The sequence below is a fragment of the Lutra lutra genome, chromosome 13 (assembly GCF_902655055.1).
Source record: "Lutra lutra chromosome 13, mLutLut1.2, whole genome shotgun sequence".
NCBI classification, from domain to species: Eukaryota; Metazoa; Chordata; class Mammalia; order Carnivora; family Mustelidae; genus Lutra; species Lutra lutra.
This window is the reverse complement of record NC_062290.1, coordinates 73,223,086-73,367,264: the sequence shown is the minus strand read 5'-3', so window position 1 is coordinate 73,367,264 and position 144,179 is coordinate 73,223,086. Positions and strand designations below refer to the sequence as shown.

At 39.3% G+C, this 144,179-nt stretch overlaps 1 protein-coding gene across 5 annotated transcripts; it reads right to left on the bottom strand.

Moving 5' to 3' along the window:
- Positions 1-36,418: 36,418 nt before the first annotated feature.
- On the bottom strand, positions 36,419-128,546 carry MUSK (muscle associated receptor tyrosine kinase). 5 transcript variants are annotated; one of them, XM_047701157.1, is made up of 17 exons: positions 128,149-128,546; positions 118,381-118,507; positions 113,529-113,680; positions 108,530-108,657; positions 107,505-107,646; positions 98,789-98,818; positions 88,211-88,240; positions 80,690-80,814; positions 70,635-70,794; positions 60,074-60,080; positions 52,919-53,182; positions 47,678-47,853; positions 46,995-47,018; positions 41,128-41,329; positions 40,424-40,615; positions 38,920-39,068; positions 36,419-37,760 (listed from the first exon to the last, which is right to left on the bottom strand). In XM_047701157.1, exons 1-17 carry the CDS (start codon positions 128,225-128,227, stop codon positions 37,078-37,080), a joined length of 2,670 nt encoding a protein of 889 aa, XP_047557113.1. In that variant the 5' UTR covers positions 128,228-128,546; the 3' UTR covers positions 36,419-37,077. The 5 variants fall into 5 exon arrangements, with proteins under 5 accessions (XP_047557113.1, XP_047557115.1, XP_047557116.1 ...); XM_047701159.1 differs by lacking the exon at positions 98,789-98,818; XM_047701160.1 differs by lacking the exons at positions 46,995-47,018; positions 98,789-98,818.
- Positions 128,547-144,179: the final 15,633 nt, after the last annotated feature.

The window sequence follows — 144,179 nt, the reverse complement described above, 5'->3', positions numbered from 1 at the left end:
TGATGCATGATACTCCACTGTGTGCTTGTCCTGTAATTAAAATAATGCTGGGTGAACATTGAAGTTTTTATAATTTTTCTTCAGAAAAAAAAATGCTGAGATAAGAATCATGTATCTTTGTGTACTTGTCTAATTACTTCCCTAAGATAAATTTCTAGAAGTGAAATTGCTGATACAACAACTGTATATTTGTGTTCCATTTTTGATACTGCTTCCTGGGTGTCCTTCAAGATTTCCAGTTACTAATCCATTTCCTTATGTCTTCATCAATATTCCTACTGAACAATCTCTTGATTCTTAGCCAACTGGTATGTCTTTATTTCTCTCTTTCAATTTTGATTTCTTTGGGTTTTTTTGGTGCAATTGAGAATTTTTTCATAAGCTTATTATTTTTCTTTAGGTACCTTTTTTCTATTTTTTGTGAGTTATTGGTCATTTTAATTTGGAAGTTCTTTATTTGTTATAATGGCCCTCTGTTTTTCTTATATATGATGAATGTTTTTCCTAGCTTTGAATACAATATATTTGGCTACAGAAGTGTTCTTCATTTTCCCTTAATTCTATATTATTATCATATGTGTTTCCTGAATTTTATGACAAAATTAGAAATGCTTTGTCGTCTTCCATTTTATAAATGATTATCTTTTATTCCATTTATTTTGTACTTCTAATTTTTTAGTGGTTAAGTACTCAACCTCATTGCAATTTGTTTTAAATCTGTGATAAGAAGTGGAGATGTACTTTTGTTTTTTCAAAGAAGAGAGCCAATTTTTTAAACACCAATTATGGAATTGTTTGTATATATATATATGTGTGTGTGTGTGTGTGTGTGTGTGTGTGTGTGTGTACACACACACATATGTATATGTATATATAGGATATATATAATCTGGGTGTTACAAATGTTTATGCATTTGGGGAAGGAGAAAAGATAAGAAAGAGAAAACAAGGACTATTGATCTTAACTCAGTTTAACAATTTATGTTTGATAATTTAACATTAATTTTAATAATTTAATGTCTATGTTAATTATTACAATGCTAAATGTGTTTAAATACAACGTGGAAACTTACCCATACTATTTCTTTGCATCAGTATTCTTGTAGGTATTCTTACACATTTATTCTATTTACAATTTAGAATTAATGTGTCAGATTAAAAAAAACTTGAAAAAGATGTGAACTTCTTGCTAGATGCACATCTGTATTTTCTTCCTAATAGAGTTTGTGATTGATATATTTAATTTAAAATAACTTACGCTCTGTGTAGGATTCGATTTCAGATGGTCTTTTCATAGTCTCTCATTATGATTATTTTGGCCAAAGTACGTACAGTTTCAACTGATATGGTTGAACATTTTTTTATTCACTTGGTAAAATAGAATTTTGTTTGTTTTTAAGATTTTTATTTACTTGACAGAGAGAAAGACAGCAAAGAGGGAATACAAGCAGAGGGAGTGGGAGAGGGAGAAGCAGTCTTACCACTGAGCAGGGAGCCTGATGCGGGGCTCCATACTGACCTGAGCCCAAGGCAGACACTTAGAGACTGAGCCACTCAGGCGCCCCTTTTTGTTTGTTTAAATTGAGACTTCTCAGAATGTTAGTGTTCCTAAACCTGCTGTTTTCTTCTTTGTGTTTTCAATCTTCCAATTCTCTATTATTTTGTTTTGGGCACAGAGCTTATCAACAGCAAAAAGCTTGATTTTGCTCTGCTATTTATTCCATGGGGCCTTGTATGGTTGGGTTACTAAGTTTATTCTCTTTTTTCTCTTCATTAGGTTTTTGTGTATCCTTGTATTCTTTGTCCTAATTTTCCACCTTAAGATTATCTTTCAGTTTCTTCCAAGTTATACATTTAAAAATGTTGTCATGTCAGTGTCTGTGTCCTGTGCAGCACCTGGTTCTTGCAGAGTCTACATCCTGGGCCACTGAGCTGCCCACCGCAGATCTGAAGTTTTTTTGTAAATCTGAAATTTGTAAATCTGGGATTTACAAAAAAGTATGCTTGGAAAAATAGGAGTGTTTGCTACTGGAGAGAGCAATCGGTGGAATTAAGTGAAATGAAACCAACGGAATAGGATTTGAAACCAGGTGAGAAATCGTGATGATCCCAACCTCGGTGTAGGTGTGAGAGTCTGTTACTGTACCAGCATCACAAGATATATCACTCTGGTATTGCCTTTAAAGATAAATTAATTGGGTGCCTGGGTGGCTCAGTGGGTTAAGCCTCTGCCTTTGGCTCAGGTCGTAATCTCAGGGTCCTGGAATCGAGTCCCGTGTCGGGTTCTCTGCTTGGCAGGGAGCCTGCTTCCCCCCCCTCTCTCTGCCTGCCTCTCTGCCTACTTGTGCTCTCTCTTTGTCAAATAAATAAATAGAATCTTAATTAATTAATTAAGTCAAAATGTTTTTCAAGGATATTTTAACCTCTACCAATAAAAGAATGTCCATGTGTATTTCCATTTTTCAAGTTCAGAAATTTACCAGTTTTACTTCCTTCCTACCCTTTCCTCTAAAAACTCTTCATATATCTTTAAAAATCTGCATACTTGTTTTCAGATCCTTTCCTCATAATGCAATTTCTCTTTGAGGCCTCTTTTGTAACATATGACAATAAGTCCTTAGATTGCTCTGCTATTATTTTGTTCATCAGAATTTTTTATACCCTATCTTCCTCTTTCTTTACCTCTTTATGCTGAGTCATTTTCCATTTGGTCTCTGTTGATGTTTTTTTTTTCTTCTAGAAAGCATACTTTGTGACTGTTTGTATGTGGAAACATGTTTCAGATTTCCTCTCACATGAACATTTTTTGGCTCAGTTTATAGCTCTTGGGTAATAATCTTTTTCTTAAGAAATTTTTAACATTGCTCAATTGTCTGTAGTGTTGAATGCTGCAGAAGTGATGAATGGTGCCAGTCTGGCCCATCATCGGAGTGTAGCATTTCATCTTGGAATTCAGAAATCACAAGTCTCTGTCTTGGTATCTTTCCCCTAAACATCTCTTGCACGCTTGAGAAGATCTAATGTTTTCTAATGGTTGGAGGCAAAATTGGATATGTTTCCATTAGATCGAGCTCATTGATTATGTTTTAACATCCACTGTTATTTTGTTGTTTTCTGTTTTTCCTGTCAACCAGTGAGACCGACATCTTGAGATCTGCTTTGATGACGTATTTGTCAACTTTTCCTTGGAGGATCTATGACTTTCTACTTCCTATATTTTGAGGCTATTTTATTAGGAGTTCTTATGTTTAAAATTATTTTCCTAGTGAATTAAATCTTCCACCATAATGGAGTGGTCCTTGTTACCTCCAATAATTCTTTTTAACTTAAATGCCTTAACATTTGAATCAATATAATTGAACGCTTCTTTAACTTTTCTCATTGGGACTCAGTGAGTCCTTGTGATGTAAACCTCAGTCAGCCCACAGAACACTTTTTCTATTACTTTTTTTTTTTTCATTTGCTCTTTAGTCTCCTTCTGGAAGACCTTATTATGAAGACGTAGGCTCATCTTCCTCTATTATTCATATTACGGACCATTCCTCTTATCATTTATATCAATGTCTTGTTTTGCTCCAAATGTTGGAATAAGTCTCACTAAAATGAAAGGTCTATGAGAGCAGTGACTGGTTTGCCTCTTGTATCCCCAGTGTCTGGACATGAGTGAGAACAGTGGACAGAAGAGGCGCTTAGGTCAAATGTATTGAACAGGCAAGTAAATTCTTGGGGTGTTGTTCTAACTTGTTTTTAGCAGTCCAGTGTTCATTCTGCTACTTTTGGCTTCTATCATTTATTTTTAAATTACATAAATCATCTTTTTTCCCCATAAGAACTCATTTTTGTTTTCTGACTGTAACTTTTCCCATAGCACCTTATATAAGTTTTATGCATCCTTATAGTCTATTAAATTGCACTGAAAATACACACTGATTTTTAAAAATATTTTTTAAAAATATATTTTTAAAAATATTTTTTCTGTGTTTGTTAACTCTGTTTTTCTAAGAAGGGGAGCTCAGTACTAAGCTAGTGATCCTCTCCATTGCAAGTACCTCTCCATTGCAAGGTACTTTTGATCTCTTTTTTAAAATTTTAAATTTATTTTATCAGTGAAGAGTAAGCTTGGTCAGTATTGGAGCTCATCTGATCCTTTTAGCAATTACATATGTCACTTTTTGGTGTCCCCAGTATGGCTCGACCTGACCAGTTACTGACTGGAGGAGACTGCAAACAAGCTTTTCTCTGGGTATGTGTAATGGTCGAAGATTCTAGAATTCATCCAGTGTGGATTTACAATCAGGTATCATTGAACATTAACTTCACTGCTACTCTGAAGACCTATGAATCTCATTACTGGTGAAGAAGAGGGTTAAGGAGGGAAAGAAGTCAACATTTAAAGCTTTGGAGGCACAGGATTTCTTTCTTTCTTTCTTTTTTTTTTTTAAGATTTTATTTACTTATTTGACAGAGAGAGATCACAAGCAGGCAGAGAGGCAGGCAGAGAGAGAGGAGGAAGCAGGCTCCCCGCTGAGCAGAGAGCCCGACGTGGGGCTCGATCCTAGGACTCTGAGATCATGACCTGAGCCGAAGGCAGCGGCTTAACCCACTGAGCCACCCAGGCGCCCCTGGAGGCACAGGATTTCTTAATGAAGCTTAGGACTTCGGCAGCGATGGAGTGAGCCGACACCACCGCTCCTAAAGACAGAGCACCTGGTGGAGGGGCGCCAGTGGGACTCACAGAGGCGGCCAAATTCTGACTCCGACTTGCATTTCTAATTCCTCACCGAGAGGCTCTGCCCACACGAATACTCACTCCCCACTCCGGTCACAGACCCCCCTGGGGTGTAGACTCCTGTTTAGCTTGAGGGGAAGAGGGCCATCTACTGGTGGTCCGCAACCAGAACTATTGTTACCAGAGCTATGACTTCTATGCGGAACAGCTGGGACAGAGCTCCAGGTGTGACATCTGATTAAATACTCAATTGGTTGTGTTTGCTTCTCAGAATTTTCCCCAGCCAGGGGTGCCTGGGTGGCTCTGTCGGTTAAAGCATCTGACTTTGACTCAGGTCATGATCTCAGGATCCTGGGCTCCAGCCCCATGTGGGGCTCCCTGCTCAGTGGGGAGTCTGTGTCTCCCTCTGTCCCTCCCCCTCCCCCTCAAATAAATAATAAAATCTTTAAAAGAAGACCTTTGTCCATCTGTCAGAGTGAAGTTTAGTGAGAGGGTGGGCGTCTATGGTTGATGACTGGAAAGACATCCAAGGGTCCAAAGGTCCCTTCAAAAGGTCCCTTGGATGACAAGGTCCATCGAAGACACCCAGTAGAAGAGAGGGGGAAGTCTAGGCTGTAAATAAAAAGAGCTTCTGGGATCCCCACTTAATATAGCTCTGTGTGTGTGTGTGTGTGTGTGTGTGTGTGTGTGTTTGTGTTAGGGGGCTAATTTTGACCAGAGGGGAAGGGAGACGTGGTAAAAAATGATTAATTTATGGAAGTCATGTAGCATCCCACCTTCCCCATGAGAAAGCCCTTTTACCACTGCGGCTCTTGCTCGCTGAGGAGCACTGTTCTCTGCCTCACTTGCTCCTAGAAACAGTGGAAGGATACAGAAAGTCCTCACTGGGGACAGGAGCATGAAGAGGGTAGAAGAGATCGGGGGAAGAGATATAAACCTGATCTTCATGGTAAGTCTGAGGGAAGACAAGGGTTTCAAATTAGGTACCATTTACTGTTTTTTGAATTGCATGCTTAAGATGGATTTTTTTTAAATGATGATTTTTGGCTGTTCTGTGTGTCTTTGAATGCGACATCATGCAGAAACATGGGAGCCCGAGACTGGTAAGGGTCACAGAGTTTCATCCTGCTGCCATACCCCTCTGAGGGCTGATTCTTACTTCAAAGTTCAGAATTCTGGCTCTTTCTTGAAATGGCTCTTCAGGCTTTAGCACATGAGCATCTGACTCCGATCTCTTTGCCTCTGTGGCAGGAAGAAACTGTATTAGCCTTTACTGCCTAATATCATATGTTTTTGTGATATCTTATTTTTTTTAATTTTTATTATTTATTTTTTGAGAGCAAGAGCGTATGAGTGGGGGGAGGGAAGCACAGAGGGAGAGGCAGACTCTGCCCTGAGTTAGGACCCCCATGCAAGACTCGATTCCAAGACCCTGAGATCAAGACCTGAGCCAAAGCCAGACGCTTAACCTATTAAGCCACCCAGGTGCCCCTGTGCCATCTTATAAAAGAAATTGATTATGACAGAAAAACATATCTTCACTTGCTTCCTCCTCCCACCCCCTACCCTACATTCTGCTTTATGCTTACAGGCAATGATGGGGATATTTGCACCAATATAGAAAATTCTTTTCAGAAATCTTCAACTTAATTCCAGCGGGGAGGGAGTCAAGGAAGGAGATAGTCACAAGTATCCAGAAAAAAATTCACCTCTTTCCTGGGAAACACAACCTCAGAGGTTAAGGTCAAGCAGAGCAGGTGAGTTCATATGAATGAAAGCTGACAGCAGCTTTAACATCAAGCCCGTGAAGGGTTACTCTGAATGAGATTGGAACCAGCTGCTTTCACTCACACTCATTTAAAGCTAGAACAGTCTGGACAGTATGGGGCTACCAATCAGAGGAGGTCTTGGCTTTGCAGAGGTCTCCAAACTTATCCTCTGAAGAAGAAATGAAAATGAGCCTTCTATTCTATGTATAGAAACACTCAATAAAAAAGCGGAATACCTCCGCTGATGAACTATTTCAAAGCCTTCCCCAAAAGATGAAGGTAATGTACCATGTTTAATCCAGAAAAGCAAGCATGAATATATGACTGCATAGAATTGAAGTAAACAGTAATTTTCTCAATTGTAATGTATTAGAAGGACGGTAGTCTGTGTGGAGTCTAGAAACCTAGAGCCAAAGAGTGGGTTATTTATCTCCAGCCCAGTTTGGAGAAGGGGTTATGGAGACTGGAATGAGCCTTCTAGTCCTAGAGAGGCTTATCTCTCTGGGGAGACCCTGGGAAGGGTGGGGAGGCAGGGGTGGGGAGGTTGTTCATATACTCCCTTGTTCTGGTGCAGGGTTCACTGAGAAACCTTTCTTTTTCAATTTCCAGTTTTAATTTGTAGATATTATTTTATACGAGATAATTATTATCTTCATCATGAAGTTATATTTTTACACCAAGTACTTTAAAAAATGGAAACATTTCAAAAAAAAAATCGCTCCATTTCACTTAACCTACCCACCATTTTCGGCATGTCTTTCCTTCCAGTCTTTTCTAGGAATGTGTATTATGAGACCAGTGTGCAAACAATTGTGTTTTCTGTTTTTCATTTAACATCCTATCAGAAGCATTTCCCACACACCTAAATCCCATCCCATTGTTTGTAATATCTCCGTGCAAGTATTACAAGGCTTGTCTATATTTATGACGCGAGAAAATTCAATACAAACTTTCTGGGTGACCACGTGAAAAGTTTCCCAATAGATGGTGTTCATGCCAGCAGGAGTCTCAGTCAGTGCCTGGGGCTGCATTGACTCTTAAAACAGGTCAGTGGTACCATTTTGTGACTGTGGGAACGGGGCACCCAACTTGCCTGTCTCCAGATTCACACAGGGATTTTCTGCTTGCCTTGTCTGTTTGCCAGTTTCAATGGTGAATTTGGACCATGGACCAGTCTTTTTGATTTTGGACCATGGCCTAAGACAGTGCCTTCAGATTTCTGCTCTCACAGCCCCATGTTTTAGCAAATCTTTTGGAATACGAAACCCTCAACATGGCCCAATGCCCAGCATCCTTGTTGGTGATGAAGAAAAACTCAGCTAAAAGCACTGGAAAAAAAAAAAGTATTTTTACTCAAAGTTTTTAAAGTGATTCCAGACTTCAAGAAAGCTGGACTCCTCAGATAACTTAGGTTAAAGTCAACTTGTTCATGGCAGAAAAACTTGTCTCTTCACATGGCGGTTATCTGTACATAAAGGTTCACATATATGCGTAGGCATCAGTCTTGTAAAAGTCAAGGGTAAACTTGTTTTGGTTAGAGGATAACCTAAAGGAAAGAGCTCGGGTTTTATTTATTGGGGGGAATAGTGGTAGGTGGAGGTATTCTCGCTACTGGGAAAGAAGCCATGGGAATGCAGTTTTTCCCCTCTGACTGAAGTTTGTGATATGCTTAGTATTGTTAGTGGCAGGAACACATACCAGTCTTTGCTTTCTCATGTGGGAGAGAAACTGGCTGGAAACATGTAAGGATGCAACAGGGGGAGGGTGGGTAGCAGAGAAGGGACAAATGAACCATATTGGCTATATGACTGAGCGACAGCCTCCTGCCTGAGAGGCAACCACAAAATCTCAGTGGTACAGAGCAAAATTGTGCTTGCGAGTCCTCTGAGGGTGAGCTGATCAAAGCTGGACTTGATCAGGTCAGCTCCCTAGAGAAGTTCTGCTCCGTGAATTTCTTATGTTCCTTCTGGGGCAGGCTTATGTGTTCTTCTCATGGTAATGTCAGACGTTTGCTTAAAGGGACTCAGAACTGACACATTATCATTGGTGCATCTGTGTTATGGGCCAAAGCGAGGTACAAGGCCAACCTCATTGTTAAAGTGTGGGTAAGTGTACTCTGCTCATGATACGGCCGTGGCAAAAACCTAAATTCAGACAATGGTGAAAAACTGTGGCCACCAATGCCACCTGTTAAACTGGGGATAAAGGAAGACTTCCTGTGAAAGGGACAGGTGAACTGATCCTTGGAGGATGGAAGAAGAGTAAGCCTAGGGGTTTGGAATGACACGCCAACAGAAAGAAGGGAGGGTAGGAAGGCAAGGATACCAGGAGCAGCATGATGTGTTTGGGGAAAAATAGAAGTAATTAATTGACAAATGGGAGAAGGTGATCGAAGATCAGGGTCTGCAGATAGCATGAGGTCAGACCATGATGGGTCTTGTGTACAAAGCAAAGGAGCTTTAATAATTTGGGGCCATGGAAAGCCATTTTAGAGGCTCAAATTTGCCTTTGACAAAGGTCATTCAGAGAGAAGTGTGTAGGAAATATTGGCATGGTCTGGAACGATGTTGGGGAGATCAGTAGAGACAGTAAAGAGGCTGTTGAAGGGGTTGTCATAAGATTTTGAGTTAAAGCGATGGAGGTGGGCATAATGAGGGGGCAAAAGGTAGAATCCACAAAACTTGGTGATCTAGCTGTTGGAGCTCTGGAAGACGTCTTGCTCCTCAAAGGGTGATGCATGGACTGGTCGTGTCAAATTCACAGAAGGAGCTCATTTTCTGACTCGGGTGGGGACAGCATAGACATTTAGCTCGGGTTAGAGTCTGTTGCTCTTTGGTCTGTATGGTCTGTTCCAGGGGAGATGACTCGTCTGGACTTCTGGGTCTCAGGATCGAGGTCTGGGACTTGATTCTAGATTTGGATGAGTCTACACAGGGAAAAGGATTTAAGCCCAAATAAATGAAGTACCCAATAACTGAGTACTGAAGTCAGATCCTAGAGGCAAGGAGTGAGCTCAAGAATAAGGAGAAGAATCATCTGCCTGCCAGGTAGGAGGAAACCCAGAAAGGTTGTGTTCTGAAAGACCAAGGAGGAAAGGTGATCAGCAGGGGCCAAAGCCATAGAGAGGTTAAGTGAGATTTTAATTAAAAAAGGGAACCAGCAGGTTGAAGGTGATATCGATGTGGTTAATTTTCGGTGAATGATGGTTTGGTGCCTCAGCCAGGGTCACGCATAGTACTTAAGTGGGTCATCTGGGATTCAGACCAGGGTTCTGCTCCAAGTCTGTTTTTCTCTGGGATCTCTCAGCTACTGATTGATTTCTAAAGATAAATTAATGTATTGGGGTGCTTGGGTGGCTCAGTCATTAAGCATCTGCCTTTGGCTCAGGTCATGATCCCAGGGTCCTGGAATCGAGCCCCACTTCGGGCTCTCTGCTCAGCAGGAAGCCTGATTTCCCTCTCCATTCCCCTTGCTCACGTTCCTGCTCTCGCTGTCTCTCTCTGTCAAATAAATAAATAAAATCTTTAAAAAAAGATAAATTAATATATTGATTTCTTAACCACCAGAGTCTTTGGGGGTGGGGAGTAAAGAAGCATAAGTGAATGGTGAATCAAAAGTATCTGGTAAATTTGTTAAGCTATAGCTCTTGGATATCCTGATGGCCCCTGGTTGAACAGATACACTGGGCTCCTGGATATGCAAAACTGAGGATTCCCTTCAGCCTGGATCTCTGGTGACTCCAGTCTGTGAGATGCTCCTTGACATCCCCACTATGTAATTTCCTCACGACCACAAGGACATGAAAGGACTCTGGGGTTCTTTCTTTTTATTCCATACAACTTGAGTTTTTGACTACCTGGTTGGGGAAGGAGGGGATCCATAATGTTGGTCTTTAGCTTGTCCATTCTCCCTTTGCCTGAGTTCTTCCTTTTTCCATGTGGGCAATAAATCCTGTAAGTAATAAAATGTCAGATCACCGTAACCTAAAGATCCATGAAAAATCCTCTCCTTTTCCTTCCAGTTAAAATACTGACCCACAAAAATAAACGATCTGTCCAACATTGTGGTTTCAAGTATTTTTCCAGGCGAAATAGGCGAGGGAAAAGAATGTAAAGAATCTTAACGGGTATGCTTTCTTGGAAGGTGAAGCGAGACTTAATGATTTCCAGTTTATGGGAGCTGTGCAGCCTCAAAGATGGATTTGAGCTCTCCCCCACACCCCCGGCTCCTCCCCCGCACCTTTATCTTGTTGTTTTATTTTTCACAGTCTTCATTCAATTTCTTAGATTACTGGAATGTTGTATTGCTGAAAATGATTTGAAGCTGATAGTATTTCCTTATTTATATAATCTATTATAGAGAAATAAATACTTTGCATTTTCTTTTTCAAGAGAAACCTTTGTTTTTCCTTTTACTGACTTACTGCATTGGTTGAAAGATCCAGAATAAATTTAAGTTAGAATAGCAACAATGGACATGTTTTATTGTCATTTATGTATGTCCTCATTGAGTCACTATAACGTGTTACAAATATTGGAAATAGGTGCATCCTTCTATACTTGTCTAGGGCTTTTTACGTCTGTCTTTTTGTTACTTTTTTCCCCCAAGAAATAGATATTGAATGTTATTGAGTGCTTTTTGACACATGATTTTTTTTAACCATAATTATTGACATGATATAACAAGTTATTATATTTAAATTGATCCATTCTTATACTCCTGGAATAATTCTCATTTGTCCATAAGTTTTCACTGTTTTTTTTTTTTTAGATTTATTTATTTATTTGACAGACAGAGATCACAGGTAGGCAGAGAGGCAGGCAGAGAGAGAAGAGGAAGCAGGCTCCCCGCTGAGCAGAGAGCCCAAAGCGGGGCTTGATCCCAGGACCCTGGGATCACAACCTGAGATGAAGACAGAGGCTTTAACCCACTGAACCACCCAGGTGCCCCAAGTTTTCACTTTTTTAAAGAGTTTACTTATTTGAGAGAGAAAGCATGAGAGCACAAAAGGCGGGGGAGGGGAGAAGCAGACTCCCCGCTGAGGACATAACCTGAGCCATAATCAAGAGTCAGACTCTTAACCGACTGAGCCATCAAGGTGCCCCGTAAGTATTCATTTTTGTAATAGCATATGTAGACGGTGGAATATCACAGTAGTTAAGAGAAATGCTTTGGAGGCAGACTGCCTGAATTTAAGTCCCAGTTCCCCTATTGACTAGTTGTGCAAACTTACACACATTTCTTAACCTCTCTATGTCTCCATTTCCTCCTCTCTATGGTGGGGATATAAATCCCTGCCTTGCAGGGCTGTTATCAGGATAAATAAATTATGTGAGTCAAGTATTTGTAGGATGCCTATGATCCCTGGGGAGGGGTGGGTGGTGACAGCTAAGAGGAGTGGGATTTCTTTTTGGGGTGATGAAAATGTTCCAAAATTTGTTGTGATGGATACATACCTCTGCGAATATATGATAAGCCATTGGATAATATTCTTTATTTTTTTTAAAGATTTATTTTTAGAGCGAGACAGAGAGAGAACACATGGGGAGAGAGGCAGAAGGAGAGGGAGAGAGAGATTCCTAAGTTGATTCCCCTGAGTGGGGAGCCTGATGCTACCACCCCAGGATTATGACCTGAGTTGAAATCAAGAGTCGGATGCTTAACTGACTGAGCCTCCCAGGAGCCCCCAAATAATACACTTTTAATGGCTGAATTGTATTGTATGTCGATCACCAGCTTATGTTATTTAACAATATTAATATTGATAACCGTATTGAGTGTTGCAAGTGAGAGCTTGGGTTTTCTAACACGGCTGCTTCCGCAGCTCAACCACCTCCCTGATGTGCCACCTCGGGCAGCTCGCTTAACCTTTTATGTGTCTTACGTTCCCTGTGTAAAATGAGAATAATAATGGTATTTACCTCTCGGGGTGTTATAAAGAGTATCTTAATACCCTTAAAGCACTGAAAGCAGTGTCTGTGAGAGAGTAAGTTTGCTGTAAGCATTAACTTTTCTTTAAAATATTTGCTAGTAAATATTTTACTTAGAATTTAAAAAATCTTTCTTCTAAATTGTATTTGTTCATTGTTGTTTTTTTTTTTAAATAATCTTATAGGAAAGGAGATACTATGTTATTATTTATCCACTTAAGAAATGATAAGCAAGGGGTGCATGGGTGGCTCAGTGGGTTAAAGCCTCTGCCTTCAGCTCAGGTCATGATCCCAGGGTCCTGGGATCGAGCCCCGTGTCAGGCTCTCTGCTCACCAGGGAACATGCTTCCCCCTATCTCTCTGCTTGCCTCTCTGCCTACTTGTGATCTCTGTCTGTCAAGTAAATAAATAAAATCTTAAAAAAAAAAAGAAATGATAAGCAAGAAAAAAGAAATAAGATGAACCCACAATCCCATTGTTCTGAAATAGTCATTGATATCACTTTGGCATACTGTCTTTTGTTTCTCATTCATTCTTTCTCTGTCCCAGATGAATATGTGTACATAGGTATTTTGTTATATTTTATAAATTAAATATGTATATTACATGTAATAGATCTATTAATGCATATGACAATTTATAAGGATAATTCAAAAAATGATTATAATTTTAAATTAGTTTAAATACATAAATATATCTATATTGTGTTCTACTCTATAATTTGGTTCTTTATATACAATTGATCTGAGGGTTATTTTGGTTTGTGCGAATTGATCTAAAGCACCTCCTTGCCTTGCATGTGCAGGAAAGCTGAAACCTGACGAAATAGTTTTTCTGATGTGATTTAGATTTTGTGACTTGAATGGAATTATGTGAGACTTGACTTTGCCAGTAAGTTGAATGGGAAGAAAGGTGGGGCATATGACATTCATTTCAGTGATACAGAAATTAGCAGAAGCAATATGTTTTTGGATCCGGCAACCATGGAAACGACTCAGCAATTTGGACCGCCAATTTGGAGTCATTCCTGGAAATATAGCTGATAGCCTATCCTTTCCAGTCCTCTTAGTGATTCTGTAAACAATTTAGTACCGTGCAATAAATTCCTTTCTGCTTGAACTAGCTGGAGAAGATACTGTTTTTTTTGCAACTGAATGTGATAGATGCATAACGGTTCTAACTTAATTTTTTCCCAAATATAATTCAATAATTAATCCATTCTCTTCCCACTGATTTGAAATGTAACATTTATCATACGCCAAATACTCACATGTTTTAGTCTGTTTTTGTTTTTTGTTTTTTTCCCCTCTACTCTCCCTTCTCTACTGATCCGTGGATCAGCAGGATTCTGGGAGACCGAGGGCAGTAGGCAAGTCACATGTGACTCTGCCCCACATTGTTCTTTTTATTTAATTTAATTTTTTCTATTTATTCTACTGCAGTGCCACACTTTTTTGATTATTGCTTTAGTGTAATCTTTAATATGTGTTTGGATAAGTGCCCCCTATTAATCCAACATTTTATAAACCTCATAGACTTTTTTTCCCAGATGAATATTTTTGTCAAGTTCTAAATAAATCATCATTGAATTTTAATTGATTCAGGACATAACTTACATCATATGATATTAAATAGTCCCTTCTCAAAACATGTCTCTCCACTTAAACAGTCCTTATTTCCAGTTTTTTGTTGTTGCTGCTGCTTACATAGATCTTACAGATTTATTTTCATGACCATTCCCAGGTATTTTCTATTGCTTATTATTGAGAGTGTCACAGTCTGCATTGTATATTTTAACTAGCTTTACCTGGAATGTATTGATTTGTACATGTTTATTTTTAACTACTTCCCTGAACACTTTCATGAACATATATATATATATATAATTATGAATATATATGTAATTATGAATATATATATAACATTATATATATATAATTTTCAGTGACTCATAGGCTATCAATCTTCTCTGTAAAATGATAGTGTTTCCTTCTTCCTAATATTTACACCACATCTTCTCTTATTGTGTCAGGTTATAATTAATACAGTATGGTGGGTGAGATATCCTTTTGAAGGCTCATCTCCCTTATGGGTTGGGCAGTTTTCCTGAGACTCAGGGGTGGAACACACCCTTCTGTGTTCCATTCCCCCTAGACGATGATGTGGCATACACTCACCCACCCTTCTACTCTTCCTTCCAAGATTCCTTTGCTTAGCATGATCTTACTATCTCATAATTAGCCACAAATGATCTCATCATTTTCCAAATGGAAGATAGCACAAATTTATATCAATAGGAGCACTTGTTCTCTGCATCCAGAATCTTTTTCTGCCATCCATTCCTCCTATATTTCTGTGGCGAAGCCATCTTGTACAAAAGATGTTTCTGACTATGCCAGCCATTAGAATATAAAAGAGAATTTGTAAAGATTTGAAAGCATGGAAATTCCAGAGTTAATAGGAGTGGAGAAAAACAGGACCCTGTTATTGTGTAAATGAATCCTTAGGAACTTGCTGGAGAGTATCTTGGCAATATACTTCAAGATCTTTACAATGCACATATGCTAAGTTAACTAGAATTCTTTGGTTGCAAGCAACAGGAAGCAACTTGAATTGACTTACAAGAAACTGCCCCCCCCTTTTAAGACTACTGAATTATCACAGGCAATTCAAAGGCAGAGTTATCTTTGGACCTTAAAACTGGGTAAGGACCACACTACACAAGGTGTTAGGGACTCACATGTTGAGTCTCAGGTCTCCCCGCTCTGTGCTTCTCCACCTCTTATCCACGCTTGCTTGTTATTCATGTTTGTTCTTGGTGTGGGGTTTGGTTCTTGGAGGAACTGTGCATGGTTTCTGACACCTGCTATGCACTCCTCCAAATTCTGTGTCCTTGACCTTGAATGTGCCTCTTTGCCCTGGGTGTTTAAGTTTCCTTCTATGGCCACTAGGTCTTTTGCGCTCTTAATGTTAGACGTGTGTCTGTCCTCCACGTTCGCTCAACGTTTACCTATTGCCACCATGTCCATCTCCTTCTTGGTCTGACCTTGGTCTCAAGCTTTGTTCCAACTGACGTGGTAATAAGCTATATCTGACATTGTATCACTAGGTAAAGTGCCTGAGCTACTGATTCAACATGGGGATAAGTGATTCTTACAACCTTTTTTTCCCGATTACACATTGATTCTCAAAGTGTATTTCTGGCCTTCTCTGTAATTAGAGCAAGTGTGTAAGTGTGACAACAGAGATTTTGCACCAGTTTTGGTGTGGAGCTTACTTGAAAGAGAAATAGGACCTGTTCAGGCATCATTCTGGTTTGAGGCTGCCAGTTTCTGCCTGAAGATAGTAAGGACACAAGCCAGCTGACGCTCTCATTGCATCTTTTTTGGCTTCTGATAATGAAGTGACTCAGCTTGGGAGTTTATAAAACAGTGAGTCACCCAAACTATAGAATGAAGTGTGATACTCTTTTGAAATAATCTTAGTCATCACTGACTATTCCCTTCCCCTTTCTCTCCATATGCTTATCTATCATACATCTCCATCTTCGTTACCAGTTCTAATTACTAAGTCATTGCTTAAACCCTGAACGTGGAATGATCACTACTACACTGGTCTTTTCTGGACACACCATGTCACATGGGATATATCATGTCAGTTACCTCTTGATTTTAGATGAATATGAAAATAATTTCACAAGCCAGAGTTTATAATAGACCAAAGTCCAAAGTTGAGTGTTTAAGGTAATTCCTGCTGTGGCTACATAGTTTGGTCAACTTTTTTTTTTTTTTTAATTACTTTGATTCTTCTTGGGTCCTTTTCACTATTATAAGACATAGGGATGCTGGAATTTTGTTGGCTCTGTAATGTTAATGGTTCTGGGGGAAAAAAAAAGCTATTTAAAAAATTCCTGAAGCTATAGTGGATGAGGGTTTGGAGACTTTCTTGGCTTTAGGCAGGGAAAATAATATCTTTCAAGTTGGATGTTTCCTGAGACTTGCCCCCATTAATCAGAAAGCCTCTCTTCTATGATTGCTTTTCTATTTACAAATATTTAATAGGTTCTTAGCAGCAGGAGCTTTTAGGGTTAAGAGCTGTGTACTTGCAGCTCTTTTATCCCTTTCTGGGATAATGCTTCTGTTTTTCTAAAAATGGAAACATTTATTAATTAATGTTCAACTTCTTTGTGGTTTTAATCCTCATATCATTGCATGGTCTGATGTCTTAAATGTTAACATGTATGGGGAAAACTATTTCTAAGAAACAAGACAGGATACTTAATACAATGATGGTCTACTTTTACGTATGCTAGAAACAACTGGGTATAACCATTTGAAGCCATTAAAACTGTTCTCATTCATTCTTGATAGGTTTTCCAAAGGACTGTTAGCAGTTACTCTCATTTGTTCACGGAAAGGCTATTTAGAGAAATAAACCATTCCTTTCTTAAAAAATTGGCTCTGATTAACAGGCTTTCTTCTTTTTTCAACCAAACGAGTGAAGTTTTATAACGCCAATTAGTTTGGTTGGTAGTTAGCTTGCCGTCTGTGGTGAACAGATTACTTTGTATAGAAATTTAATTACTTCATTCTTTCAACTAGTATTCTTCTCCATAGCCTGAAAATTAAAAAAAAAATTTTTTTTTGTTTTGTTTTTTTTGTTGGTTTTTGTTTTGGTGAACTACCCAGTACATATTCTCTCCTGATCTTCACATATGTGTTTCAATTGCTGGTTCCTATCCAAACGTGGAGTTCATTTAACTAAGCTCTGCCAGGGCCTTTTCTGTGGGATTCCTCCCTCCCTCCCATTTCTGGAGACTTCTATTTCTTCTGAATGTCCCTGTCTGGGAAAGATTATCTTGGCAAAGGAGGGGGACATTGGGAAATAAGAGAGGGCAGCACTTAGTTGCCAAACAGAAGTAGTGCCTCACTGACTTCAGAGAAATGTGAGTGGGGCTGGTGGGAAGCTCAGAAGTCCCGCAGTTTTTCAGAAGTGTAAGTGATCTCATTCTTTTTCCTTAAATGACTTCAATCCCATGAAGCCAGAGGGAGGCAAGCACTTTTCACAGAGCCACGGATGCACAGAGAGGAGGTCCAACAATAGCAATGTATGATTTGGGGGCACTTAAGTGCTACTACTGAGCACTCAAAAATGAGTCGCTTGCTGGATTTGTCCAGTTTACAGGACCTTACTGTTGCACATCACGTGGTTGTTCTAACCAGCAGAGGGCTTTTCAAATGGTATGCACTGGGGGCCAGCCCAGTTGTTAAAAAATCAAAATGCTTCAAGGATCCTCTGGATCTTCCCCAGATCCCCTAACTAAAGTGTTATTCATCTAGCAAGAGGGGAGGCCTTCTTTGGATGGTGACCTCCATAATCTATCAGTGCCTGGGCCATATCATTTGGTAAATATTTTAACGATCACTTCAAATAACCAATCTTCTTTCTAATTTTTCATTCTACCAACCCACTCATTCTTCTTTTCTTTGTTCATTTACTCAACAAAAACTTACTGCTGTCCTGCTAAATGCAAGGCATTGTAGATACCAGAGAAACACCAGCGAATATGACAGACGAGGTCCCTGATCTGGTAGCAGTTACTTCCAAGTAGAGAGAATAAATAATCACCATGAACACGAAGATGTAGATGAGATCCTTTAGTAATGTTGGGTGCCATGAAGCCAGTATAATTCCAGGAGATGCAGGAGTCCCACCCCTATCTGTGGTTTCCCTTTCAGTTTCAGTGACCATGTCAACCAAGGCTGGGAAGCAGAGGTACCTTCTTGTGATGAATTGTCAGATGGTCAACAGCAGCCTAACTCTATGTCACAACGCCAGGGTCACTCACCTCTCTTGGTCTCCACTCCTGGGCATGTTCTCTCCCATCACCTAAGAAGGGTGAGTATAGCACAATAAGATATTTTGAGTGAGAGAGAGACCACATTTGCATAACTTTTATTATAAGCTTATTGTTATAATTGATCTATTTTATTAGTAGCTATTGTTGTTCATCTCTTCTGTGCCTAATTTATAAATTCAACTTTGTCATAGGCGTGTTTATGTAGGAAAAAACAGTATTGGTAGGACTTGGCACCATCCCCAGTTCAGCCATCCACTGGGGGTCTTGGAAGGTGTCCCCTGTGGATAAGGGGGACTTGGCTATAACCGCCAGGGAGGGGTTCCTTAGATGGAAGTGTTAGAGAAAGCCTTCCTGAGGGGGAGTCTTATCTGAGACTCAACTAGGCAATTTTGCTGATGTCTGCTGGGCTCCGTAGTGTGACTAAGAGCTGGCAGGCTGCCAGCTGGGGCTCTACTCCTTGTACATCTAGAATCCTGCCTTAGGCATTTCCACGGCAATGGCAGAAGTAGAAGAAAGGGAGCAAATTTTCCAGATTCTGCCACACTGCCTAGCATCACTGGCTAAAGGAATTTGTGTGGACAAACCCAGAGACAAATAGGGGAGATACCACGATGTCAAATAGCAAGCGATGTGGATAAAGTCACAGGTGAAAAAATGGGGTCATTATGTGATCAACCATATATTCTTTTGTTAACTTTTCTCTTTAAGCCAAAATATTTATGTTTTTAAAAACTTGCTGTTTTTCAGGGCGCCTGGGTGGTTCAGTGGGTTGGGCTCTGTCTTCGGCTCTGGTTGTGGTCTCAGGGTCCTGGGATTGAGCCCCATGTCAGGCTCTCTGCTTGGCGGAGTGCCTGCTTCCCCCTCTCTCTCTGCCTACTTCACTGCCTGCTTGTGATCTGTCTGTCAAATGAATGAATGAAATCTTAAAAAGAAAAACAAAAAATCTTGCCGTTTTTCTGTCCATGGCTATGGCAACCTATTCTTATATGTTGGTTTCAGTCTCTTAGTATCTTCTTAAACCTCTTGGAGAATACTAATTGGAATTTTTTTTCTTAAGTTTTCTTAGTTTTGTGAAACATGGCTTTTTTTTCCCCCTCAGGGGTCATTATTTTTTCATAATATGTTCCTCTCGGTCCCTCTCATTGGTGCCGTGGTTCGTCTCAGATGTCTGCTGATGCTGAGATCTCTGTTCCCTTTTGTGAAGGATTGGGTTGATTAACAGAAGGGATAGCTGTGAGGTTTTTCCAATCAGTCTTTCTTCCAGTTGGCCTCTCCCCTGCATGGGAGAGCTGACAGCAGGTTTGGTGTACTTGGCAGACTTCAATTTAGAGAATAAAAGCTAGCAAATACCCAAATGAGGGTCATTTTACTCTGAGGTATCAGTATCCACATGGGCAGCCTTGATTCTATCCATATTTAGATGGGGCTAATTTGAGAGAATAGGGGAGTCAGGGCCGGTGCCAGCCATCTTTCTGCATGACCAGGAGCCTGGGAAAGGAGTGAATGGCCGAGAGGAGCAGCTGCTGCCTTGGCAGGAAGAGACTTCTATTTTTCTGTCCCTCTCAGCTCTTTATACCTGCCTCTTCCCAGCCAGCCTCTCAAGGGGTTAGCCAAGGAGAATGGCTTCTATCGTCACCGCAATTGTTCTCTTGTTTCTTGGGCTCTGTTATCTGTCAACATGATGCTGTCTGCTTTCCATCTTCCAGAAATTTATCAAATCTGTTGTCTACTGAGGCCCTGGATAGTGAGACAAACACATGTGTTTCCTCTCCCTTGTTGAACAAGAAGCCCATCTAAACATTTATAACCTCGCCGTAAGCCCTTTCCAGATTAAGAATTACTTAATTACTTAAATCCTCAAGTTAAACAATACCAGTCAATTGATTTATATTAACATTGTCCATTTTCTATCACTTATGTTACCTTATGGTTCAATTTTTCCTTTGTAACAAAAAAGAGGATATTAATTTTAAGGATTTCTTTTCAAAAGTTACTAGCCCTTCCAAGGGCAGATTGACCAAAGCAGTTCCAGGCTCAATCTAATTTCAATTCAACAGTCTTTCCCTTAAAACTGTTCTCTGGCTCTTAGAAACTTCTTTAATCTGTCTGGGAAAGACACATTTAGACATGAATAAGGATTGTTTTGAAATCTCTCTGCTGGAAGAAAAATTCTCAAGTAAAGTAGACCCTTTTGCCCTCACCCTCTAACTCCCACCCCCTTCCCACCCCCCCAGCAAAGAAATTTCCTGGAGACACGCTATTCTCAAGCCAAGGATTCTGCCCAAGAGATTCCGGGCTCACAATTACTTCAGGCAAATTGCCCACTGCGCACCCTGGTCAGCAGCCAGGGGTTATCCAACAGCACAGACCTCTAGTTTAGTTACCCCCATCTTTGAGGCTTAAGGCTTAGGGCAGGTGACCAATTCTTTCAAACTCTTTGCCTTGACTTTGGTGGGAGCCTTCTCATTTTTTTTCTGGCTTGGGGAAATGAGAAGAAAACCCTGACTGCTTACAGTTTACATTTACACTGTAAATGGTTGTAACCGTGATCGTAATCGTGTGCCTTTCTTTCCCCAGAACACTGGAACTTATCTCTGGCTGGAATTTTGTTTGACCCTTGAATCATGGAAGGCATAGAATTATAATTCCTAGAACTTAAATAGAAAACATTTTAGCTTGTTTTGGAATTTATTAACTTCAATGAACCAGTACATACAAATAGAAGAAAAGAACATGTATTAAACCAATTAGTCCTTTATATATGTACATTATAATTGTAACACTGCTGTGAATAATCTCACACCCTCAATATTTTCCAATATTTGAGCTATTTCCAGTTTAATTCTTTTACTTCAATTGAGGGTTTTTGTTTTGTTTTTTGGTTTATGATAGGTATAAGGTAGAAACTCCAGGATGAGGACAAATAGCTTTATGCCATGGTCTCTGGTCATATACACTAGTACGTAACCAGTCACATAAGCCTCAGTGATTCCCAGTGCAAGAGACACAGACAAGCTTGCTTCTGCAGGGACCAGCAAAGATCCAAGGGCACTGTGCATAACCTTAGGCCCCTTTTTTTAATATTCATGAGGCCAGAATCTTTTACCACTTACCCAGATCCCATCCTGAAAAAAGACAGAAGATGAATGAATCCATCTGAGAACCAGAGAATTTCATACGAAGTGATGGAGTTCCTAAAGAACTATTTAAATAATGTTAGGGAACAAGTTTACTGCAGTCAACTAAAACATAGCTTTCCTCTCTAAGCAGCAGGTGGGAATACATGAAGAAGCAGTAAGAAAGCTTGCATTTTCTCTGTACTGTGGTGTGAATAAATCTGTGACTCTGATAGTATATGTATTTAATGACCTGTTTCTCCAGACTGAGATGCAAATGTGTTTACATTTCTTATTTTTCCAATTACTAATTCAAACACCCACAAATTCTTCCTCCTGAATTCTCTCCTCCTATATTATCCAAGGAAGGACTCAGTCAGGGGGGACCAGCTCTGCCTTAGCAATCCAGAGAAGACGGGACTGGATGAATCGGTCCGTCAGACCTACTGTTGTGACTGTTGCTGTCGGACAATCTGTTTCTCCTTGTCCCCTGTTGCTGTGATGTCTGTGCTAGTCCAAACCCGTCCCTGCGCTTTGGTGAGGGTTTAGACTGACAAACCTCTGCACGGATCACCGGTCTGGAGGTGCGTTCCACTCCCCCTTCATGCTGTGTAGAACTAGCCTCCTCTCCCATACATCATACCCCTGTATTGACCTCCAGTACCGTCCCACGCCTCCTCTTTCTTCTGGTCAGTGTTTCTGTGAAGCTTTGCTGTTCTTCGTTGGCAGAACTTGGTCACAATCCATTCCGACCAGTTCTCCAACTTTGGATCTCAGCATCAGGAGCTGAGTTTCCTCCCGGAAACCGTTGGCTTCCTGAAAATTAGTCTGTTCTGCCTCCAGGCTATATTATTAAGGTGTCTCTGGAGAAAGCAAACTCCATCTAGTGGTAAGAGGTTCCCCTTTGCTCTTCAGCCATGAAATGTATGACCTAATTTTACATTTGTTTAACTAAGCCCAGCCCCTCAGGTGTTATCTCCTGTTTCTGCTGTTTGAAATTCATCTCGAGAAAAGAGGCACATATACAATGATTTTTTTTATAGTGCTGTTTAAAATATGCAAATAATCCAAAAGTTATAACTATTCAAATACTGACTACATGATGGTTTATTGGAATATTACTTCTTACTTTTTTTTTGCTTCTGGAAAACTTAGAGCTACTTAAGATAGTTTTCCCCTTTGGATTTTGTTCCCAGTTTTAAGGGTTTTGTTTCCTTTGCCACAGAGGCTTTTGGAGTACCCCTTGATTAACCCCCAGCAGAGAGCTGTGCCTACCAGAACAGTCCACTCTGGGGCAGAGGGAATTAGGACAGGGGCTGTGCCAATGCTGAAATTCTAGGGTACCTAATACCTGGAACACGGTTTACAAGGAGCTATACAGGCCTAAGTAGGCATGTCTCTGTGGCTCCTTGGGACCTCTCACTGCATGAGGAGGGTCATTGCTAGAGAAGGACCAGAGTGAGGCCCTCTTTACTATGGGGCCTATGTTAGGGCCCCCTCCTGCCCAGGTCTGTGCTGTGGATTTTTCATAATGAGCGAGACTCACTGGTGCCAGTCGATGGATTACATTGTTTAGTGCCAAGCTTGGAATTTTCCTTGCTGAGCAAGTCCTTTTGTGGTGTTTGTGAAATATTATCACATAGGCTTTTTTTTTTTAATTCCCCCAAATCAGCTTTGAGAACTTCCCCAAGTGTGAGCAAAGATGTGAAATCCTTGACAAGGGGAAGAGTTATGGTTTACCAAACTTCAACAGGGATACTTTCCCTTTCTCATTTCTGGCATGTTGGAGGCATAGACCTCCAGAAATATTTTTGCTAGAGCTACGGGAAAAACTTGATTTCTTAAGCGCTGAGAAACCAGGTTGCATCCATGATAGAAATCAGGACACACTGTGGTTTATAAATAGTAAAGAGGATAGAAAATTGTCTTCTTGCTTCTTCTCTTTCCTCTTTCCTTGTCTCAGGAATGAGAGACAAGAAAACTCAGCCTTTGTGACACTCTGAGGACTCCAAAAACCTGGGAAAATGTGCCAGCCCCCAGACTAGGAATCAGGAGTAACTTAAAAAGATTGAATGAATGAGCTAAATGTGTGCTGTTAGTGTCACATAGAAAAAAAGGTGGACCCAGGGAGTTTTCATCTCATTTTTTTGGTAGTCAGCTAAGCTTGAATTTGGAGAGTCTGTTCTTCCCCCTGAAGTTCAGCTATTGCTTCAATGAAAAAGGAAAGCAGGGTCTGAGACCAACCAATACGATTGATGTTGTTACCAGGATTTATACTCTGCCAGTAGTACTAAGGGAGGTGGTCACCATAAAAGGCTAACGTGTCATGGTCCTTTAACGACAGGATGGCATCCACAAAAATAAACCCTATAATAAGGGATATTTCCAAGTTGAAAAATTCAGAAAGCCCACAAACTCAGATGTTGAATTCAAGAGAGTGATTTCAGCACCCCATTTAACCCTTTAACGTCTTCACCCTGTTCCATATTTTAATTGAGTCAGTCAAAAAACGTCCAGTGAGAGGGAACATTGTTTTAGCAATGGAAACCAGAGAAGGGTATCATCTACAAGTTAGAGACCTTGAAGATTTTTTTTTGTAAGATAGGAGCAAATGAATCTGGATTGATGGCTCCTGATGGAAGACTGTTTAAGAAGCAGCTAGAAAAGGTCTTCATCTCTTTTAATTCAGAATGACAGAGCTGAAGAAGACAGTGGTATAACCAATGCTTTAAAGCTCCACTCAGATCCCATTTCCCAGACCCAGAAATCCGTCCTCCAGCTGCAACCCAACACCCTTCTCTAGGGGACTGTCCTCCAGTGACAGGAGCTCTCTCATATGGTGTTGCTGGAAAGGTCACCTCCTACAGTCCCTCCCTCTCTGCCCCTGTCCTAGGTTGGCTCCTAGCCAAAGGCTGACCAAAGCACAGGCTTACCAGTTCAGTCTCCTTTGCTTCTGGGTAGGACAAACCCGGTGGTATAATCTGTGCTCAAGAGCTCCCAGTGAGGTCAAGAGGAGCAACACATCAGCTGAAACCACCCCTTTGCCCAACTCCTTTGTTGCCCAATCCTGCTTCCCTCCCTCCCTAAGTATTTCCCCTGAGAACCCTCCCTCAACAAACCACCTGCACAGGATTCCTAGGCTGAGGCATGGCTTCTAGGAAACCTGACTTAGAACAGCGACCTAAGAGTGCATTCTCTAAGGAGGAGCTCCTGGGCTCAGATCACTCCCTGAGACCAACAAGGACCCCATCACTTGGGGTAGGGAGAGTATCGATAGCCCTTGGTATGGTAGCCATGGAATGACTAATACAGTTATTTATGGTGAGCAGGTGGGAAGTAAGTACACTAGTCTGTGCAATGTCCTGGCCTCGTGGCACTCATTTATATTTGGAATGCTCTTGCTTAATTCTTTATTTTCATGATTTTGTTTGTTTTCTGCTAGAATGAAAAATCTACCACATCCCAGACCTTGTCCATCTTCTTCACTCAGGTTTTCCCAGTATCTACAGCAGTGCCTAGCATTTAGTACCTATTAAGAGACTATTGGTTAAATGAATGAACGGAAGTTTCATAAATGGGTCGGAAGAAGGAATGACTGAAGAGCAGATTGGTTATTAGGTGTGAGGGTTAAAATATTTACTGACATGGCCCAGACCCCAATAAAAAAAAAAAAAATCACCATCCATAGGGTGTGGAGTCCCCCTCTTGCCAGCTGATAACATTTTAGTTAGTAGATCTAGGGAATTTGTCTCTGGTTAGCTTCTCAAGGGTTTAGCCAAGAAAAATGCTTTCTACCTCCACCATATCATTCTTCCGTTTCCTGTGTTCTATGTTCTGTCAGCATGATTCCATCTACTTTCTACCTTCCAGAAATGTATCAAAATCTACAGTCCACTGAGGCCCCAGGTGGTGAGGGGAAACACATGTGCTCCCCCTCCCATCTTGAACTGGAAGCTCATTGAAACATTTAAAATTCCACCATAATAACACTTACTGTAATTATTACCATGTTAGGGCTCAAGTCCTCCATGTTATTTGTTGCTTTCTGTTTGTTCTGGTTTTCTGTTTCTCTTGTTTTCTTTTTCCTGACCCCCCTCACTGAACAATTTCCAAAATTCCATTTTGATTTTCCTATAATGATCTTAAGTATGTCTCTCTGTATAGTTTTTTTTTTTTTTCTGGCTTCTCTAGGTATGATGTTATATGTATGCAACTTGGAGTCTGTTAACTTAGCCTCCCCTCTTTATAATAGAATTGCCTTAAATACTTCCTCGACATACGTTTAGAACCCAGTGGGGTTGAAGGTCTTAGCTCCCACCTGGACTCAGCCTTTTCTGACACCACTTGGGCAGGATGGTATTGCTTCATTATGACCTGGTGAGGATGGACATTCAGGCCCCCACTTGGCTTTTGTTGGCCTGGGTGGGGGTGAGGTCAGTTTTCCTGCAGTGTTTAAATGTTTTCTGCCTTGCTAGGGTGCCCTTTTCCTAGTCCTTTGACTAAAGAGAGCAACTTAGGGCTTTTATTTTATTTTTTTTTAAATGTCCATTGGTGTTTCTGGGTTGTCAGCTTTTTAAGCTTCAAGTCTGATATATTTGGAGCAAAAAGGAAATCTAGAGAAGTCATCATGTCCTTGGGTCTGTCTTCTTCTTACCCAATCTGCCTTTTCTTCTTTCCTTTTAATCCCTTATATTTGTTTTATACGTGACGTTCATGAGCTTTAGTTGTATTTAGTGGGAGGCGTGGGGAAAGCACATCTACTCTATCTTCCTGGAAGTGGAAGTTTGCTGTATAGATTTTTATAACCTTTCAATGTTGACTCAAATAAATGTATTACCTACTAAAGATAATTAAATAAAAATACAATAATGCAATGGAAACAGTGGAAAGTGGATTGGATTCTTGAGGTAAGAATGTAATGCATTAGCAAATCAATTAAGACATTTATCCTGTCTCAAAGGGAAATGATACAAAATTAATTCAGTGATAGTAAAGATAATGAATATGAAGGCCATCTCAGAACATGCATTCTTAGAGGGATTCCAAAAAACTAGAACTGAACAGACAAAGGACAATCAGTAGGAAAGAAATTGTGGAACACACTAGATAGTACACAAAATGACAACAACAACAAAAAAGATTTTAAAAGATATGAAAAAAATCCATGATGTTTCTAGGAATTAAAAAAGCAAAGTAAAGCAAGACCACAAATTTTCTCCCTTATCAGGCTAAATATTAAAATTTGATGGTGGTGTGCCTGGGTGGCTCAGTGGGTTAAAGCCTCTGCCTTTGGCTCAGGTCATGATCCTGGGGTCCTGGGATCGAGCCCCGCATCGGGTTCTCTGCTCAGCGGGGAGTCTGCTTCCTCCTCTCTCTCGGCCTATCTCTCTGCCTACTTGTGATCTCTGTCAAATAAATAAATAAAATCTTTAAAAAAATTTTTGATGGTATTCCCAGTTGGCTAGATTATGAGAAATGGGTAATTTCACACATTGCTATTGGTTGTATGAACTGTTGCAAGGTATCTGGAGGGTAATTTTACAACATACATTAAAATTCCTTAAAATGTTTATTGAGTCTGATCCAATTTTTTCAGTTCTATTACTGTATCCTTAGGAAATAGGGAATAGAGGTGAGCAATGATTTAGCTATAGGATGGTTCATGGCAACTTTCTATATAATAGCAAAAATTAGACACAATTCTATATCAAAACCCTTGGAAGGATTTCCTGTGCATCAGGCACTTCCTAAGCTTTGTCCACATAGTAACCCATTTAATCCTTCCAGCAACCTATGAATAAAGTGTTATTATCATTCTCTTTTTATAAATGAGGACAATTGAAGCCCAGAGGGATTTAGTCAGTTGCTGGGATTTGAGTCAGTGCCTGGGTCCATGCTTTCCACCACTCTACCTGCTGTCTGTCTAGATAAGACTTATGTCCCATGTATATAATGGCTTGTTATACAGCCATTAAAATAATGTTTCAAATGTTTGTATTTAAAATATAAAAATATGTTCCAAATTGATTAATAATGGAATACTAGCAAGTTACTAAATAACAAGGCAATCTTGGAGAAAAAATACATATGGATAGATTTTTTTTTTAAAAGACCTATTTATTTTAGAGAGAGAGGTTGAGAGAGCAGGAGGGGCAGAGGGAGAGGGAGAGAGAATCTCAAGGAGACTCCACGATGAGCACAGAGCCCAGTGTGGGGCTTGATCTCATGACCCTGAGATCAAGACTTGAGCCAAAACCAAGAATCAGTTGCTCAACTGACTGCACCACCCAGGCGCCCCTATAAAGTATAGATTTTTAAAGTGCAGCATCTAAGTGTAAAGATTCATGTCAGAGGATTAAGGATTTTTCCTTGAGGGCTTTGGACTCCTCTTGCTGATTATGCTGTAGATGCAATGATTTACCTCGTAATGAGAAGTTCTGAGCAAGTACCAGAAAAATTCACATTTGCTGCAACAAGAGGTCTTTCATAAGAAAAATGAATTTTTGGGGTGTCTGGGTGGCTCAGTTGTTAAGCGTCTGCTTTCAGCTCAGGTCATGATCCCAGGGTCCTGGGGTTGAGCCCCGCATTGGTCTCCCTGCTCAGCAGGAAGCCTGCTTCTCCCTCTCACATTCTTCCTGTTTGTGTTCCCTTTCTCAGTCTCTCTCTCTCTCTCTCTCTGTCAAATAAATAAATAAAATCTTAAAAAGAAAAAAAAAACAATTTTCTCCAAATTTCTCTAACATTGGACGAGTAGATGCATATTTCCTTCCAAAATTGTCATAAGTATTTTATTTTATTTTATTTTATTTATTTATTTGACAGAGAGAGAGAGATCACAAGCAGGCAGAGAGGCAGGCAGAGAGAGAGGAGGAAGCAGGCTCCCTGCTGAGCAGAGAGCCCAATGCGGGGCTCGATCCCAGGACCCTGAGATCATGACCTGAGCCGAAGGCAGCGGCTTAACCCACTGAGCCACCCAGGCGCCCCTGTCATAAGTATTTTAATATTTAAATTATGTTTTCATAAAGCTTTGCAAAACTGATCTCATCACTGGAAACTGGGTTTGTCAGCCATAGAAACTGAGATAAGTATGTTTTCCTTAAAATATTAGATGCTTATTATTAAAAATTATCTTAAAAATTGTGACTCCTCAAGCATTTCCTAGTCTTTGCCTTCTTAGAAACTGAGTTTACTTGTGGTTCTTTGTGCTCTCAGTGTCATTCCTCTGTAGGTCTTTCTTGCTTCTTCTGTGGTTTTATTCCTCACGGCCCATCCCTTCTGAGAGGTTTTGGGGAATAGACTGAAATTGGGGTGATTCTTTTTTTACGCTGCCATAAACAAAGTGACCTGAACAGAGTAATATGGGACAGAATGATCTTCAGTGTTCTGGGAAGGTGACTTCAACGAGTAACGATAAAATGAGTTACTTCAATGAATAAAGACAAAATGAATGAATATATGACATTTAATGGACTCTCTTTAGATCCTTAAATGTAATACAGCTCAATAATAATTAAAAAAAACACAACAGGTAGTAAAAATAGGGTTGACCTTAAATCGTAGATTTGGTCCATACTTGTGTAAAGAATCAACTGAAATAGGAAAGAGCCTCTACTAACCACCATGGTGGTACCATTGCGAAAAAAGAGAGTAATGTCATGCCGACACTCTAATTTTAATCACAGCTCTAAATAGTTAAGAGCACACCCAGCAAATGATAGTGTATATCTAAGTCCGGGGTTTTTTGTGGTTAACATTCTCTCCAACATAACCTTAGATAGTACAGGTGGTTCCCCCCTCTTCAGGGCACAATTCTAAATATGGAGTATCCTTTCCAGAGGCTGTGGTTTGAGAGAAGAGTAATGTTGGTAACTTGTGTAATTGCAGGTATGATGACGAAGCTTATAAAAAAAAAAAACAAAAAAAACTCGGTCTTTGTGAATCTCTTAGGCATTTTTATTAGGAGGGACTCACTAAGGAAGACAACTAAAGCTTTAGAAGTCATGTAATTCTTTTCTTTCACCTTTATTTTCCTTTATACTGAGATGACATGATCTTTTAGAAGGCAAGGCAAACACCTAGGTGTGTATTTTTTTGTTTATAATTATATAATATTCTGAAATAACATACTGAAAACTACTTGTTTCTATGGTGATTTGTAGTTAAAGTTCATAAGTGCATGCATCTTGGCGACAGCGCTACTTAAATAAATCTGAAACAAAGAAAAGAAGAGTCACCGGAAATACATTTGCAGTAAAGAGGTGAATGTGCAAGGACAGGCAAACCCTCCCCGCAGGAAGGTAGACTGTGGCTAAAGAGGGGAATTGAGTACGGCATCAGAGCAAAGACAGTGTTGAAAAGGAAACATGCACACCAGTGCTGCAAATCAGGGATGGGTAACAGGTACATGTAAGAAACTGGTGAATTTCTGCCAGCTGTAATGGCTAAGGATACTGGACGTTATTAAACCAGGCCAGATCTGCCCTCTTGAGAATGAGTATCTAAGTCCACAACACTGGGAGACTAAGTGTGCACTCCTCATAACATGAAAGGCAGTACCAACCTGTATAGAGGTTTTCAGCTTTGCTCCTAGATCAGGCCCAGAAATAGAGCAGAGAGGAAGAGGAGGAAACTTTAAAGCTCATTTATAACAGGTAGTTAGAAATGTGAGTATGAAGCTTGGGAGAGAGCAAAGAGTTAAAGACAAAAATTTCAGCATGTTGTGGTATTTATAACCTTGCATGAGATGGCTGGATAAGATCACTAGGGGAGAGCAGAGGTAAGAGAGAGACGCTGCTCCAGGATCAGGCTGTGGCATATTCCAATATCCAGAGGCTGGGAGAAGAGGGAGGAAAGAAAAATCCAACAAAGAAGATTAAGGAGGAGCAGGTAATTTCTTAGGTATTAAAATGATTCCAGAAAGGCTTCTTGATCAAAATGGTAGACCTGAGCCCTTTCCTTTCATCCCAAGATTTCACTGATGTGATAGTCAATGTATATGAATAAGAATAAATCTGCACGCAAGCTGAAACCAATCTAGATGCCATCACTTGGACAAATATTTGGGAGCCAGGAAGGTACCTAATATTCTTATTCATAAATAACACAGGCATAGGAAACCATAAACCACAGCCTGCAGGACACTTGAGCCAGCTGTCAGAGGAGGTGGGAAGTGATTTCACCAGAGGAGAGGCTCCAGGCTCTGAGTCAGCAGATACAGAGGGCGGGGATGGGTGCTGGGTTGTCAATCAGGGTGGTGAGCAAGAGACTTCACCACCAGCTGGAGCCCCATGAAGTGCTCTCTGAATCAGTTGGAAGATTGCCTGGAAGAGGCCCTTGGTGCGAGTTGCGAATCTAGGTAGAGAGATAGAGTAGAATACGGGAAGAATCTTAGACTCTCACAGGGGATTGAAGAGGTGAAGGAAAAAACAGCTTTTTCCAGAAGTGAAAATACACTGAAGTATCCTATCCTCAGAGTAGAGACTTTTTCATCACTTTGGCAACTGTGGGAGCTCTAAGTCAGCCTGCCTATGCCTTCCCCATGAACCATATACTCAGATCCCACAGGTAGCCAACCCATTAAAGAGAGACCTGCTGGATCAACAGACCATCAAATCTGCAGAGGAAGCCTGCTCCTGGTACCAAAATGAATCAGAACAACTCTTCATTTGTCATTTTATGTGTTAAATCAAAGATCACCAGACATTTGTGGAAAGCAAAGCCATGAGAGAGGAGAGGCAGAAGAAAGGAAGAAAAAAGTAATGTAAAGGACAGAAGTGCACATAAAAACTCTGTGACATTTTAAATGATATTTTATCCATCAAATGGAGGAAATGAGAATTAATGGATATTAAAATACATTATAAAATTGAAATAATTGAATATTACTTCTTTGGCAACACATATTTGCATCATCATATTATTGTGGATATTGTTCCTTTTTTTCATGATAAGAATCAACCTATTGTTAACACTCAAATCTTAATTTGTTGCAGAACCAAATGCAGATATTATGGACCCTGACTGCATAGAGAGAGCTGTACAGGTGACAACCTGCAGGGGAGGAGGGAAAAAGTTGTGGAAATGTGGGAGTTTTAACTGTATCTTCCATAGTCCAGAAGCAGTGGTATATCTCTAAGTGTATCATTTAAAGTATAATAATAAACAATATAACTGCTAGTAAGTTAACATATCTCAGAAACTTAAGAGAAGTTAGAGTAAAAGTGTTCTGAACTGCCCATCTTTTATGAAGGAAGATATTACATACCTGTTTTAGTTGATTGATTCAGAAAGAATATTTGTTAGAAAGTAAGTGTATTTATTAGAGTTGCAGTGATAATCATTAGAAGACTGAAACCAGAAATGGGTAAAGTGGTTTGTCTTAGGCTAGGCCTAGAGATGAATCAGAAGAGGGGCTCTTTTATTTTTTATTTGTACCCTTTTAGGAATATTAAAAAAAAATAGGTCTGTGTATTGCTATTATTGATAAGTAACCATTATTTTAAAATAAACCAACCAGGATCATAGAGGAAGAAACTCTAAGGTTTTAGAAAGTATAGTAATGCTGATAGCAAATTCTAACAAAGAAAAAAATTATAAGCTTTTAATCTTATGAGCTTATAAATGCTGATGCAAATAAATGTTAACAAAATAGGTTTGGTAGTTCATTAAAAGATTGTTGTGACACTTCCAAAGAGAGTTTATTCCCAGAACATAAGGATATTTCAACATTTGGAAATCAGTTCATACATTTCTACTTATTGACAGATTAATGAAGGAAAAAGCCACAATCATCTCAATAGATTGAAAATTCAACATTCTTTCCTGATTAATAAATTCTTATAGTAAAAGACAAATAGAAATATATATTATCGATGTGATAAAAGGTTGAATCATGTATGACAAAATTTAACTCCTTAATATATAAAGTGCTTTCACAAAGCAACAAGAAAAAGATATACCCAATAGAAAAATAATAGAAGATAAATCACAGAGTAAATCAATTGTCCCCAAAACATTAAAAAAAATTCAACCTTATCTCATTTAAAGAAATGTAAGCATAACCTGCAAAATAAAAATTTTAAGCTATTATATTTGTAACTATTATAATTCTCAATACTGGAGAATTTGAAAGAAAGAGACTCACTTTTTCATCTAGTTGAAAGATGTATATGTTGATAACATAATTCTGGAAGATAATTTGTCAATATATTAAAAAGCATTGGAAGTGTATATATATGTATCCTTTGATCTAGAAAATACATTTCTAGAAGTTATATCTAAAGATATAAAGATAGATATTCACAACATTTAGCAATATGATTAATAATCAAAATATTATATTTATAATGAAAAATAAAAATTAATGTCCAACAATGGAATAATAGTTAGATATTATAGGTCCATATGATAGAATATTGTTCAACCATCAAAAGTGAGGTTGTATATGAATACTTGTTGATATGGAAGATGTTTATGATATATTCAGTGAAAAAACAAAATGCAAAATAATTTAACAGTATAATCTTGTTTTCATTTAAAATAATTCTCTATAGCTAGCTAGCTATCGAGCTATCATTTATCTACTTATCTACCTACTTATGTATCTATCTGAAAAAAGCCGGGACAGTATTTATCATGATGTTAATGTTAGTTACCACTAGTTGGTATGTTTTCATTTTCTCTATTGTACATTGTGTATTATTGGATATTATTGTTTATTTTTTCTTTTCAAAAAATTAACAAGTATTGCTTTTGCAATATAGTAAATGCTATTGTAAGATAAAAGCATGTATATTTTTTCTCTTTTGTTTAAACTATGACAAAGTTCTAATACTCTTTTTATAAAATGACTCTTACAAATCAATTAGAAAAATGAACAACACAGCAGAAAAATGGGCTCTAGTTGATTCCCAAAATAAAAACCATAAATGACCTAGGAACAAGAAAAATTCAACCTCACTAGTAATTTAAAAAATAAAATCAAAATGAGGTAATCTTTTTCTATCACCAAATAGACAAGTCTTCTAAAAAATAGAGGGTTAATTCTCTGTGACAGCAAATGTTTAAGGCTGTGAGATCACTTGTACAACGCAAATGGGAACAATATTTCTAGAGAATATGATAATACATAACAAAAGTCTCAATGTTGTGTATGCCATTTGGCCCAGACATTCCCTTTCTCAGAATTTCCATAAAGAGATAATTATGGACATGTGCAAATAAGGATGACCATTACAATATTGTTTGTAATAGTGAACATTAGAAAAAAGACTCAAATGTTCAGATATAACTAAATTATGGTATATCCATAAATAAGAATATTATTCAGAAATTAAATTGGACTTTTAGAAAAAGTTAATGACATGGAACAGTTTATAATATAAGCAAAGTGAAAAGAAGTGTTCTTTTTCTGCTTTATCACAAACCAGGGAATGTGTTTTTTTCGGTACTACCTACAATTGCCTGGTGCTCTTGTCACATCTGATTCTCAGCCACTTAAGATGGCTTGTTGGTGCCTGTTCCAACACTTGGTAACAATGGTACTGTGCCTCTCTCTCGTCTCTCCTTATGAATTTATGCCGTGATTTCCCATTGTAAAATGGGAAAGATCTACATTTAACAAAGAAACAGTACTGGTAAGTAATGGGTCTGTGTTTCAGAGAGCACAGAGTATATAATCTTAAATAACTTGAAAATGTACTTAGAACTAATGAAAAAATAAACATGCCATTTCTTTGAACTTTTGATTAAATCAAATGCCAAAATACACTTTTTTTTTTTGTTATTCAAGACTTGGAGAGGAAATTAATAATATAAGGGGTATAGTGTGTGCTTTGAAACTGCATGTAAATTACAGATCCCCCTCCAGAATCATCAAGATTCAGTAGTTGTTCCCTCTACAATCTTTGGAAGCACCACAGTATGGTGATGGAGAGCTCAACCTCTTTTGGTCCTACACTAGGCTGTTGCTCTGTGTGCCTGGGTCATTTATGCAATCTCTCTTTGCCTGTTTCCTTACCTAAAAATGGGCATAACGATAATATTGAAATTGCAGGGATAGGATACAATTAAAGATAATATATTTAGAAGCCTTAGAATATATATGGTAACCATTCAGTAACTGCTAGCTGAGAGTATTATTTTTTATGACTACCATTATTAGGTCCTTATTAGGGGATTTCTGCTTATTTTACTTTTTAGTTACTTTAAATATTTAATAAAATTGAAAGGATTCCATAACATTTACTTGCTTACTCATCTACTCACTGTATTTCCCAATATCTTTATGATTTGTTTGCTTTGGAATCTTAAATATCAGAGCCTAAAAATACACAGACAGAGAACTCCATGAGGCTGTAAAAGCCAAGAAGAAGAGACAGGAAAGTAAGGGCAGTGATTCAGCAGTAGGGAGGGAAACAGAAAAGAGCCCAAAGTGGCAAGTGATAGAACCAGGTTATGGACACCTGGTTGTGAGGGGCAACATGACTCCTGCAGCACAAGTCACACACTGGGTACTGAGTACCTGTCCTGACCCTGATTTTCTGTGTGCTGGCTTCTTTGGTTGGCTTGACTTCCGTGTCTTTTGTAATAAAACTTTCTCAGCTGAGGAAACCGGAAGACCGCTTTGAAGTGTGGAGAGCACCTATGACACACAGGTGTGAACCAAGTCAAGGATGCCGTGGATATTTACACGAAAGGTCCACAAGGGATCCTGGGCCTCTCAAGCTTTTCTGCTTTACTGGCCTCTTGGCCTTTTGTTTAGGACACAGGCTGCAATCTTATTATTCAACTAGCCCTGTGAATGACTGTCTTAATTTTGGACTTACAATCCTGACTTTGATCCAAAGCACCTCTTTGGCTCTCTGTCCTGAATTCTGACTTCTCTATTGATGAATCAGAACTCGGAATAAGCATGTCCTCATGTTATTCTAGCCATGGAATCCAGCTGGCACTGAAATGGAAGGAAGGTTGTGATAGAGTCTGAGTAATGGGCAGTTGGATCAAAAGGCAAGGGATATGAGCAGGAGGGTTTTGGAAAGTAAAACTGATAGACTGTCAGGGGTGAGGAAGAGGGCAAAGTCCAGGGTAATTTCTATGTTTTTGTATTGGTTGCCTGGATGGGCTTTGGGCAAGAAATGGCAGGTTTTCCAGCAAAGAGGACAAGTTGTTGCATAGAGGCAGAGTTGGAGATTTCAGGTGGCTTCCTCCAGCAGATGGTTAAAAATCTACTTTAAAGAATTCAGACCATTTCTCCATTGTCCTAACTACCAATTAGTTTGAATTAGTAAGTTGGTCTGCAATAGATATGGTTATTTTCTTGTCCCCATTTATTTGCTTTTCAGGAAAATTTGGGTTCATATAATTTCCTAAATAAATTCATATTTTTCAAGTTGAGCTTAGAAAAAGATGTTATCATGTGGAAGTCTTCTGAAAAATCTGTGTACCAGGGATCTGAGTTCCAGAGGTGTTTGGTTTTGTTTTGTTTGTTTTAACAATAAAAATGTAACAGGATTGGGTTAATAGTCCTGCAGAAAGTTGATAAATAACACTACATTAATTCTACTGCCTATGGAATTGGTTTCTGTCAGGAAAAAAAAATGTCAGAATGCACAAAAACATCAAGTTTTAAATAACTCAGAGCCACAAGACCATCTTGTGACATCTCGTAAACTACGGTTTAAGAGATTTAATAGACTGTGGCAATAAATTAATGAATATCAAATTTGAAATGTGTAGCTTCACAAGCATGTTCAGAAGAAAATGCTATTACTTTGCAGAAGTTATATACATATCAGTCTACAGTGTTACTTTAAAAGTTATTATGTCAGGGTATTTGTTGCATATATGAGGTAAAAAGAAAAAAAAAAGTTAAATAACCAAAAAAGGACAGAAAGTCGTGGAAAGTGAAAGAAATAAAGTGAAGGAAAGATACCAATAAAAATTTCAAAGAAAAAGGTAAATTAGTGAGACACAAAAGTTTTTTTCGGAAAAACTGTAGGAATAAAATAAGCATATGGTATTTATGACGAGGGCCACAAAAGAAAAACTTCCACAGGAGAAGCAACACAAAGACAGAAAAGGAAATTAAAAAATCACAGTAAGAACACAGCCTTACTGATTTATCATTTTATTCCTTAGAAGCCCTCTCTCAATAAGTATACCACAACTCTGTACAATACAAACAAATATAAAATTACTCATAAATGCGAGAAAGAAATTCAATAAGGGAAAAAACCAAAAACACCAGCACCCATCTTCGGGTGGGGAGACAATGTTTTTTCCTTCTCAGTTTTCCGTACTTGACCTAAATGTCTTCCAGGAAGAGACACTACTTTCATAATGGATGGGAATTAACTCTATTCAAAATGAAGCCCTGCATCACATCTCGTATTAAAATTTAATGCAGCAGAGTCTAAGTCTGCCGCCAGCTAACTTAGGGACCGAAGAGGACGCCATGGCCTCCCCGCACACCAGGCCTCAGCGGGGTGGACTGGGCATGCGTCGGTCTCCCGCGTGAGTTCTGCGCAGGCTCGATTCTGGCCGGGACACAGACTGCGCATGCTCCCGGGGTCTGCCAGCATTCCTTCCCAACTAGGGACCCAGGCTGCGATGCCAGGGGCTCCCACAGTGTCATAGCGGGCAAGGCGGCATTGCCCTGGGCAGCCATTTGCTCTCAAATGCTCACCGCCCCCTCTGCCCTCTCGCACATTCGCTGCAGGATGCGGTGAATGCTGGGGAAGCTGGGCCTGTCGGCGGGCAGCTTGCTCCAGCACAGGCGCATCAGGTTGTACAGCTCCAGGGGGCAGTCCTCGGGGCAGGCGAGGATGTGGCCATCGCGCACGTAGTAGATGACCTCCTCGTGGGCCATGCCATAGTAGGGCTGCAGGCCGTACGAGAAGATCTCCCACAGCACCACGCCGTAGGCCCACACGTCCGACTCGGTGGTGTAGCGGTTGTAGAAGATGGACTCGGGGGGCATCCAGCGGATGGGGATGGCGTCATTTTCATTGGCTTTGTAGTAGTCCGCCGAGTAGATGTTCCTGGACAGGCCGAAGTCGGCGATTTTCACCACCATGTTCTCGCCCACCAGGCAGTTCCGGGTGGCCAGGTCCCGGTGCACAAACTTGCGCTCAGAGAGGTAAGCCATGCCAGCGGCCACCTGCCTGGCGATGCAGAGCTGCTCGGCACAGGAGAGGGGCGGTGGGGCAGGGCTGGATGCCTGGGCCCCCCCGGACAGGTCGCGGTGGCTGAGGCTGCACCGGCTGTGCGGGGACATGCTGCGGAGGAACTCATTGAGGTCACCGTAGGCCATGTATTCGAAGAGCAGGCACATGGGTTTCCCCACCGCACACACACCTGCAACCGAAATCACGCGCCTTGTTATGCGGGGTGTCTACCGTGGCCCTCCACGAGGAGCGCTCTGACAGCCAGTGACCAAGGTTGGAAAATAGGGGGCCTGGCCTTCTGTGGACAGCATCACAGCCCAACCCTGACCCCATCTGTCTGGTCACACATCCCGTATTTTCCTTTTAAGTTTCAGCTTATCTGTCACTCCCGCTAGAATGCCTGGGCTCCCAGCCCTACTGATAGATTTTTTCCTTCTCTAGGCTTAGGGCGTGCCATCCCATGACAATCATCTATTTGTTTGAGGTTTCTCTTCCATCCTGTTAGCACTTTGAAAGCAGAAATCATGTCTTACTCTTATTTAAATCCCACACACCTGCCGGGTATCTGGCACAGCAAGTGCTCGATATGCATTTGGTGAGTGAATTTAGGAATGGATGCTTGGTTTGAATGTGTGATGTTCTGTGTTTCTTCTACTTCTTTGGAGAAGGTTGGTTAGGAAGATGTATGAACTTTGGAAAGGATGACAAAAACAATGGCAAAAATCTTAGGTGAAGTACTCAGTGGAACATTTCAAAATTTAGGTTTTACAGTATTTGTTCTAGAAAGAAAAAAAATGTGCATATAGAGCCTCAGATTTAGTGCCAGGAGGACATTTGCAAATTTTAAATTCTTGCTATATTTGAGAGGGAAATGGGACACCTTGAAATATTAAATCATTTGGGTTTCACAACTTCATATCACCGTAAAAATAGATTATGAAATCTAGGATTCTTCTTTCAGGCAAAAATTAGAAGTCTCTGTTCAAAAAGAAAGAGAAGTAATGAATACCATTATCTTGGCTTTTTTATTTGGGGGCTGGTTTTTAATTCCAGGGATTTAGCAATCAGTATATTTATAGATTCTAGAGAGACAAATTAAGAAATGATAACATATTTTTATGAGCAATTTAAAAAAACAATTTTTTGAACTTTGGTTATTTAATATAATGTTCCATTCCATGGTGCAAAAAATACTATATAGGAAGGAACAGAGATGTCCCTCTGATGAAGAAGTAACGGAAAAGGCACAAGTGTAGGATGAAGGAGGAAAACTTGGAAAGACTCCGTTTTGCAATAAATGCAAATAATTTCAATAAATGCAATACATTTTTTCATTTCTATTTTCTTACCTAAGAGTTTCACAATGTTAGGGTTATCAAATTCTGCCATGAGGGCTGCCTCCCTCTGAAAGTCTGCTTGCATGTCTGCTGAGGCTTCTTCTTTGAGCATCTTCACTGCCACCATTGTGAAAGGTTCATAGGGAAGTAAGCCTGGAGCCCTGAGAGATACATTTATATAGGAAGAGATCAACTATCAGGAACATATACATATTCACATTCATCTACACACATTCACATATATTCCTTCCACTTTTGCAGCCTTTCCCAGAGCTACAGAATCAAAAAAAAAGATGGCAAGAGTAGATTGTACTTAAACCTTTTTGATGCCAATTAATAAAAATCACTGGGACTGTTTTCAACACAGGTTGTTTGAAAAATGCATTATTTGTAAATGTCAGGAAATCTGAAGTACACAGATCCAATGAGATTGTCATTACCGCCCTAAACCCTTGATCTCTGGCCAGAATCTAAATTCCTGGATGGCAGGGACCATGGCTTACTCATCTTTATATCCTTTTGAAACCTGAAGTGGTGCCTTGCATATTTTTGGTTCCCCATGAGTATATGTGTGAGATCTTCATTAATCATGTAACCTCCATAGGAGGGCTACTATGAGTGATAGTAAGGTTGTGTCCTGCCCAAGAACACCAGGAAAAAATGACAATTGGTGATTAAAACCAAGTCCACGTTCTGTGGCCCAGCTGTGTGTCTGTGAGCCACATCCATGCAGAGAGGGCATTTCCTTCCAGTTCACACAGAGGCAATAAATGGGCTAGCCTTGGCCCTACTCTTGAGCTCATTGTTTTCTGGCATTTTTACATTATTTCCCCCCTTTTCTGCTTTGCCATACTATGGACATCTATTTAATATCTACACATGTCAGGCTCTGAATTCTTTTTTTTTTTTTTAAAGATTTTATTTATTTATCTGACAGAGAGAGATCACAAGTAGGCAGAGAGGCAGGCAGAGAGAGAGAGGAGGAAGCAGGCCCCCCGCCAAGCAGAGAGCCCGATGTGGGGCTCGATTCTAGGATCCCGGGATCACGACCTGAGCTGAAGGCAGAGGCTTCAACCCACTGAGCCACCCAGGCGCCCCCAGGCTCTGAATTCTTAAATGGAAATACTAGTTCAAAGTAAATTTTAAATAAAGTGGAGAAAATAGCAATAGAAAATGGAAGAGAAATTTTACAGTCACTAAAAACAATGCAAGAAATTATGGTTAAAATGTACAATAAAATTATTTTCTGAAAAGGAAATATAATTAAATTTTGCCAATTGCTCATAATTTGAACACTACATAAATGAAGATTCTCTCCTACCCAGCCCTGTTTTTCAGCAGAGAGGAAAAATTATTGAGATTCAAAGTACAGTACTCAGTAAAATGAGGTTAACAATGTGAAGAATTATTTGATGATAATTATTATATATACAACCTAGGCATCAAGGTAGTGGTCTGGTAACTTTTTAGACACAACAAATTTCCGTGGCAAGATTTTTCACATGGGTAACTTTACCTTGCTTGAAATACCCTTCCAAATGCTCCCTCTCCAATATCTCTCACGTATTCAATGTTATTCCTTGGGTATTCCAGGCTGAGCAATTTGGGATTCAGAAGGAGGGGCATCCTCTGGTACATGGGGTTGGGATGAAGTCTGTCTAGCAGAAGCTCAGAAGGAAGAGTAGTGAGGGTTACTGCTGCTGATTCTCTGCAAGTAAGACAGGGAAGACCAGTGATAAACTCAGGATCAGGTGAGATCTTTGTACTCGGGCTTGGGTTTTAAAGAGATACGATGTTAGGAGGAAACAAAACAAATTACACTAAGGCAGCCGAAGATCCTTCAGTTTTAGAGCAAGAAATACTTTCTTTGGTCTGGGAGTCAGAAGGTAGTTTTCTTAGGAATTTTGTCACTATCCAGTCTGGTGTGGCAGTGGGCCTGGGGGCTGGGGGCAGATGGGGAGCAGGAATAGCCATATTCTTCCAAATTATTGTTTAGATCCTACCTGCTGTGAAAAATTAACCTTAGGACATGTGATCCTATGCAAAAAGTTACTGATATTTTTAAAGATCATGGCGGGGTGCTTCATCTTAAAGGAGGGCAATGGATGTCATAAAGAGACACGGTGTTATATATATTCCTCCTCCTGCCCCCAATTCCAATATTCAGTTTGTAGGTTTTAAAACATTATTACATGTGGTTAGCTTACATTAGAATCTCACCTTTTCTTGTTTTTCCATTGTTTTCGTCGTCGGCAACAATAAAAAGTAGTCACAGTAAGAAACACAAATATGGCAAAGCTGGACATGATGGAGATTATTACAGTCATGGAGTATGTAGGTGAGACAGAGAACGAGGAAGAGGAAGAGGAAGGCAAGTCTGGAATGTCCACGCTCGGCTTTGAGGACGTCATGGGTGGGAATGCTGTAAGTAAACAAAATTCTTTTCATTCATTCTTAAACTTTTAAGAAGCAGTCTTTGCATTCAAGCAATCTTCACTAAATTCAAGCAAATTTAGTAAACTAAATTTAATTTTAAGAGTGTGGTTTCGTGGATCAGGTTCTCCCTGGTTATATATTTCTAAAGGCCAAGGGTAAGAATCCAGAGATCCAGTTGTAAGTCAGTCCAGCTTACAGAATCACAGAATTTTGAAGATGAGACCCAGAGAAAGGAACCAATTTTTCCAAGACACATGCAGATCCTGGGCTAGTGCTTCTTAAATTGCATCATGTTGTTTATGACCTGACAACAATTATGGAGCTAATTAAGTTATTAAATGAAATAATTTCATGAAATTGTGGTCAGGATCGTCTACAGCTGAGCTTTTATTACATTTACTGTTTTACAAACAAAACAAAAATAATAGAAGAAGATGAAGAGTGGAAATATAGGGACACAAATGGGAAGTGAGTATATCCAGAAATTGAGCTCCTGTCAAACTTTTATTAAAAAGGTCCATGCAAATATGAAGACAAGGCAAAATCTGCATTACTCTGGAAACCAAATGATGCCATGTTTGTGTCACTCTGTAGAGTGCAAAGTCCTCTGTGTATCTATTAAAACAACCCTATTAGTTTATATTTTATATTCTTTCAGCTGAGTAAAGACAAAAACATGGGTACAGAGTATCTTAATAATATAATTGACAAGAATGTTCTAATAGCAAACAGTGTAATTCGTACCCGACATGGAGAGAATAAACCCTATTTTCAAATACTTGCGGAATACTGACAGACATGATCTTTGGTCAAGCCACAAAAGTAAATCTCAGATTTCAAAAGCAGAAATTATGTGGATTTATTCTTTGACTAAAATGCAATTAACAATAGACTAAGTAAAATCCATTAGGACATCTAAAAAAAATTTCAATAACTTTTCACTCAAAGAGTAAAAAGTAGCCATAGTGACAGGTTCAAAAACACCTTCCTGGGCGCCTGGGTGGCTCAGTGGGTTAAAGCCTCTGCCTTCAGCTCAGATCATGGTCCCAGGGTCCTGGGATTGAGGCCCGCATCCGGCTCTCTGCTCATCAGGGAGCCTGCTTCCTCCTCTCTCTGACTGCCTCTCTGCCTACTTGTGATCTCTCTCTGTCAAATAAATAAATAAAGTCTTAAAAACAAACAAACAAACAAACAAAAAAAACCCACCTTCCTGATAGGGCATATAAGCTTTGGCCAAAGGGAAGTTCAGTGGTAAACTCATAGAGTTATCTTTCTCCATTAGATCAAAAGGATGAAATTGAATGAGCTAGACATTTAACTCAAGACTTGGAAAAAGAAACAAAAACTACAGAGAACAGAGAAAAATAGCTGATAAAGTAACAACCATGTACAAGCAGAAATTAATAAGTTAGAATACACATACCACAAGTGCTAGAATTTAAAAAGAGGTCAATAGTTGGTCTTACATTTATAAAGTAGTCTATCAGTGGAATTTTAATTTTTAAAAGACAAGGCACAAACATACAAAATTAGGAATGGTAAAGGAGTTATTACAGTAGATTGAAATAAAAATGCAGTAATATGTAATTATGTAGTTACATTTTTTAAATCTTTAGAAAAATGATAGGACCATATTACCGAATTTGAAAAATCAGAAAATCTGAAGTTAGTCATAACCAGGAAATTTAAAAGTCATTATAGAATTAAGGATACATTCTTTTGGTCTTGGAAGAGATTAAATTTCCAGATTTTATAAAATGTTCCAATAAGAGAAAAATCTATCAAATTATTTTAGAAAGTTATGAATACTAACATCACAGCCTGGCAATGTTAGCACAAGGGAAAAGTGCATACATAGATTAAGGAACATAGATTTTAAAAAATCCTAAATGAGATGTTAGCAATTGGCTGCAATATAATAAAAGAATGTGTTTGATATACGGAAATATACTAATATAGCACATCCCAAAGTCAAAAGAAAGCTTTTATTACAGTAGATGCCTAAAGCCATTTGAAATAGGACACTTAATAAAAGTGATGACAAGTAGCCAGAGATTACAAGGGGTGCCCATTGGATGACTTAATGTAGGAGTGGAGACATTTTCTATGGCCTGAGCACCAATGGCTAGCAACTGGTTTTAGAGCCTGTGGAGACCCAAGTTTGGTCATTGCTGTGGCAGGAAGATCATCAGCTCAGGCACTGGAACTGGAAGACTAGCTCAGCAGTGCATTTGTGTAGGAACAGTGCCAGTATTTCTCATCAGGTATCACAGCAGTGGTAGACTTTGACTTCCTAGATTCCTTTATGATCGGCTTGAAAGCCAAATTGACTTTCTTTGAACTGAGTCATATGAAGGCTTTTTCTTTTTTTTTTTTTTAAGTTAATCCAGGATGGGTGGGGAGGGGGGCTTAAATTGGAAAGCTAAACTTCCTGCTAATAATAAGTAGGAGCAAGCATTGAAAGACAGGAAGAGGCGACTATTTTTGTATCTGGATTTTACAGAGCGGTTCAAACTATATTTAACACATGAGGGAATGTAATGTAATTTGCGAAATTGGTTGTGTAATCTCATTAGTAAATATAAGGGTAATTTTTTTATCAAAAATATCAGACATGGGGCGCCTAGATGGCTCAGAAAGTTAAGTGCCCGATTCTTGATTTCCCCTCAGGTTATGATCTCGGGGTTGTGAGATAGAGCCCCACATTGGGCTCCATGCTCAGTAGGAGGTCTGCTTCAGATTCTCTCTCCTTTTCCCTTTGCCCCCTACCAAAATAAATAAATAAATCTTTAAAAAAGTATATCAGACATAGAGATTAATCCATGAAGACTTAGTAAGCTTTATTTTCAAAATGCATAAGTTGGCATTGTTTGAATAATAATTTTGCTTCATTGATTTAATTATATCTTCCTTTCTGGATAGTTCTGTTATTCCTTGTTTATTACTTCTGATCTATTTGCTGTGGTCTTCCCTAGTGACCGATTATCTCTTTGGATCCAAATTATCAATCTGGGTCTCCTTCTTTTTGTCTTTTTCTTCTCTCACTGATTTTATCACATCAGGAGAATTTTTATCCACTCATTCATCCACACGTTAATGTATTCACTAAGTTAACATTGATGTTGGGTATCCAGAATACTGTGGTGGACCTGACAAATCTTTGTGTTCAAGTATTTAGCTGGGGAACAATTAGTAAATTGATAATTATAATAGAATGTAAGAAGTCTTATAAAACTTATAAGCTTCTGAACATCCAGGGGCAGTTCAGCTCCAGGTCTAGACACACTAGGTAGGTTTTCTAAAATCAATAAATTTAAATTAAGTGTAAAGGTTGACTAGGGAATGCCCAGTTGAAGGAGTATGTGTGGGGTGGAGCAGGAGGAAAGGGGGGCAGAGAGGGAGGAAGTATTCCACAAAGAAGGAATAGTATATCTCAGGGTCCAAACCAAGCAGTGTGGTGCTTTCCTAAAAGTGCACCTAAAAGGACATGGGGAGTGTGTGTAGATAAGGCTGCAGAGATTAGGTCTGTGTCATAAAAGGCCTTGCATGCCAAGGTAAGTAGTTTGGACTTTGCCCTGCAGTAAGTGGGGAGAACCGTGGCGGGACTAGCATCAGTGGAGTAGCGTGATCAGCTTTTTGCTTTAGAAAGATCATCTGCCTGCTTGCAGCCTGAACTCTCCAGAGGGGAAAGAGATGTTCAGTAACACACCATTCTAGAGGATTTCCACCAGGCAGGTAATAAGGATAAAGAGAAACATTTTCAAGTTTCTTTCTAAACAGAAGCAGCAAATTGCTTATAGGAAAAAGTAACCAGATTCCTATCAGACAACTGATCGTTTTCAAAACGAGAAGCTAGAAAAGAATGAAATCACATCTGTAGATTATTGACAGAAGAGAAATGTCACTCAAGAATGTGTCCAGCTGATACAGCTTTGGGCTCTTCAGGTGAGAGAAAGCTAATCTGAAGAGCAGCTGGGAGGCAGAGACTGTCACCCACAAACCCATCTGAGGAAAAACAGAGTGCGTACAGCTCTGCTGAATTCAGGGATATTGAAATGCCTGCTAAAGAGACAAAGTAAATAGTACAAAGACATTATAAGCTCAAAAACATACTTCATCTCAGCAAAAAGAAAAATTATAGAAATGAAAACTACTGAAATTCTACTGTGTGTGTTCAAGCAAAAAAATAAAACAAACAAAAAAACCCCCTTCCATCACCCTTCAAAGTGCACTGGTAAGAAATATTTGAGGGCTTTATACACTCCATAAAATATGGGACACTCTATCTAGTCAGGATGCCTTCTTTGCTTAGCCATCAACCTACCTTAAAGGCCGGAGCCGATTTCTTCAATAATAACTGCATTTAATCAGGGAGCACGGTTTTAGATGTTCCCCATGACGTGGCCAAGTGAAATGATCCACTGATGACATTTGCAGTTCATTTTCTTACAGGTACCAAAGATTTCATAAAACTAGGTTTTTAAGAATAGGGAATTGGTTTATTGTAACTAATTTATGCTGTTCATAATTTTTTAGAATCAGTATACGAGGCAGAAATATGGATTTTGTGTGTGTGTCCGTATTTAGTCTAGGACTGAAGGTAAGCACCTTCCACACAGTGGAATGAATGCCTGGATGGATGAATGAGTAAACAATCAAGGGATAACGAAGACCACAGACACCAGTTAAAGGTCCAATCAAACTGAACTTTAGCTGCTTGTATGACAAAGATTCGAAAAATTTCTTTTTCATTCCTTCCGTTTGGAAATAACAATTTGTCAGGCTTCCAGAGTAATAGATTTTTAGGGTTTCCATGCTGCTGTTGTTTATTAACACCAAGCCGTTCAAGTGGGACCAGTAGCATTCTTTCTTTTAATACTCTAAGTCTCAGTCCTTGAAGGAAGCTGGAAAAATCAAGGTCTGGCTCTTAGCCAGGTGCAGAGGCAGTCACGCCCCGAAGATAGATCACAGGAAATTATTACGATTTAAACCTTAGATCACTCAAATCAGAGGAAGTTAATTGACATGAAAACTTTTCTAGTTTCATTCTGAAGATTTCTGCATTCTGGTAGGTTAAAGCATCCTCAGATACAACTTTGTGTCTAGGACATCTCTTTCCAAGCAACCTTCTTGAATTCTTCCCTAGGGATTTTGAGGCACCCAGTTTTAAAACTGTTCGGTTTGACCCTGTAAACTTTATGCTAGAAATTAGCTCTCTTAACACCCATCTTCCAAAAGAAAGATCTGTTGTCACAAATGAGGATCATGAATTGGCTCAAAGAACAAATAAATATTTGTTTTCATCTGTAAATAATTAGATGTTATGAAAATCAAAAATGTAAAATCAAAAGGTGACATTTTCAGTTTGGCTTACTTTGTAGCCATAGAAAGGATCAAGCAAGTTATAACCTTGGGGTAGGGGATATTATTTGTATCATTTAGTAAATAACAGTGCTCTTTATGGCCTAATTAAGAGCTGTAAGCTGAAATTTCTGATGATCTTCCTTCATGTTTTACACCAGTAAGCTTAGCAAAAAAAAAAACCTTTGAGGGGGCCGTACATTCTGTTCTCTAAGTATGAGTGTAAATACGCATGCACGAATCCAATTACATACACATAAGGGTTCAAGGGCACAAACAAAATTACTTACTTGTTAAGTTTTCCTTTTTATAATCTGAGGGGGAAAGGATAAAAATTTGTTTTAGATGAGCATCCAGATAACCTCACATATTCTGTGAGAGAGTGCTAAGAAATGTGAGTTCTCTTTCAGTTTTTCAATATACAACTGGAAAACATTCTTTGCATTCGAATGAGAAAGGATTGTGTCATTGAAATTAAACCAGCTGTTAGGGCTAACAACATCGTTCCTTCCACACGAAGTTCATTAAACAGCATGCAGAGATTCAGCTTTGTTTTGTGAGATCAGCATTTTCAGCCATGTGGCTTATTTTTGCATGCTTAGAAATCTGCTTTGCTGGCTCAGAAGGGGGACTTTATTCTTTTATTCCACTCATCTGACACAATATGAGGTTTCTTAGCCTTTTCTCTGCACATTCCAAAAAATGTTAACAAGCTCTCGTTACAAAATAAGATCTTCAGCAGCAGTTAAAAGTGCTCCTTAATTTCTTTCTGAACAAATGAAATTAAACCCCAATGCTAACTTGGGTAATTAGGATAGATAGCAGGATTCTGTAATTAAGTATCTAAAAAGGGCAGAACTCAAAAAATACATTAGAAATGCCTAGAAATATTGGGAGATTTAAGTTCACAGCTTAGCTTCTTCAAAATAATAGATTTGTCTTAAGCTCTAAAGTCTTGAGAGAGCTTTGTTACCTAAATATGGCAGTCTGGTGCAGGCCGTGGGGTCCCAGTGCATGCTGGGAAGCTTGTAGCAATCTGGCATGGAGAGCGGGTGCATCCCAGATCTGTAGAGTCCTCTGTGAGTCTTTTCTTCCATTGCCTGCCATTCTTTTGCACAGAAGAGCTCCTTTACTGCCAGGCAGTATTCTCTAAAATATTTTATAGAGAACAAAACTTGATGAGTCATAGCATGTCAAGGCCAAATTTGTGGCAGAGCCTAGATTCCGTATTTTTAAAACATCATCGGGGCGCCTGGGTGGCTCAGCGGGTTAAAGCCTCTGCCTTCGGCTCAGGTCATGATCCCAGGGTCCTGGGATAGAGCCCCACATCGGGCTCTCTGCTCAGAAGGGAGCCTGCTTCCCTTCCTCTCTCTGCCTGCCTCTCTGCCTACCTGTGATCTGTCTGTCAAAAAAAAGTAAATAAATAAAAAAATAAAACATCATCACTGTTCTTGCAAAAGTGTTTTTGAAAGGTTCCTTTTATTGTAAATAATTTGAGACTTTATGAAGGATAGCATATAATCCCTGAGATGAAACGCTGTCTTGTTCTGTTTTGAAAGTGTAGTTAATGCTCCTGGGGGAAAAGAATTGTGAAGTTCAGAAGGTAACAGATGAGGAATCCCTAATATGCATTCTCTCAAGTCGTGTGAAAATAAATACAAAGGGGACAGAAACAAGGTACATCGAATTTTAAAAATCTGCATAATAAAAATCATAGGTCATTGTCAGTCAGTTTCAAGCCTGAGAGATTTTCCTGTTATCTCAGGGCTAATGGGCAGGGACTGAGGAGCACAGTTGGCACCTCTGCATATTTTGTACACGAAAAGGGAAGAGCATCGAAAAGGGAAGAGCATCGCCTTCCTCTTGGGTTACTGGAGGGCATGTGAGTCCTTACCCACCCTAGCCTTGGGGAGAAGCTGCCTCCTAGCCCGTGGCTGTGTGCGCTTCTGTCTGAGAAGGCCAGAGTAATTTAGTCTATTTAAATATAAAATGTTATGTTCATCCATGTGCTTTATTACAAGTGAAGAGGCTGAAGAAAGAATAGTTGGACTAATTAGAATTTTGTGCATGATATTTGTTTGTTTATCCTATAGAAAATAGGATAGATGACATAGAAAAAAACCTGGTTAACTCCAAATTAAAATATTTGGGATTAAAAATAAAAGGAAATTAAAGAATATTAAAGAAATTAGAGATAATAGTAGTGTTGCTCATTCAGAATCTAAAGGATTCAGAGAGGAGGAAATTGTGTGTGTGTGTGTGTGTGTTTGTGTGTATGTATATGTATGCATGCATATGCTTTGGGACATATATATGTCCCAATGGTATCTTTTTAAAAACACTCATGCCTACACTGCCACTTTTTTGGGCAGCCACCTGTCAATATGGGCCAACTGAACATGTGTGGAATGAAAGGGCCATGCATATGAATGTGATGGGATACAATGTGGTCATAAGAACAACAATAGGATTTAGAATTCTTGATGTATCTGTAATGGAAGGGAGAGCAGTGGGGCTTTCAAGGCTTTCGAGAACTTGAAGAAGCAGAGTATTGCTTAGCTTGCTTCTTTTTATGCCTGGGTCTCACCCTTGAGTCACACAAACACAACTTTCTACATTCATACAGCACTGTTAGACTGTACAAAAATAATATGGGGGAGGTGAAAAAATTCTGTGGTCCACATTATGTGGAGGAAGCAAATAACACTGGAAAGTTATTTTTTTATCTTAAGCAGAACACATGAGAAAAATTTTTGTTTGTTTTGCTTTGTTTTCATTGACGTGTATTAAAGACGACCTCTATAGAAGAGTTTTTCACAGGGAAAAAAATCAGGATGAAATGTAAAATAGCTGAAAACTAAGTTAACTTGAACATAGTAGCAACTGAAGAAAGTAAAGACCACAAAGAAGTGAAAGGGACACCAAAGAACTTAAAATTGTCATTAAAAACCATAAAGAAATGGCACTGCAGGATGTTGGACAAATAACAGGAAAACTTGACAAGTCTGAACTGAATGCAGACAGAAAAAAGGAAGAGTGAAAATATATGAGGAGACAGCTGAGGGGGAAGAGCCGGCAAGAAATCCAGCATACAGATAATGTTTCCCCATAAGAAAACTAGAGTATGTAAGAAATAGAAAATACTCAAAGATATACTAAAAGAAAATATTTTTAGGACAAAAATGATGTAAACCTGTTAATTAAGGCACATTATCCATTATTTTTGCATTACTGAAAGGAAAGAAAATAATAAAAAGAGAATTACTCCCAGATGAATTTTACAAATCTTTTGAATCTAAAAGATGAAAAAATAGTCCTCCCACCATTTGGCAAGAGAAAATATTCCCTCCAAAGGAACAAAATTCAGGATTGCCTTATATGTTCTTCATTACAGCACAGCCAAAAAACAATTAGAGTGCGTAAGATTTTCAGGAAAATTAAATGTAACAGAAGACTTAAATAGAAACACACACATACTCATAAGATTATGGTAAAAAGTTTTTTATGTGTAATCTGAAAAAATACCTACTCCAGCTGAAAAAGAGATGAATAAAAATAGAGAATTTAAGAAAAAGATTTTCTATGATATGAATGACAGTGAGCATCAGGAATAAGTAACAGATCTACACCAGGTGGTTGTATATATGATTATGTAATCAAGTGTAAAAGCTAAAAATAATGGTCTAAAAATTGATCATTGGCAGATAAAACACAGTTGATAATACTAACCTGACTTATAATTCCAGATAAAATTTTCAAAGACCAAGCGTGGAGTATTCAGTAAAATTATGCTTAACTTAATTAGGCCTACCCTCAACACCCTATTTTTTTTTTAATTTTAAAAAATTTTTTTATAAACATATAATGTATTATTAGCCCCAGGGGTACAGGTCTGTGAATCACCAGGTTTACACACTTTACAGCACTCACCATAGCACATACCCTCCCCAGTGTCCATAACCCTACCACTCTCTCCCTACCCCCTTCCCCCTGGCCACCCTCAGTTTGTTTTCTGACATTAAGACTCTCTTATGGTTTGTCTCCCTCCTAATCCCATCTTGTTTCATTTATTCTTCTCCTACCCCACTAACCCCCCACGTTGCATCTCCACTTCGTCATATCAGGGAGATCATATGATAGTTGTCTTTCTCCAATTGACTTATTTCACTAATCATAATACCCTCTAGTTCCATCCACATCATCGAAAATGGCAAGATTTCATTTCTTTTGATAATACCCTATTTTAAAAATCACAACTTTTTCCACCATCCTTGGCACCCTAATCTCCCTTAACCTGGTGCTCATTTTTTCTTTTCCCATGATTCAAGACACCTCCTAAGGTAATATATAAGTTACTTATTTATTGTGTCTTGCTCATTGTCTTCTCCTTCTAGAATGTAAGTCCCACAAACAAATGCCCTGGTATAGTGCTTAGAGACCAGTAGAAGCTCAATAAATATTTGTCAAAGAAATTCTTTGTCATTCATGGAAAGTTGGACAAAGTATTTAATTACTATTTATGGTTAGAAAAGCATGAGTATATGTGGAATTTAAGAAGTAAAACAGGTGAACATATTGGGGGGTGAAAATAGGGAAACAAATCATAAGACTTGTAAAGATAGAGAACAAACTGAGGGTTGATGGAGGGAGGTGGGTGGGGGATGATTTCGATGGCTGATGGAGGTTAAGGACGGCACTTGTTTTGAGGAGCCCTGAGTGTTGTGTGTAAGTGATGAATCACTGAATTCTACTCCTGAAACAAAAAAAAAAAAAAAAAAAAAGAAGAAGAAGAAAAGAAAATTGCGAGTAATGGTTTTAAAGAATGCTTTTAAAAATCTCACAAATAACTAGAAATAATTAGAAATGCAAAATGGTTGAAGACTTTTGAACCACTTGGAAGGATAAACAAAAGCTCTAAGGAAAGGAATTTTTTTAAAGTATGCTATAATCGACTTAAAGATTTAGAAGATGATTATGCTATCCTAATATATTTGAAATCTCATTGAAAGGGATTTTTTTTAATCTAAAAAAACCAAAAAAGGTAAATTATTTTCAAAAAGAACATGTGTGGCTTTTCCATGTAAGCTAGCCTAGGACATGTTGGAAAGTTACTCAATAAATTTATTTTGTGCTAGCATATAAAGATACAATGCAATTTTAATTCTGATTGTTCTCCAAGAGATACTTAGATGTTATGTCTGATGAAAATATAATTATCTTGGATGAAGGAACAGCAAGTTATATTCATCTTACAACTTCTTCAAACCCTCAAAATTTGCAGTGAGTTGAGGAATAGAGCATTCTATTTTAATGACCTCAAGGCGCTATGATTATTTCAATATTTAAATAGTTTCTGGTTTTATCAAAACAGAGGCGGAAATGTGCTGTGTTGGTAGTTTTCATGTGTTTTCTCCAGAAGAAAACAGTGTCTATCCAGTTTCTAACATATACCATGAGGATGTTTTATCCTTTAATTCTCTCTGTTTTGCAGATGAGGAAACTGAAGGTTAGCCAAGATTACATGTATCTAGAAAGCAGTACAAACAGTACTTCAACTTTGTTCTACTTGGCTCAAAAGCCAGTTTGATTCCGGTCTTTCCTACATAAGAAGTAAATAAAGGCAAGATAATTCTATCAAACATGGATTTATGAATTTCCTTGTTTAAAGAGTATGGGGGTTTTAAAGAAATAACTATTTATTAACCCCCCCCACCATGAGAAGGAATGTTAGTATTTAAATTAGAACATTGGGTGGAATGTATTTTAAGATAATACACATATTATAGAAAGTAATATTCTGAAATGGTCACCAAGAGCTCATATTCATCAGCAAACAGTGCTGAAACAATTGAAATGGACCTTTCTTTTCCTTCTCTAGTGTAGCTTACTAATGAGGTCCATGTTTGCGGGTTTTTGTTTTTTTTTTTAATTTCACAGAAAGCTAGAACTACTTATAAATATGATGATGTGAACAATAACAGGTAAAATAGAGTATTATACCTTTTATGACACTTTCTAGAAATTCAGAGCCCTTGTATTTTAGGATGTCATCAGTGATTTACACGGCAGGAATATTGTCCAATTAATGACTTCTATTTTGGATGAAAGCTACCTTTTCATAGCACGGGACAGCTTTTTTTGAAAACTCTTCAGTTTGCATTCAACAGAATCTTCCCACTTTTTTCTTTCTTCCTTTCTTTTGTTTAACTTTTACCTGCAAACGGGTAGAGGAGTCGGCACTGCTGTGGGGTTGCAGCCTTGGAAGATGTGGTTGCACAGCAAAGCCTCAGCAGCCGGCCGGCAAAACGGGCTCACGGCTCTCAGTTCACTCCAGGCGGTGTGAACCAGCAGTTCTTGGGCCTCCTCAGGGTCTGCGTAGGAGTTGTTGAAGAAAACCAGAGCATCTTTGGCTAGGACAGCATCACACACCTCCCCTCTGTACTGGGCGCAGTAGCCTTTGTTATCTTTCTGAAGTTTACTAAAAGAAGATATGAACGTTCTCGATTCAGTCTGGGTACTTTATTATTATTTGTTTTTTTATTTTTATTTTTAAAAATCTTTTTTGAAAAATTTATTTATTTATTTGACAGAGAGGCAGGCAGAGAGAGAGGGGAAAGCAGGCTCCCTGCTGAGCAGAGAGCCTGATGCAGGGCTTGATCCCAGGACCCTGGGATCATGACCTGAGCCCAAGGCAGAGGCTTTAACCCACTGAGCTACCCAGGACCCCTATTATTTTTTAAATTTCCACCTCTGCATCACATCAGTAGAAGATTAGACTAGTAACTTAACCGGATTGTTTTGTCTGAATACCATCTCCCTTCCCAGCTATTATTCTGCCACCTCCAGCTGCTCCAGATGGTTATGATGAGGATCACATGTGATAATGGGTGTAGAAAGCTTTGGGAACTATCAAGGACTGAATAGATTTGGGTAGTTTTATTATTTTATGTTATAAATAGAATTTAATTACTCTTGGTTAAGGCACTTCTATGCTTCTTACAAATGGAGCTGATTTCAGCAAGTAAAGGGCATCTAAAAAAACACACACTTCGTGACATTTAACAGATGATTAAACATAACAGTTGTGGTGACCCAGCTTTATGAACATAGTTTATGTATTATGATAGTGAAGTCCCTGAACTTTATGGAACACATTCATCTTTGTGACACCTCCTGTACCCAGATTCCCTCACTCATACATCTTCCCAGCATTTCATTAAAGACTTAAAAAGAAAGCCATATAGGGAGGAGGAATTTGGGATCAGGGTCTCAAAGGAGCTAAACAGATCTTCAGCTTTGCTCTTTTCTTCATCACAAGACTTGGGGAGAGTCATCTGGTCACTCAGAGCCCCGAGGGCCTATTCTGTTGAGTGATGTAAGCAATTATTCTGAACTCAGATCGTGTGTTAATGGGTAATATATGAGGAAAAAACTTAAATTATATAGTGCTAGCACAAAAATAAGATTGAAAACTTCTCTGGCATAACAACTGAAGAGAATAAGAGGGAGAATGGAAAAATACTGCTGGTACTTTCTGCACATACCCACTGCCCCCTAATGGAATGCTTGCAATTATAATAATAACTCCTATGCTCACCTCACCCGAGTTCTAATAACTCCTATGCTCACCCCTCACCTATTTATTGAGCACTTATGTGTATACACTAACATATTCTCAACATATTCTTATGCTTTCCATCAGATCTATTTTGTTAACAATGACAAAAAACTAAGTTGTATTATCATTTGGATTTGTACAATCATTGAAATTCCACATTTCGTTATCTTTATATGAACAATTTTAAGGTAAGATAATTAAATTGGAATTTGTGAGAAATTCTTAAGTTGTTAAGCGACCCTGTTGGAATCTGAACAATTGTTAAGCTGAATTAGAAACCATGGCTGACCAGTGTTCAAAGCAAATTTATTGACCAGCATACAGCTCATTCAGGTAAAATGATGAACTTCCAAGAAACACCATATTTTGAAATTATGTTTCATACTATAGAATCTTCCTCTGATTCAGACTTGCCTTTACTAATTAGCCAATGCAAATTTTATTATGTTACTTGTAGTTTGTAGTTCCTTTTAAAAATGAAGGCCTTGAATTAGAAACCAAAGATGTTATGAAAACTTGGGCCAGGAAAGGTTCAGCAAAAACCCAGAGAAATAGCTTATGTCCCAGTCTTGTAGGGAATCCTGGTCTGTGATAACACTAAGAAAGTTCAAGAAAGGCAAGGATGCCGTATTTTAAGAAACCGAAAATACCTAATAACTAGAAGTGCTTCAAACTGGTTTACTAAATTGTCTCACATATTAATATAATATCTTGGTATAAAGGGGGGATAGATAAAAGCAGATGGGATTCTTTTCCTTTAACACAAGAATTCGGGGGGCGCCTGGGTGGCTCAGTGGGTTAAAGCCTCTGCCTTCGGAATCAGGTCATGATCTCAGAGTCCTGGGATCGAGCCCCGCATCGGGCTCTCTGCTCAGCGGGGAGCCTGCTTCCTCCTCTCTCTCTCTGCCTGCCTCTCTGCCTACTTGTGATCTCTGTCTGTCAAATAAATAAATAAAATCTTTAAAAAAAAAACAAAAAAAAAAACACAAGAATTCGGTCATGGAAAAGTTAAATATTCCCCAAGTACCTCTGAGCTGAGAATTGTTCATCCAGGTTCTGCTGTCACATGTTAACCACTGTCTGACTGTCTTTATTTTTCCATAAGTATTTTTTAAATTAAAAAAATTCATGATTTTTTCCTTTAGTTATACAAGCAAAAAAAAAAAAAAAGAAGAAAAAAGAAAATCCCAGAAAAGGTGCACAAAAGAAAATTAATAAAAATAGCCTCAAAAATAAGGATTATTGACAATTAATAATCTATCTCTCTCTGTGTATATTTGCTGCCTTTCTTAATAAATGACCTAGAAAAATCTTTGGAACAACCTCCATTGGACTGATAGTACTGGGTCCTCATTTATTTATTAGCTATATAATGTAAAGGAAAAAAAAATAACAGACCAAAGAAAAGCAGAATAGGTTTTGAATAGAAATGAGATATTGGTTTATAATTTTGGTTCTTCTTTCTGCCAGCTTGCAGAGAAGCAGCCTTTTCTGAGAAGTGGAAACCCTTTGCATGTTGGGAAAAGACATGAAATATAAAGAATATGGTTCTTATTAATTTTCTGTGCCTCTGTGATGTTCCTAGGAGCATTAAAGACTTAGCTTTGGAAGTGTATCCATGCTAAGATCAGCTCTCCAAGATAAAGGATATACATATGTATTACATGTACACACATGCATCACATATATATATGCATACATATGTACATATATAGAGACTGCCCAGTTACACTTTCAGAGTTTAAACAGCTCCCTTTTCCTCTCCTCTTTTGTAGAGTCATAAACCTCTAATTTTTCATAGTATCAAATTTCAGAGGCAAGACATGGAAGTGTATGGGGCCATGGTCCCTCCTCCTCCTAACCCTATCGCTTAAAAAAATTTAAAAGAAGCTCACAGCAAAAACTGGGGGACAAGATGAATGCAAAGAATTTCCACTGGTGTCCTCTGCTATCTTTTGCAAGTGAACTGTCCAACTACAGTTGGGTTCCTCTGCTTGCAGCTCTTGGAACTGCCAGTGGAGTAGCACCAGAAGCAGCTGGTCTTGTTGGTCCTTCGAATAGTGGGGCAGAGGTCACGGGGATCTGTTCACAGAATGCTGGTTATTTTGGAATGGGCTGCCAGACAGGCTCCAAAAATGCTCATTCATATTGCATGTGGAGCCAGCCCCTCTCTTGCCTCTTGACGAATGAAATCTGGCTGACTTCCCTTTCTGTAAAGTGTTTCTTTTTAGCGGCAATGACGGATATATGATCCCAAGTCCCGTCTTTAACTTAGACCACTCTCCTTGGTCAAATTGAATATTTAAAGGATTCTCCCTACACTTTTTACTCTTAACTTCTCTCTGCTTCGACAGGTGTGAACCACATCCAGTAGGGCATTTTTCTATGTGATCTCGCAGTTTCTAAGAGGGAGTCCTCTATTTCCTTTGAACACATAGTACTTTGTCCAGGGGCATATCCAGACGGCCAGCTGGGGCTGGTTTGGGTTAAAGCAATCCCACGCGTCCCGTGGAAACTCGCATGGGTTTTCCCGCCCTCCTTAGCGGTGGCACACCAGAGAGCTCTCCCTGTCCCTGGCACAGTACTTCCTCCTCACCCATGGTTTTGCTGTCCCTGGTTTCAGTCACCCTCGGTCAACCACAGTCCAGAGGCAGATGCTGCTCCTCCCGACACACCGGGGGAAGGTCACAGGTAGCCTCCCACTAGGTCATCACACCTGTGACTCACCTTGCTTTGTCTCATCTTGTAAGCATGTTCTCCTCTCATATCATCAAGAGGGGTGAGTACAGTACGATATTTTGAGAGACCACATTCACAACTTTGATTACAGTATATTGTTATACTAGTTCTACTGTATTATTACTGCTGTTAATCTCTTCCTATGCCTAATTTATAAATTAAATTTCATCATAGGTATATACAGGAAAGAACCCATAGTATTTGTAGAGTTCAGTACTGTCCATGGTTTCAGGCATCCACTGGGGGTCTTGGAACATATCACCTGTGGATAAGGGAGAACTACTCTAGAGGTAGATCTTTCCTTATAGAGCAACTGCCTACAGCAACAGTGCTTCCCCAATAAGTGTGATGGCGGCGTTCTACACCTCTTCCAATCCGCAAAGCAAACTGGGATTGCTTTTTATTCTTTCCATACCTATTGTCTTTGTATCTGATTCATTCTCTAAGTCAGGGGTCAGCAAATGCAACCCACAGGTCACATTCTGCCCTCTGCCTGTCTTTATACTGCCTGTGAGCTAAGAATGATGTTCACATTTTGAAGCGATTGAAAAAAATCAGAAGAAGTGGAAATTGTATGGCATTCAGATTTCCATGTCCATAAGTAACATTTTCTTAGAACAGAGCCACGTTCGGCCATTTCTGAACTGTCTGTGGCTGCTTTTGCTCCGTAGTAGCAGAGCTGAGCAGTTCCAACAGAGCCTGCATGTCCACAGAGCCAAATATATTTAATATCTGGCCTTTTGCAGAAAAAGGGTTTGCCAACCCCTCCTCTAAGGCATAGATCAAATGTCATTTTTCTGAAATACCAAACCCAGTGTCTCCAAGGACATGGTTTCCTCTGTGAAACACCTCTTGTAGTTCTTCTAAAATTAGTACCGAGTTTTCGTGTAAAATAAAGATGCAAAAACTGACGATGTAAAGAAAGCATTTTTAAGTTTAAAAAATTTGAAAATTATATTAGCCAAATATATAAACACTGTATATATTTTATATATTTGTATATCAGTTATAATCAGTATATATAAGTGTAATATATAGTGTTATATATAATGTATAGTATGTACGCATACTTTATAGTTATATATACAGTATATTTGGTTTATTCTGTAAATGTCTTTTTGCATCCTGCATTTTTATTTATATAACAAGCATTATTAATAATATAAGAATTAATAATATAATTAAACATTTGCTTGTGCTGTTATATTTTTCAAAAGCATGGTTTTTAATCTCACTAATTTCCCTTAATGGTAGATACCGACATTGCTCATACATTTCATTAACAATACAGTGTTGTTTTCAATTTTGTTTTGTTCATACACTTACTTCCTTAACATAGATCACTAAAACTGGATTTATCCAGTCAACAGATACAGGCATCTAAGGCTCTGATAAAAACTGCCAAATGCTCTTTAGAAAGGTTATAGCAGTTTTCTCTCTACCAGTGGTTTAAGATTGCCCATGGTATCACAAGTGAAAAACAGTATGGAATTTTTAAAATTTTATTGATACTAATAGGTTTTTGGTTTTTCATTTGCATTTACTTTCATTTGAATGATCTATTTCTGTCCTGGAGTCCTTGGAATTTGTCCATGCTTCCATTATTATGTTTTGTGTGTGTGCATACATGTACACCTACTCAAAAGTAAATTACTTGGGGGCAGTGAATACATACAACTTGTTTTGTTTTTCTACTTTCCAATATAGTGCCAGAAATAGAGTAAGTGGTTTAAAAATGCATTGGAAGGACAGGAGTGCTGAATGGCATATAAAGGAAAGATGGCATCTCTTTTCTTGTCAGCCTGCATTTTAATTTAACTTTTACCACATTTATATTGTATATCCGTTCAGAAGATATTCAGTTTCACTGTACAGTCCTTGAGGACAGTACTGTCTCTTAGAACTGTGGTAAGTGGGGTGCGTGGGTGGCTCAGTCAATTAAATGTCTGCCTTCAGCTTAGGTCATGATCCCAGGGTCCTGGGATCAAGTCCCGCATCGGGCTCCCTGCTCAGTGGGAATTCTAATTTTTTCCTCTACCCCCTCCCCAAAGCTTGTGATCGATCACTGTCTCTCAAATAAATAAATAAAATCTTAACTATGATAAGTGAACGAATGCATCAAAGCTACATGAATCGGCACAAGATCAAGAAGTAACCAAACTTTCTTATGCGATGAATTATTTCATTCCATGGAATTAGAATCAGTGGTTGAAGTTCTAGGTGCTGCTCAGTTACCGTGCTATCTGGGTTAGTACAGTAGTTATCAAATCTAAGTTCTTGAGTCTGTGTACCAAGCTCAGATTGAGAGAGTTTATAGTTTGGTCTATCTAGCGCATCACATGTCTCATATGAAAGAATACGGGTGATAATAGGTCTTGCTCCATAAAATCACTGAAATATTAATATGAGAAAAGTGGTGATCATAAATGTACCACAAACTTAGCTGCTGTTATCATTGTTATGATTACTAAATGATCATTCTGAATCTTGGTTTTGTTACCTACAAGATTAGATAAAAACAGTTATAATGCTTCATAGAGTTTTTAGGAAAGTCAGTTTTACTGAAAACAAAACACTGTACATTGCAAAATGTTGTATTACAAGGTGACACTTTCTTATCTACAAGATAAAGCTATGAGGGAGAATTGGGGAGTCTGTTCTGGGTTCAGTTTCCAAGCCTATCACTTACCATTTGTGTAAGTCACTGGAACTCTCCATTTCAAAGAAACTCTCTTAGTTTCTTTTCTGTGCAATAGGGACAATAATAGTACCTGTTTCCTACGGATGTCCTGAGGATAAATTAAATAATGCATGTAAAGCTCTTGTTTAGCAGTATCTGATACACAGTAAGTATTTAGTAGATGTGACTTATCTTCATCTTCATTATCATCACATAAGAAATTAGAAATTAGAAAGTTCCTGAAAGATCACTGTACTCAGCAAATAGCAATAAAGGGCAGGTCAAATAAAAAACACCACAACAAAACATGGATGTCACAACTGCTATCTTACCTCCATTCTATGAACAGGAAAGGAAGTTCCCACCGGAAGTCACATTAAAGAGGAAAAGAAACAAAAGTTAGTACATTTGAATCTTAAGATGTGCAAGAGATAGCTTTGATACCTCTAATGCCTATTTCTGGGAAGTTTTCATTGATTAGGAAGCCAGACACTGCATTAACAGGCAGATTTGGAGGATATTAATAAGAGAAAACTGAGAGTCTCCGGGAACTGTGTTCTTTTCAGGCTGGGTCCACCACTGGCATCATCAGCCCAGGCAACGTCAGAGCTCCCAGTTCCCCTCCACTGGCCACCAAGAGACTTCATATTGTGGAAACAGCCTAAAGATGAGAAATCAGCCTATAGAAAGCACTTACAGGACCCAAGCTGCAAGATAGTTCTGCCACTGTGCAGAGAGGAAAGATGAAAGGAGACATCAGGAAATTCTTCTAGAGAAAATGGCCTATACTTTGGAGGGGTTAAGGCAGCCTCTAATAGGAGGCCAAGGTTATGTATCTGAGAGAGCCCTCAGTTTAAGATGTAAAAGGATGATTCGAGATCCTGAAGATGTGCCAGGGCCAAAGAGAACGAAGCTGTAGTATTTGGGAGGAAATAATAAGCTAAATAGGCTTCTATTTCAAGGATGAGTAGGGAAGGAAAAATGAAACTAATTCAGGAGTGCCTGGATGTGTCAAGAATAGTAAGAGAATCAAGTTTTCCATGTGTTTGTGACAGAAGTTCCTCCAGTCACATTTTCTCTTGGAAGGTGGGGAGCAGGGGAAGGGTCCAAGAAGGTTACAATTACAAACAAAGTGCTTTGATCTCAAACTAGATATTTTTTAACATTCTAAAAATTGCCAACCATCCTCACTAAGTATAGTATCCTTAAAATTATCTGGAAAAGCCAGTAAAAGCCAGTGTGTCTTCTGACACACGCAGTGACTTTAATATGGGAGAGCTGCCTGATTGTAAGTTGGGGAGGGTTTGTGCTATGGTGAGGGGGGAAAAAAAAAGAAGCTTGCCTCTTCCGCCTCCCTGCAAAACAGCTGAGAGCAGTTAGAGTGGCTACTGGCTGTTACGCATTTATTCTTTTCCCTTTCATTTCAAACAAAAACAAACACCTTTAATTAATTTGAAACCAGATAAAGCCACCGTGAAACACCCGTGGTCAGTGTCTGTTCTGTTGGTCAGAGCACTCGCCCTATCCCAGCTGAAGCACTGGGTGGTAAAGCTGGTCCTGTGCTGAGGCCTCTCCACGTGTCTCATAACTGGGAAGAGCATGCGGGGGGGGGGGGGGTATGACACGCGGAGTATGACTCTCAGGCAGGAAAGAGTCCATGGAATGGGGTAGTACATTTCAATTAGCCATACCGATGGTGAAAATATAATTCAAACTTCTATTGTTGTTGTTGTTGTTTTTTTTTGGTAGTAGTGTGAACTATCAATGCTCATAGAGTATATAATTATGTGGCCCATTTGCGGGGTGGGGCATACCAATACTACTATATCAGACCCCGCCCTACGCCCATTTTTGGTTATGTTCCATGTATTCATTTGTGTTTTAAATTCAGTGACTGGAAGCCCCAGATCCTGAGGTCAGTCCAGAGAAAGGAGCATTGCAGATAGAGGGGGTGGGAGTGTTGGTGGAGTGAGGGGTGACATGTTGGAATACAGATTCATTCCTGTACTCTCAGACTGGATAAGAATAGATGGAATGCTGAACCTCAGTCTTCCAGGAAGGACCTATTAATGCCACTGAGCATGGGAAATACAAACTTTTCCTCTACTGAATCCCTTTGTCTTTTCTTTCCATTCTTTCTTTCTTTTTTCTTTTCTTTTTTTTTTTTTTGGCCAGCTTTCCTGAGATATAATTATGATATTGTGTAAGTTTAAGGTATACACTTATATATACACTTATATAATGCAAAATGATGACTGCCTTAGCATTAGCTAACAACTCCATCTTATCTCATAATTATAATTTCTTTTTTTGTGGTGAGAACATTGAAGATCTATTCTCATAGCAACTTTCAAATATATAATATGGCATTATTAACTATAATTATCATATGGACAAAGATTCCCAGAATTTATTCATCTTATAACTGGAGGTTAGAACCCTTTGACTAACATCTCTCCATTTCCCCCACTGTGTAGCTACCACTGTACTCTGTGTTTCTATGAGTTAGACTTTTCAGATTCCACACATAAGTGATACCATACGTATCTGTCTTCCCTCTGATTTATTTCACTTACCATAATGCCCTCAAGTTTAATCCATGTCCCAAATGGCCAGATTTCCTTCTTTATCATTGTTGAATAGTATCACATTATATGTATATATGTATATGAGACACTGTAAGATACACAATGGGGTATGTTATATATATCACATCTTCTTTATCAGTTTGCTGACAGAAGCTTAGATTGTTTCCATATCTTGTAACTAGCATCTACTGTTTCCGTATATTGTGAATAATGCTGCAACAAACATGAGGGTGCAGATACCTCTTCGATATTCTGTTTTTCATTTCCTTTGGATAAATATCCAGAAGTAGAATTGCTGGATCATACAGCTCTTCTATTTTTAATTTCTTAAGGATCTTCCATTCTGTTTTCCATAGTGGCTGAAACAATTTACATTCCCACCAACGGTGCGCAAGGGTTTCCTTTTCTCCGCATCCTTGACGATGCTTACGAACTCGTATCTTTTTTTTTTTTTTTTTTGATAGTCATCCACACAGTTGTAAGGTAATATCTCATGTGGTTTTGATTTGCGTTTCCCTGATGATTAGTGAGGTTGAGCACCTTTTCACGTCCTGTTGGCCATCTGTATGTCTTCTTTAGAAAAATGTCTGTTCAGATCCTCTGCTCATTAAAAAAAAAAAAAAAAATTGGATTGTCTTTTTGCTTTTGAGTTGTATGAGCTGTTTATATATTTTATATTAATCCCTTCTCAGATACTCATTTGAGAATATTTTCTCCCATTTCGTAGGAAACCTTTTCATTTTGTGGATGGTTTTCTTTGCTGTGCAGTAGCTTTTTAGTTTAATGTAATCCCATTTGTTTGTTTTTGTTTTTGTGGCTTGTGCTTTTGGTGCATATCCAAAAAATCTTCACAAAGACTGATATCAAGCTTATTGCTTATGTTTTCTTCTAGGAGTTTTTTTTTTTTTTTCAGCATAACAATATTCATTATTTTTGCACCACACCCAGTGCTCTATGCAATCCGTGCCCTCTACAATACCCACCACCTGGTGCCCCCAACCTCCCACCCCCCACCCCTTCAAAATTCTCAGATCGTTTTTCAGAGTCCATAGTCTCTCATGGTTCACCTCCCCTTCCAATTTCCCTCAACTCCCTTCTCCTCTCCATCTCCCCTTGTCCTCCATGCTATTTGTTATGCTCCACAAATAAGTGAAACCATATGATAATTGACTCTCTCTGCTTGACTTATTTCACTCAGCATAATCTCTTCCAGTCCCGTCCATGTTGCTACAAAACTTGGGTATTCATCCTTTCTTTTTTCTTTTCTTTTTTTTTTTTTTTTTTTTTTTTTTACAGCTTTATAAACATATATTTTTATCCCCAGGGGTACAGGTCTGCGAATCGCCAGGTTTACACACTTCACAACACTCACCATAGCACATACCCTCCCCAATATCCATAACCCCATCCCCTCTCCCACCCCCCTCCCCCCATCAACCCTCAGTTTGTTTTGTGAGATTAAGAGTCACTTATGGTTTGTCTCCCTCCCAATCCCATCTTGTTTCATTTACTCTTCTCCTACCCCCTCAACCCCCCATGTTGCATCTCCTCTCCCTCATATCAGGGAGATCATATGATAGTTGTCTTTCTCCGATTGACTTATTTCGCTAAGCATGATACCCTCTAGTTCCATCCACGTCGTCGCAAATCTTCTAGGAGTTTTATGGTTTCAGGTCTTATGTTTAGGATTTTAATCAATTTTGAGTTGTTTTTTTGTGTAATTGTTGTTACAGTTCCATTCTTTTGTATGGTTACCCCGTTTTCTCAGGACCATTTACTGAAAAGACTGTTCTTTCCCCATTGCGTATCCTTGGTTTCTTTGCTGTAAATTAGTTGACCATATATATGTGAGTTTATTTTTGGGCTCTTGATTCAGTTCCATTGGTCTATGAATCTCTTTTTATGACAATTCTGTACTTTGTAGTATGGTTTAAAGTCAGGAAGTGTGATGCCTCCAGCTTTATTCTTCATCCTCAGGATGGCTTTGGTTGTTCACAATCTTTTGTGGTCTCATGCGAACTTTAGGATTGTTTGTTCTATTTCTGTGAAAAATGCCATGGGAATATTAATAGGTATTGCGTTGAATCTGTAGCTTGCTTTGAGTGATGTGGGAATTTTAACAATACTAATTCTGATCCATGAAACAGGATATCTTTTCATTTATTTGTGTCTTCAATTTCTTTCATAAAATCTTGTAGTTTTCAACATAGAGATCTTTTATCTTCTCAATGAAACTTATTCCTAAGTATTTTATTGTTTTTGATGCTATTATAAATGGGATTTTTTTTTATTTCTTTCTCAGATGTTTTGTTGTTAGTGTATAAAAACACAATTGATTTCTGTGTGTTGATTTTGTATGCTGCAACTTTGCTGGATTTGTTGATTAGTTCTGATGATTTTTTTTTTTTTTTGTAGAATCTTGAGGATTTTCTCTATATAAGATCATATCATCTGCAAACAGACAATTTTACTTCTTCCTTTTCAGTTTGGATGCCTTTTATTTCTTTTTATTGCCTAATTGCTCTGTCTAGGACTTCCTGTACTGTGTTGAATAGGAGTGGTGAGAGTAGGCACCCTTGTCTTGTTCCTGATCTTAAAGGAAAAGTTTTCAACCTTTCACTGTTGAGTATGATGTGGGCTGTGGGTTTGTCATATGTGGCCTTTATTGTATTCCTTCTATCCCCAGTTTGTTGAGCATTTTTATCATGAAAAGACATTGCATTTTTTCAAATGCTTTTGTCCTGCTATTGAGATGATCACATGATTTTTCATCTTTTATTCTATTAATGTGGTGTATCACGTTTATTTATTTGTGCATGTTGAACCGTCCTTGCATCCCAGAGATCAATCCCACTTGATCATGATAAATGCTCTTTTTTAATGTGGTGTTGAATTTGGTTTGCTAATATTTTCTTGAGAATTTTTACATCTATATTCATCAGGGAAAGTGGTCTGTGGTTTTCTTTTCTTGTAATATCCTTATCTGGCTTTGAAACTGGGGTAATGCTGGCCTCATAAAATGAGTTTGAGAGTATTACCCCTATTCAGTTTTTGGAAGAGGATGAGAAGAATTGGTGTTAATTCTTCTTTTAAATGTTTGGTAGAATTAGTACCGGTGCCTCTTTTGGTGCCATCTGGCTCTTCCAGAATTAAGCTCATTACAGGCATCATATACTGTCTTGTTGGTCTCTGTCACAGAGCCGAGGGTTCTAATGACAAAGAGAAGGCACCTGGCCAAATACCCAGTATCCTGGTGATTTTAAATTGCAACTTGAGCCTTTCAGGGTTGTGGCTGGAAGGAAATGCAACTTCCTGGTTCATAGGGAGAGGTTCCAAAATTTTCCTGACTCCTTTTGATGACTAACAGCAAATGTAAATGAGTCAGAAAAGTATATCACATTTCTCAAACAGTGCATGAGGATTTGGGCCTCCACATGGAAGAGTTTGGGGAAAATGAAGGCTGATCTTTATTTTTTGTTTTCCTTCAAACACTAGAAATATCATTAGACATAATCCTAAGCGCTAGACCAGATTTTTCTATTTCTAGTTTTCCTGCTGGGATGAGTAAATCAACAGATGGAGTAAAAGCTTCAAAGTGAAACACAGAGAATGTGACAAAGGAGGCTGTTGACTACAGAACACTAGGGGAGGGTGGGGATGGCTGAAATGAGAGGAGGGAGAGTTTGGGGTCAGGAAGCATTCCCAGAATGTCAAGCGCACCATGTCTGACTCAAAACTCTGGACTTCTGAGGCCATGAGAGGCCATCGGAGGCCAGAGAAGCGAGGGGCCGAAAGGAGGAATGGAGGAAACAGATGCCTTATCCAAGCTCTGGGAGGCCTGGGGAGCATAAGCTCGTGCTTCTTTAAAATGATTCTGAATTAAGTGGCTCCATGGATCTTGTTTTCACCAGTGTGGCCTCACTTTCCTAGAATATTGCCTCAGGGAGCCCTTTAGGGTCAGGAGGCAATTTCCTTCTTGATGGCACTGGGAGCATTGTGAGGCATCTAGCAGACATAATGGAAAAGAAAGGGTCAAGGAGAAGACAAAATGGCAGATGTCTCCTGGTGTTCAAAAGTCTTACTCCATTGCACTCATGAGACACCCTCATTAGATCTGCCTGGGGAAATTTTTAGGAAGTGTAGGGGAGCTTCAGGCCTCATAGTCCATGAGATCCAACAGGAAAAACTGATCAGGGGATGAACAAAAGGATCTTGTAACTGTTTATGAATGAGCTCCTTAAGGGAGTCTCTCTTCATTCATCTTAGTAACATTTTTTTTTTCCATGTGCAGAAGGATTCACATTTATTGGTTCACATACATCACCTAACACTTGTTAAATAGGCATTGCCAGGCCCATTAGCTAAAGTCAAGTCACTGCTTGTTCCAGCCTAATTGACCATTGCCCTTACTGAGGTTACTACTCCTCATCTGTGCGGCAGGAAATTTCAAGTCCTCACTGCTGCTGTATACCAGTCCATGAATTGCTTCTACCATTTTTCCCCCCATACAAACACTAGTACCGTTCTCCCCCAAGCTACCATTGCTGATGCCCTCCATCTTCACTCTGGTCTTTTCTCAGCATTGATGCCTAAGACCACTTCTCCCTTCATCTTGAGGCACTGCCTTTCTCTGCTGCTTGCCATAACTTAAGGTTCTTTTTACCACCAGAAGATACCGTTCGTTACTCTTTTAGCTTTACTGCCTTCTCTGTTGGTATATTCCATTTATTAATGGCATTGGATTGGGCTCTCATTAGGTATATTCCATTTATTAATGGTGTTGGATCAGCTAGGTCAGGGGTGAAGGAGTAATGTTGGTATATCCAGTACAGTGGCAGTCATGCTCTGTAGTCATTTCAGCATCTTAAAGATCATGTCCATGCAGTGAATCTGCCTTGGTGTGATGTAGATATACCTGTTATATTAGATTCTCCTTTATTGCCATAGCACTGCCTTCATGCTCATCTTTGTACTTACGACGGTAGCCCCTGAAGTTGCCACGATAAAGGGGGAGTCTCTCCAGCTTGGTATGTTGTGGAAAGAAGGATGGTAGAGGAATTAAGAATTTGGATACAGGGCGCCTGGGTGGCTCAGTGGGTTAAGCCTCTGCCTTTGGCTCGGGTCATGATCTCAGGGTCCTAGGATTGGGTCCCACATCGGGCTCGTTGCTTGGCGGGGAGCCTGCTTCCTCCTCTCTCTCTCTCTGCCTGCCTCTCTGCCTACTTGTAATCTCTCTCTGTCAAATAAATAAATAAAATCTTAAAAAAAAAGAATTTGGATACATTTTATAGATTGCTTTCTCTGAACCAAAATCCTAAAAGAGAGGTATAAATTAAGGAAAAAACTGAAGCAGAGAGACTTTCCCCTAGTTCTTATTTGGATCTCTAGAAGCAAGGAACCTTATAGGCATCCCTTTCTGTGATATGGTATGGCCACATTAGTCTAAAAATGGTAGCATGCCATGATTGGGTAAACAGCAGAATTGGGTCAATAGGGCTGAATCTCTCCTGGATTTTGTATAACAAATGGATTATGCATAACATGAAAGTGATCCAGAAGTTACTTCAGGCCCCATGAGGGATAAGGAAGGAGCTGAATTGGAATTCAGCAGGCATGCCTTTGCAGGGAGAGACAGGGTGACCAAGTCGCAGAGGTTGCAAAGTAGACTCCAGAGAGGGCCTTGATGAAGGATGTGACAGAGATGGAGAGGACTGTGCTGTTACAGGAGGAGACTCAAAGGTGCTGAACCAGCCAGGGGTGTCCTCTGGGTCCTAACAAAGCCAAGAGTTGAGATCACAAGTTCTCCAGCTGTAGACTTCGCCAGAGGCTGGGGTAGGGGTTTGTTCCAGAGGTCACCACTGCAGGTTTCCAAGTCCCTTTTCTCCTGCTATCTAGGGGAGAGGGGAAGAAGGGGAGGAAGAGCCCTGGCAGGGAATCAATATGTGAGTAACTGAATAATTACCTAAAATGAAATGCTCTTAAGATTAGCAACATTATTTTTTCTCTTCCATCCTGAGGACGTGTAGGTTAAACTAGATTAAATCGGTTTATTTTCTTGGATATGAATATTCGCATGTAAATGTTTCTCTCTTTCTCTACGCACACACATTACATAAATGGATGGATGGAAGGATGGATAGATATTGCAAAAAGGTATTTATTTAACATTGGTTCCTGATCAAATATCAAATAAAACATAAGATAGACTAGAATAATTCCAGGTTATTCAAAGGCATTAAAATTTTTTTTCATCTCTGGGACTTCCTCATGTTCTTGTTATTTTATTTTGTTTTATCTATTATTATTTATTTGTCTTAGACACCTTCCTCAAACTCTCACATCTGGTACACGGCTACATTCCAGCACATTCAAATCCTATCCTTTTGTTTGTTTGTTTGTTTTTTAAGACAGAGGTGGAGGGAGGGGCAGAGGGAAGAGGAAGAGAGAGACTCTTTAAGCAGGTTCCACACCCAGTGCGGAGCCTGATACAGGGCTTGAACCCACAACCCTAAGATCATGGCCTGAGCCAAAATCAAGAGTTGGACACTTAACCAACAGAGCCACCCAGGCACCTCTCAAGTGCTATTGTTTCTACCCTGATGGGTCTCCTAAGTCTCTCTCCTTCTCTCTGCACTAATCGCTGCAGTTGTCGTTCAGACCTTTGTTACTTTTCTAGTCTCCTGGAATAGCCTCCTGACTGCATGCCATGCCTCCCAGTCTTTTACACCCAACATCTGTTAATTTGATAATAGATATATCTGAGTGTATCACTTGTCTCCTCTAAAATAATTAGATGACTTTCCACTGATTGAAGAATACATCCAACCTACTCAGGCTGTTCACCTGCCATTTCAAACCTTTCTTCCCGTTATTTATCTCGCTTCCAGTCTCCATCATGCTCTGAGCTTGCTAGCCAGCTGTTTTCTTTGTCTGTGCTTCTGCAGTAGAACATAGCCCATACCATAATGTATATGGCTGGCTGACTTCTTTCTAGATTGAGAGGCCCTGGAAGGTAGGGACTCCATTGCTAACTATCCCATTTGTTACTTAAGTTTTTCATCCTTTATTCTACCTAATGATGGCTTGAATCTACTATTTAATAAATGCATGCAAAAGTATTTTATCAACAAGGTGCTATGTAAACAATAATTGTTTTATTATTTGTTCAATTGAGTTGAATTCACTGTTAGAATTCTCAACCATTCTCTAGGAGAAGTGATTTCCCATCAGTGGAAATTCTAGAATAATTGATATGATATCTCAAGGTACTAAAAGCAGATATATCTCTGGAGAAGAAGACAGATCCTTCATTTTAGAATCTTCTCCTTCCTTCATAGGCATGCATTAGAAGGCCAGCCTTGTCCAGTGTTCCCTATATATATATCTGTGGTCTCTATTCAATCTCATATTAAAATTACAAACATTACCAGGAATTTCCCCATCATGGAAGATCAAAGAAGTGGCATGGTATTAAGACATATCGGAGATCTGGGGAGCTGGCCCTGGGCACAGTTTCTACCAGTGCTTGCCTCACATGTGAGGCCAAGCAACTCTGCTGACCCTTGGGCAGGAGACACATTATGAGTGTAACATGCCTGGCATTTCCTGATACAGGGATTATTTCCATCTCTAGGAATTCCACAAATGTTCTCAGAAGGCTTTGGGGCATTTACATTTTAAAAATAAACCTTTATAACTCAACACAAATATCCTAGAAATCTGTATGTCAGCTCTTTTCCTTGAAAACACCTGTAAGTCTTGCTATCACTTTCCTGAAACAGGAAAGGGAAAGACCACAAAGTAGATCAAATACTCCTAAGTAAAAAAGCCCTCAAGAAAAAGCCTTGCAGAAATTGGCACAACCATGTGAAGTATCTGCTAAGTTACTCTTTGAGAGCTTGGATAGTGTGATTAGCCCCATGAAAGAAAAAAAGAGAGAGGAGGAGGAAAGAGAGAGAGGAAAGAAGGAAATGAAAAAACAGATCAAAAAAAAAAAAAAAGAAAGGAAGGAGGAAGGTAAAAAAGAGGATGAAAGGGAGGGGGAGAAAAGAAATAGAGAGAAATGAACTTCTGGAACCTGCTGCCCATCACGTGGACAGGTATTGGAGGATTTTGTTTTTGAGGCAATAAATTGCCTAAGATCAATTATGTAGATCAACCTCTGGAATGTCCCCAAGGAGGAAGAAATCACCCAAAGGGAACTGTAGTAAAAATAAAAGAAAAAAGATTTCCTCCCAAATGAGATGTGGAATAGTGCCACCTCTCCCTTCTCCTGGAGCAATGCGATTGTGGAAATCCATCCTACCTGCTATGCTGATGGTGGCTGCAGCCTTTGCAGTGCTGAATTTCTCTCCATGCTTATTGGTAGCTATGCATGTGAAGAGTCCTGGCTTAGTGATAAACAGCTGCAGTCTTGAGTCAATCACTCGGTCTTTTACACTTTCTTGAATGGACCCAGAAGAAACCTGGTGGAGTCAAGGAGAAAAAAATGGTTAGAATTAGGTCAAGGATTTCCTAATATGCTGCATCAGTTGACTCGAAAGAGAAAGTACCAAAATGATGATCAAAGGACACATGGTAGATTACAAAAATAGCCGAAACCTTTTTCTTCCCTATGCCCATGACCTTGCAATGTAGCTTTGTAGCTCTTCCCCCAAGAGGTAGCATCTCTCTGTGTGTTTTGAGTCTAAACTGGGCTTGTACTTGTTTTAGAAAATCAGAAACAGACTTGTAAAAAAGTCTTGCACATTGTGGCTTACTTTCTTGTTGCTCTTGGAACCTGTGGCCTCCTGTGACCGACCCAAAGCTAGCCCAGTAGAGGAGGAGGAACACATGGCCCAGTTAGCCTCATTGCCCCAGCTGGGAGCCAAGAACAACCACCAGATACACAAGTGAGGCCATTCCAGATCGACTAGCCCCCGGTCAATGTGCCGGTCACAGGAACTAGATCAGCCAAGATCACGAAATCATGGTCCAAATCAGCAAAACCACCCAGACAACCCACAGACTTGTGAGCATTACGAAATGGTTAACTTGTGTTCAGTTCCCCACAAATGCACACCAGATGGATGGACGGTTATGAAGAAAAATGGTTGTAAAGCCAATTCTGTTTCCGAGGCATGACATACATCACGCCATACCATTCAAATCAGAAAATCAAATGTCTTTAAAGAGCCAGGATATCAATGCAATATTAGCACCCAACTGGTAGGGTTACATACTAATTTATGTAAGTGGTTGTTAGTCACCATCCTTTCAGCTCTGGGGGGAAGACAGCTGCCCAGCACTTTCTGTGAGGTTGCAGAGTTAGAATTCCTACTCTAGTTACAATAATTATTTAATTGTCACTGTATGAGGAGAAAATGCCAGTTTGAGGGAAATTTGAATGGAATGACTAAGGAATCAGACCATGATTCACCTTGACCTTGTCTCAGAGGGGTGGCCTTGAAAGATCTCTCTGTCCCATGGTAGGGAACGAGGCTGGAAATAAGCAATTTGGAGCCAGTTATTTTGCTCTTTTGCCTGTTTTCACAGTTAGACTAACAAGGGGAGGGGAAGCCCTGTGGTGAAACCAGCTTGCGTCTTTCTGCTGCCAGGTGGCTGGCTGGTCTTGGATCCAAACACGCTCTGTAGTGATTAAGCATGAAGTTCTTCCAGTGAGCTTCTTTGCCTTTTTATTCCTTCTCTGCACTACTGGTTTCAATCCTTATGATAAAAACTTCATGTGAGCATCAGTTTAAGTCAGAAATACTATGGAACCACCCCCCAGATAAACAGCCTGGACTTTGTGAGCAATTGACAAGGCAGAGAGAAAAATTTCTTTAAGAGACATACGCTCAGTTGGGGATTCAGATAGGAGGCGTCTTTATCGTATTTATCAGAAGCGCAACCTCTTACGGATTTGAATCTCCAAGTTAGCTAGAAAAGGCAGAACAATTTGAAATACAATTTTGGTCTCTCTCGAATTTTAGCAACTAAGCAACAAAGGAGAAAAAAGCTAAAGGCCTCAAACCTCTGTGCTCAGTCAACACGCTTTATGCAATTGGGATATCTCATTTATAAATATAATCCCTTTCCAGTTCATAGAAGTGGAATCTGTAGAACAATCACCTTCCCCCTTTGCAAGGTTAATCCCTCCTTCAGGAAGTAGGTCAGCATAATTCCTAGGACACAATTGGGGAATGAGTCATCCCCAAGGTTGAAGAAACTGCACTATTTTCATGTTCACACCTAAGAAAGTCGTTCCTTCACTCCTCCTCAAGGTCACTGAGACACTCTTGGTAGGGAAGAGGATGAGTTTTAAACCCGCTAACCTCTCTTCTCCTAGACTCCATCGAGCTATTGAAATAGTTCAGCAAAGAGACCAACAAGTGACAAGGCTCATTGCTCGATTGTGATGTGGCTCCTAGATGCTTTTCCTCCTGTTTCCAGAGGCCTTGCTTGATTCGGTTTGTGACTCATGCACAGCAGGCCTTGTTAGTCATAGTTTGAATTTGTTTTTCTTTCTTCATGGATCATCCTGACCAACAGTTTTGTATTTTTTGATGACCTGAAAATAAAAACAACCCTTTGCCCTCCATTTTGATCTTCTTGCCCCTCAGGTTCAGATTATTACTGAGTTTTGACCAAGATAGGCCCAGGCAAAACTGAGTGCTTAATTGAGGTGACTGTGTCTGGTATTTACAGTAAATATGTAATTTCCTGCAGGTCACTCAGCCATACTGACCTGAAGGAGCTGGATAAGCAGCTCTCTGCTCTGTATGTGGGTTCTCTTTTTGAGAGAGTGACCTGACAAGGAGGCAATTAGGAAACTCTATCATAAATAGGAGTACTTATTTGCACTTGAGATATGTATATAAAAGCTTTTTGAAAGTGGCAAACTAGTATTGACCTGTGGAATATTTTTAAATGCCACTAATACATTAATAATGCTGGTTTGAGGGAATCTCTTCACAGTTACAGATAATCTTATACTTCATCACGACTTGACCTTGGCATAGGAAGACCTCGGATGGCTTTGTCTTATACGTAGTTCCAGCTTGCTGAGAATACCTCATGGAGCTAGCTGTAGGGTATGACCCAGAAGGGTCCGTGTTTTGGGAGATAAAATAATAGGATTGTTTTAGATGTCTGTTTATGCATCATAGAAAAAGGGATAACAGACTGAGAAAAATTTCCATATTGTTTCTGGTCAACATTACTATAAATAGTGACCTCTTTTAATCTGGCTGCTGCAGTATTCCACATAATATATCCCAGCTGATACACATAATTATTTTAATTTACAGAGCTAGTAGGATGGCTCCAAAGTTCATGGACTTTGAAGCAAAAATACGACTTTTTAAAAAATATGAGTAAATAAAGGTGAGCTGCCCTTTAAGAAAATTCAGAAACAATCTTCAGTATAGATAATTTGGGTGTTTATTTTTATAAAACTCTTTTAACAAATTAAAATGGCTCAACTTTAAAATATTTTAGGAACTGTATTTATTGGAAGAACAAAAGAGACATGTAATTTTTTGACATTTTTCATTTGAATGCCAAAATAATGGAGATATGATCAGTATAACTTGAAATAAATTTGGTTATCAAAATACAAGCTTATTTTCTTTTAGAAAAGTAAGCTGTGTTCTGTCTGCATGAAACTACGACTTCTAATGTTGTAAAACCAAAAGGAATATTACTGCTCACTTTGAAGTTCATCTAAGACTACACATTTTCATGAAAAATGAATGACATTTCTGTAGGAAAAAAGCAAAATAATTTTTGATCACTTTGGGGCATATAGCTAGCCTTTCTCTTGTTCTGAGTGCTTGAGCTTTAGGTTACTGATATTTTCACAGAGCCAGGGAGGAGAGGAGCCGTCACATCCTCTAGAAGACCCGTTGTTCTTAGTAGTGCCTTAGTGAAGAGCCACGGCTCAAACTGTCTTACTCTGTGCCAGTGAGCTCCCAGCTCTGCGTTCGTGTTTGTTCAGTCCACCCCAGATAACACCAGGGCTGTGGGCTCTTCCCTGTTCTCAGGAGGCTCTTCTGGTTTGCTGCTTGTACAGTAAATGCCCAAGCTTGCCTCCATTTCCTGAGATTTGTGTCAGTACGAACACTATCATCTCAGTTTCTAGTTGGCCCTGGGCAGTAGCCCCATGACCAAAAGCTGGCTGTAAGAGCAACCCTCTTCCTGACCATGAGAACCGCAGATGTACTTTTGCTTTCTTCCTGGAAGAAAGTCACTATCAGTTCATTTTATTCTTGCCTTAGAATCTGAGGCAGTGGGTCTATTTTGCTTCCTGCTTTTGGTGAATCACATCTTGAATGATTAAGTTGGGGTCTCAATAAGACTGAAACTAATTCGAACCATCTGGCTTTTTTATTACTCCCGAACTCCGACAGAGGCTAATCCTGTATCTTCTAGTTCTAAACTCATATGAGCCTTTGGAAACTGATTTTTTTTTTTTTTAAGCATATGTCTTTCCATTTTCTTATTCCTGTTTTCACAGAGGAAGTCAAATAAGTAGAGTCCTATCATCAGTCCACCAGCTTTTTTAGAACATATCTTTACACTACCTTGAGAGGCCAAAGACGACAACAGCTTTCACCGAAGAGCCACAAAACAGATCGCCAAATAAGATTTGAATTTTAAATGACATTTTAAGTTTAGAGAGTTTAAAGAAGAACAGGAACTACAAGTTCTTGACTGTAACTTAACAACATTTGAGACCCATACCCCTGATGTCATATTAGGGATCATCTTCTCCAGCCACCTGATACATCACTCTGTCATTACAAACATGGGAAAATCAGTTTCTCAGAGGCAAGTCTACTTCCCTTCAATGAACATGCGTGGAAGAGGACCATTTCCAACCTAGGTCTGCTGACCCTTCACCTCTTCTTATTTATTGTCCCTCAAGCAGCAAGCTCATAAAGTGACATTATTTTGTTCACTGTCTCTATTTTGAAGGATGCTTGGTAGGCACTTAGATGCATGGTAGACACACAAATTATGAGAAAATAATTTTGTTCAAATATCAGAAAAAAAACCTTCAGCACAAACAATAGTGAAAACAAAAATAATAAATAAATTTAAGCCCCTAAGAGACTGCTTTTGCAGGATGACCCTCTTCAGTAGTTGAGGTAGCCTAAGAATTTGGCACCTTTTACCTGGTACACACATTCACCAGAATTTCACACAGGGATGTGCTTTATTTCCCACCCACTTCTCTCCCCACCCTTCTTCCCTTCCCATGTCTAGCATCCTACGGCTCTTCACCTTCCTCACCTGCTTTTCTTCTCTTTCTTTTTTTCTCCTCATTTAGAACACTCCTTTGACTTTAAAATGCTGCTGTTAATATACTGTAATGCAACAACATATGGACACTGCAACCAAGATCCTAAAAAGCTGGAGAGAGACTATCCCAGAGGACATGAAAAGTACAAATAGCCAAGAACCCCTTAGATGACTCACCAAGGTTTGAGTTGTTTAGCTGTAGTGAGAACCATCTTCACCCAACCCAAGGGACTGGTTCAGAAAGCATCCCCTCTCCTTAAGGTATGAAGGACCACTGAAGGGCTGGCATATGTCCCCTGCTGTGTAGTAAAGGGTTAACTGTAAAGTGGACTTGAGGTGCTCAAACTCTGCACATTTGAAGGAAAGAACTGGCCTTTGACTTGCTTCTAAGAGATAATCTCTCATCCCTTGGAAAATCCTGCCTCATAAGAGTGTCTTTGTATATCTGAGACCATGAGCCATGCCAGATAGTTTATGTTACAGTGCAAATTATGGTGAATAGCTCTTTTTGTTCAGCAGGGACTCTAGGCTATACTGTATCAGTTTGACCTTTGGAAAGGTTGGAGACTAGCTAAGGTCATTCATGTGAACCCTCTATGCTTTTGTAACTGATCCTTGGGAAAAACTCTGGATACCATGGCTGGGTGAGCTTCCTGAGTACAAGACATCATACATGATGCCATCATTGCTGGAGAATTAGGTGCTCTCCACAGGGAGAGAACAACTGACTACCCACTGTTGAGTTTAGTCTGTATCCTTTCGCTGTAATAAAATATAACCATAAGGATAAGGGCTTTTCTGAGTTCTTCGAGTCCTTCTAGTGAGTCATCAAACTTGAGGGTGGTCTTGGGGACCCTGACACACCTGCAATTTGTTGATACAGTAGAGATGTATCTGATACACACCTGTAACATCTGAAAGGAGAGCAGGCTGCCTAGAAGCTCCAGTGGAAGAAGCAAAGAAGGGGTAGCTCTGTTCAGTGGTCTGGATCTAGGAGTTTATGGATATAGAGGTTCTACAGAAGACCTGGATTGGAGTTATTTTCAGTCTTCCCCCAAAGATCTCTTTGGGGCATTGATGGGACCCCAACAGAAAGACTTCCCATCAACTAACAAATTGGGGGCTAAGAGGGAGATGGCTGCCCTGAGGAAAATGAGTCACTGAGGTCATCTTGAATATCCCTTGATTTCTCAAGAATCTTGAATGTGTCCGTGATGGAAAGAGTTGTCTTAAATACTTGTCAGGCACAGTGATGGAAAGCCAACCTAAAAGAGTATCAGTTAAATTAGAACTTTTCCACTTCAGTTACTGCTCCTCACTTCTTCCAACCCCAAATCTGTAGGAGTCTTAAATAACAGTTAGGAAGTGGGGGAAGAGTGAATGAGTGAGGGTGAGAGAAGCAGCTAACTGCAGGACTTGTGGAAGGCAGGTGGATGCATGTAGTCGTCTTAAGAAAGGGAGCCTAGGGGCACCTGGGTGGCTCAGTGGGTTAAAGCCTCTGCCTTCGGCTCAGGTCATGATCTCAGGGTCCTGGGATCGAGCCCCGCATCAGGCTCTCTGCTCAGCAGGGAGCCTGCTTCCTCCTCTCTCTCTTCCTGCCTCTCTGCCTACTTGTGATCTCTGTCTGTCAAATAAATAAATAAAATCTTAAAAAAAAAAAAAAGGGAGCCTAGCTCGTCTGTAGAGTGTGCAAGTGTGGTAAGTTTGAGCCCCGCATAGGGTGGAGAGATTACTTAAAAATAAAATCTTTTAAAAAAAAGAAAAGAAAAGAAAAGAAAGGTCCCATCTGTGAATTGCAGTTGGAAACTCTGGTTATTACTTAGGGTTAGGCCCTCAGAATTACTAAATTGGGATAGTGTTAGTGATGTAAGATCACCTAAAAGAACTGAAGCAGAGAGCCTGCTTGGGGTAGGTGCCAATGGTGAGAAAAGAACCTGCCCTTCTGAAGAGACTTACAAGAAACAGAAGATACTAAATGAGGTTGTATTACATTACAAGTCGTGCCTGCTCAGGATCTGAGTCACAAGGATGATCTCAGCCCACATGTTTAGCTCTCCTTTTTCTACCTGAAATCCCAAAAGATAAATCAAACCTAAAATTAGGAAAAAATAAATTTCTAGAAAGGTAGAAGGGTATCATAATTAAAGGGGCAGAAATTTTCAGCAATTCCTAGAAGATACAAAGAGATGTGGCTGAGTTGATAGAAAAATTAATATCAACCAAGTCGCTGAAACCTTAAATTTCCCTGAGAGAAGAATGGATAAATTGTCCCTATAGGGTCATGGAAAATTCCAGAGTTCAGATAACAAGGCTATAAGTAGGAGCAGATTTTGAGAGAGTTAAAAAAGTAGCAGAAGAATGTTATGAACTGTTATGTGTACATACAGCACTAGACTGAGGCATCTGTCCATGGGCTAGAGCCTCTGAATAAGATTTTCTTCAGTGGGTTCTTGTGGGGGACATTTATGGTAGGCAGTAGAGCCTGAGAAAAAGTTGACAGGTTACATAGGACTCCGTCTGTCCATCCACAAAAATATGTAGAGCATCAAGATTAGAAAGATTGTAGTTTTAAAGTAAATTTATTTAATAGAGGTCTGATGAACTTCTGTTACAACTACATTCTTCCTAATCTTTATGCTCTGCATAGAAAAAAATGTAGAGAAGAGAGAAGCAATTATTAAGGATATAATAGAGGAAAATGTCCCTGTGTTTAAGAGAGATTTGCATCTCAAGTTCCTCCCTTTGAGTTCTGTATCATAGGAAAGTACATCAACTTTGCCAGTTGATTCTATAGGCCTGGCATAATATTGTTAACAAAACCTGGGGATGATAGCCCCCCAAAACTGGACTATTCCCATTTTTGAAAATAGACACAATAATCATAAAGAAAACTGCAAAGTGAAATGACACAAAAAAAGGAGCAACATTTTTAAAGAATGAAAAGGAAACTTTCCAATTTAAAATGAAAAATTGTATGTTAAAATAATTAATGACAAGGCATTTTATAGAATTTAACATATGTTTATGTTAAAAAACATTTTGTTAAGATTAAAATAAACATCTTTAACCTCATAAAGAGTATCAGAAACTAGGGATCAAATGCAAACCAAACAGACAAGTGGTTTAAGTCTATAAAAAATAATTATGGTGATAATCCATGAAAGATTCTTATTTCAGATACTGGTTAGCTGGGTTATCAAACCAACTCTCACACTGAAAAAAATTAAAATTCTGGAAAAATATTTCTACCGGGTATAACAAATATAGAAGTTTTTATTCTCCCTAAGACATTTTTCCAACCGAGAAAAATTTGTTTCCTTTGAGGAGTGAGCAGACAGAAATCAAAACTCAGGTTCCCTAAAGATGAGAAGTTGTAAGAGGTACAACAAATCAAAATCTCAAAGAATCAGCTGTCAGAGAGTTATCAGTGTGAACTACAAGTGAAATAGCCCACGCAGAATTGCAGACTGTGTTACAGTTATCTGGGATGACCAAGGAGTGTCAAACCTTGAACTAGGTTTAAGATGGTCCAAAATAAGCAGTTTCCTCTGGTCCTTGGCAAAAATAAACAAAAATTCTTTATGAGTGAAGTACCTTTATCTAGATCTCCAATTAATCCCTGAACTTTTTTTCCCCCTGCAAAACAGTGAATAGCAGGTAGTCAAAGATAACAAGGCATACAAGGAAACAAAGCACAATGAACAAGAGTCAGTAGGAAAACAGATAACAGAAGGAGACCTAACATGGCATCCCATCTCACTCAAATAAGAGCTGAAGTTGTTTCAGTGCTTTGCATAAGCTAATATGATCCATTACTCCTGAACTCACTCCTTCTTTCCTTTTCGCTCACTCACCTCTGGTCACACTGACCTTTTTGCTATTCCTCTGCCATACCTTGTGTGACTTTCTCTTAGAGACTTTCCTCAGTTTTCTTCCTATAGTCATTTACACAGCCTCCTCCTCAGCTCCTTCAGATCATAGCTCAAATGTCTTCACTTAAATGGGGCTTTCTTGACCACTCTATTGAGAATGGAATCTTTCTTGTAAGGTTTCACATTCTGTCTCATTTCCCTGCTTTATTTTTGTCCAGTATTTGACACTGTCTGCATAGAATATTTTCCTATTTTATTTTATTGTCTTCCCCCATCATAATGTAAGCTCTTCGAGAGCAGGGAACTTCACTTGTTTTGCTTTTGAAAATAATACTTTATTTTTTTATTTGTTTCAGAGGTAGAATTTAGTGATTCATCAGTTGCATATAACAGCCAGTGCTCGTGACATCAAATGCCCTCCTTAATGCCCATCACCCAGTAACTCCATCCCCCACCCACCTCTTTCCAGCAACCCTCAGTTTGTTTCCTAGAGTTCACTGTCTCTTATGGTTTGCCTCCCTCTTCACTTTCCTCTTATTTTTCATTCCCTTCCCCTATATTCATCTGTTTTGTTTCTTAAATTCCACATATGAGTGAAATCGTATGGTATTTGTCTTTCTCTAACTGACTTATTTCACTTATTTTGTTTGCTCTTGTACCCGTAATGCCTAGAATAGTGCCTGATACCCAGGAGATAATCAGTAGATGTTTGTAGAATGAGTAAATGAATGTTTATACGTCAAAGTGCTTAGAAGAGAGCCTGGCACATAGTAACCACTTAATGTATGATGGTTATTATTATCAATATAAAAAATGAAAGAATGTTGAATTGATAGTTAGGGATTCTAATTCTGAATTGGTTTTCATCAAAGTAGCCTCCAGCTCCAGTGAACTAATTCTTAAGCTGGTGAGGTTTGTGTGAATTATTTACCTGTATGGGAAGGAATTATGACCTCTTCCCTTTTATACAAAAGCAATTGATTTTCTACTCTGCTGTTATGATACAAAGAAAGAAGCAAACCCACGGAGCTCAGTTTCGAGGGCAGTGACTTCTAGGACGAAAATCCTAGAAGGCTTTGAAAAATGGAGGTACAGGTGGGACCAATGACAGAGGTCAAGGTACTGTCACAAATATGTGGTCTATCCTGAAATTCCTCTCCAATGAGTCTTCCCCCAGACAAGTCCCCATACAGGTGGCACTCACAGCATTTCCGTTTTCAATCCAGGTGATGGTGGGGACAGGGATGCCTGTTGCTGTACAGCGCAGGGTCACAAAGGAGCCAAATGTGACATTGTGGGATTCAGGAGCCCGCAGGATTCTGGCAAAAACTGTTAGGAAAACAGAAGTGGTGAGTGACTCCTATAGCGAATGCTCAAGCTGGAGTGATCTTTTATTTATTCATTTTAAAGATTTTATTCGTTTATTTGACACAAAGGAAGAAAGAGCACAGGCAGGGGCAACAGCAGAGGGAGAGGAAGAAGCAGGCTCCCAGCTGAGCAGGGAGCCCAGTGTGGGGCTCCATTCTAGGACTCTGGGATCATAACCTGAGCCAGATGCTTAACGACTGAGCCACCCAAGTGCCCCTGGAGTGGTCTTTTAAAAAATGGAAATCGAATTGTGTTCTCTTGTGTAAATTCCTTCCACGTTCCTCTGTATTAAGTATAATATCAAATGCCATGCCCTGGCTTCTAAGCCATTTATTCTAGAACCCTGTGTTTCTCACCACTCTAGGTCAGTCTAACTTCATTCCTTCCTTAGGAGTTTGTCCATGCTTTCCCTCAGCCTAGAACACTCATCTCCCAGATCTTTATGTGGCATGTTCCTTTTATCATCCTCTCTCTGGTTAAGTGGCATTTCCTCAGAAGAGCCTTCCTTGACCACCCAATAGAAGGTATAACCTGCCCCCCATTTACTTTTCATCATTGCGTTTTATTGTCTTTACAGACCTTACCACTATCTGAAGTTATTTTTTATTTGTCTATTGTCTACCTCTCCCCTACTCCCTTAGATTATAAGTTTTTGGCAACAAAAAACCAAGCCTGTTTTGTTCAGTACCTAGAAGGAGTGCCTGACCAAAGTAATAGTATTTAATTGAATTAAGGAAATAATGCTTTTTATCTTCAACTGTATCATAGAGGGAGGACAGAAAATATTTGTCAAGCTTTTGAAAGAATGAGATGAGCCCTTTGGGCCAAAAAGAAAAATATTTTAGGCCAAGCGTGAGCAGGAGAATAGGTAACTAATATTTTGAGACTGAATCCCTGCTGATTAACTGAGAGAAAGTTCAGGGAAGATATGATGTGACAACTGAATTCTTTTTTTTAAGATTTTATTTATTTATTTGACAGACAGAGATCACAAGTAGGCAGAGAGGCAGAGAGAAAGTGGGGGGAGCAGGCTCCCTGCTGAGCAGAGAGCCCGATGCAGGGCCCGATCCCAGGACCCCGGGATCATGACCTGAGCCGAAGGCAGAGGCTCAACCAACTGAGCCACCCAGGCGCCCATTGCAGTTTCTAATTTTAGATTTGCAGGTACAGATTAATTCAACTTCCTGTTTTTGATATTGAGGACTCTAAGAGATGGAGTCTAGCAGAGCATGTCAGGAATACAGAATTGGGCACAAAAGCCAGAAGAAAGGAAAAGCAAAGAGGGGTCCATCTTTAAGGCAACAGGTGGTTAAAAAAAATACACCAAATGTTTAAAATACAACTGAATCTGCCCCCCTAAACAAAATGAGCCTGCTTTTAAAAAGTCCTGTGGTCTAATCAACCTACAAAAGAACAGAGGTTAAGGAATAGATTAAACAATGTTACAGGGATGCAATTCATTCCAATCCAGAATATAGACAATTCAGTAGGGCAAATTATTTAGTTTTCTGAATAAATAACTTGTATGGGGGAATTATTGTAGAGTTATAAAGACTTAAGAGGCATAACCCCAAATGAAACGTGTGTATCTTGTTTGGATTCTTATTCAACAGATCAGATGTAGAAAGATATTTTGAGGTAACTGGATAAAAATTGCACAGTCCTGGTAGTAAATGGTATAAGAAATTAGTGCTAATTGGGGATGGGTGGAGTAATGAACATGGTAATGTGATTATTATTTTTTTTTAAATCCTTAAACTAACGTATATATTGGTTGATTGAACTAATGTCTGGGATTTGCTTTAAAAGAAACCAGCAACAATAACATAGTAGTAGAACTGAGGAAACAAAATTGGTAGACTCTTGATCATTGCTGCTGGAGGGTCATGGGAATGTGGGAGTTCACTATAGTACTATATCTACTTTTTTGTGAGATTGAAAGTTTTATAATAACATCTTGAAAAATTGCTGTGGAGCCTAACTCAACAGCTCCAGAAAACATGTGGTGAGACACACACTTCTTCCACCACTTAAATAGCATCAAGTTTTAGAAAACCCCAAAACTGAAGAAAAGTAAGGCTCTGAGGAGGAAAATTTGGCAGAGACATTGGTCCTAAGTGCCTCAGAAATATCGACAACAGCCTTTTTTAAAAAAAATTAAAGATTATATTTATTTATTTGTCAGAGAGAGAGAGAGAGAGAACACAACAGGAGGAGCGGCAGAGGGAGAAGCAGGCTCCCCACTGAGCAGGGAGCCCTTTGTGGGCTTGATCCCAGGACTCTGGGATCAGGGTTGAAGGCAGACACTCCACTAACTGAGGCACCCTGGTGTCCCCCTACAACTGTTTTACATCAAAATTCTATGAGGAATGACTCCAAGTTGAAATAGAATGTTCGAAAACTTTCCCTAGCAGGTGATGCATACAGCCTGAGAAATTTCTTAGCAGAGCGAGTGGCAGTAGCTGTAGCGGTCAGCAGGCTTGCCTCCAAGAGTGAGTGGCCCTGTGTGGTCTCATAGGGCACCGTGCTAAGAGGTGCTCATACTTGGCTCTACGGTCTGCTGTTCTTCTCTTGAAGTTATTCGTGATTTTTGAATTAAAATCATTGTCATTTGCACCTGGCCTACAAATTATGGAGCCAGTCCTGCTAGTCAGGGATAAAAATGCCACCTTAAAGAGGGAGTGAAGCCTGTCCCTCGACTGAAGTTCCAGAAAAGCTGAGCTCCAAGGTGAAATAGGAAATAAAAAGTCGCGTAATGAATGAGTCTGAAGGAAGTGTCAATCAAGACTAAGTGACTGAGGCTCTCCTCCCTGGAAATTCTGAATTTCTCAAACAGACCAGCCAGTGAGGAGGCAGTGCACACTTTTCCCAGATTTACCAGAGTGACACATGGTGACCCATCTGACCACCTGATGGGAGATTTCTCCCAAGTCAGTCTAAGCTCACAGGTTGTGCACTCTTGACAACTGACAGAGACTGACCGCTCTCAGGTATTTTCTCCTTTTCTAATGTTTTCTGGCAACAGTGATGGAGATCTCGGTTGCACCACATAGCTGAGTCCACTTTCATGATTTGGTTGAAAGAACTTTTCGGGGTTGAGACTATACTTGTGTGTCCTACATTTTTTGAGTGTGGGGCTACTGTACTCATCATCTTATGGGTCCCACTGCCTCTCAGAATGTGAAAAAGGTAGGATCTTTTAGAGATTGGGAGTAGGATTATTTCAATCCCGTAGGTACTGGAAAAGTGTAGCCAGCAGCTGCTGTGGAGAACTCTGTACCCTTGAACCTGAATGACAGCCTTCTGGCTAAAGTGAAGAAGACTAAGAAATTGGAGAAGAGTAAAATCTAGACACTGTTTCTGCTTTAATTTATAGAGGCAAGAGTTTTCATTTGGGGACTGTAAAATCTTCCTGGAAATGCAGTAATAAGGGAGGATTTATTTTGTTCTAATTTACAGCTTCCCCCCCCCTTTTAGCTAGCATTATATTATTTGGAATATCATTTGGACTCACTGCAGAACTTTTGATGATCTGTATTGCACAACACAGCTATGCATAATGGGAGATGGTAAATAAAATAGATGCAACATGGCCTTGCAGTGAATTTGCCTAATATATTGCTCTGTCCCATATCAGAACTTTCTGGGGCGGAGGGGGGTTGTCCAGTGGGGCACAGGATGGTACATGAAGGAGCAGTATTGGCATTTGCAGTGGCTTCCTGAAGGTGTGACTGTGCTAATAAACTTCTGGTCTCTGCCAAAAGGGCAGATAGACCTTTGGCTGAGCCAGGGTTTGATTGTGTGGTGAGAAAAACACCTTTTGAAAAAACGACTTTGTGTTTTTGAGTTGCTGCCTTGGCATTTTACGGTATGATAACCCTACCACATCCAGAGTCTAGACATTTAGATAAGGACTTGAGTGTAGGATGTCCATCGTAAGCTCCCACTTTGCTTTTCTTGGGCAATTTTTAAAATAACCACTTAGAGTGAGGCCTGAGAAAAGTTAGTATCCTGTACCCCAGTCTCCTATAAGTATAGGTTATTGCTACCTCACTCTTTTTTTTTTTAAAGATTTTATTCATTTATTTGACAGAGAGAGATCACAAATAGGGAGAGAGGCAGGCAGAGAGAGGGGAAGGGAAGCAGGCTCCTTGCCAAGCAAAGAACCTGGATGAGCCTGGATGCGGGGAGCCCGATGCGGGGAGCCCGATGCGGGGAGCCCGATGCGGGGCTCGATCCCAGGACCCTGGATCATGATCCAAGCCGAAAGCAGAGGCTTTAACCCACTGAGCCACCCAGGCGCCCCCACTTGCTACCCCACTCTTTGTCCCCTTCTCTGTGACTGGGGTCAGAGGACTTCCCTTCCCTGGGCTCACTGCATGCTCCCAGACCCTGGCTTCCGGGATTTGTAAATAATAAATCTTGTAATTCTGTTTCCTTTGTGAGGGTGTGTTGAAACTACGCCTTCAATCACAATGAGCCCATGGGTTTCACTTCCCCAGAGTGGTAGCTGGGATGCTGAGGGAGCTCCTTACCAAGCCTGTGTGGGTGTCTTGTGCCCCCTCATTCACCAGGTCACAGTCTACATGCTCTTAGTTCAGTACACCAGCCCCAGCTTCTCCATACACATGGTTAAGTCCAGTGGGTGAAGAGAGGAAAAGGCCAGGAATAAAAGGGGAACTGTTTTCTGCATACCCAATTCTTGCCAGAAGATAAAATAGGAACTTGCCCCCTTTCTTCAATATTGAAAGATGGCTTCCACCCTTCCTGCCAATTTCCCCCGGCCCCCAAAGAAGGTCACAGATGTCTCCTTATCAAAATGTTTCTCAACACATTCCCCTACCCTTGTTTGTGGTTCTTCATAGCACTTATCACCATGTCATAATAATCAATTTGTTTGTTTGTTGGCTGTCTCCTCCTCTGGAATGTAAGCATCACAAGGGCAGAGCTTGCTTTGTTCATTAACATGAGCTGATTGATAGGTGGGGAGACAGAGCCCTGCATGGTACATAGCAGGCATTCAATAAATATTTGTTGAATGAGTGAATGAATCAATGAACTGAATGAATGAGTGACTGTTCTGATTGGTGAGACAGGACAAGGGGACTTGTCTATTTTATGAGTATCTCAGCCCTCTTGGGGCCATCATTCTCCCAGCTACCCTCATACAACAAGGGTATGGGGTTCTCCGTCCTACAACTTGGGGTGGAAGGTTAAGGAGTGGGGAGGGGCTTAGGAGGATGAGAAAACAGATGTTCGTCTAATTCTTAGATGAAAAAGTAGAAAGGTTTATTTTTCAATCCAGCTTTATCAGCAATAAAACTGGTATTTTTATACCCATCTGCATTTGTTACCAGTTCCAAGCAGAAGAGGTGAAGGAGGGATGACAGAATTTCCACCATATTGTTAAAGATTGAAAACAGCAATGCCAGTTGCAATTAAAAATAAATGCCAGACTAACCTCCATGGATAAAAATACACTGGCAATAATAAACGTAGATGTAATTCAGTAATAAAGTCCCATTACTTTGCTGGTAGCCCCAAACTGAAAATGCATTCTGGGTCATCAGTTTTAAAAGTAATGTGGTATATTTCATATCAAGTAAAATGTTCATTGAATATCTCTATCGTGCATTTTATTAGCATCCAAAACAGCATAAACGTGTTTTTGTTACATAAACGAGTTAATAGACGGGGTACGACATTACTTAGTAATTTGGAAAACATTTACGACTGTTTTGGTATGGATTTTTAAAGAAAAAACAGGATGCAATTCTTTCTTTAGTCTTATCCATTATTCTCCAGGTCCTGTGGGCAAGCAAATTACTGTTCATCTGCATCATGGGAAATAGACATGGGCAATCTATTTATCCCTGGGTTTTCTCTCATGATATTTGCTCATGAGTTTTGGACTTTAATTTCTCTTGGGTAAATTTACAGCGCTAACTGCAGGTTGAGAATTGTACTTTCAAAATTGGGCTTAAGCAGCCAGTGATTCCAGAGTCCTTTATAACATAATTATATTATGTTCTTATTCTCACCCATCCCTCCTTCCTTCCCTCTCTCTTTCCATTTTCCAAAGCACTTTCAGATACATAATAAATCTTACTATTGATTGTCATTTTAAGGGATAATTTGAATTTGTGGTAAGGAGGTGGAGCTATTATTCAGTCTGAAATTGCAGTGGTGGTGCAATGGAGAGCCTAGGGCAGAGAATCCTAATTAAGTCCCGAAAGGAACAAGCCATTTGGCTGTAGATGAGTTTCCTCTCCTTTCTTGTTAAGGAAGTAGGACCAGAGGAATACTTCAAGTCCCTTATAAATTCTGTTTCTGAGTAATTATTTCAAAGGACACAATGAGCTCACATGGATTTTATTTTCTCTCATTTTTTCCCTTTCTTTATTTTATTGTAGTGTCCCTTAAAGAGGATTTTGTTTTGGTTTGGTTTTGTTTTTTAGGTTACTTGATTCTAAACAGCAGTGACAGAGTTGAAGAGAAAGCAAATAAAAACAAAAAGAATCATGCAGGAGCAGGTGAAATGATTTTATCTAAATTTGGCCATAAGCAGCCTGATGTTTAGAAATAGAAAAGTATCTCAAATATCTTATTTGGGATGCTCAGATAAGGAGGTGCTATTTCGATTACTACCAGCCTAAGGTTTCTTCCTAGTGCCAAAATGTATTATATGAGAACTTGCGAGTCTTATCCAAAAAACATAAAAGGTTAGGTTAGAATGGCACAAAGTTTGGATCTTAATCAGAATGGAAGGTGCTTTCTTGGAAGAAAAACTCTTTTTCTACAAAGTAGGGCTCCCCCCCCAAAATTTGATTTCCAGCTATTTTCCTCAAACATATTCCACTAAATATATGTATGTATCTGTGGGCAATTAAAATTAATTTAAATTTGATTGATTTGGTTTGGTTTGAAGCAGTTACATCATACTTGTCTTCTTGGAGTAGTAATAATTAAAACCTAAGCTGGCATCTTAACATTTTTACGTTCCTCCAAAAATTGTAACACCCCCTCATCCCCCTCCACCCCATAAAAAAAGGCTTTCAATCAAAAGGTACCTTTCTATTCCAATCTGTGTGAGATTTATATTCTCATGATGATTTATGTCATTTTGTTTGCATTTTCAGGTTACTTAATAAAAGTAAATGGTCAATAAATACATTATAAAATAAAGCAGCCCATCTAATAATACTTGAACAAATGCTGACAACATTCCCCATACATCACGTGTTATTTCCTAAAAAAAATAACGGCACTTAGAATTGTTTATAAGGTCAGCAAAACCAAACAGTTGAATAGAACCAGACGTTTTAAAAGAAGCAGGGCAAAAAGAAAAAAAAAATACCTTTAGTGTCTTGTTCAGGTTCACTTTCTTCTATTAATAGAAACAAGACAAAACAAAAACACACAATAAACACACAAACAAAAACAACACATCATGAAAAGGGAAAATCTTTGACCACAGAAACATCAGTTGTGCAACAAGATTAATTAGAATCTGTTTGTTTCTTATTTCAATAAGAAACAAATGCAATCAAGGGAAACTGCAGACCTTTACAAGCAAACTATTAAATGACATAAAATTTCAAATTACTACTTTTAGTCGGGCAGTACTACACAGAAAATAAACTACAGCATACCCAACAACATAGCTCATTCATGCATTTTTATTTTAATGCTGACAATTACCCTTTCTTTCAAGGCAACAGACTGCCTACTATTCTGATAAATTGTGTTTTCCCTTTGTTAGCATGGCTTCTCCTTTTACAAGGCCCTGCTGTGAAGTCAGTGAGCTTGAATCTGGGATCTCAACTATCATTTCTATGGCAATAGACTCATGTTGTGGTAAACAGAGGATTAGGGGGTTTCTGCAGAACAGAGCCTACCACCAACAGAGAATCTCTCCTCCATACCCACTCCCGGAGGCTGCTCAGAGAGCCTGGAGGAGCAAACCCTGATCTTGTAGAAAACTACCAGTGAAGCAAGCTACAAAGTAAAATGTAAAAATGTCTACACTGGGTATGCAGAACTGAGAATTTGTAATTTTTTTTAAATCCCAGAAAAGAGACAACTGCCAAATTAGTAGTTCCAAAATGTTTAATATGATAACTATACCAGAGGTAGATCCCACATGGAGCTCTGTTTTTCTTCCCGGAAAGTTTGTGTCCATGTAGGCCTTTCCTCTTCAAATTTGTGACAAGCCAACAAACGCTGTAGTGTTTGCTTATAAGTATAAAATAGCAATGCTATTGTTAACGACCTTGAATGCTAAGAATGTATTGGCATAGCTAGTCATAGGTTGTGGGTATTTGCACACACTATCCCTGCGCATTGATATTACTCAGCCCATTTTCCAGACAAGGAATCTGAGACTCAGAGCTTTGCTGTATGTTCAGAGCCAGAAATGCCACAATCCAGTTTTCATACATAATTCCCTGTTCTAACGGGCTTCATAGTAAGAAACCCTTATTGTTGTGCTTAATACTCAATCCCCTTAAATGTAAGCAAACTTTCAATTTCCCCTTTTAAATTTTATTGTGATTGAACATTCCTTGCCTCCATCAACCACGTCAGTGGCACCTTCCTCTTTTATTTTTTCAAGGTCAAAGACGACTTAAAAGTTGTTAAATTGAATACATTTATGGTTACAAGGATAGTTAGAAATTTTCTGTCAAATGTACCTAAACAAAGAAAATTACTTATTTTTTTAACAATACCCCCAAGATTGCCTGGTATATGATACTAGTTTTTTTCATGCTGAAAACTGATCATGTGGATATTTGAAACTGTAGAGATCCCTGGTTTCTAACACAGACATTAATTAGGAAAAATAAATGAAGGTCCATGTTTGGGCCAGATTAACCCTGAAAAATTGCATTTGAATGCCTTTGGGCTAAGCATGTTTTCCTAGTTCCTCAACACAAATGTGTTTATTTCCAAATCTTACTATTTTTGTTTTTCACCAGCCAAGGAACTATCTGTGAGTAGCTGAGATGGGTTTGGGACTCCTCGGGAATATGAAGTGTCTTCATTCCCTGGTAGCTATTATCTCCAAAAATTTTTTCCACTAAAGTTCAAAGTCCTCAGTAAATTTTGAGAATCTTACTCACTCATCATTTTTTTTTTCCTTCCCTCACACACTACTTTTTTTTGAGTTCTGGAGCAAGTGCAGGTACATTCTTAGTCTCCTTTCAATTTTGCTTAATTTTGCTTTGATCTTTTACTGGACTGTACTTGAGAGTATACTATGAAGACCGTGCGGACTTGCCTCCGCTATCCCTTTGTGCTTACTGTTGTTACTACTGTTCATCTTGCTTGATTTGTTTGGAATCGAGGGCAGTGTGAAGTTTTGAAAGAATGCACCCATTTCCTCCCCTGTGGATCCACAAAACCAACTCAAGAGATGAAAGATTGTCTTCGATTTACCCTTTTCCTAAGAGGAGGCCTAAAAGTTAGACCAGAAATTATATTTTCATGTAGAGACTCTCAACATTTCTTTCTAGGCATAAGGGCAGATATACAGCTCTACACAGATGTATTTATACGTGCTTATATATTTATACAAGTACGGACCACATTCGCACACATGCACACACAATTAATATTACTTTAAATTAGAGAAAATGATGCAAGAATAATCTACAAAACCTATTTAAGCTTGAGTACACTCATTCGGTGTTAGGAGATTGTTGGTCATTTTGAGGTCAGGTTCTAGGCCTAGTTTTTCCATGTATCCTGCTTGCTTAGCCTATGATCCCTCTTGACCTCCGAGTTCAGAGTTCAGTAGATAAAACCTACTGTTTTACCACCTATCAATTTTTAAATATTTGGTTTCATGGTCTTTATTCCCATTTAACTGTTTTATGTATAATGCATCAGTGTTGTATTCCAAACTGATATGTAATCTCCACTGGGGGGTGGAGGCAGGGAACGGCATAGCACACTTTACCTTCATTATGTTTTCTTCTCCCCCTAAAGTTTAGCACAGTCTCTTGTAGAAAAGAAGAAAATACTTAAACAAGGAGCTGGGTAGTGATTCATTTTCCTTTTCTACTTTCTTGAAATTGTTCAATAAGACATTTAGAATAGGAATCAGAGACTTCTCTTATTGGAATAATTGCAGATATAATCAACATCTGAGTTAAACAGTATATCCATCATTTTCTTGAATACTTGGATTTATGGGGAACTTAGTACTATCATAGCAACCCATTTAAAATACTGTTAAAAAAAAGGAATATATTCTAAAACAAACAAAAATCAGTCTCCTTATAATTACCACCCACAAGACTTAGTTTCTGTTCCTATCCACTGGAACAACAAAAACAAAAAATCCATCAAATATTTTCATTTTTCCAAGCTTACTAGCCCCAGGTCACCATGCTGATTGCTTACTTTTGAACTTTCTTATCTTACCTACTTATCTTAATTTACTCCCAGAACTAAAACTAACACACATGTAGAGAGTCTCACAAATTCAAAGAATAGTAAGACTTTTTCTAATATTCTACTTCTGTGACTATAAATTTACATATGTTTTTATTTGTATTTATATAAAAATGCAGTTAGGTCAAATCCCATTGAAAATCATGAATCATGAATACCCAACACCTGTTTTTATACTTGCTCTTCAATTTTGAACATGTGTGTGTATGTGAATATGATTTGATTTTAAGAAAGATAAATTAAGTTTTTCCTATTCAATTCACTGTATTAGTTGATTGGAGAAGAAATTTGAAGGGAAATGTATTATATAGGAGGAGGGAAAGCCCTCAAGATTCCCTGGCAGAAAAGATCACATAAGTCACATAGACCTTGTGGAAAGAAAGAAAGAGACCAGAAGAGTAAACAGGCAGAACTGTGGGATGGGTCCCATCCCTTCAGACTGCAAGGATGAGGAGACCCAAGAAGGTAACAGGAATCTGGCCACCTAGACCAAAATCTCAATAGAGGCGGCCGTTGCACATTCTTGCTCTTTGTAGGTTGGCATTGTTTGTTTATAATTTTCTTCATAGACAAAAGCTTCAAGAAATCTCTGAACATCTGGTACTGTCAGGACACCATTCTAGGACTTTTTCATTTTTCAATAAAATGATTTGCACCAAGCAGTTAATAAAGTGACTAACACATAGCTAGAAAGTACTGGAGGCTAATTTTGAAGTCAAGTCTTCTAGCTCTTCCTTTCTTTTGTTTATTTTTTTTTTTCCAGAGCTATTTGTAGCTCATGTTTATCTTCCTGACTGATGAAAGCTATTTCTCCATCTGTCTTTAAAGAAAGAAGGTGTATTTTATTTTTAAATTTCAACCTGCCTTAGGGAGCTATGTTCCAGATATTGATCGTGTTGAGTACCCTTTTTGTAGGTGTTAAAAGCATGTACTTAAATCCATTCCTCACTCATCTGAGAAGAGAGGAATCATTCTGTAGAAAGAGAAGTCCATTGTTGAGACCTTATTAAAACATGGAGGCTAATCAATACTAGATTATTTGAATCCATTCTTAAATAGACTGCATTTGTCTCACCTAGCACTGTATTTTAAGAATTATTTCATTGGAGATTCCTAGTAGAAGACAAGCATCTCAGACAGCAAAAAGGGTCATTTTAGTTGTTTTACCTTTTACTTAAAAAAATTGGCTCAGGGGACTGTTGAAAAGTAATCATATTGAGACTCTATGGCACTCTGTTTCTGGATTGATTCTTCTTTTCTTTTCCAGTCATTAAAAGAACATGTGACAATAATAATAATAAACCCGAGTAAATACCTGCATTTTCTTTGCTGACTTCTTGGTAGCTAAAGCAAAGAAACCCAAGCCTGGCCACTGTTTACATTTCTGTTTCCTTTGAAGCAGAGCAATGCCTAAGGTTTATCCACTGTGGCTCCGTCTCTGAGGGAGTCAGAATGCAGGCTCCTTCAGAAAACATGCACGGCCCCCTCACAAACAGCCTTCCTTTGCATCTTCAAAGTAAGGCTGGCCTGGCTCTGTGACATCACGATTCTCTCAAGTGGCTTGGGCTGGAAACATTTCTGTGGCCTTTGAGATAATAACATTTTCCCAGCTTGTAAATATGGATGGTGAATCATTACCGTGAGCAAGAAGTGTTTGTCAGGTAAATCAGGTAAGAGCCACACGAAGTTAACTTGTTCTTAGTTTAGTCCTAGATGGAGGTGGGAGCCACTAATAAGAATATTTTGGCTCAAACGTTCTGAAAAGGTATTAGAACTTGAACCATAAGGCAATTAAGATGTTGGACTTCAGTTGTGATTCAAGTTTTCCATTCTTTAAAAAAGTGTATATTCTGGGTTTCATGAAAGGAGATGCTAAGCTGCTTAATTGCCAGGACAGAAGCCTTTCTTGGTTTTCTTGGTTTCTTTCTTTCTTGGTTTCTCCTTTTCAAGGGTTTAATTTTGAGATCATTTTAGAGTGACAGAAGAGTTGCAAAGATAGTATAGAGGATTTCCAGTAATTTTCACCCATCCTCTAATATTAACATCTTACATAACAATGGTACATTTATCAAAATCTTTGTTCACTTTTTTTTTTTTTAAAGATTTTATTTATTTATTTGACAGAGAGAGATCACAAGTAGGCAGAGAGGCAGGCAGAGAGGAAGGGAAGCAGGCTTTCTGCTGAGCAGCGAGCCCGATGCGGGACTCAATCCCAGGACCCTGGGATCATGACCTGAGCCGAAGGCAGAGGCTTAACCCACTGAGCCACCCAGGCGCCCCTCTTTGTTCACTTTTAAATCACATTTTTGACCTAATCTCATGAAAAGGAAGGTACTTGAGCTCTGACAGCAATTAAAGTAGGTAAAGCTTAAGAACAAGATTTTCTTAAATTTTAAAATAATGATTGTTATTACATTATTATTATTATTATTATTATTTTAGCTCACTAGAGGTTTTAACTGGGAAAAGAAACAGGAGCTACAACCTTAAGCTTAAGTGACACCATGATATCCTGGTTGTCTAAAGAGGCTTGGCTTGGGAACATTTCTGTGGTTTTTGAGATGGAGTTCCAGATGTCCAAATAGGACCATAGCCTCTAAACTGTAAGTCCCCATGCTGAAGAGATGACATTTGAAAACCATGTCTAAGAAAGGACACCACATGTTATAATCTCGGTGTTAGTCTGTAAGTCAAATTACAGCTCATTCTGGTTTTTATGGCTCCCCAGTAGATACTGTCTCATACTCTCTAGTCTGTCTTTTACTCCCTGACTCAGCAGCATCCTGTGCTCTCATGATAAATCTGCTTCTCCCCACCCGCATCACTGTGATAGGATCTGTACCATGAACTGCTGTTCATCAATCAAAGCCTTGATGGACCTCACCTCTCTGAAGCTTTCCCTGACCTCCCACCATCTCCCCTGCCCTGTATTTCTATCATTGCAAATGGTTGAACGTTAATTTTTGTAATTACTTGTTTACATGCTCATCTTCCTCACTGAATCTGAAAACTTTTCCAGAAGTGAGCCATCTTTTTATCTCTGTATCCTTAGAAATAATCTCATTCCAAGAAATATAGTAGTGAATAGGTTTAAAGCTTATTCTAACTTTAATCCTATGAATTACAGATAAGATTTTTCCTTAAATTTTAACCTTTGTTTGGAATAAAGACATTCCAAGTAGAAATCCTCAAGTCAGTGCTTCTCAATTTGTGGTAATGGACCACTTGGGTAAGGTTCATTTGGGAAATTGTTAGAGGGCCCTAACACAGACCTATTAGATCTGAATCTCTGGGGAATGCATCCTTGAGCTATAACTTTCCATAAGATTTGCAGAGGCTTTTGACATGCGTTGAAGTTTGAGAACTACTACCTTGGAGGAAGAGTTGTATTCATCCATCAATTTTGTTATTTTCCATTTCTTTCCATAGCGGTTTTGAAGTGAACATAATAAATGATGTGACAGTAAAATAAATGAAATAACAAACACATTAGTGGGGCACCTGGGTGGCTCAGTGGGTTAAAGCCTCTGCCTTTGGCTCGGGTCATGATCCCAGGGTCCTGGGATCGAGCCCCGCATCGGGCTTTCTGCTTGTCAGGAAACCTGCTTCCCCCTCTCTCTCTGCCTGCCTCTCTGCCTACTTGTGATCTCTGTCAAATAAATAAATAAAATCTTAAAAAAAAAAAAACAAAAAAAAACACATTAGTATCAGGGCAAAGGAGACTTCTGGTCGGTTTAGTGTAACAGATCCTACGGCGTGGATTCCAAGATATGTGCCAGGTTATGCAAAAAACAAAGTAAAAACAAATTACAGCATTCTCACTACAAGGAGGGAAACAAAAGTTCACTTTCTCAGGAGAGGCCATTCCTCCCTCACCCAGGCACTTAATTTTTAAAGCAATTTTTTACTTAATATTTACCTTAAAGTAATGAATGATGGAATGATTGATATTTTCAACAAGATTTTTTGGCAGACTGCTATTTCTGTAGGGAGTTAAATATGTGGTAAGCCCAGGGTGTGCACTAAGGTTGCTTTGATTTTCATACTGCGGATGCTATGTTTTTTGTACAGGTTGACTCTAAACAGCCCGTTTCCCCTTTGCCAGTAAAGGCACATCTTCATATAGCTTCTTAGATAAGCTTTCTCTTATCACTTGTCCCAGTAGGGCCAAACCAAAGTTATAATCTCTAACAAGTACCAAGCATGCTGGTGTAAAACATTGCTGATTGAAGGTAGATTTATGCTCTTTGGAAACCAGAGGAGCAGTTGGTAATGTTGACATTCTATTTATGAAATCTGAGAGACCTAACCAGCAATATTCTCTGGGTAGAATGTAAACATAAACAACAGGCAACAAGACTACCAACAGCCAATATTTATCCAGAAGCCCTCATGTAGACACAGCATATATGCTATCTTAGTCCATTTTAAGAACCCTATGCTGTAAGTAATATGGCCCCCATTTCCCAAATGAGGAAGTAGACTTGAAAAGGTTGAGTAAATCATCCAGCCTCATGTAACTAGAAGTGGCAGAGTCAGGATTAGCACCAGATCTGTCTGATGCTAAAACATGTGAGCACTCCACATTCTGGTCTATGAAACAGAAACACAGAGAAAGGGAGAACTCAAGAGTCGGGTAATGGAAGATATCCTGGCCTGGGAACCAAGATGTCTGAGGTCCTTGCTAACTTGGAGAAAGTACTGATTTTTCTAGTCCCAGGTTTCCTGATCTGTGGAACGGGGGATGGAATTACTACTTCAGACTGAAAACCTATGATTACTCTTCTAATGGAACCAAAGTTAAAAATCAACTCTCTTTTAAAGAAAAACATGGGTTTTTGTTTTGTTTTGTTTTGCCATTGAACTTGATTGCTTCTACTTCAAAGATAAAGATGACACACGGATGAAAGAGCTATGATTATCTCCACAAGTGTTTTTAAAATCATCACTTCTGGGGCGCCTGGGTGGCTCAGTGGGTTAAGCCGCTGCCTTCGGCTCAGGTCATGATCCCAGGTCCTGGGTTCGAGCCCCACATCGGGCTTTCTGCTCAGCGGGGAGCCTGCTTCCTCCTCTCTCTCTGCCTGCCTCTCTGCTTACTTGTGATTTCTCTCTGTCAAATAAATAAATAAAATCTTTAAAAAAAAAAATAAAAATAAAATCATCACTTCTGTTACACAGAAGTTACATTAGTCTGAGAACTAACACTGATAACTATTATCTGAGCAACAGCTCTGTACAGTCTTGTAAGAGCTTTAAATATGTTATCTTAGTTTATCCTTTTTACAATGTATGAGATACAAAGTATTATTAACCTCCTTGGACAGGTGGGGAAACTGAGGCGCAAAGAGACTAAGGAAACTACCTGACATTCCCCAAGTGTTGGGGCCAGATTCTGAATTCAGGAGTTTATTCTAGACTCGGGAGCCCATGTACATTAGCCAGTACGTTAAGTTCCCTCTAAAAATCATGCCTTGAGGCAAAAATGAACTATTGGGACTTCATCAAGATCAAAAGCTTTTACACAGCAAAGGAAACAATTAACAACCAAAAGACAACTGACAGAATGGGAGAAGATATTTGCAAACTACATATCAGATAAAGGGCTAGGATCCAAAATCTCTAAAGAGCTTATCAAACTCAACACCCAAAGAACAAATAATCCAATCAAGAAATGGACAGAGGACATGAATAGACATTTCTGTGAAGAAGACATCCAGATGGCCAACAGACACACGAAAAAGTGCTCCACATCACTCGGCATCAGGGAAATACGAATCAAAACCACCATGAGATATCACCTCACACCAGTCAGAATGGCTAAAATTAACAAGTCAGGAAATGACAGATGCTGGCGAGGATGCAGAGAAAGGGGAACCCTCCTACACTGTTGGTGGGAATGCAGGCTGGTGCAGTCACTCTGGAAAACAGCATGGAGGTCCCTCAAAAAGTTGGAAATAGAGCTACCCTATAACTCAGCAATTGCACTACTGGGTTTTTACCCTAAATATACAAACGTAGTCATCCAAAGGGGCACATGCACCTGAATGTTTATAGCAGCAATGTCTACAATAGCCAAACTATGGAAAGAACCTAGATGTCCATCAACAGACGAATGGATAAAGAAGATGTGATATATATATATACAATGGAATACTATGCAGCCATCAAAAGAAATGAAATCTTGCCATTTGTGATGACATGGATGGAACTAGAGGGTATTATGCTTAGTGAAATAAGTCAATTGGAAAAAGACAAGTATCATATGATCTCCCTGATATGAGGAAGTGGAGATGCAACGTGGGGGGCTTGGGGGGTAGGGAAAAAATAAATGAAACAAGATGGGATCGGGAGGGAGACAAACCATAAGAGAGTCTTAATCTCACAAAACAAACCGAGGGTTGCCGGGGGGAGGGGGGTCGGGAGAGGGTGGTGGGGTTATGGACATTGGGGAGGGTATGTGCTATGGTGAGTGCTGTGAAGTGTTTAAACCTGGCGATTCACAGACCTGTACTCCTGGAGCTAATAATACATTATATGTTTATAAAAAAAATATTAAAATCGTGCCTTGACTAGTTTATCATTCATGGAAATGAATATACTAATTACAATTTAAAGGTCATATATTTGATTCCTGAAAGAAATAACTTAAGTAATAGTGTTTGAATTCCATATTGCCATTGAGTTCTAATAGCTTTCTATTATATCTTTCCAGGATTCAAAGTTGTTAGATTTTGAAATTAAGGCCAGTAGAGATGTGGCCTTCTCTGTGTGAGATGTATGGTGTGAGATGAGTCTCTGTTGCATAAATCAGCCCATCAAAGAGAAAGAATGTTTCCTTTTTTGCCTGTGTATGTTTGAAATTGTGCATCTCGTTTTGATACCTAAAAAATGAAAATCAGAGTTTACTCTGACTAGAGTATGTGTATTTCAGGTTGTAGTAACTTTTCATTTTCAAATAATGTAACGTCCATGGTATATTAAACAATTTAAGACAAATCTTTGAGGCACATTTTTTTTTTCTTCAAACCTGCAGTTAAAGAGGGCCTGTTTTTTTCACTTGATGTAGTATCTGTTCAGTGCTGTAATTATTATATAACTTTTTCTTAGAGGACTTCAGTGACAACTCTTCAACTAAAGGACCGCTATACCATTGTTTCTTGAAAGCACTACGGGACTTTTTAGATGGGAATGCAAAATAATAGCCCCTTAAATGGAAATCAGTGGCTAGAACTCTTCTTTTAGAGCATGCACCTTATTAATCATGCAGGTTTAATATTCCCCGTGATAACCCCCAGGGATATCAAAGACTTATGCCTTTTTCTTTGGTTTGGTTTTTAGATACACAGTGTACTCATGACAGCAAATCAAACCTGTTAGTGGCATCACACAAGTGGAATTGATGCCGGGACAGGACCACCGCAAATTTTATTAAAACTGCAAATCACTGAGAGCACAGCACACATTAGGGTTTAAATACCTCTCTCTGTGGCATTTGTCATATTAAGAGCTGCAGCATAAACAAAGGAAAAAGCAAATCAAATGTGTCCACATTGCATGATTGCTTCCACTCTTCTGGATGCAATAAGGAAAGCTGATCTCTAGGAAAGAAGGCAGCTGGAAGTCTAACATTTTTGAAGACAGTGCTGGTCTCCTCTAGTTCGATCTATTGACATTTGCCGCGAGACGTCATGTGTGTGTATGCATGTTTATATGTATGTGTGTGTGTATATACATATATATATGTATATATACATATATATGTTTATATGTATATATAATGTATATGTATAATGATTTATTTTTATCTTTTGGGATTCTCTTGTAGTCTGATATACTGCATATGTCTGCAAAAAATCTTCCCCAAGAAACCTTTGATAGACCAAGTCAGCCCTAAGGATACATGAGAAAGCCTTTCAGACTGCACAGAAACAGACAGACAACACTCCAGGGCCTTGACAGGTGATCGGGGCTCCTGCACTGAGGTCACTTACATTCGCCAGGTGGCTCACCTTCCCTCCTCACTCCCCAAAGTGCCTCTCTCAAGTGTTGAGACAGGGTTTTGCTTTTTGAGATCTCCAGCAAATGAGGTATTGTCTAAACACCTGGGAAGCCTACAATTACCCTCGACCTCAGAGGATTCTGTTCTTAGTCTTGGTCTGCTTTAAGGGCTCTCATCTGCAGCTTTGTACTGGTGCTAAGTCACCTCTCCCCACTCCTGATTGCTGACAGAGAACCCTCCCTTGGTTCCAGCTCCTCTTCTGCCCAGTCTTTTCCTTCATGGCTTTAAACCTCCAAGAGTAAACAAGGTAATAATAGAATATGCAATTGACTGGGAGTCCAATACGTTCCAACATACATCTATTTTTAATGGAGTCTCAAGTATTCTGCACTCAATCAGTTTGTATACACAAAGCAGAATTTATCTGAATGTGAAATTCACAGAAAGTAATAAAATCGACACTCAGCTCCAGTGAAATAAATCATTTCATAACAGTTAAGTCAAAGCATATAAGGGAATCATGTAAGAATATAGGGAAATACAAGAAAATTAGATATTTGTAATTTTTTAAGTGGATCTTTTTCAACGATTAAAAAACTCAATAATGACTTCTCTGCTAAAAAAAATTATATTAAAAGTGTTTAATTTCTGTGGTGTAGTGTTTATTCAACATGATTTTTTTAAAGAGAGAATATCCCTCTGGTCAAAAATAGGAAAGTAAAAATCAGACTCTTGCATTTTAGAGGTCATCTAAAGCCTCCATGATGCAATCTCTCCTTAAAAACTTCGGCTCTGCCGTCCAAATCATCCCATTCCATTGCCACTTCCTGTTCCACTGAGTGTCTGTCTTCCTGGCCTTTAGAGTACTTGGAGAAAACTGATTCAGTAGGGATACATAACAGAGATAGCATGGATCATTCTTTGGATACCCACCATACCTAAAGTGGGACATGAGGCAGATTGGAGAAACTCTGTTGATTCAGAATTTCTTCTGTAGGGCTCTGAAAAGTGTCTTTGTCTCTGTTTTCAACCTAACAAAACTAATAGCAAATATAATTGGTGGTAGTGGGGGGTGGGGGGTTACATTGGATCATGCCACTGAAAATGCTGTTTTCATCTCTGTGGGGAACTGATTGAAAGAAACGATCTCAAGAGGAAGGAATAGTTCGAGTTAAATATAAGGAGATCTTTATGAGCTGATATGATTGATTTATTTTTGTTTTATCCTTATATCTTCATTCTCATATTTGGAGAATGATCTCAGCTTGAGGGCAGAAACCACGAACCAAGTGTGATTATCTTTAAGACTGGTAAGAAAAACCAGAATTTCAGAGATATTAAAATGTACAACAAAGAAAACAAATATTAGCCAGTGGTGATTTTAAGGAACTAGCATCTCTGAGATTCACCCCAGCCATGGTAAAATATTTAAAAATGAACATCTTAGAATGTATGGAATGTGATATGGACATTTCCCTTGCCCTCATCACATCCTGCCATGAAACCTGTCTGAAAGGTCATTGTCACAGAGGTACATGAGACAGGGGTTAAACTTTCCAAAGGAAGAGCCTCCACTGTTATGAGATGGACCACTCTTTTCTGCATTTCATGTGACTATGGAATTTGGGAAATGATAGATGCTTCTGCACCAGTGTTAAATCAGTATACCTGTATAGTTCTCACCTAGCGGGAGTGCTTCACTTTTCCATGGGAACTTCCTTTGCTTACTTTGAGTCAATAACACCCAACCACATGAAGAAAATGCTCACTGAGAATTCAGAACCCAAACTGAATTTTAGTGTTGGAGCCTCCAAGCCAGTATGGAATCACAGATTCCAGGTCTGCCCATAAGTAAGAAAGAAGAGTCAAATGCGGGGAGAACCCACTAGTAGGTGCTGCGTTCTGAACTCCTTCACTTCTCACTCCATCCAGGTGACTCCCTTCCTTTTGCCTCAAACTTACTGTCTTTATGGACTGATTCCGTCCCCAAGGAAATGGGGTGTTTCATGTTCTTTTCATCAGGATCTCACCCTCATCCCCAGTTCTTCAGCCAGTGCCCAGGTGTTGTGAATATCTAATCAACATAGGAACCAATTGCCTTTGATAAAACTTTTCCCATCCCTTAGTTTGTTCTAGAGCAGAATGGAGCAGAACTGCAAACCAGTAACAGAAACCAATAACATCAAACCAGTAACAGAAAGGTTGATGTCACTTTATCAATATCGTATAAGGTTTGGAAGAAATAATTTTTTTCCAAAACTTGAATACATGTATTAATTCTTCCTCTTTATAAAAATCTAAAAAGTATAAAGAACTATGTAAAGTGTATGACAAGACATTTACCTCCTATGTAATTCTACATGCAGAGATGGTGACTATTAACAGCTTATTAGTTCATACATTCTAATATAGAATATATAAAACATACTTTTCTTCAACTTTTTCACTTATGAACACATTAAAATTTCTAATGAGTTAATATTTCTAATGAGATAGAACAGAACCTTGCACATAGCACTATAGAAGTACTTATTAAATAATTGTAAATACAGCAAATAATTGTATAATGTTTGCTGTGTGCCTGTATTCATGTGATCATTGCAACAACCTAAGAGGTAGGTGGTTATTTTTTTTTACCTCATCTTAGAGATGAGGAAACTGGGCTCACTGATGGAAAACAGACCCAAATCACATATATGGTAGGTAATTGTAGAAGTTAAAGTGTATAGCTTGATCTCATTCTTAATAGCTGCATGGAATTTTTTCACATACTTTTGTCAGTTTCCTATTGATGCAAATTTTTATTTTTTGCAAATTTAAATTCTTTAAAATTTTTACTGTTGTAAATAACTGTGATAATCTTTTTTTTAGCTTTGTGATAATCTTGAACATACACTTATATATATATAATTCCTCCAGATAAATGATCAGAATTAATTATTGAAGCACATGTGTACACATTTTAATGTTTGATTTTTATTAAGAATGAAGAAAAACACCTCCACTAGACTATACCAAATAATAAGAATAGTTGAAAGTGTTGGTTTCTTTATTGCTGTCATCCTAATTGTTGTCCTTTATAAGTAATCTGTTTTTTCTTCAATAATTTAAGATCACCTCTTTGTCTTTCGTGTTTATTATGATGAATCTGGGTCTGAAACTATTAGCGTATCTGCTCTTTGGTTTTACTCATTGGGATTCATTGTGTTTCTCGTACTTGAAGATTTAAAGTTTTCAATAATTTTGGCTAGTACTCAGTCATTAGGCTTCTGAGTATAGCCTCATATTTTCTCTCTTCTCTCTTTCTGTAATGCATATCCATAACTATTTCTTTATTCAGTTTTATCTTTTCCATCTCTCTGAACTGAATTCTAAATTCTGAAGAGGTGACTTCTAATGTGTGCGTTATCTCTATCTCTAAAACACCATTATTCATCCATTGAATTTTAATTATAATTATGTTTTGCATCTGTTAAAATTATTTAATTCTTTATCAGAACTGCTTTTCTTCTTCTTATGTATTTTTCTTTCTCCTTTTGTGTCTTTAATTAGTTTACATATATTTATTTTCAAGCCTCACATTGGGTTAGCTGAATTTCCCGGGGTTTTGATCCCTTTGTATATTGTGTCAGCGAACTCTCGCTTCAGGCAGTTTCCTGTGGATGCTGTAATTTTGCATTGTGAACTCATCCTTAGTGTGGCTTTATTATGAAAATCCTATATAATCTGGGTAAGGTACTTTTTAAAGCTTTTTAGTTGTTAAATTTTTGGTCTGGGACCAATATTTATGTTAATTTCTCTAGCGTGGCAGCACCAGCCTGTGCTGGCAGTATGAATTCACTGTCAAACCTACATGAGATATAGTCCTTAGCATTGAATACAGATTTATTCATAAGAAAACTTGTTTTTTTCTTTCTCACACCCAGAATTCAGGTAGACCAACAAGCCTCTGCATTGTCTTTATGTACCATCAGATGGACTTTTTCTGGTCCATCTTTGCACTTCTGTGATTCTCAGCTTTATAGAAGGTTCTCAGGGCTAACATTCCTTCACAGGGGCCTGAGACCTTGTCTCCCATCCCCTTAAGAGTCTTAAATATTCTAGGTTATAGAGATGGACACCTGCGCCTTTACCTTCAGGACAATGTAGAGCCAGCTCATGAGCTTGCTGCTGTTTTTTCAATTTCTAGTTATTCCTGGTCTCTGGAGATATAATTTTATCCTGCGGGTTGTATGACTAACCCAGCAATTCTGGGTGTTTGTAATAGGAAGATATTCATGTTATCTTGTCTGTCGTATGCCGGTGCTGTAAGTGTTTAAGCTTACATTTGTATATTTGGTATGAAAAGATGCCATGATTAATTCCTTCAACCATTCTCTTGCAATAATTGTTAAATCCTTTGCCCTTTTTTCCTTCCGGGCAAACTCCAGTGCCTGTATCTTGCCTTTGGATTTGCTATTCTACTTTTTCTGAACATCTTCTACTTTTTCTGCAGTGAGGCACATTGATGTCACTCCATATTCACAGTTCCATTCTCTACTAAAACTTTAATGTTATGTAGGAATCCTAGTTACACTTGTGAGTCATCTCTCCCATTCCCAATAGCTATTTTAAAACCTTTCCACTCTCCTCAGCTCTCCACCTCCCTTTACAGAAGTATTTTCAGAAGATAAACTTACTTTCTACTTCCTAAAGGAAATAGAAACCAACAGAGCTTTCTCAAATTCCATCTACCAAACTCATTAACTTGTTTATACTGGAATATACCCCCTTTTTCCTTCCTATTACAAGGAAGGAAGTTCCTTCTTCCTAAGTACAGTGAACAAATAATTTATCATCGAAGCCTGGATACTTTTGAAGGTACAGGGAGGACTCTATTAATAATTATTCCAGGACAACAGGTGTAAACCAGAACTGTCCTGGGCAAACTGGGACAAGTGGTCACCCTCCATATAGGGCTTATCACTCTACTTGTCCCCTCAATACACTGTTTTTGCCTTCTCAAGTACCACATTCCCTTGAATATTCTACCTCTCTCCTTTATATATAAATGTCCTTTTCTCTGAGACACTTCTTATTCATATTTTAAAATTTTCAGTATTTTTAAACATTTTAATCTTTTTAAAAGAAATCTTGCACAACAACATTACGTATGTACCATATATACCTGTAGCTACTGCTCACTTTTTTGGCTATTCCTTTTCAGTACCAAATTTATTGAAAAATTTGTTGATATCCACTGTCTCTTTTTTTCAGCTCCTGTTCGCCACCATTTATAGAATCTTGGCTTTTTCTCTCACCTCTGTTCTGACACTACTCTTGGCAGTGTTACACATGAATATCTGTTCCTTAATAGGACACACAGTATTTAGCTTTACTCAGTCTCTTAGACACCTCTGTGAATTAGATGTCCTCTCTGTTCCTTAGTTTCTTAAATGATGCAATGATAGGACCTTCCTCACTGACTGTTAGTGATGATTCAATAAAATAATCCACGTAAGCATTTAGCATTTTAAAATGTTAGCCCTCCCATTGCTCATCCTTTTGGAAATACATCCATGTTTGGCTATGCTTGAATTAGATGGTTTCATTAGTAATTTTATATGTCACTGTTTGAACCTTTTAAGATAAGACAAAAAATTAGAATATGTTCATGTTGCCATTCCAGAGATCCAGCAGCTTAAGACTGACGATCTAGAAAGGGAGCTTAACTTTTGAGTTGAAGGCTATTTCATGTTTGTTACAGCAGTTAAGATTTAGTGAAAACACTCTACCAAATCCACAGTTGGTATACTTCTCCTCATCAGAAACTGACAATGGCAAACAGCTTTTCCATGGCATGACCATGGTCAGTACATGTAACCCGGCATTGAATGATATTATGGAGTTCTCATTCTAATTTGCTCAAAATAATTCTCAGAGTTACTGACACAGTGCGTAACAAATGGTCACCTGCCTCACTGACTATGGCCCAGCTGTATCCTCAGCCCTCATTATTGCCCAGTTAGTAGGTCTTTACAGACACATTCAGGGTCATACCAGTTGCTTTTCAGTTGGTTTTTCACCTGTTCTGAATTGTTGGTTAAATTGGCCCTTCCTTTAAATAGATCATGTCTGCATTGTATCTTTTGGAAATGTCTTAACTATTTCTTTAAGTGGAAGCCAACCTTTCAGAACCTCAAGAGAAACTACACAGACTTACTATAATTAATGCTCTAATAGTAATGATTATAATTGATGCCATTTATTAAATGTTTATTATGTACCAGACACTGTGCTCAGCATGTCACAAATTTTCACATATATTGGCTGCTTTAACAGGGACTAAAATGGAGTAGAAATAGATGTGTGCTAAAAGGATCATCTTACCTACTGTTAGAGTAACTTTAAATGATATTATGTGCTCTCAATACTAGCGAGATTAATATAACCTCTGTGTATATTAACTATTAAGGCAATGAGCATCACCATTTAAGTGTTAAGAAGAAAGAAGACAGTATTCAGTTTTACTGATATGTGTGATGCAAAATTAAATGGCAAAGCAGGACCAAACTGTGTAATTGGACTCCAAGTAATTGTGATTTGTGTTCATTTTCTCTATGTCACTGTTGAAGCAAATATTTTTAATATCTATGAAGATACTGACCTAAACTATCAACATTTAATATTACAATAGGGAGGGCTTATATTTAATATCTTGAAGAGGAAAATCTTTGTGACACTTTATACAAATTGATAACATTCACTCTGTATTATGCCATGTACATCTCAAGGAAACACTGAATCCAGGCAGATAGTGTCCAAATATGTGATTGAACATGTTTATATATTTATTTTTCACTGAATAAGTTGTATCAAGTGGTTATTGCATACTGAGCCTTAAATACCATTGCTAATGTTGAAGATACTAAATTACAGTAACTATGCTGAAAATATCTTTTTTTTTTTTTTACATCTGACAGCCATTATCCCATCAACCTCATTCTTCTCTATGAGGAGTTAATAGAGATTCTATGAGCAATCGAAGCAATGATGTAATAAAGATGTTACCTCAATTAGAAACAAATGTGGGAAATGAGATTCTTAATGCTGTCAGAGCAAGGGCTACCTAGGAAATAAAAATAATCTAAAAGAATCTAATAGAAAACTGTATGATTGAAAAGGAAGAGATGTGGGCTTACGTGAATAGGATGGAATCAAAGTAAGCTAGGGGAAACTCCCAGGGTCTCTCCCAAATGAACTATAATATGGTCCAGTGTGAGAAAGTCCAAGTACTTTCTCAGTCAGATAAGAGAAAAGTAGAAAAATAGGTGATTCCTTTAGTCAAAATTTATTGGGTGTTTACAAAGGGCCAGGGACTCTGTTAACTACTATCAACACCACCTCACTGAATACTCAAAGCAAATTCCACTTTTCAGTTGAGAAAACTGGGAGCCAGAGAGATTAATTCTACAGCATCGAACAGGAAGAGCTGGGAAGAGTGTTGTACTTAGTTTGCTCACTGGGCATAGGCATGCTGGTAGTTTCTATTTTTAAGCAAAATGTGATGTGATTTTAGGTCAAGAAGGATCTTACAATCATATGGGTAGAACACCTAATCCTATCTGGATTCTGATTTCTCAGTGAAGACCTTTACAACTAGTTGCTGAATTGGTTGATTTTAAGAGAACATTTTAAATAAATGAAAAATATTTTGACAGTATAACTCACGGAACTAGGAATAGTTTTCGTTATACATTTTGAGCCAGTATTTTATTTTTCTCAACCATTTGTGACAGAATACAACCTAAAAAAAGTTACTTTTTTTCTTTAATCTTTTTAAAGTCATGTCTATATGCTGATAAAGATAAAATGAGGGTTTTCAAATTTATAAGCAAGGGAGAATTGTCTAAGTCAAATAGAAGTTCTGAACTGGTGTCTTGCTGTATTAGTATTTTAGTGAATTTAATCTGTTTTGGTCAAAATTACCAGGGATTGTGGGCAATGGATGGAATATGACCCATTATACCAGGGCACACTTCTTTCTCTTTTCAGTTTTTCTTTTCCGAGTTTTGACCTTATGCTTTAGTATCTGGAACAGTGGAGGGAACTGGTCTACCCACACATCTGCTGCTGCAAGCTAATGTCCAGCCTTCACAGTAGAACGTGAGGCCCTTCTAATAGCCCCATAATGGGAAGGAATACAACTCCTTACCCTCAACTTCCAGCTTCACCAATTTGGAATATGCCGTCCCGAGGCTGTTTTTTGCCACACATCGATAATGTCCTGCATCTTCCTTTTGCACATTGTGAATCCTTAAACTCCCAGATTCAAGAACTGCAATGCGGGAATTTTCCTGCCAGGGATAGGGACATGAATTTTAAAACGTCCATGGCTTTATCAAGATACCATTTGCCTTACTTCATCAGGTCATCACCATTGCTGCTTTCATCAAAAAATAGCATTTGAAATTATATAGATTATCACAAACAACTTTATTTGTTTTATTTTAAATAAAGCTAATCGATATTGTACCTCGTTTTGGTTAATTGACATATATCAACACCTACATATTCTCTGTGGAATATTCTGAGCATAAGATGAAAAACCTCACTGAATTCACAGTTAGTAGGTGACAATGATGATGCAGTGTAATCATTTACCAGTAAATGTCGTTATGAGATACAAAAGCAATACAAAATAAGCATGTACATAATAGATTTTTAATCTGACTGCTCTGTGATGGAGGCATTTGTCAGGGAGTGTGTTCACCAGTCTTGATGATGTTTGTGCTCTAACTTCATTCCAGAGGTTCTCATCCCTTTCCTTCCAAACCTCCTTTCTCACTCTCCTTCCAGAAACTGTTTGTTGGGTCTAAGACCTGGATTTTAGTTTCATTTTTGTTTTTATCTCCTGTGTCTCAAAGATTCAATGTCAAAAAATAAATTGATTCAACTAACCGACCAGTCAACAAAGAAATACTCTAGCTTTGCCTTTGCTCTGCTTCTTTGGCCATCCCTGTAAAGAACTACTGGTTCCCATCTTTGTTCCCCTAGCCAACCCCAACGGGAATGCCTTATAGTTGGTGTGTATGGGAAGAGGACTATTTAAGTTTGGTTAAACTGTTATATAAGGGAACAATTTTATACCAGGAATTTGTAATCATGTAACTGACTTTGCAAAGAATTGTTGTGTTTGAAAACAAGTTGTATAGACGTGTATTCATAATAATCACTTACCCTGAGAGCACTGTCCCCCTTAATCCAGGACACTGATGGTTTGGGATTGCCCATTGTAGTACATGGAAGAACTGCCTTTAATCCTTCTATTATTTTTACATTTATGGGAGGACGAGTTATTTTCGGCTCTAAAGGGAAATGAAAATTCAAAATCAGGAAGACAATACGGATGCATTAACCTTTCTCCTTTCTAGTTAAGTCTAAATATCCACTTTAAGAATAATTTATTACATTACAGGATTTACCAAATGCTAAGACAGGTTTTGAGTGGATATAAAACAGGAATCATTTTTCAAAGTTTCAGTTATCTTGGTTTTATTCATATCTTATTTGTTCAAAACACAAATTCAGGAAGCATATTAGGAGTTTGAAGTTGTAGTATTCTTCACTTTAAAAGATAGCTAATGAAAAGTTGATTAAAATGAACTGTCACCATAACAATTCAACATTATTTAATTCATACCAATAGACACAAAAACATTTGAAGAGATGATTTTGATCTATTTTTTGCCTAATTCTGAGTTATGCTTTCCCTTTCCCTTTAGTCTCACTTTGACTCTTAAATTTGTTGATTAAGCATTAGATACATTTATCCTCTAGAACTAGATGTTATTATATTTATAATTGGAAAAATTCTGTCATACAATTTAGAGTATCTGTACTCTGTGAAGGAAACTTTTGTACTTTACTGTTCTGTGAACCGGTTTTAAATTAATTCTGTCAGAAGAAATAGTTTATGCCAGCTACTATTTATTCTCCGATAGTAAGCTTTCAGGAGAAGTTATTAAATCTAATGTATAGAAGAATTGACAAGTTCAGGAAGCCTATTATTTTACTACTTGAAACATTCATAAATAATGAAAACTACATTTATTCCTTAGGAATATCATGTTACAGAGACCTGTCTTTGCAGGAGAGGCTACTGAGAAATGGATATGTTTTATTTCCTTCAGGTTCTGGGCTAAAATCAGTGTGTTACTTTGATGGATAAAAGCATGAAATAAGGACTTTTTCCTCTTATTTTAATTGTGCATGTGGGGGTTGGTGGGGGTTGGAAGTGATATTTGCAAAGACTGCACGGTCTGTTGATGTTTCATTTAGGGATTTATTGCCATTTAGAGTTCATATGATCTTGGATTATGGCAAAATTACAAGATAGGCTTGAAGCATGTTATGGGAAAATATCAACTTTGTCATTTGCCTGCTATCTAAAGTACACAACTCTCCTCATCAACAACAGTGGACACCTACATTTAGATGATGGCCAGGCACCTCAGTTGTGAGTTGGGTTGTTATATGGCTGCTGGCAAAAGTTTAGCTGAAGAATTGATATTCCTGGGACCTAGGCCAAGAAGGTGTTATCCATTCCTTCCCTTGGGTTCCTTGAACTGATCCCTATGCCTTAAGCATATAACTTAAGCAGATAACCTTTGTTTAAAGCAAATGACTCCTATCTTCTTAGTGAAATAGATGTCTTGGTCGTCTGTTGGGTAAGAGGTGAGGAGAACTCTTGTGGAACTTGAATATAAAGTGAACTGAGAATGCGATAGGCATTGATATTGAGTCGTGGATTCCCCACTGTAAGGGAACGCTCTTCAGGTGGAGCCTTGAGCACTGGCTCATCTGAGCTCATTATCATGTTAAAATGGGATGCTGGAAGCATCATGTTATGCTAGCATGGAACCCTTAGTTGATGGGCCACAAGGAACTTGAGAGGAGGGAGCTCTGAGAGAGATCGTAGGGTAGCTGGAGTAGTAATGGAGGCCAGGGTCTTGGGATCTCAGGAAGGTCTCTACTAAAGCAGTGTGGGAGCATTCCAAAATGTTAGCAACTGGGATGGCCAAACCTATGTATACCCACATGACTGGGTGAGCTTTCCTAAGGAGAAGGTGGAAAAAAGAATAGAAGATTTAGGATAGATCCAAAACAGGGAACATTTACAGCCAGAGAGAATATGAGAAATGTGAGAAATATGAGAATATGAGAAAGGAAAGGTAGCCCCACAAAACAGTGAAATACTTAAATGTGCTCTGTCTTCAGAATCAAGCCTTCATTATTTAGCAAAGGAGAACATGCTTGTTTCCTTACATGATTTCCTCACTGCCCTCCATGCTGAAAGAAAGCTTTCATTTGGGTTCACCCCTACCCACTTACAGAACCCCCACACCAGCTTCCACACAATGTCCAACTAGTCCCTCTACATACCTATTCTAATGATTCTAGGACTTCATTTATAAGTATGATCAAACATAAAATATTAATAGATGTTTGAGAAAAAACATGAAGATGGGGAAAAAAAGAACCAAAAGGAAACCCAAACTTATGAAGAAAACAGAAATAAAGCAAAAAAGGGAAGAATATATATATTTTTAAAATGCATTAGTTGGGGCACCTGAGTGACTCAGTTGATTAAGCATCTACCTTCAGCTCAGGTCATAATCTCAGGGTCCTGGGATTGAGCCCCATAGTGGGCTCCAAGCTCATCGGGGAGGCTGCTTCTCCCTTTCCCTCTGTCTTTCCCTCTGCCAATGCTCTTTCTGTTTCTCAAATAAAATTTTTAAAAAAATAATAAAAATGAACTAATTAGTGATACCCTTACAGAGACTTGAGCAAGTATTGCATCATGTAATATATAGAATTTGCTCTGAAAAAAAGGAGCAGAGAAGTAATTCCTAGAAATGAAGATTAGGGGTTTTAAAGATCAAAGTAGTCAGTATAAGGGCAGAATAGAAGAATGGTCATATTGAAGACCCGAGTTCATGATATGGAAGGAAAAGTTAAATAAATCTCCAAGAAGATAGAATATCAAGATAGCCATGTAGAAAATATGAAGAGAAAATATTGGAGTCAAAAAAATGGAAAAAGAAAGAGATCTAATATTTGTTAATTAAAAGTTTAAGAGTAAAAAAATAAAAGTTTAAGAATGAGATAAAATGAAGGGAGAAAAATAGGAAAAAGTATATCTTATTTTGGAAAAAACAACAACAACAACAACAACAAACCTTTGGTTTTAGATTCAAAAGGCCCACCTAAAACTAAGTAGAAATAATAAAAGAAAACACATCTAACATATTCTTGTGAATTTTGGAAGTTTATGAATTCTAGATTTGAAGAGAAAATGCTAACTTTTTAAGAATGATAAACACTAGACTTACCTATAGGAATTAGAAAAAGATTTCTCAGCTGCAGCATGGAATATTATATGACAGTGAATAATTGTTTAATAAAAGCTAAGGAAAGGGCCTTTTTAATTTTTTTTTTTAATTTGACACAGAGAGAGAAAGATCACAAGTAGGCAGAGAGGCAGGCAGAGAGAGAGAGGGAAGCAGGCTCCCTGCTGAGCAGAAAGCCCAATGCGGGGCTCCATCCCAGGACCCTGAGATCATGACCCAAGCCAAAGGCAGAGGCTTAACCCACTGAGCCACCCAGGTGCCCCAGGAAAGGGCTTTTTTAAACTCTTGTCTGTACAGAGACAAGTTATTATCCAGGAGTAAAGGCAAAGCAAAGACTTCCAGCGATGCAAAGATTCAGAAAATATTCTCAGATTTTATATGATCACATGCTCACACTTTGAAAAGAAGCAGCAAATGACTTCCTTCAGCAAAAAACAATGACCACAAAGTAGAAATGTAAAAGATAAAAGAAATAGTGATGACAATCAGGGATAATAACAAAACTTGCAATAAACTTCCCCGGGTGGAACTGGACCCTGCTGAGTTGTATGGCACCCATATGTTGATGTGATTTTTCACATCAGCAGCGTGGTGTCTGAGAGAAGAAAATAAAGGTTATTTTATGACAAGGTGGACATTTGCAAACAGCTAGGGCTTCCAGCACGGAAGGTCATGAGATTTGTGGGTGCTGGTAAGATGCTAGAATACCAGGTAGGAGAGAAAGTCAAGTGGAGAGAGAACTGAGGAAGTCCCGATTGGGGGTGGAAGAGAGAACAGAGGAGTCAAGGGCAGGAGAACGTGAACATGCCGGCGATGGCTGTGTAGTGGGAGTAAGGGAGCGAGAGAGCTGGACTCTGTTCTTAGCTGGGAAAGAGACGGAGTTTGTGCCTTCTCTGTGGAGGCACATCATGAGTCTGGGAAAGTGTTTTCTCCATGGGACAGAGCTAGAAATAGAAGTGTTCATGTTCAGAGTGTGACATACTGGAGCTTATGATTTTAAATACAGACCATTTCCTGGGGGTGACAAGGTCATTGATGGGGTTAACTGATGAAAAGTTAAGGCAAATATCACTGGACTTGTGGAGGTCAGGAGTTGTAAGGATGAAATGGCTAGAGGCTATTCTAGGGTTGTTCAAATCCCTTAGGATGGTGGCAGGAGTAGGGATGGATAGAAAGATAATGAGTCTGGAATTGAAGTCTTTGGTAGATGTTGGGGGGTGTGCAGGGGAGTGTCTAGAAGTGAGTAGATAACTTGAGTAGATGTACAGGAGAGAGTGGTCAGAATGGTGCCCGCCCTCATGAGAGGAAAGATTTTGCACAGCAGTAATGGCTTGAAAGGGGGCTAGGGGTCCTTGCTAGCCTCACAGACAGAAAAGTGGGGTAAAGAAACAGTTCCAGTGAAGCAGAAAAGCCACTCAAGTTTGAAAAGTCATCCAAGAAAATCAAATTTAAAACAAGGCAGAGGGTGGAAGTATCTGTGAAGAGGTTAGAGATAAAACATGCATCTGGTTATAATGCACCTGTTTTAAAGATACAGGGAGAAGATTTTTAGAGGGAGGTTCCCTGATGGCGGAAGGCAGGATGGAGCAAACAATGTGCTGTGGACGGGCGAGAAAACAGGAGAGTGGAGCACTAAGGGGTTCCCTGCAGTTGAGGACAGGAATACAAGGTGTAGAATTCACTGCCTCAAGGTTGCGTTTTGATCTTGAACTTGGCTGGCTGCTGAGCCTCCAGGCGTGCGTGGTGACGGGGGTGGGGGCGGTTTACTGCCTGCTCTGGGGTGTACCACATCAGCTTTAACCTCACGAGCAGAGGCTCCCACTCACTCATCTTCACTTGCAGAGCCCCGCAGCTCTCCGCGGCGCCCCCCACGCCGTTGTTGGCTGTGCAGCAGTAGATGCCATCATCGCTGTCTTCCACGCTCAGGATGGTGAGGAGCTGCCCGTTCTCTCGAATGCTGTACCGGGTGTCAAAGAGCCTGGGGGTCAGAGACAGCAATGGCGGGTTACAACCTCCTGTGTGATGGTTTTCAGCTGTGATTCACTGATCAAAACAGATGACTTGTCAGTGGAGGAAGCAGAAGAATAGCAAAAGGAAAGTTGAATGAGTTCTGAATAATAGGATAACCTTAGTTCCTAATATAAAGCTAGCAATGCATTCTAATGTTCCCTACGCTCCAATAATCAAAGCTCCCAGGAGTCCCTCCAGCACGATTTCAAAGGGTGACGCCTATTGATAAGACCAAACATAAAGTTTACTTTACTCAGGAAAGTATACTACCAAGATATATGAGTTTTCTCTCCATAATGACTGGAAGGTAGCAGCCAGGGAATGAACACACACATGTAAATGTGACCAGTGGGAAGAATGTAATATTTATAGAAGTAACTGACAATTAACTGGGCATTCATTTATTAAACAAATATTTGTTGAGTGCCTGACAGTGCCAAGCACAGTTCTAGTTCCTTGGAATATATAAGGAAGCAAAACAGATTCAAACTGTAAAAACCGATGTTTTACATACATTATCTCATTAAATTACATGCTGTTTATTGAGAAGGGAATTAGGGAAACAGAAAAGTGTGAGGGGAAGCAACAACATAAAAGTGGGTTTTATGACCAAATAAAGATTCTCTATACAAAATATATACATTAGGCAGGAAAAATGCCTCCCCCCTCCATTCACGTCTTAATCCCCAGGACTGGTGAATATGTTACTTTACATGGCAAAAGGGATTTTACAGATACCAAAGGTCTTAAAATAGAGTATCATGGCTTGTATAGATTGGTAATCATGATAGTCCTTGAAAGGTGGTAGAGGGAAGCCAAAGACTGAGAGGAAATGCGACAGTGGTGGTGGAGGGCTGAGGGATAGAATTGTTGGCTTTCAAAGTGAAGGGAGAGGCCAAGGAAGGCAGGTAGCCCTCTGGGAGCTTCGAAAGGCAAGAAATCAGATTCTTCTCTGGGGCCACCAGGAAGAATGCAGCTCTGTCAGCACCTGGATTTTAGCCCAGAGAGGCCAATCTCAGACTTCTGACTCCCAGAACTGTAAGATAATGAATCTATATTATTTTAGGCCACTAAGTTTTGGGTCATTTGTTACAGTAGAAATAGGGGACTAATGTGAAAACAAAAAATGGGAAAGGAAGTGGATTCTTGATGTTCTAATCTCAGTGGGTGACTACGGTCATATTCTGATCCTGAAGAGGAACCAAAAGACAGTAGATTTTGGTCTAATGTGACTAAGGATAATATAATCACTGGGTAGTTCACTAGCTCACAATAAATAATTGTGACAGGCCGTGACACTCCATCTCATGTAATTTTGTTGATTTTTTTGTTTTGTTTTGTTATCTGTAAATGTTCATGTAAAAATATGAACATCGGAATATTTTACAGATATACCTGGTGGACCCAGAGCCTAGGCGCTCTATGAAATATAAAGTGTATAAGATTTATAAGCTGTTGCATCATTATTGTTTAATTAGAGTAAATTGCTTGTGGATTGTGAGGAACTCTCAAGTGTTTATAATTTTTAAAGTACTTTTTTTTTTAAAGATTTTATTTATTTATTTGACAGAGAGAGATCACAAGTATGCAGAGAGGCAGGCAGAGAGAGAGGAAGGAAAGCAGGCTCCCCGCTGAGCAGAGAGCCCAATGTGGGGCTCGATCCCAGGACCCTGGGATCATGACCTGAGCTGAAAGCAAAGGCTTTAACCCACTGAGCCACCCAGGCGCCCCTAAAATACTTTTTTTTACAACAGTTTTAGATTTATGGAAAAATTAAAAAGATAGTACTTTCTGTATACCTCCCACATGAGTCTCTTCTGCTGTAAACATCTTCGATTAATGTGGGATATTTGTTACAATTAATGGACCAATATTGATACAGTATTAACCAGATACTATAAGTCTTAGTTTATTCAGGTTTGTTCAGTTTTTACCTAATGTCTTGTTTGTTCCATGATCTCATCCAGGACACTATATTACATTTATTTGTCACATCTCCTTAGGCTCTTTTTGACTGCAACAGTTTCTAAGACTTTCCTTGTTTTTGATGACCTTGACTGTTTTGCGGAGTACTTGTCAAGTATTTTGTAGGGTACCCCTCTCCTGGACTTTGCCTTGTGTTTTTATCATGATAAAACTGGGTTTGTGACTTTGGGAGGAAGACTGCAAAAGCAGAGTGCCCCATCCCACCATAACAAGGATATGCTGTCAATGTCCTTTCTCGCTGTTGGTATTAAACTTGATCACCTGGCTGAGGTAGTGCTTGTCGGGTTTCTTCTGTGTCCAGATATTCATTATTCCTCAAGGGACACGCAAATAGATTTTCAAAATGTAGTTTCTTCCTATTTCACAGATCCTTTGATTAACAGCTAACTATTCAAACCTATAGCTCCATTTACTTCTTCTTTATTTGTAACATTTTTGCCTTATAATAAAGGGAAGATTCAAATGTATTGAGATTTTATTAAATTCAAATGTATTAAGTGATGCTATTACAAGCCAAGATAGCATGAGCTTTTATTTATTTACATAGAAATAAATATGTAATAAATATTGTAATGCTTATTTTCTCTGTGTAAGTTACAAAAACTCTTTCATTGTCCATTTCTTCATCTCTGTATAATGCTGAGAGATAAACATATGAGAGGATCGTAGGGCTATATTTTTCAAAGCTATTTAATGATGCAGGTATCAAACTTCCTTCCCAGACAAGTTGGAGGGCTGTGGTGGGGAGAGTAGTCTTTCAAGATCGACCTTTGAATACTGAATGTTTACTGTCTAACAGCTATTATAATTTCAAAGTAGGGAAGGGTATAAATATGTCAAGATATATGCAGCAGCTGTAATGGAATACAGAGCTCTCTAACTTCCATGATAACTTCACGGGTTCTTTTATGACCACTGTGATTCACAATCCATATTTACAATGAAGTTTTTCTGTATTATTTAAAGACATTATTTTATTTATTTTACTATAGAAGACAAAGCCATTCATGAATAACAGATAAAAACTCATGAAAATATGGAGCATATAAATTGTAAAACTAATAGCTTAGGAGATATTGGCACAATGACTCATGTGAGAGGGAGGCAGGAGAGTGACTTGTGAAACACAGGGAGAACAGATAAGATGTGTTGAGTATAAGCAGTAAAAAATAGCAACCTCCCCAAGATTGACAGAATAAATAGAAAATATGATGGAACAAAGAGTATGGCTTCAAGTAGAAAGGGATGGAAAGACACGTTTATAATCATGCCACCTCTAGACAGACAGCTCTGTCACCCCTAAATCACCCATCCATCGGTGACATAAAATGTGGTGCCTGGGGGCACCCAGGTGGCTCAGTCAGTTGGGCATCTGGATTCTTGATTTCAACTCCGGTCATGATCTTGGGGTTGTGGGATTGACCGCCATATCAGGCTCCGAGCACTGGGCATGGAGACTGCTTTAGATTCTCTCTCTTCCTCTGCCCCTCCCTGCCCGCTCTTTCTCTCTCTCTCTCTCTCTCTCAAAAAATAAATATGTGGTCCTTTTATGGTCCTATGCTCTCTACCCAAGAAACACCCTTAAAATCCATTGCTGTTCAGCAGGCTCATTGGCAAGCTAGAGTCATGGCCAGGTGTGGTAGTGTCTCTTCAACACAGCAGGGGTATGTTAGTAGCTTCAGGCACCTTCCATCTGTGGGCTCAGCCTCCATGTTGGTCCTTGTAAGAACACTGCAGTGGGGAAGTCTGAGGCATAGCAGAGACTAGACACAGAAGCACTGAGTGAACCAAGGTTTCTAAGTACATTAACTTATCCCATTTCTTTCCCCTTGTCTCCATCTATATGTTTTTAAATGGATTTGGTCAACTGTATTTCAGGCCTCTTATTTTGAGCCTTCCTATTCCAGTACTTTGGGAATAGCTTGCCTGGGAGACAACCTGAAGGGGACCACGGCACAAGGTACTTTCCCACATTACAACATGCATCACAGAAAGAAACATTAACTTTCATTAGGGTTTAGTGCAAGTAAAAACATAATTTTTCCTCATGCAGGTTCATGGACCTCCATCGATGGATACCAGCGTAAGCACACTGGCCCTAGTGGAAAATTATTTTGCCTGCTGGGAAGCCTGGGAAGTGTTTCTGATCAGATAACTATTGCAAATGAGGAAAAGATAGCATGACCTTTTCATGTCAAGTGGGAATTTTATTTGTTGGAGAGGCTGCCTCATTTTATATCTATATCTATATCTATATATATGTATATATTCTGACTTTCAAAAGAAAAAGTTACGGTGACCTAGAGGTCAGGTTCCTAGACAGCATACTTTATTTTATTGGGCTAGTAGAAGTAGAGGAGATAAGTCTGGTCCGTATTAATTCCCTAGCATGTCCTGCAACATGTGCTCTGTGCCCCCAGACCTAGGATGTCATGGTGTTTCTTAATGGGGTCCTGGAAATAGCCTAGATGTCCCCATATCAGTGAAATCTCTGTTTTGCTTTGGGCAAGTCTCTTAACCTCACTGATGTTCAGATCTTACATTTATATAATGAGGACATTTGTATTTTTCAAATTCTAGAATGTGAGTTTTTGTACTTCTGAGAGCTTTGATTCCATTTATGACATTTAAACGGAAAGGCAGCAGTGGGCATTTTTATCAGAAAAAGGGCAGAATACGTACTTAATGAGAATTTTATTTCTGGTCCAGGAAATTTCAGGCTGAGGATAGGATTCCACTGCACACATGAAAGTAGCCACTTCTTCAACTAAGGCATCCACTGTTTCCAGAGGAGTAGTGATGACAGGAGCTACAAGGAGAGGAGACAACAGATGAGAACATTCTAGAATGCTGTTTACTAATCCTCTGTGAGCAGTCAGAGGCAACCACATACCTAAATGAGAATTCTATTTCCCCATAGCAGAAAGTTGCCAAAAGGAAAATCTTATGTAGAGAATTTTGTTTCTATTTCATACTGGCATTTGAGGATCAAAAGAGAAGGCTCTCAGGAGAGTAGGACAGAATTTATTTTATATAAGTAGGGGCAGATCAGGTTTTGTGAATCCCAAAGTTATGTAATTTGGGTATTCAACCTTGAGGAAAATAATATAAAACTATACATTCAAAATATCTGTGGCCACCCAACATAAGTCAACTTGAAGGGGAGTGTGGCTGAAGGGAATCAGAATGGAAAGAGGTCTTAACAGTTATTTAAAAACAACTTTTTCCCCAAATTTCATAGTAATATATGTTCATATGAACACATTGCTAGAGCCCATTGAGGATTTTAGAAGGGGGCTCCCGCAAACAAAAGTCTTTGAAGCTCAAGTTTCACCAGATTTACAAAGAATTCAGATCTGCTTGTGAGTAGATTAGAAAAAGACTCAATATATAAAAAGACAAAAAACCCAAATAAAAAATGGGCAAAGATCCGAATAGACATTTTTTTCAAAGAACTTGTATAAATTTCATTTGTGTTGGAGACACAAGCACGTGTAAAGAAAGATGTTTGATATCATTAGCTGTTAAAGAAATGCAAACCAAAACCACTTCACATCCACAACAAATTTTGGCGAGGAGGAGGAAAAATTAGAACCCTTGTGCGTTGCTAGTGGGAGTGTAAAATGGTGCAGCTGCTGTGGAAAACAGTGTGGTGGCTCCTCAGAAAATTAAGCCTAGGATTACCATATGACCCAGCAGTTCCCCTTCTGGGTATATACCCAGAAGTAGTGAAAGCAGGGACTCCGACATTTAGACAACTGTGTTCATAGCAGTGTTATTCACAGTAGCAAAAGGGGGCAGCAAACCAAGTGTCTACCCACAGATTAACGGGTCAACAAAATGGGTATATCCATACAATGGATTATTTGACAATAAAAAGGAATGAAGTACTAATAAACACCACAACGTGGGTGAATCTTGGGAACCACAAGCTAAGTGAAAGAAGCCAGACATATTGTATAATTCCGTTTACATGAAATGTCCAGATGGGCCATTCTGTAGTCAGAAGATACGTTAGTGACTGCCTAGGACCGGGGGAGAGGATGGAGGGATTAAGGGGTGATGATCGGTGGCTAAAGGACAGTGTGTGAAAATGTTTTGAGCTTGATTTTGATGATAAATGCACGACTCTGTGAATTGTGTACTTTAAATGGCTAAGGCGTGTGGTATGTGAGTTAGATCCCAAAGCTATTGTTTATGTTTTTGTTTTTGTGTTTTGTTGTTGTTTTGTTTGTGTATGTATGTGCCTCTGTGTGTGCCTGTGTTTGTGTGTGTATGTGTGTGTTCCACAGAAGGACAATAGGGGGAGAGGCTGTGATATGGTCCTATGGTCCTTTCTCTCCTCCTATTCCCCTGTGAAATGAGAGTCACCTGGATTACAAGAGTTAGGAAGACGAAGAAATTAAAAACGATGAGAGCAGGTTGGGAGTGAGATGTACCCCCTCTTTACTGCTTAAGGAAACCTGTGGATCGGCCAAAGCAAATAGGGTGGGGGCCTGGGCATCTCAAGGGCTAAATGGTGTGACGAAGTGCCCACACCTGTATTTGGGTGAGTCTGGAAATCTACCCCGTTGCATAATCGTGTTTAAGATAATTATCATCATTATTACTTTGATATCATTATTATTATTTATCAGAGATTTATTTACTGTTTTCCATGTAGCAAACACCAGGTTCACTAGAAGCAAAAAGATGTGTAAAACCTATCTTTGCCACAATCTAGATAATGAGGATGGATAGACCCATAAAATAGTTATAATAGTCAGTTATGCCTGCTCTCCTGGCACAATTATTAATAGTACCCCCTGCACTCACAAAGTGCCCGACTTTGGGCAGTAAATTATATGGTCATTTTAGTTAAAATGCAAGATACACACGACAGCCAAATAAGTGGTGTGAACAATATTTTAGCTGCAGGGTAGAGGGTGACAGCCTCATGAAACAAACTGGCACATTGGCCGTAAAACGTACATACACTATCTCAATGAACCTTCTTTTTAAAGTAAATTCAGAGATAAACTCATGGGCCGAGAATGAGGGAACACGATGCTTGTGAGTGTCCCACTAGGCTCCCATCATCCTCCTTAATGTTGTTCTTTTCTTAAGATCCAGTGTAAGGGGGCACCTGGGTCGCTCAGTGGATTAAGCCTCTGCCCTGGGCTCAGGTCATGATCCCAGGGTTCTGGGATCAAGCCCCACATGAGGCTCTCTGCTCAGTAGGGAGCCTGCTTCCCCCCTCCCCACCTCTCTACCTACTTGTGATCTCTCTGTCAAATAAATAAAATCTTAAAAAAAAAAAAAAAGATCCAGTGTAAGCAGCATCTTCTCCCAATTTCCCAGACTTGCTAGACAGAGCCAAATGCCCTTTCCCTTAACCTTAGGTCATCCTGCAAATGTCACTCTAATAGCACTTGTCACACAGATGTGATTAAAACGATCTGTTTATGTCTTTGTCCCATACTCAGTTATCAAAACCTTGAGCTTTGGGGCCAGGGACCCTGTCTTAGACCTTTTCCTATCCCCAGGGTTAGCACATTGACTGATGTGATGTTTAAATTAACTATTTCTGAGACCTTTATTATAAAAGGTATTTTTTTTTAAAAGGTGGAAAGAGAATAGCTGAAATAAGAAGAATTTTTAGGTGAAATGGCATCTTTTATACAGGGGCAGGACGAAGTAAGCTATCAACTGTATAGATACTAAGATACAGATACTAAGAAATAAAAACAGTAAATATTATTAAGTTTGTGGGATGCAAATGATGAAGAATTCACCCAAGGTGAATCGATCATAATGAATGCTTTCATTGTTTATTTTAAAATTTTTTAAATTTAAATTCAATTAGCCAACTTACATTATTAGCTTTTGATGTGGTGTTCAATGATTCATCAGTTGCGTATAACACCCAGTGCTCATCCGATCACGTGCCCTCCTTAATGCTCACCCCCAGTTGCCCCATCCCTCCACTGAATTCATTCTCTAAAAGGAAAGACTATACGGGGCGCCTGGATGGCTCAGTCGTTAAGCATCTGCCTTCAGCTCAGGGTCCTGGGATCGAGCACTGCATCGGGCTCCCTGCTCAGCAGGAAGCCTGCTTTTCCCTCTCCCACTCCCCCTGCTTGTGTTCACTCTCTTGCTGTATCTCTCTCTGTCAAATAAATAAATAAAATCTTAAAAAAAAAATAAAAAGAAAGACCATTGAGCAGCAAGACAGTGAGAGGGGATGGCCCAGGGCTCGAGTTCAGATCCCTGCTCCATCACTCCCTGTCCACCCCGTCAGTCAGCGAGTGCCTCAGCATCTTCGGCTGTAGCTGAAGAGCATAATGAAACCACCACAAAGCCTTGTCAGGAGGAGTCATTAAATGAGTATACGAGAAGCATTTAAAATTGTCCTTTGCACGTAGGGAACACTGTGTTATTTGATTTGGTAATTTAGAAACATAAACCTGAACAGTGCAGTGGTTCTCCTGGTCTCTGGATGACTTGAAAATTTACCATGAATAATTACATCTGGGACTCTATCCCAAGGAAGGAATCTCAAGATGGAAAGGCATATAGATGCCTTTCACTTTCACTGTATAAAACAGATTAATTGTACTAAATTGTACTAATCATGTTGAAGTTGAAGAAAATTTCGGCACCCAGTTCTGCCTTCTAGCTGTGGTACTGGCTTGCTAGACAGAGCCAAGCAATAATTTTTCCAGAATTTTGTGAGACAGTTGTTAAATACAGCCATTGTTAAAAACCAAATTATATAAATTTAGGTAACAGAGGGTCACTTGCTACACTTGTGGCGGGCAGAGCATAGCGTTTAGAGGAGTTGAGGTCACTCTGTTGTACACCTCAAACTAATGTTAACATTGTGTGTTAACTCAGGTTAACAGATTAAAACAAAAAAAATGATAAATAAATCATGTCAAAAACAAAGTAATAATACTCAAAATGGGTCACTTCCTAATTATTTTACTACAATGTACTAGTATCTATGCTCTTGAAGTAATTTACATTCAATGTATCTGTACAGTTGAAATAGTACATAAAGGTATGCTACGGCACATCTCTTCCCAATTCAGTATTCGTCGTTTGCTTGAAATCGACTGTGGTCAGAGTATTTACACTACAGAAATCAACAAATGCAACAAATGAGGGCCTTTTTTTTTTTTGGTCTCAGAGAGACTGCTATTAAACATATATCAGTGACGCTTGTCTAAACAGGATATTATTTACAGTCACTACAAATGGTATTTTCAAGAGTATAGATGATATAGAATATGCTCATGCTTTTATGTTAAGTAGAAATGGCAGGTAGCAGAATTGTATAAACAGTTTTTTATGATACATACAAAAATATGGAACAAAATATACCATCGCATTAACAGTCTTGGAAGTTGGGGTGATTTTTTTTCTATTTCAAGATTTTCTATATTTTGTATTTTCAAAATGATTCTTCATGGCCATGTGTTGTAAGAAAATAAACTTGATTCATTAGTTTCTTCTCCCTTGTTACTTCCGAAGTGACAGAAGTAATAGACGTACTATTAATATTTTTACAAACTGTGGCAATCAGTTAAGATCAAGAGAGTAAATGTTACAGTGTCTTGACATTCATGGAGATATACGTGAGGTGTTAGGAAGAACTTTTATTGGAGTAACACCTTCCCATCGTGTACAGTGGCCTGGCAGTCTTGGGTCATGTTTAACTCTGTTTTTTAATAATTTTAGCATCCAGAATTAAGAACCTGCCATGGGTTATGAACTAGACTTTTCATTCATTATCTCATTTGTCACAACAAACATAATGGCAGATACTATTATTATTCTCATTTGCAGATGAGGAATGGAGGCTAAGGATGGCTAAGTAACTTGTCTAAACATGATGAAAGTAGGAAGTGATAGAGCTGACCTTCAAGGTGAAGCCTGGTTTAAAGTTCCTGTCTTTTAACTCTAAGCTATTTCACGTCATCAGCATAATACTACCCACTCACAGAGAGAAAAATAAGATTTACATTAATATCAACTTGCATAGGCAGGATAGAGTTGGTTAAATTCACTTTGCCCATCTTTCAAAATTATCCAAACAAATCCACTTTCAAATCGTTACGGACAAAATCACATCATTGTATTTAGTGATATTTGTTGACTCAGCAGACTGTCTCCTGTTTACTTTCGTTCTCTTATCCAACTTTCATCTCAGCAGGAGTCTGTTGAAACTAGAGCACTATTTCCTCGCTCAATCCAAGGACCACATGAATAACAAATACATGAAAATGAGCACAACACTTTCCTGTACCCAAAGAGTAGCTTAACTTGAATCCTTGCTGCTTGATGAGAAGGGCATGACATTACCCTTTTATGGGCTCCATCACATGACCATTGACATACCAGCTCCTGATTGAATAGTTGCTGATTAACACGACTAAATGACCGAGTAAACCAAGAAGCCAGGTGTGCTTGCTCCTTTCTGTTTTTAGTAAAATTAGAGCTCACATTTGGGATATACTCATGTTTGTTTTTTCCTGACATCATGAATACAGTATTGTTTTTTCAGTATGAGAAAACACTTTGAGCTGGAAAATTTTCAGAATCCCCAAAGAAAGAGGATATTCAGTATTGCTCATCATTTGGCTTATCTTAGAAACTGACACATTTATTCTACTGGTGTTATAATAAAATGGAAGTTATTTTTTATGATGTGCCTTTGGAGTTTATAAACTTCATCGATAATCTCAGTCACTTACTAATGTGGTATCATTCATTCTTTGTCACGGAACACACTTTTGGTGCTTGCCTTCAGGAATGGTATTGGGCACAGACTGGTAGGAGTTCTGGCCCAGCTTGTTAGAATGTCTGAAATTGCCTGTCCTGGGGGAATTCATTTGGGTTAAGATGTGGTCTCATAGAGATCCATCTAAAATGTGCATGTTACCCAAGAATGAACATGTTGCCAATTGTTGACAATCCTTAGCATAGTATATGACACTATAGGTTGAACACTACTATGCACATCTTCTTTTTACGAGAGAACAGAGGCTCACAGAGACTATGTGCTCTCCCTAAAGACACATGGAAAGACATTGGAGACTAGGAAAAGGCCATAGCACCCTGAAAGCGCCCGATCTCGTCTGATCTCGGAAGCTAAGCAGGGTCAGGCCTGGTTAGTACTTGGATGGGAGGAAAAGGAACTTGATCTTAATGTTCTCTTCCAAGCCTTAAATGTCCTCACTTCACTGCCTTTGTTATTCAGCCTAGACTGCACGGTATGTTGCCATATAATCTCAGCTCCCTTACTCTCTAGTCCTTTAGCTGCACTGACCCTGGGGAGCACCAACCTTGAACTAATCCAACCAGCTGTCCTTGGGGCTCCTATGTACATATAGTATAGTTAGATGAAGGGAGACAGTGGTGTAGGTCAAGGCCACGACAAAGGCTTAGTCCCCAAGCCCAGTTGGGTCCTCAGCATGCCCCATGGAGTTCTTCTGCATTCTCTGGTCTGCTCCTTCACTCACTTTCCTGAATGGGGCCACATTCTTCAGGCCCCATTGTCTCCCCTTACTTATCCCTTTCTCCCATGACCTTAAGTCCTATTTTATTGAGATGTTTCCTATTTTCTGGAAATGGGGCAGAAATCTTGATATTTCTGCTCCTTCTTTCTGTTAAGGCCAATAATATTTAAAGCAACTGTGTTTCCCCAGACACGTAATGAGTTGCTCTTTCAATGCACGTCAATATTCATGCAGGACTTGGTGTCCTGGATTTCAGTGACAGCTGTGCCTGCTCTGACTTAGTCATATGTTGAATCTGTGAATCCTATCTTTGTATACATATGATTTAAGAGAGGAGGTTACTCAAATATATCTGAAGATAAACCACTTAGACTCAGAAACTTCTAGGTATTGGAGTAAATGGGGTAATTTAAAAAGTGGAGTTTGGTCAGGAGTTCTTTGTGCATATTAAACAAACTTAGTGCTGCTTACATGAACTCCTATACTCCTACAGACTTTAAATCCCCCCATATACTTAATATTCCCAAATAAAGCACTAAATATTATTGAAGTATGTGGTTAAGGCGAGTATGCAATAAAACACAGGTTACTTTCATACACAGAGGTTTGTATATTTCTCTTGTGGGTTACCATATTGAGCTCATCATTGAAAGTATCACTAGTCGGAATGATTCAGAGCAAGTGAATTTTCCCCCTTGTCTTTGAACATTGGGAATCTCAACTAAAGTTAAAACAATAAACTATTAATTCTACAAAGTCTGTTATTAATTTTATTGAGGAAATGGTACATGGACAGTTTGAAAAAATCCACTAAATACTCTCGCACTATTTAAAAATCTGTCAGTCTATTTTTTAACACGTTATTGTGATTCATTCATGATAAAGGACTTAGGACAAAGGTATTCATCTAAAAAAAAACCTCTTTATTCTCTGTCAAGAATGGAAAAGTAACTGAGATAGTTTGTGTAGAACATCCTTATTACTCTTTGTAGTATTAAAATAATAGCATATTTTTGTGGGTTTTGTGCCAGTATATTTCATGAACGCTGACATTTAAAATTTTAAGGACTGTGTTTTTATGATAGTTTATTCTCAGAGCACGTGTGTGTAGTTAATGGATATTTGTTCTACTAGGCCCGGTATTTTTGGCTAGGGTTGGTGTTAAGTTCATCCTAGTTTAAATTTTACCATAAATAAGTAAATAATTTATAAACAAGTAAATTATAAACAAAGTTGAATTAACAATCTGACCACTTTATTTAAAAGCCAGGATGTTTGGCTTTGTTATCTTTATGTCACCATATTTTGAATTTTTCAAAATAGAGATAGTGTGCATTTGAATTAAGGGCTTTACCTATAAAGTCTGGAAACTATAAATCATTTCTTTCTGGAATCTAGATTAGGGGTTGTTTATATAGAGAGGTAGGCTTTTTTTAAATGTACCCAATCCTTACATAAACCATCAAAATCAATTATTTTGCTCCTTATGATACTGAATTTTAGTAAATTTTAGCATTTAACCATGTCATTTTTATGTAACTTTGTGGTTTATAATAGCGCAAATAAGACTTAGCACAGTCTGTAAGTGTGAACATTCAGGTGCTACCTTACCGGACATCCGTTGTATGATCAGGAAGTATTGAAATAATCTGAAGCCAATGTTAAGTCTTTCTGTCTATTATTAGCTGTTTGAAAAGATCCAGATTCTTCCTTATCTAGAGATACCCTGAAGCATTAGTTGGCGATTCAATGTTTAAATACATCTAAAGATACCCTTATGCTCATGTAAGTTAGAAAAGGAAAACAAAATAACATAAATCTATGAAATCAGATTGTTTGTGAGGAAAGTTGTATCTCATTAGCAATCTTGTCCTTGTGGCTCCTGAAATTCTAGTGAACTGAAAAATGTAAAGCTACGTTTCCCATCTACACACAGATACTATACCTTCACTTATCTATACAATACAAACGTCTTCAATTCTTTGGGAAAGTAACATCGAGGGAAAATAATTAATTCAAGAGTATCAGAAAACACAAAACTCTTTTTACTCGAATACATTTAATCTGAAAACTCTTTACCTGATATCATTCAATCTTAATTGTCTTTAAAGAAAAATTTCAAAGAAGCCCCCAGTCACTTTGCAAATCACGTATTTTCCTGTCTTTCTTCCTGATTTGAAATACACTAGTCTCAGTTTCATAATACACTGGCCAGAAACCATATCACTGTGGACATTCTTGCTACTGCAACAGGTGTCTGTCAGTTTCTTAAGTTGCTTTCCTTTCCCTGAGGTGGTGTTATTTCCGGTACATTCCAAAGGCTCTGAAAAAAAACTTTCACAGTTCTAGCCAAGCCAAACCATGCCTCCAACCTCAAAGTTATTGAGAACTCATTGTCTTCAGGCCTTTATTATATAGGCAAATGGTGTGGGTCTTTCTCTAATTCCAATTTTTAAGGAACTAAAATATTTACTAAGAATTTTGTAAAACCAAAACTGAAAATGGAAAGGATTTTTGTTCAGAAGCAAACACTCTGGACATCTGGGAGTAGGGTTGATTATATTCCCGGCAAACCTAATGGGAAAATGTTTTCATCCTCCATTTAGACCACCCTGAAGTTTGACACACGCGTAAACAAAACGGACCTTGATAACTTGCAGTCTACCTGCTGATGTTTCCCTACAAGTGAGCGCTCTGCATGCACTATGTGGCTAAGCTTTTATTGCCGAACTTAAGTGGGGGAGGGATGCCTGTAGAAATGTGACCATCAATCAACCACTTATTTATACAGTTTTCTCCCTCTCCATCCATCGCACCCCTACTTCACCAAGCAACACCCAAGCCCACCATCACAGTAATTAGTCATGATCGGAGCACGCACACATATACACACATACACTCTAGACCTGTGACAAGGCAACACGAAGACAAGATTCCTGAAACAAACCTTTTGGAAGTTTCTCAGTCCCGCTGAAGGCAACCAAAGTAAGAATATGTACGAGTGGAATGTTGACGAGCTCTCTCATGATTAATCCAGGCTCACGCAGGAGAAAGTTCCTTCTGGACAATGCAAGGAAAATGCCCCCACAGTTTACATTTTAAAGCATAGTTGGTTACAAAAGGGTCGTCTGCTAATGACTGTTTGTGTCAGCAGCTCCACAGGCTCTAAGTATAATCAGGAATTCTCAGACTTGGCTGTAGTGATGGACACGGCCAGCTGGTGAGTATCCACTTAGGCCAGTAATGCAAGTGTAGTGCTGGAGGAACAAGGGAAAGAAAATCCCTTTAGAATCCCTTTTAAGACAGTGGCAGAAGGACAATACTAGATGCCTTTGCAACTGTCACTGTATTCCCTGAGGTAGAGGTTTCCTGATCTGATTCAGTTCACCACCTCTCTGCCTCACACCAGAACCTGGGGTGTATCATTTGGGCTCCTCCCCATCTCTCACGCCACCTCCTACTTCCTGCCCATTACCAGTTCCTACAGATGGCACAGACTCCATATTCCTGGATTTCTTCCCCTCCATTGATTCTGACTAGTACAACACTATCCTGAACTCCTCTCCAGATGTTCACCTCCTCTGAATGACAGACATTGTCCTGTCTGTTCTCACCTGTGTCTTATTATCCTCTAATCTCTTCTCAGATGGACTCTCCCGCTCCAGAACCTTCCATGGCTTCTTGCCACATAAAAACCTATTCAGGCTCTCTCTGATGAAAAGAGGCCTTGCTGGACTCTGCCCATCTCGCTAGCCTCATCTGTTATAATCCAAGCCTCTGTTCTTTTTTTTTTTAATTTTATTTTTTATAAACATATATTTTTATCCCCAGGGATACAGGTCTGTGAATCGCCAGGTTTACACACTTCACAGCACTCACCATAGCACATACCCTCCCCAATGTCCATAACCCCACCCCCCTCTCCCAACCCCCCTCCCCCAATCAACCCTCAGTTTGTTTTGTGAGATTAAGAGTCACTTATGGTTTGTCTCCCAATCCCATCTTGTTTCATTTACTCTTCTCCTATCCCCTTAACCCTCCATGTTGCATCTCCTCTCCCTCATATCAGGGAGATCATATGATAGTTGTCTTTCTCCGATTGACTTATTTCGTGAAGCATGATACCCTCTAGTTCCATCCACGTCGTCACAAATGGCAAGATTTCATTTCTTTTGATGGCTGCATAGTATTCCATTGTGTATATATACCACATCTTCTTTATCCATTCGTGTGTTGATGGACATCTAGGTTCTTTCCATAGTTTGGCTATTGTAGACATTGCTGCTATAAACATTCGGGTGCACGTGCCCCTTCGGATCACTACGTTTGTATCTTTAGGGTAAATACCCAGTAGTGCGATTGCTGGGTCATAGGGTAGTTCTATTTTCAACATTTTGAGGAACCTCCATGCTGTTTTCCAGAGTGGTTGCACCAGCTTGCATTCCCACCAACAGTATAGGAGGGTTCCCCTTTCTCCGCATCCTCGCCAGCATCTGTCATTTCCTGACTTGTTAATTTTAGCCATTCTGACTGGTGTGAGGTGATATCTCATGGTGGTTTTGATTTGTATTTCCCTGATGCCGAGTGATGTGGAGCACTTTTTCGTGTGTCTGTTGGCCATCTGGATGTCTTCTTTGCAGAAATGTCTGTTCATGTCCTCTGCCCATTTCTTGATTGGATTATTTGTTCTTTGGGTGTTGAGTTTGCTAAGTTCTTTATAGATTTTGGACACTAGCCCTTTATCTGATATGTCATTTGCAAATATCTTCTCCCATTCTGTCAGTTGTCTTTTGGTTTTGTTAACTGTTTCCTTTGCTGTGCAAAGGCTTTTGATCTTGATAAAATCCCAATAGTTCATTTTTGCCCTTGCTTCTGTTGCCTTTGGCGATGTTCCTAGGAAGATGTTGCTGCAGCTGAGGTCGAAGAGGTTGCTGCCTGTGTTCTCCTCAAGGATTTTGATGGATTCCTTTCTCACATTGAGGTCCTTCATCCATTTTGAGTCTATTTTCGTGTGTGGTGTAAGGAAATGATCCAATTTCATTTTTCTGCATGTGGCTGTCCAATTTTCCCAACACCATTTATTGAAGAGGCTGTCTTTTTTCCATTGGACATTTTTTCCTGCTTTGTCGAAGATTAGTTGACCATATAGTTGAGGGTCTATTTCTGGGCTCTCTATTCTGTTCCATTGATCTATGTGTCTGTTTTTGTGCCAGTACCATGCTGTCTTGATGATGACAGCTTTGTAATAAGACCTTGAAGTCCGGAATTGTGATGCCACCAACTTTGGCTTTCTTTTTCAATATTGCTTTGGCTATTTGAGGTCTTTTTTGGTTCCATATAGATTTTAGGATTTTTTGTTCCATTTCTTTGAAAAAAATGGATGGTACTTTGATAGGAATTGCATTAAATGTGTAGATTGCTTTAGGTAGCATAGACATTTTCACAATATTTATTCTTCCAATCCAGGAGCATGGAACATTTTTCCATTTCTTTGTGTCTTCCTCAATTTCTTTCATGAGTACTTTATAGTTTTCTGAGTATAGATTCTTAGTCTCTTTGGTTAGGTTTATTCCTAGGTATCTTATGGTTTTGGGTGCAATTGTAAATGGGATTGACTCCTTAATTTCTCTTTCTTCTGTCTTGTTGTTGGTGTAGAGAAATGCAACTGATTTCTGTGCATTGATTTTATATCCTGACACTTTACTGAATTCCTGTACAAGTTCTAGCAGTTTTGGAGTGGAGTCTTTTGGGTTTTCCACATATAGTATCATATCATCTGCGAAGAGTGATAGTTTGACTTCTTCTTTGCCGATATGGATGCCTTTAATTTCCTTTTGTTGTCTGATTGCTGAGGCTAGGACTTCTAATACTATGTTGAATAGCAGTGGTGATAATGGACATCCCTGCCGTGTTCCTGACCTTAGCGGAAAAGCTTTCAGTTTTTCTCCATTGAGAATGATATTTGCGGTGGGTTTTTCATAGATGGCTTTGATAATATTGAGGTATGTGCCGTCTATCCCTACACTTTGAAGAGTTTTGATCAGGAAGGGATGCTGTACTTTGTCAAATGCTTTTTCAGCATCTATGGAGAGTATCATATGGTTCTTGTTCTTTCTTTTATTAATGTGTTGTATCACATTGATTGATTTGCGGATGTTGAACCAACCTTGCAGCCCTGGAATAAATCCCACTTGGTCGTGGTGAATAATCCTTTTAATGTACTGTTGAATCCTATTGGCTAGTATTTTGGTGAGAATTTTTGCATCTGTATTCATCAAGGACATTGGTCTGTAGTTCTTTTTGATGGGATCCTTGTCTGGTTTTGGGATCAAGGTGATGCTGGCCTCATAAAATGAGTTTGGAAGTTTTCCTTCCGTTTCTGTTTTTTGGAACAGTTTCAGGAGAATAGGAATTAGTTCTTCTTTAAATGTTTGGTAGACTTCCCCCGGGAAGCCATCTGGCCCTGGGCTTTTGTTTGTTTGGAGATTTTTTTTTTTTTAAAAGATTTTATTTATTTATTTGTCAGAGAGAGAGAGGGAGAGAGAGCAAGCACAGGCAGACAGAATGGCAGGCAGAGGTAGAGGGAGAAGCAGGCGCCCCAATGAGCAAGGAACCCGATGTGGGACTCGATCCCAGGACTCTGGGATCATGACCTGAGCCGAAGGCAGCTGCTTAACCAACTGAGCCACCCAGGCGTCCCTGTTTGGAGATTTTTGATGACTCTTTCAATCTCCTTACTGGTTATGGGTCTGTTCAGGCTTTCTATTTCTTCCTGGTTCAGTTGTGGTAGTTTATATGTCTCTAGGAATGCATCCATTTCTTCCAGATTGTCAAATTTGTTGGCGTAGAGTTGCTCATAGTATGTTCTTATAATTGTCTGTATTTCTTTGGTGTTAGTTGTGATCTCTCCTCTTTCATTCATGATTTTATTTATTTGGGTCCTTTCTCTTTTCTTTTTGATAAGTCTGGCCAGGGGTTTATCAATCTTATTAATTCTTTCAAAGAACCAGCTCCTAGTTTCGTTGATTTGTTCTATTGTTTTTTTTTTTTTTTTTTTGGTTTCTATTTCATTGTTTTCTGCTCTGATCTTAATGATTTCTCTTCTCCTGCTGGTTTTGGGGTTTCTTTCTTGTTCTTTCTCTAGCTCCTTTAGGTGTAGTGTTAGGTTGTGTACCTGAGACCTTTCTTGTTTCTTGAGAAAGGCTTGTACCGCTATATATTTTCCTCTCAGGACTGCCTTTGTTGTGTCCCACAGATTCTGAACCGTTGTGTTTTCATTATCATTTGTTTCCATGAATTTTTTCAATTCTTCTTTAATTTCCTGGTTGACCCATTCATTCTTTAGAAGGATGCTGTTTAGTCTCCATGTATTTGGGTTCTTTCCAAATTTCCTCTTGTAATTGAGTTCTAGCTTCAGAGCATTGTGGTCTGAAAATATGCAGGGAATGATTCCAATATTTTGGTAACGGTTGACACCTGATTTAGGACCAAGAATGTGATCTATTCTGGAGAATGTTCCATGTGCACTAGAGAGAATGTGTATTCTGTTGCTTTGGGATGAAATGTTCTGAATATATCTGTGATGTCCATCTGGTCCAGTGTGTCATTTAAGGCCTTGATTTCCTTGTTGATCTTTTGCTTGGATGATCTGTCCATTTCCGTGAGGGGAGTGTTAAAGTCCCCTACTATTATTGTATTACTGTTGATGTGTTTCTTTGATTTTGTTATTAATTGGTTTATATAGTTGGCTGCTCCCACGTTAGGGGCATAGATATTTAAAATTGTTAGATCTTCTTGTTGGACAGTTCCTTTGAGTATGATATAGTGTCCTTCCTCATCTCTTATTATAGTCTTTGGCTTGAAATCTAATTGATCTGATATAAGGATTGCCACTCCTGCTTTCTTCTGATGTCCATTAGCATGGTAAATTCTTTTCCACCCCCTCACTTTAAACCTGGAGGTGTCTTCGGGTTTAAGATGAGTTTCTTGTAGGCAACATATAGATGGGTTTTGGTTTTTTATCCATTCTGATACCCTGTGTCTTTTGATTGGGGCATTTAGCCCATTAACATTCAGGGTAAGTGTTGAGAGATATGAATTTAGTGCCATTGTATTGCCTGTAAGGTGACTGTTATTGTATATTGTCTCTGTTTCTTTCTGATCTACTACTTTTAGGGTCTCTCTTTGCTTAGAGGACCCCTTTCAATATTTCCTGTAGAGCTGGTTTGGTGTTTGCAAATTCTTTCAGTTTTTGTTTGTCCTGGAAGCTTTTTCTCTCTCCTATTTTCAATGATAGCCTAGCTGGATATAGTATTCTTGGCTGCATGTTTTTCTCATTTAGTACTCTGAATATATCATGCCAGCTCTTTCTGCCCTGCCAGGTCTCTGTGGATAAGTCTGCTGCCTATCTAATATTTTTACCATTGTATGTTACAGACTTCTTTTCCTGGGCTGCTTTCAGGATCTTCTCTTTGTCACTAAGACTTGTAAATTTTACTATTAGGTGATGGGGTGTGGACCTATTCTTATTGATCTTGAGGGGGGTTCTCTGAACCTCCTGGATTTTGATGCTTGTTCCCTTTGCCATATTGGGGAAATTCTCTCCAATAATTCTCTCCAATATACCTTCTGCTCCCCTCTCTGTTTCCTCTTCTTCTGGAATCCCAATTATTCTAATGTTGTTTCGTCTTATGGTGTCACTTATCTCTCGAATTCTCCCCTCGTGGTCCAGTAGCTGTTTGTCCCTCTTTTGCTCAGCTTCTTTATTCTCTGTCATTTGGTCTTCTATATCGCTAATTCTTTCTTCTGCCTCATTTATCCTAGCAGTGAGAGTGTCCATTTTTGATTGCACCTCATTAATAGCTTTTTTGATTTCCACTTGGTTAGATTTTAGTTCTTTTATTTCTCCAGAAAGGGCTTTTATCTCTCCTGAGAGGGTTTCTCTAATATCTTCCATGCCTTTTTCGAGCCCAGCTAGAACCTTGTGAATTGTCATTCTGAACTCTAGATCTGACATATTACCAATGTCTGTATTGATTAGGTCCCTAGCCTTTGGTACTGCCTCTTGTTCTTTTTTTTGTGGTGAATTTTTCCACCTTGTCATTTTGTTCAGATAAGAGTATATGAAGGAGCAAGTAAAATACTAAAAGGGTGGAAACAACTCCAGGAAAATATGCTTTAGCCAAATCAGAAGAGATCCCAAATCGTGAGGGGGGAGAAACGGGATAAAAAGACGTTCAGAAAGAAAAAAAAAAAAAAAAGAAACAATTAAAAAAAGAAAACCAATAAAGAAAAAAATATAAAAAGGAAAAATATATATATATATATTAGATAAACTAGTTAAAAAACGTTAAAAAAGAAAAGGGTCAAAGTTAAAAAAATTTAGCAGAAGGAGAGAAAAAAAAATTGAAAAAGAGAAAAACAATCAAATTAACTGCAAGGCTAAAGAATCATGGGGAGAAAGCCATGAGTTCCGTGCTTTGCTTTCTCCTCCTCTGGAATTCTGATGCTCTCCTTGGTATTGAAACTGCACTCCTTGGTAGGTGAACTTGGTCCTGGCTGGGTTTCTTGTTGATCTTCTGGGGGAGGGGCCTGTTGCAGTGATTCTCAAGTGTCTTTGCCCCCAGCGGAGTTGCACTACCCTTACCCAGGGCCGGGTTGAGTAATCCGCTCAGGTTTGCTTTCGGGAGCTTTTGTTCCCTGAGCGCTTTCCGTAGAGTTCCGGAGGACGGGAATGAAGATGGCGGCCTCCCGGTCTCCAGCCCGGAGGAGCTGAGAGCCCGGGGCCCCACTCCTCAGTGCGCCCCCAGAGAACAGTGCCCAATTACTCCCGTCACCCTGGCCTCCGGCCGCGCTACGAGCTGACCGAGCCTGCGACCAGTTCAAGGTAACCCTGAGCTGAGAGCTCACTCCTCGGCTCTGTCTCTGTAGCCGGCTTCCCCGTTCTAATACCTGTAAGCTCTGCGACACTCAGACACCCCCGATCCTTCTGTGACCCTGCGGGACCTGAGGCCACGCTGACCCTGCGTGGGCTTCACCCCGGTTAAGCCTCTGGAGCGATGTCCCTCAGCGGAACAGACCTTTAAAAGTCCTGATTTTGTGCTCCGTTGCTCCGCCGCTTGCCAGGAGCCGGCCCCTCCCCCCGCGGTCTATCTTCCCGTCGCTTTGGATTCACTTCTCCGCCCGTCCTACCTTTCAGAAAGTGGTTCATTTTCTGTTTCTAGAATTGCTGTTCTTCTTCTCTTCAATCTCCCGTTGGAGTTGTAGGTGTTTGCAATCTTTAGATAAGCTATGTAGCTGATCTCCCGCTACTTGAAGTAGTCTCAGCCTGCTACTTCTCCGCCATCTTGACTCCTCCCTCCCAAGCCTCTGTTCTGATATTTAGCAACCTGTCGTATGTTCCCTCCACGAGTTGCTCATGCTCTTCTGTCTGCTTGGAGTGTTTTCCTCTTCTCTGCCCCCAGTTAACATCTCAGCTTGATCATCTTCCCTCCTGGGAGCCATCCCAGACCCAAAGTCTTAGATCTTCCCAAAGTTGCATTGGGTTTGGCTTCTCTGGGCATGCACTTACCTTCTGTGTCTGTAGATCTGTAGATCTCTGTCTCTGTGTCTATATTGTGCACATCTCTATCATTGTACTTACCACACTGCTTTAAGGTGTTTTGCCTTGTGTTGATGTACCCTCATTCTGTGGCTTCATGAGTCCATGGAGTTGGCTGCTCTTGGCTGTCAGCCAGTCACACTCCTTGCAGCAAGGTTTCCTGAGTTGCACCTTCACAGCTTCCAAAGCATTCTACTGTGTGAATTGCCTTTTCTCTCTGAACAGTCTGTCTTGGAGACTTTACCATGCTAACATATACCATGCTACCCATTATTTCTGTTGACAGCATGGTCATCTCACATATGGATATATGATGGTGATTTACTCTCCGGCAATGTACAAGAGACCCCATCTCCCCACACTCTGATCAACATCTGCCTTTGAATTTTTATATTTGAATAGAGTAAAAATGGTATTTCATTGTTTTAATTTACACTATTTCACTGAATACTGTTGGTAATGAGAATTTTTCATTGTTTTTATTGTTATTCATTTTCCTCTTTGGCTTTTGTCTGTATTCTTCTTTGGTTATTTTTCTTTTTCTTATTTATAGGAATTTTAATGTATGCCCACTGTAAAAAAATTTAGGTCATTGGTCTGTTACATAAATTGCAAATATTTTCCATGTAGAACACCTCTACTACCTAACCATAGTGATTGATTCAGAAACTGGCTTATAGCTCATATTGGCCAGTCCAAGGTTTTATATATACCTGGGCCTTTTGTAATAAGCACTTCCTTCTTAGATCAGCACCTGTGATGACCAGGTAAGCCAGGGCTATTGGAAGCTTTTATGCTCCATGAAGAAGAAGTAATGTGCAAAGCCAGATCTATCTACTGGACTTCTTTATTGTTTAAATTAATAAATTCACCCTTCGGGGGGCTTGGCTCATATAAATTTGAGTCCTTAAACTGCAAACAAAGTAATTCTCATATAATTTTAATAGAAGAGGTAGAGATTTGATGAGGTTTCTGTTGAGAATATCCTATGAATGCTATATATATCACGGGAAATTTGAATGTTAGTAAGATGAGCACATATTTCATGTGCAATTTAGGAATCAGCAGAATGAACAGTGTGGCTGCCTGTCATTTCCATAAATAATACCAGGGAAAGCGCAGGGTTCTAGAAATTTGGTTGACTCTAGATTTGTGAGTTAAATCGGTACTGGCCATCAGTGAAGGAAGTCCAAGGTGATCCCTCCAGGGGCCCTCTTTCTTCAGATATCCAGGAAGAGGATTTGCGAAGGAGCACTCCTCCTCCTCTTACCCTTATGATATAGAACGAGCAGTGATGGCACCTGTTTTGAATCCAGTAGGAACTGCACCCTCTAGACCAGTCATTCCAGGAAATTATCTCCGGCTTCAAATTCCACCACAACCTACATCTCAAGGCGAATACAGTACCATGCAGTGCTAAGGGGAGACAAAACTCTGTTGAGGGAGAATTCAGGCTTGAATTTGAGGGAGCGTGCTGGTTCGAAATGAACCAGTCATTGGCTGGGGGATGCCCACTGCAGTGGATTCCAAAGCAGAGCAGCCAGAGGCTGCCCCAGTTATACTCCTTGCAGCAGTTTCTTGTAACCCTGATACAAAATGGCCTTTCATCCTACAATGCCAACAGATCTATTTCTTACACTAGTAGGCTCATTCAGCCACAGAGGGTGAGGCCAGGTGCCACTCTAACAGCTTCTTCGGGCATGAGGAGAGTACATGGGGCTGATGGCCAGTCTTCCTTTTAATAAAATACAGTTGGCTGTCAATGAAGCTCGCCTCGCCACCTCTGCTGTCTTGCTTCTTCATCTCAGAAGCTGGCCAAAACTCCTGGGAAGAAGGCTCAAAGAGCAAGTAGCGCCATTTTGAGCCGCATCTTGAACTAGATACTGGCATTCAGCTGCACAGCAGCTAATGAGACTAGCCCGGTTCCTGCCAGAGTCAGCCCATTACCACGTTAGTGCTTCTGGTCCGCACCAGGCTCTCATACATCTGGTGAAGAAGCTTGGCAAAGAGCCCCTTCTAATGATCACAAAGGGCAATAACCTAATTGTCTGCCTCACTGGTCAGCAGATGGCTGTGTTGTGAATGCCACATGGATTGCCCTTTCCAGAAAACTCCTGGGGAGTCAAAGAGAGTGTGGGGTTGTATTTTTAAAAATGGATGGATCTCCCATGAACTGTTAGGATAGTGATTAGAGGTGCATCGGGAGACCTACGTCTTATAAAATTGGAAAGGACTCTTGAAAGAAAATGTTTGTTCAATGAATTAATGCATTATCCTGAATACCTACTGGATCTGGGACATTCAGTAACAGGCAGTGGAGCTTAATATCTGGTGAGGGAATGAATAATAAAAATTACATAACTAATTAAGTTATAATTTGGAGCGATACACTATATTGTAAAATTATATACAAACTGAGCCTGAAAAAAAAAAATGAAGCTGGCCTAGTCAGAGAAGCAAGAGAAGGAAGAAATGCTTCTCTGAGGAGGTGCCACTGAGGCTCGGCTCTGTAGGATGACTAAACGTCAGACAGCCCAGCTCGGGAGTTGTGGGGTGGATTATAACAAGCAGTGGGAGAAGAATGGCCTGGGATATGGAGGACCATGGTGCTGTGACGGAAATGAAAAAAGTCAGTTTGTTGGGAGCGCAGGAAGTAAGGGCGAAAGCTGCAGAGGCATGTAGGGGAGGTCAGTCAGGGTCTTTGTCTTAGTAAGAGCTTCATTCTAAGAGCAATGAAACACCGTGGGAATGTAGACTATGGTGAAAGCTATAGCAGTGAAGCAGATGGACCGAGGGGAGCACGTGGAAGGAAAGGAAGCCCTAGAGCTGAGCCTTGCAACATTCCAGCCTTTCAAAGTCAGTGAGAGATAAAGAGCAAGAAAAAGAGATTAACACAAGGCAGCTAGGTGGGTAGTCCTGAGTGTAGGATCTTGTAGTAGAAGGTGATGAGGAAGGGATGGGGATACGCAGATGCATTTGTATGTGGGAATGGCAAAGAGTTTACTGAGCCCTCATCTGGTGACTTCTATCATCTCTGTGATGTGGCCTTAAGGCGAGGTTGAAGAAGATTTGAGACACTATTCTGGAACATAAGAGAGGGCACAGTTGAGGTTGTCACTGAAGCTTTGCAGTCATACACCCTGGTGCGATTTTTTTTTTCTCCAGCACTTCTCAGCTTCACAACTGACAGATGTTGAATAGTTAGGTTTATTTTGGGAGTCGGGGGGACGAAAGTGCATTTGTTAGTGATACATTAATCCAGGGAAGCAGCATTCTAGAAGAGAGAAGAAAATGTGATGCGAGGGTGCAAAGTGGATGTATTGAGAATAAACACAGTCAGTAAACAGGTGATGATACTGGCAGCACAAAGAATGTAGGAACATGGACAAGAGAAGGAGCAAAAGCTGGAAAGTGAGAGATTCAGGGATGTGAGTAGCTTTAAACCAGTTCAGGGGTTCATCTTGGGAATACAGCCCTTGACCTGTGGCCATTTTGTTTATGGGCAGTTAAATTCATTTCTCAGAGTGGACACCAGCTCTGAGGCCCCTGTTAACTACACATGAGTGACATTGAGTGAGGGAGAGGAAAGGGTAGATTATAGACAAGTACAGAAAGGATAAAGTCAAAATGAATACCAGATTTCCAACTTGAAAAATAGAGTGAAGATGGGCTGCTGGAGTATGGAGACCTGGAGAACTCATGGCTGGGTGGGTGGGCAAGGCGGTGGGGAAGGTAGAAGAAAAATTGAGTGAACCTAGATAGTGGAGTTGAATCGTATGCTGGTAGGAACTTCCAAAAGAAAAAAAAAAAAAAACAACAAAAGCTTTCTACTAAAATGGTGAATTTATGTCCCATAAAATTTATAAATCTCTATCTTAGGCTTTTGTCTGGGTCCCAAAATGAAATCAATAACCTCCTCAAGTAGAATAAAGGGTGTGAGGTGTTGAGGAGCCACAAGAATTGGTGTGGAGACAGTGAACTTCTAACAGGTGCTCTTTGCCATCTCCAGGCCTGAGGGTCAAAATGGCAGAAAACCACTTATTCCAACCCAGAGACAGGGATGACTGTGTTGAAGAAGAGCTTCCTATTGGGAACTGAGATCTTTGGTTAAGGGATTTGGCCAGTCCATGGGAGTGCTTTTGATTTCTGGCAGATTCTCACCATTGGCCAAACCCAATAGGGAACTAGAGGGCAAGGACGCCCATTGGTAGAGGTCACAGAAGTCCGTTTCCATAGGAATAGCACAGGGAACAAGTAGAGCTAGAGGATAAAGGGAAGGATATCCCAGGTCTCTTTAAAGGGTTCCAGCTTTTCCCAGAGCACAAGTCAGACTCCAGAGAGAGAGCATGCCAGTGTTCCCATTTGTCTGCAACAATGACCTTTTCAGTCAGCATGCCACACTTTAACCCACTTCTCTACTTGCTCCCAAAGACTTGACTACACTACTTCTCTGTGGTATTACCTCTGGTCCCTTTGAGGTACATCTTCAGTACTCCAGTGTGTTACAGGGGCTTTTCCAGAGTATGGATCTATTTGTCTGGATTTTCTGTACTATGGGACAAAATTATTCTCCAAGACGACCTCTAACCTACTGATCACATCCATGATCTCAGCACTTCTTCCTGATTCATCCAGCCCCACTGTCTGTCTGAAAACCCACTGGAAAGCTCCAATATGGCTATAGTTCAAATACGTGAAGTTCATACGTATGGCTTAAATAATGCTGAGGGAAGAAGCCCTCCACCAGCCTCCCCCGGATGCCTCTGCCATAGGCTGTTCAGACCTTTAATGCTGCTGCCAGAGATATTTTTTACTTTTAAAATTTATGCACCACATGCCTGTTAGAATGGCCAGAATCTGTAATTTTGGTGAGGATGTGAAGCAGTAGGACCCCACAGCCGTTGCTGGTGGGAATGCAAAATGATTCAGCCATTTTGGAAGACAGTTTGCCGGCATCTTGCAAAACCAAGCCTACTCCTGCCATGGGATCCAACAATTGTGCTTCTCGGTATTTACCCAAGGAGTTGAAAACATGTTCACACAAAAACCGGTACACAGACATTTAGAGCAGCTTTATTCGTAGTTGCCAAAACTTAGAAGCAACCAGGCTGTTCTGAGCGGATAAAATACCTGTGGCGCATCCAGACAATGGATACTTGTCCAGTGCTAAAAAGAAATGAGCTATCGCACCATGAAATGACGTGAAGGAATGTTGAATGCATATCACTAGGTGAAAGAAGGCAATCTGGAAAGGCTGCGTTCTCTGTGATTGCAACTGTATGGCATTCTAGAAAAGGCAAAACTATGGAGACAGTAGAAAGATCAGTGGTTTCTGGGGGCAGTAGGAGGGGAGGGAAAGGGATGAGCAGGTAGAGCACAGATGACTTTTAGGGCAGTGAAAATATTCTCTATCATCTAATAATGATGGATACGTGTCATTATGTATTTTTTTGAACACACTAAGGATACGATACCAAGAGTGGACCCTAAGGTAAGGCTAGGACTTTGGGTGGTCATGATGGGTCAGTTTAAGTTCGTCCTTGCCAAAAAATATACTAGTCTGGTGAGTGATGTTGAGGTAGAATATGGCAACTCTCTGGCCTTCTTCTCAATATTGTTGTGAACCTAAAACTGCTCTAAAAAATAAAGAATGTGTAGCTTTGTACACTAGCTAAGTTAGTCCATGTAGCCAGTTAGTCCGGGAGGCATTATTATTGCTCATTGAAAAATAAAAGAATGTGTGTAAAGAGTCAAGTACAATGATATTATCCAATTCATGTTTTGGTTAAAGTTTTAATATGTAAAAAATTATGACAGCTACAGATGTTGTTTTATGACCAGGTACAAATCACAAAAACATCTTAGTGAGGAAGGCATTATCCTCTATCAGGAATTTGTTTTGGTTTTGGTTTTTAACTCAGTATTTGAACCTCTTCTTTTATTTGCATGTTGAAATTTGGTAGGAGGCAGGTCCCAGGTCTGCCTCTATAAGCCAAGAAAAATGACTACTTGCTCTCGTGAACCCCGATAGCTAGATATGGATGAGCGACCTAAGCTCAGACAATGAGACGCCTTTGCTGGGACTTTGAATTTGGAGCAAATGACACAAAGGAGGTAGCTGGAATTCATTCCGGTGGTGGTGGCATCAAGTGTTCGGTGGCAGTGGTGCCAAGAGTAGCCCGCAGTCGTGGCAGAGCCTCAGCAGTATCCAGTGTCTGGTGATGGCGGTGCCAGCGGCTGTGCCCAGTGTCCAGCAGTGGAGCTGTGTCACCCTGACCAGGCTGTTCCTCTGTTGAGATCTTGGTCGTGGGGCTTGCCACCTGACTGACTGCCTTGGTTCCTGCCTGGCTCTCCAGTGTTCCCAAGTACTCCATAATCTACCTGGTATCCTTCCAAAACATTTTTTTTCTCCCAAGTTAAGCCTTTCTCTCGAGTTATAGGACACATGCCCATATACATACACACACACACGCTTTCTTGCAGGAGATACATATATATCTAAAATATGAATAAGTGAGTAAATTTATAAATTTTACATACATATATATTCCCATGGAAAACGCCTTTGATATGACACAAAACTGGGAAGTCCTATAAGGATGAATCCATTTGGTCGCATAATGTTTAAATATTTGCCTGGGAAAACAGAATGCCATTTTTACAGGCCATGCCTCCATTTTGGTTTCCTAGCACTCTCGTTGAGCTAGAATCTTTCTGGAAACCAACATGCCTCCAGATACTTGGACCCAGATCCAAGCACCTATAAATAAAGGTATCTGTGGGAATGTTGGAGCATATGTGCTTTTTCTTACTGGTGAGTTCTAGGAAAACAAGTACTTCAGAGTAGTGACTGGCTATTACTGGCTACATACAAGTTGCATATAAATTCAGAACTTTTTCCACTTGACATGGCTCTAAGTTGACTTGTAACACATGATTCTCAGTGTTCAAGTGCCCTCAGGGATAAGATAGCATGAGAAAAGCACTACCTCGATACAGCTGTGGTGGTCTCCACTGTTCAATTCCCGACCATCCCAGCTTTATATGAAAGAGGCATGTTATTATGGAGAGTGGTGGGAAGACAGCTTAGGGAAGGTATTATAGTTTCAGAGTTGGTGAAATTCAAACTTTTTTCCAAGGTTCTTAAGACCTAGAGTCTAGATTTCTACTGACTGAAGAGTCTGTCAGAATTTAAATGAATCCAAGATCCAAGTACCTGGGGGGAATTGGTCCTAAGTCCTTATAACATCTGTATGTCCAATGCTAAACTCATCATCTCCCCTAAAACCTGGGATTTCCTTTATCTTTTGTTTCAGTGAATATCACCATCTTCTGCTCAGCTTCTTAAGCCGCTAAGCTGTGAGTCATCTTTAACACCCTTCTTTTTCCTTAACCCTGTACTTATCTGAGTCCCATCAAGTTTACATTCTTTCTGAATTGTCCGTTCCTCATCTGCTCCCACAGCTCACTTTTTGCTCTCACTAATTTACCGTCTGTTTACTATGGCAGCAGGGAGTGGGTCTCCCTGCCAATCAGATCTCTCCACTAATGTGAGAGAGCTCCTTCTATAAATAAATTTGGCTATGTCATTCTCCTGCTTGGGATGTTTTATGACTTCCTGCTGCTTTTGGGGTAACCTCCACGCTCCCTCGTGTGGCAATCCTCGGTTGCCCTCTCCTTCCTCATCCTGCCTTCCTCACACTATTTGTCTGAGGAGTCACTGAAGTCCCCTGAAATCACCACCACGTCCTTTCTGATCTCCCTGCTTCTTCGCATGGTTTCCTGTCTCCTGGATTGTTACTCCCCTGTTTACTCTGAGCCAGTCATGGCTTGTCCTTCCAAGATTCCTCCTGGTTCTTGCTTCCCTGAAAAGTTTCTCTGATGGCCCAGTCCAAGTTGGATGTCCGTGCTCTCATCAGGGAGCTCACACTCTGCTCCCCTTTTTCTCAACGCACAGCATGCTGTTATGGCAGAATTCTTAACCTGCTCTTGCCTCTGTGTCTCCATAAGAAGGCAAAACTGTTGAAGGCTGATTTTTGTGTCCTTTATGTCTGTGATTTCTGTGCCTAGCAGAGTATTCAATGTTGTAGCCCTTGGTATATATTTTATGATGAAGGAGGGAATAATAATAACCACATCCTCCTTTCTCCCTAAGAATTTAGGCCTTGCTAGTGGATTCTCTTGATAGGGAAGGGAAGCACTAAAGAGATTTCCTTGGTTTATTCTCTTAGGGTTCCCCCTCACCCCCACCTTTCCTTTTGGTAGTTTATGGAGTATTACGTCATGCAGAACCGCATTTTGCAGCTTGGGGAAATGATTGTTTGGAGGCACACTGAATGCTGGAGGAACGGCAGAGCTGGAGTTGTGGAGAGCTGCAT

Bases quoted from the DNA above. Each gene is read 5' to 3' on its own strand.
- MUSK (XM_047701157.1), bottom strand. From the start codon at position 128,227: ATGAGAGAGCTCGTCAACATTCCACTCGTACATATTCTTACTTTGGTT. The intron at 80,815-88,210 runs GTATTTTTTTTT...TTTTCCTAACAG, and splicing joins ACCTGAACAAGACACTAAAG to TTTTTGCCAGAATCCTGCGG. The intron at 40,616-41,127 runs GTGAGATTCTAA...TCTTACTTGCAG, and splicing joins CAATGGAAAAACAAGAAAAG to AGAATCAGCAGCAGTAACCC.